We start from the raw sequence: 144179 nt of genomic DNA, 5'->3' as shown, positions 1-144179 counted from the left end.
TGTTGTAAAGAGATTAATGGACATTTTCATTTTACTTTATTTAATGTAAGCAGCCTGATGTATGAAAGAATATTTTATATTTAAATGTGTGTGTGTGTGTGTGTGTGAGGAGGAGAGTGGACAGTACAAATGGACCCCTTTTTTGTAATTAAATACAGTTAAAGTTTATTGTATTGAAAATAGTTTTTTGGATGGCTTGTCACCAGACACTGTGCACACCCCCCTCTCTAATCATTGGGCTTCTTTTATGAGTAGCATGTCATCTTTGCCTTACAAGAAGGTTCTTTGTGTCAGACTGAAGAGAAAAAGAGAAACTGAAGGGGAATTTATTTTGCAGCTCTGTTAAACTGAGATGGCGTTCTCATGTGTAGAATACTGTTGTGTGAAGTCAATCCTATAAACATTATTGTCAGGGTTGTTTTTTAGACTTTAGCGCCTCTTATGAGAAGCAGGCAGCCATGTGTGTGTGTGTGTGTGTGTGTGTGTGTGTGTGTGTGTGTGTGTGTGTGTGTGTGTGTGTGTGTGTGTGTGTGTGTGTGTGTGTGTGTGTGTGTGTGTGTGTGTGTGTGTGTGTGTGTGTGTGTGTGTGTGTGTGGTACATGGGACTGAAGGCACGTCTGTGTGGTCTGCATCCGTCTGCAGTCAGATGTTCACCTCCCACCATGATACAGAAAAGAGGCAGAGAAGAGGTTAAGAAGCAACAAGGAGGTCATCAAACTCTTTCTAGTCATTATCATCACCATAGCAACAAAGTCTGTCACACTAAGTTCCTGTTTAGCCAGCTCTTTATCTTTGGCTCTCAGCCTCTCTTCACAGAAACATCGTCTTTGGTCTAATTGCCATAACTTTGATCTGAGACTCCTAATTAAGAACTCGTCGTGATCAAACTGGTTGAAACAGAATTAGCTGTGATTTAAACATCCAGTGAGGATAATTGGCAGTAAATAACAAAGCATTGACAGACAGTAACTGTGCAGATTGAAGATATCAAATCCATAGTTTTGTTTAAGATTTATAAAACACTTTGGAAACGGTCAGCTGACCTTCTGCACATCACATGTTGAGCCTCAAATGTTTTCCGTAACATCATTGTCATATAATCATCTGACTTTCATTATTGGTTTACTCCTATTTACTTATTTCCCCTGGCAGAGGAACAGAGGAGAGGTGACGCAGAGTCGACGGAGTCTGCTGGCTGGGAGTGGTGTGTGATTGCATGGAGCAGGCTGTTACGCCTCTGGACAGCAACTCACAAACTGCAACACGGCTCGTAACGACTGAAGTACAGATGCAGTGCACGTGCATCGATATGTGGCTGAACAATAGATCAGTCTTTTGTTGCATTTTGTCATTTATATAGGTTTTTTCTTTGTTTGCATTAAGTAACATCAGTTTTCATCTTGTAACCTTGAAAACCACCAGTTACATTGGTGACACCTGACAGATTTTACAATCTGAGGAGAAATAACATATCCTCTTCTTAAACAAATACCGATATACTACTGTAATACAGATTTTTGTTTTTTACGTTGCTGTATAATTGCTTAATTAAGCTGCACCCCTTTAAAATATTACTGTTGTAACTGGTGTAATATTCCTTTATAAAGCCCTTATACTATTAAAAAAGGACAACTAATGAGCAAGGCTGTGCAATTATGGTGCTTTTCTTCACTCAAACTCTATCAAATGACAGAGAACTATCCTTAAAGAAATCATTGAATTTTGATTATTTTGACATCAAACTGACTCCATAATGTTTAAATAATAAGTCCAATACGAGTTGCATGCATTGTTCCAGTTTTTCTTTTCTCTTGTGTTTCTCCTCCAATAAAGTATCGAGAACATACGGCTGCCCGAGTTGTGGTCTTCGAATGGCCTTACATTCTCCACGGTTGAAACACCACTAATAGCAACCTTTCACAGACCCTTTCAAACCATCCCAACATTTTGTGGAGTTCAAAAATGCGTTTCGTGCAGATAGGTCTGTCAGCAAACACAACAATGGAGATAGTTTGAGTAGAAACGAATCTCATGTGTTTTTGCTTAAACATTAGCTGGCCCATTGTTTACACGGAGACGAGAGAGGCACACTGAGTCCAGCTGCTCTCTTCAGTGGAGCTCTCACCCTACAGCTGGAGGGAGGTTGGACTTTTACATAAAACAACTCTTTTCAATAAAAGAATATATTTCCATAAAAATATTCATATGAAATTAAATAATCTCTCAAATAAAATAAAATAGGAGGTGTGTCTTTTTTGTCCAGTGTAACAATAGGGTTTGGAGTCACCTGGTCACATGACCTGCTATTATTTTACGTACAAAATATGCATATAAAATTGAAGAGGCAATAAGATCCAATTTAAAAAGGAGAAGTTTTTCATTTGTCCCATGTAGTAATACAGTTTGGCATTAGTCTAGAGTGACTAGGTCACATGACCTGGGATATCAATAGAAATCTAAAATGAAGAGTAATAATACTATTTGACTGGCAGGTTGCTGACTATTCATTCAATCGCTGGGTCATTCTGTCCATATTCTGAAGTGCCCTTGAGCAACACACTGAACCTCGAGTTGCTTCAAATGTCAAGCGAGTACCTTTCATAGCAGCTATGATGCTATTGTGTCATGGTTTGGGACTTCCTTCCTTGTCTGTTGTTTGGTTTGTTTCCCATGTCACTTTGCCATCCACCAGAGGTCCTCTGTCCGGTCTTCACCAATGCTCTTCCCCGACTGGACGAGCTCAACTCACCTACGCCCACTTCCCCAATCAGCGGCAGCTGCAGCCGCTCTCCAATCAGTCAATTAGAGCATAGATTCTTCAAGTCTGCAGTCGCTTGCTGGTTTGTTAAGTCGAGTCTTTCTGCTCTCTGAGTTTCTCTGCATTTATCTTTTGGCGTGAATGTGATCAGCTTTACCTGTATTTAGTGCTTCTTGAATATCTTGTAGCAAAGTATTTTCTGTTCATTTAAACTGGATTTTGTGTTGTGCATATGGGTCCTCCCCTCTGGTGACCTGAGAAACATTGGTGTGGGAATGCATGTGGGAATGGGTCAATGGGATACACTGTAGAGTGCTTTGTAGACCACTAAGTTTAAAAAGGTGCTATGTAAGTGCACTATTTATCATTTTGTTGCACACACACACACACACACACACTATCTGAAATACACTTGTATTTAATTTTTTTATTAAACAAACTGTAGAAATTATATTATTTTAATTAACAAGTGTAGAGGGTAGTGGTTTCTTTTAATACATTTTGTGCCCAGTCCCTACACAATTCATTTTTGGACGGTCCCTAATGCCTTCAAGCGGTTCTTTTAAAAACCCTGCAAAACTGTCAACATGTTTACATGTTTCCAGCACTCCCAGCAACCTGAACGGCATCTCTGTCTACTTCCATCCAGCAGTTGTTTGATCCGGACTCAGGACCTCTGGCCGTGCTGCGATTTCAAGGCCCAGAGCAACCTGAGCCAGACGGGTTAAAGTTCTTAGCAGGCACAAGAGGCGATGAAAGCCAGTCTAACCGTGACAGTGTGTTCATTAATCACGGTCACAGTTACTTATCATAAACAGAAGGAGGCAGATCTGATCTTAGCTCTGCTTCTCTAATCTTCCATCGGGTCGGCGGTGTTCTCCAGATGTGAGGGCTGACTGTGGAGCCGAAAACACACATCTACATGCACACAACGTTTGTTGTGCATGTCATGTTTATGATGTTACTTTTAACGAGCTCATTTGTGTTTGTTTTGATACACTGCAGGTCCAATGTGGCATAATTGTATTATTGGCAGCAGTTCTTACCTGCAGACACAGATGGTATTTACCTCACTGTGTGTGTGCGTGCGATGTATCAGTGCTGTATTCATCACACAGCTCTGCGGCTGAGTTTGCCTGATGCTGGTGTGACCTCATTCTCTGCAACAAAATCACGTTTCAGTTTTACACTTGTAGATTTCAGCCAGCAGATGTTTTACCTCGCATCCACTAGATGGCAACATCCACACAGTTGTACTATGAATCATGTCTCAGAAGACATTTAGACTTGTTATAGTCAGAAAAGCACGTAGGACGGATAACATAAACAATTAAGCAGCTAAATGGAATTCAGCCATCATTAATGTTATTTTTTATATATATATATACCTGTGCTCGTCCTACCTGTGTGATGGGTCACTGCTGTGAAATAATAAACACACACTAGCACACTTTATTCATAAGAAAATAAAAGCCTGAAACTCATTCAAGTTTTTTTACAATAATTAAATCAAGTTGATTATTAAAGACACAAGCTTTACTCATATTATATTATAAGATGTTGTTTGACCCAGTGGGAGCATGCAGCAGGACTGTGTCACTGCTGGATGCTCTGCAGCTGCAGCACACTCTTAAGATGACTCATCAGTTGCTCCTCTGTGTTAGTTTGTGTCCATATTTACGAAAAATATTCCTGTATTTTGATTGGATGAACACAAGTCAAGTGCCCAATGGGCAGTTAAAGATTATACCCTTGAAGAAATTATAATTGTATAAATAATCATAATATTCTCAATAAAAAGTAAAACGTTTTCCTGTTGATGATCTACCAAAAAGTGGTAAACAGTTTAGCATTATGTTGATTTCTAACAAGCAGAGTCCCACTTTACACTTCACTGTGTTTGTTTGTTACACAGAGTACTTGCAGTTGAGAACTCTCAAATTTATCATTACAGTTTTGTTTTTTCTTTTTTGTCATACAGAAACAAAATAATGGTGAAGATGGCTGAAAGAAGCAGAGGCATGTAAAATGCAGCTAAAACACTGAATAAACTCATTTGGTATCTTAAGTATTTGGAAGAAGGTGACGTTTCTTTCTGAAATAAAGGTGTGCAGTATAGTGGACAGGCTTTTCTAATAGGGGCCACAGTGCTTTAACCATTTACATGAACTGCACCAAGAAGACAGGAGAGGTAACTGACAGCCTGCGTAGCGACTACTGAGGTACACCGTTATTGATCTGTGTGCCGAGCGGAAGCAGAACGTGATCAATACATTTGGCAAAGATGGGGTGCGACAAAAGGACGTGAATCAGTCTGAGTTGACAACTGATGTCATAGTTACAACTCATAACAGAACAGAGCTCATACCTGACACTATATACTGTTAATAAATGATGTTATTATACCCACACTGACTTTTAGGCCAAGGTTTTCCTTTGTTTTTGGAGAGTTCAGGTACTGTGGTAGCGGTGGGGGTGGAGGGCAGTTTCTTTACTAAATCTATGCATTTTCAGGTAATTTTAGACTATTAGTATTACAATATTTGAAAATGCACTATAAAAAATGGTAATTACTAAATATGGACAAAACAGAGCTTATTGAGAAGCTATAGTGGCGTAAGTGCTGTGAAAGAACAGTTGGGTTCTGCTCTTGTGTTATAATGGTAGGGAAAACCCTGCTGTTGGCCAATTTGATGATGACACTGTACGTCCCTCTGACTGAGTTCAATCTCTCAAGATGGTATTATGTGAAAATTGAAATATTCAACTTTGAAACAAGTATGTGAACAAGTGATGTGGAAGAAAAGTCAGGTGATCATAAAAAAAAACAAAAGCTTCCCTCTTTCCTCTTTCCTCTTGTTTCATTTACCGGTTTTGGTCCTAATTTTCTCTTTAGACCTCAGCGACAGTCTGAAGAAACTCAGAAGTGAGTAGAAGTGATGGGACGTTGTGTGGGAAGTTGCTTTGTTTAGTCACGATGGTCTTTTCCTCTGTTGCTACAGAAGACACAGAAAGTTTTTCATCTTTTTGTCATGGCAGTGCAACAAAGCAGTTGGTTTGAGCATGTGGGCAGCACGCTTCAGCATCCAATTTAACACAAGATCACAGAGAAGGAGGACACATCCCCTCCACCCCAGAACAGAAAGGACCTGCTGTCTCTTCAGATGAAAGCAGGTGCACAGTGACAGGCAGTAAATGTCAGACCGCGGGTCCAATGAAGGCAACCGAGCGAAGGAGTGAGTCACAGATACGTCCTGCAGTGCAGTGTGGAAGATGTTCTGTAGGGATGGAGATCATTAGTTCATTAGTCAGATTGAATGGTTAACAATTGTAGTTTCTACGCTGATCCTCACACTCAAGCTATCAGTGATGGTACTCACACCAAGGAATAAAACCTTAATGGTATTCTGTGAACTGTTTCAGAGGGAGATTTTTAGTCATTTCTCCTCAGAGGTCAGTGAGAGAGGTGAATGGATCAGTCGACAAGCTGACACGTGCAGCTCAATACTGTTAGTTTCTGCAGTCAGAGCAGAGGAGGGTTGTTTAAGGACTGTGTGTTCAGGGCCGCTGCTTACTGGACTGGACAGAGTTCACTCTTATTTTGTATTTCTGTATCCGTATGAGAGAGAACACAGTGTCCAGTCCAGGCAGAGTGCAATTGGCTGAGTTGTACACAACTGACTCCTCACAGTAGAGTACATAAAACAATCTGCTGTGGGTCGCTGTGGGGCGTTTTGCAGCAGCATCACTGCCTCTACACCTGTTTACTGTGAAACACATTCAGGGTTGTTGAACTCGGTATTATATGTGTGACAGTAATGAGCAGCTTGATCTGAACTCTGGTACCACTTTCACAGAAGATCCCCTTTCTTATTGAGTTAAAACTGAAAGCTTTTTTAATTGTTAATTTACAATTTACTGCTATAGTTAGATAATTTATTAAGAGCAACTTTTCAGTTGCCAGGTTGTGAAAAACCCTGTTTTTATAAAAAAAAAAAAAAAAAATGCTAAAAAGTCATTTATAAAAGGCCAGAAACCATCAGGTTTGCAGTCACATGTGTCAACTGAGTAAACAAATTGTAGTAAATAATCTAATAAAAAAAGACTGGAAAAATGCTCTTTAGATCTGTGGAGAGTGAAATGTTTGATCATACCAGAATATAGTTACATCTGATTATGCACATATCATCAAGGCTGCAGTTGGAAATATCAACAAAAAGATAATAAAATATAGCCGCAAGAGGCAATGATCGGGGTCCGACCAAATTGCAAGCAGAGGACAAAAGCACATGACAGTAAATTACATAAACACACTGCAACATCGTACTTGTCCACCAGTGGATTCAAACCATGGACCTTAAGGTCCCCAGAGAAGGTGGCTTACAGATTGCACCATCAGGGAGACAAACCGTGTACAAACGTCTAGTAACTGGAGACAAAGATATTACATGTATGAAAAAAATCTCATCATTCTGATGATGTCAGGTGTATTGTAGTGAAGTTGATGGCATAATGGTGCAGAGGTTAGTGGTGTTGCTTCGCAGCAAGAACATTGGGGGATTGAGATCTGCCTGGGTCTAGATTTGGTGAATTTTCATCAATTGTTTGAGAAATAAAAAAAATAGTTGTCACAATGCAGAGGATGTCCTGAAAATAAAATCAGCTTTCTCGGCCAAAGCGGTGATTTATTGTAATTTTTTTTTAAGTGTGGAATGTGAAATGACTGGAAATCTACGAAATGTCTTTTTAACTTTGTATTTTTTAAGTTTATCAATTTCAATTGTTTTTACGTGTTCATACCATTATTATTTATTGTTTGGAGTTTTTAGGTTGTGTTTTAAGTTCTTGGCTTTCCGTTGGGTATTAGATGCCAACAACATCACTATGGTACACCATCAAAATGATGCAGATTTTTTGTCAAACTTTTATAACCAATATTTTGACTTTTTCATGCATTTTAACTGCGCTACATTTCAGTTCAGTTTGGTCAAACGGTGAGTCTGCATTGGTATTCAATATCTTCCTGTAATTTGTAATGTATGCATACATTTTTTTTTATTTCCCCCAAAGTTTTAACCAAGCCAAGCCCCAGGCGCGGCTCGATCCCATAAAGGCCATTTTCCACTCGTTCCGTGTCCGACGCGGTTGCCGGAGTGAATCGCCTTCATTAAAGTCGATGATTCATCTCTCACCAGCGTCCCAGAAGCGGCTCGCCGCGCTGCTCTGTTAAAGACAGGCAGCGAATCTATTTCTGACGGAAGCCGCTCGGAGACCGCGGGAATTTCGAATAGAGCAGATCGACCGGGCAGGAAGTTTGTTGAGAAAACAAAATTAAACTCCATAGAAATCAAGGAAACATGACTGACACGCAGGCGGTTGAATATGAGGCCACGCAGACGGACACATCTTCGGTGGAATATAGTGAGACAGCGATAACTACTGCACCACCATGCCACCAACTTCATCACAACACACCTGACAACACCAGAATGATGTGACTGTTTTTGCACTTGTAAAACCTTTCTATCAAGTTACTAGATGCTTGTCCAAATGCGTATCTCCCCGGTGGTGCAGTGTGTGTCATCATGCTGGGGATCTTCAGGTTTGTGGGTCGAATCCTCTTTGGAACAAATGGTCCACACTGTTTCAGTGTCTGCATCTGCTTCAGTTTCTTTCATAGGCTATATTTGTCTTCGTTCTTATCTCTTTCACTGACCAACTTTGATGTTTTATTGACAGTGCTGACTCATCTGTTCACAGAAGTGATGGTTCAAGCCAGCAGGAAGTGCAAATTACACAGTGAGGAAAAGTGCAATGAATTTGTTTTCAAAAGAGAAGAAAAAAAGCTGGGCAGGAAGCATGACTTGATAATGATGAGTGTAATTAAGTGTGTGAATGTGTTTTCCATCCAACTGGGGCCAAGAACCTCATTTTACATTTATTGTGACACGTTTCTGACTCACAAGGACCCGAGATGTGACTTTCTGTGTGGATGTATGCTTTTATGCATTTACTGCTGTGTGTCATATTTCCATATATATATGTGTGTGTGTGTGTGTGTGTGTGTGTGTGTGTGTGTGTGTGTGTGTGTGTGGCAGTAGTCATATCTGTTTGGTGATCTGATATGACATAAGATCATCCTAGGAGATACATTACATCACCTTTTGATTGCACATATATGGATATTTATAACTCCTTGGAGTCACCCACCGTAAGCAGGAAACAATGATGAAAGGATTTGGTCATGAAGAATACATTTGCCACAACATCCCTGTCAACACCAAATGATTTGAATGCAGGCAGTTGTTTTTTTTTCTCAGTTAAAAGCAGAGCAGTGAGGCTGGAGTTGAAGATAGGCTTATCTTCAGGGGACACTTTCTGGAGTCAGCTGTCAATCAGTTGGTGACATAGTGACATCAGTTGAGTTTTATGGACGTTTATTTTATTGCGCACAGAGCCTCCAGCTGTGAACAGAAGATGTCTCTGTATTCCTATAAAATCCCGATGATGGGGGTCATAATATCTGCGGAGTTCAGTTATTCACTGTCTCTGGACCAGCTCCAGCACTTGTTCTAGTGACATCATCCCTACGATCACAATTTATGCTGCTTTCAAATGGAGCTTCTGAAATCGTGGTTACAACACGGTACGCTGTGTGCACCGTAGGCTTGGAGTCCAAGTGGTGAAGTCGCAAAAACACCTTTGCAAGGCTACGGCAACATGGACAGCTATCTGTGGTCTAGAAGCCACAGAAGTTAACAATTCAGCAAGGCAACAGGGGGCTAACGTAATGCAGGAAATGCGAAGGCTCCTCGGGAAAAGAGGAGACTATTGGGAAGATCAACATTTTCCTCATATGTTGGCTATTGTCTAAGCTATGAAGACAAACTTGACTAAAAATACAATATATTAGCTTAACATACAACGAAAAATGAACCTCCATGTCCTCTGCCATTTCCGTAAACGTCAGCAAACACGTCACAAGTCGTGATATCGAGGCTTATAGAAAATGTCAAGTTCTGACGTCATGAATATCACATGTGGGGGCAGTTCATGTGGAATCTTCTTACGTACACGGTAACTACGACCCGATTTGAACGCAGCATTATTCAGGATCGTATTGATCGTGCTCCAAATTTTAGCCAATTAAATGTAAATTGTGTTCAGTTTTTATTACTGACCAGTTTTCAACAAATTTTTCATGCCACATCGTAGAAACTACGCGATGGATTGTCAGGGAATTTTGTACAAACCTTCATAGTCATCAGATTATTAATCATTCAGCCTTTTGAAACCCTCTGACTGAATTGTGGTTTCGAGTAAAATATATGTTTATGACCAAATGCCTGCAAAACTGACAGCTGTCATCCCAGGAGCCGTGTCAGCTGCCGTTGGCCACGTCATAACGTCAACGCTCCAACCTCATAATTGTAACCGTCACACCAACTTCTTTTACAGCAAATGTCAATTGTTTCAAACATATAATAATTTGAAATTAAATTGCTGTAAATAATAATAAAAAAAATTTAAAAAAAATTCCCACCTTTAGTCTGGGCACCATCATGTTAACTCTCCATCATAGTGGTCTAATAATGTGTCCAGTCTAATCTTAACTGCTGCATCGTAGTCTGTCAGCAGTGACATTTGATAAAGCTGCTGCGAGGCTGCAGTCTTTCATCCAGAAGAGCACACGCAGCTCACAAAATGTAAAGTGGTTGTCTGAAAAATGTATAACTAAGGTGTAACCATCATATATTTCTTAATCATGCATTTTCTGTGCATCAGTAGGCCAGCCGCAATATATTATATAACTGCAATTTATGGAAATAGAGACAGTGAATCACGCCCACATATTTTATTGTAAATAAAAGACAAAATAGTTTTCCTTCTTTGGGAACAAATTAAAACAGTTATTCAGCAGGCATACCACACACAGTGAAGCTACTCATAACAGCTTCATACTGAACGTAAGACATTAGTTTAGTTTATGGCCATATACTGGCACAGTTAAACTCCACAGCGAACCACAAGCAGTGTGGTGACATATATGCTTCATAACTAGTCAACATTAGCATGTGTAGCCTCTGGACACAATACAAACAGTACTACCACATCAGCACGAGTATCATACAGTACATCCAGAATGATACAGTTTTACAGACTACGGTTTTCAGAAGTCACAGTGGAAATAATCACAAAGGCAATGCGAAGATGCAGAATACTGTTGATATGGAGAAAAACGCTCCACTCTCCTTCTCACACCTTACTCCATACAGTGATCAGTGCTCCTCCCTTTACAGCCCTGTAGAAACACGCAGAGCATCTGGATATTTGTCAGATACGCTCTCCTTACAACAGCTTCACCACTTACCTAATTCGTCATCGTTTTCTGTTGTGGCATGGAAAACTATCAAGTCGTCAAAGCTCTAAAAAAAATAGACAGACCTAAAAATACAAACACTAAAATAAATACTTTGGATGCAAATGAGGTGTGTGGTTCCCCCGTCCCATGATAGAGATCAAATCCCACAGTGTGTACATCACGCCTACAGCACATCTGATGAGATGGTGTGCCAGCGCGCGGTTTCCATTTGCCCCAGGTTGCACATTTCCCTCCAGTGTCCCTGCCCCGCCTCCGAGGCATCGCCGCCAATCAGAACGCGACCCAGGACACTGCTCCTAGTGTAGAGACGACCCTGAGGACACACAGACACAACTGGATTCAAAATTTGACATTAAGGATAGCGTTACCAGTGTCTCACTGTATATAAGGATGGGACTTTTGTACGACTTCCTACCTGCATGATGATGAATTCAAGGACCAATGGCAGCTGAGTGATGTCACCAGGGGGCAGGTCAAACAGGAATGGAGCATTCCAGATGGGGTTCGGACCCCTGACCCCTTTGGTCTCCTTAGTACCAATTACTTTACCATCCTGACGCAAGTTAATGACAACATAGTGATCTGTAGAAAAACAGTACATCTTCAGTTATGATTTTATTATATGTATTTCATGGTTTAATTACATTGTTTAAGTAAATAAAAAAATAAAACTGTTGCTGCCAGGAGCAGCGAAATCATGTTTCAAGTCTTCCTTTGTACATCAATTCAAGCGTGCTAATTAGATTTACTAAAATTAAAAGAAATGTGTCACTAACACATAAGAATCATGTATCTGCATCAAGCGTGCGTTTCCCCAGATGTCAGGGACAGTTTGATCCTAAAACTCAGGAGAGGCACACTGTCAGTTTGGGTGTGAAAAACCACAACATCAGTTGTTTATCTTTCACAGAATCTTCCTCCTCTGCTTACTACCATCATCCCAGTGAAATATGGTACAGAGAGGAGGGGAAATGGCACTAGACTGATCGGATCTTAACCTGATTATTTTACAAGCCAATCAGGGATTCAGTCTGTCTGCCTTTGGCTGTAGGAACACATGAGGATACTGTGTGTTTATGTGCATTGCAGCTTATATAGCAAAATCTAGTCCTCCTCCTTAGCATAACGACTGGAGGGATGATATGGTGGTTCACTTGAACTTGTAAAAGTAAATGCACCTCCCAGGACTTAGGATATAAATTGAATTAATATTTCTTAACTACTGTATTCCATTTGTTTGGTATTGTCATAATAAACAGAAAATATGTTCACTGTTCGACATGTGAGGCTGAGGCAGGCATTTCCTTCTTAAATTGTAAATCATTTTTTGAAATAAGAAACATTTACTTTCAAAAGTTCAACTCTGTAATTTCACATTTCAAAGAGCTTGATGTCCTCTAGAAATGTAAAATACTTGCTGGAGCAGGAGACACTGCATATGTTGCTGCCAAGTATGTATAAAAATATCACAACCTGCTGGACAGTGAGTGACCATGTTTCCATGACGTCAGAGGATAATACACTGACTTTCATTCATTTTCCAACTATTTCCTGCCTAACGCTAACCTTGCCCGTAAAACATCTTCCCCTTCACATGTAATGATTTGTTATGGGGACCTTTATTGTCCCCATAAGGGAGCCAAGTCCCCATAATGTGTTAATGAATTAAGGTCCCTGCAACATGAGTGACCCCCCCCCCCCCCACACACACACACACACACACACAAACACACACAGTATACTACTCTATTGAATATATCATAAATATCTATCAATCTTAACATTGTGTTCAAATTCATATTACTATTTTTGTGTACTGTGCAGATTTTTGGACAAACTGCATCTTAATGGTGTGTCAACATAATTCTTGAAACTTGCCAATAAAGCCAATTGAACTGAACCGAGCTGAACTGAATTGAATTAAATCAAATTAAATCAAATGAAATGAAATTATATTAAATTGAATTGCTACTAGCATGTGAAAGTATTGACACTGCAGCTCTCCAGAGATGTACAGCATCTTTTAGCTCTTTGCTTTGGTTCTTCGCCTCGCAACTTTACTGTTTCCGTTGACCGATCAATAAACCGATTGAATAAACTGACTGTGCGCTAGCTGTTTAGTATCAGCGGACAAAGCCAGCAACTGCCAAGTGAAGACAGTGGAGCAATGAGCAGCTAAAGAGCCAGATACGTCCCCCAGGAGTTGATGGAGAGCAAAATGGAGCTAAAAGAGTGACTAAGCTGATTCATGGTGCACCACACCAGAAAACAATAATATGGGACATTAATGGAGGCGTGACAAATATTTGATTTCATTGTTTAGGTATGAGGCTGACTGTCACCTGGAGCTCCTGGGATCCGTGTGAGCTTGGCCAGACTCTCAGCCTTTCGGACCATCACCTTGATGCGCTGCGCCAGTGTCTGGTACTGCAGCAGGATGAACAGCTGCCCTAAAGCCCGCGGCACACACACCGAGCTCTTCCTGTGACCCAACGTTTCCTGAGAACTCACACTCTGAGAGCAGGAAGGAAAACAGAAGAAACATAAGAGATCAAGAAAAAATATGACAGATTTAGCAAAAGGGGAAAAAAAAAGTCTTCTTTCGCTCAGCAGATGTTTGCCTCCTTTTTTTTTGAGAGGCCGGGAATGAAATAAAACCAACGAAAGAAACCAAAAGAAAAGAGCTGAGTCATGCAGTTAAGCACTGAAATCCCATGTTTGTGAATATGTTTCTACAGTGCTGTCAGTGAATGAGTCGACCCAAGGCACTAATACTCAGATCAGTGATCAGTTCCCCATAAAGGGATTCACTGTGAATTACTGCCAGGCAAAATCATAGTTTTTCTTCATTTGTCGAGGCATCTTGAACAGACCCGACTGAGGAGATTTGAAGTGTTAGATTTGTGTTACATATAGTCACTTAAAGCTGATCAGTGTTAATGGTTGTCTTCACATGTAGCTGTCAGGATTAAGGACTCTATTTGACCACCCACCCTTTAAGACATAACATATTTATGCACCAAGCCACTATGGATAGAATTAATAGAGAATGTGTTCATGTCAGCTCTCATTAGCTTGCATTGTCTGGGGTCCGATGAGTCACTTTCTGCTGTCAAATGGCGTGTTATGGAGTATCAGCCCGCCAGCGACTTTGTGAGGCCATGGCAGCAGAGTGTGAAGGAAATTTATCAAACAAGTGACTTTCGGTTCACTGCCACATTGTCAAGCCAACCTTAAATCTTCAACCAAATGTTGTTTTTTCAGGGGAGTAAAACAATAGCAAAAAAACATTATTTTCCTCAGGCACAATATAGTTTAAATTACAAAGTGTTATGTAATTTTTTGGCTCTTATTTTTACAGCGATAGCAGAAGTCTGTTGTTATTTGGGAACTCTGTACACTCTAGATATTTAGGGTTACATAACAGACCCAAACAGACTGATTCTATGAGTCATCCAGTGGTTTTCTAAGCATGGAAGCCGAAGAAGAAAGGGAAGCAAAACATTTTAAGTTTGGCAAACTTCCTACTGCTTCCAAACTTTGATTTGTGCAGAAATGATTGACTCAACATTCACACTCTGTCAGCAACAACTTCACATTCACAATCATGTAGCTGCTCAGAACAACAGTGCCGTCTTTATCTATCAACCACAAGTGTAGCACGATCTGTCATTCAACCTCCCTGCCAAGATTTTCTTAGGATGTAAACATTTCAGCCACAAATTTGACAAACGTCAGCTTTACTGCCACCTGCTGAATAAAAAAAACACTAACGCAGCGCTCAGAGGGGACACTTGTGTCAGGAAGTAAGGGAGAAATATTTTGCTGTCTTTACTTTACACCAGTTCAACACACTTTTTTTTTCTCAAATTATAAGTTAGTCAGAAGGTCAGTTGCCATCTGGAGACTTTGTATTTCAACCCTCTTCCAGTAACATGAATCATTATTATTATTTCAGTCAGTGAAATGTCCAGCATGCCTAAACTAATAAGACTGATAAATTATTGGTTTTAGTTTCTTGCAGATATATTGGTATCAGTGGATATGCAGCCCAGTATCACAGCAAAGTGAGTAATAAACACGCCCATCCACTAAAGGGAAATGTGTCTTTGACACATGCGGCGTTGTATAGACACGAGAAGAACACGGATGTAAAACACAGGTCATGTGACAATCATCTCTCGACAGGGATAATGAGACTAACAAAGGATGCTGAAATCCATGTAGTGTTGTATATGGTGGCTTAAGTCGCAGCCTGTTACCCAGGAGGATGGGGTTTGAGCTCTGGGGGTGAAAAGTGTTTTTGAGGGGTTTTTTTTCCGAACCATAACCACATGGGTTGACACGTGGTTTTGTTTGCCTTGATATGCTTCCTTCTAGTGTACAGGTGTGTGTTACACATTTTGCTATGATAGCAGGTCAGCCAATAAGAAAGAAGAAATTGCAATATAGAAAGTGCAAGTAACAAGTTAATCATTACAGCTAAATAGTCTCATGATATATTTGTATATATTTGTTTCTGCACCCTGATTGGGGACGATAATGTAAAATAACTGCCAGTAGTGCTGAGCCTGAAACTTAGCCTTGCCTGACTTTGCAAGTAATGGGAAAAGGCATTTTTTTTAATAAACCATAGGCGCCTGCTTTCAGCCCAAAAGCTGAAATAAGCTTAGGGACAAAAAAAGTAAGACGAGATCAGTTGGTAGGTGACTTACAGTGGTGTCCTGATACGGTTTGTGCTTTTAAGGATTTCTGCAGCAATGGAGAAGAGAAATGTTTGTTATGGACAAAATATGGTGGCAATACCTTGGATTTACTGTTCATACATGACTTATCTGCCATCTGTTTATAAAGATTAAGAGATCGATCCTACAGTACAGAATAGATATAAGAGAAAACTGCAGGGATGATATATGACTGTGATTAAAAATAAAGAGCCTGCGTCCTCCAAAAAAAAATCTGCTGATTAACCTGACTGTTCCACTTTCGCAAAAATGACTGCCACATCATGCACCCCACTCCGATGAAGTGTTAAAACAAGTAATCCAATGTTGGTGAATAATCATCAATAATCCAGCCGGTCCCATACACTGATTAAAAAACCTGGTGTTTTACTATAAATCCAGGAAGCGCCAAGCGTGAAAGCTGGAGTCATCAGTGTTCAGCCTCTGAAAACACGCCCACTGCTGAGCGGTTCTGCTCTTCCTGCTCCACATCCACACACATTGACACTAGGCAGCTGCTGCTACAGAGGAAGAGGAAGGTGATGGTTTCTGCATCAGGGAGGAGAACACCTGAGTCTGATTTTCACCTCACTGTAACATGGGGGGGGGAGACAAGATACTGAAACACAGCACGTCTCAGAGTGACTGACAGTGGATTAATGTCCACTGAAACATCTGGCTCACCTCCCTTCAAAAGCCTCATATTAATACCTTCTGGCAGCGTCTCAGCGGAGCCGCAGAGGGCACGGCGTGGGTGCGCTGCCAATTTGCTGCACTCTGCTTATTTGCTCTGCAGTCGCTAACAACAATGTCACCATGACTAACAACATTGGAAAAGTGACTAATGGGAGAGCTGATTAGACGCTACATTCCTTCATGGATAAAACATGATTTGTGTTATTTGTAGGGCCGCATGCAGAGTTTCCCCAGTTCGTTAAATCAGATGGAAATTTGGATTTTTGAAAGTGATATAGGACATTTACCAAAACAGCAGTTCAAAAGTACATACTGTCAGCGAAACACACACACACACACACACACACACACACACACACACACACACACACACACACAAACCCCGTAGTCCACTCTGTATGTATCTGCACAGATGCCTGATAAACTCTACGTAGCTCATCCACGTGTTCTTGTACCTTTTGTTTCCTGTTTGAGTCTGGCTAAAATTAGCATGGGTCTAAGGTCTGTGTACAATTTTTATTGGATCTGACAGGACCCAAAAGGGCCTCAGAGGAAGAGTTGTTACTTTAGAAACGCAGGCGCCATCTTTGGCCAACCAATTACTTTACTGACTTGAATGTGTCTTATCATGAGAGATTGCTTCTTGTTTTTAGGGGGATGTGATTTCTTGCTAAGGTTTAGACAGAAAACTAATTTCCTCTAATATTTCAAATCTAGTTGTAAGCACCACTAAAAGTGCACAAATATAACATTTTTGGTTTTGCTTTAACGTGTTGTAAAGACAACAGTGTGACTCTGCATGGCCAAGAAATAGATCCAGCATGTAAGTCCCTGTAAAACTGCTAGTTGTAGTTTCATATGGGTGAAACACCACTTGCTAATTAGTGAGGTTTAGAGGTGGTGGTAGGCAGATTTTGTTACCTTTGAAGAGAGTCAGGGTAATTGTTTCCCTCTGTTTCCTGTTTTCATGTCTAACTCTATAAAAGAGTGTTGCATTTTAACTAGAGGACGGCTGGTTACTGAGTTTCCTCCTGAGTTCACCTGCCCTTTGTTCTCTTTGTGTGCAAAGCAGCATCAAAGTCCCAAAAGACAGCTGGTATTTCATCATTACGTTTTTCAGACTTGTTTGGTTTGGTACCAGATAAGGCAACAATTAATCTATGTGGGCTAATAACGAACTGGAGGCTTCTCAGCAGCACTTTTGTAAACTCTGCTGACACGTTGTGGCTCAAGTCCAGATGTTTCCGGCCAGTTCCTACTTGGGTGAAAGTCATAGGACCTCTAATTTGCAATCTGCTGTGTTTTGAAATGTTTTTCATTGCACTTTTTGTGATTTCTTGCTCTATATACTCCCTTGAAAGGTTAATTGTAATGTATCCACCAAATGAATGAAATGATTAAAACACCATGTACCTTTTTCAGCTTGCTTTTGGTGGGGCTGAGCTGCCTGGTGTAGGTGGTGGTGGTGTCGGGCTCCCATTCGATCTGCCCACAGGACAGCTCCAACACCCCCAGCGCAGCCTCTCTTAGGCCTGAGAAGTCCCTGCTGTGAACAGCCAGTCTCAAGGTGCAGGTGCGCAGCTCCTCCACAGAGCCCACCTGCAGCACAAAGCTCTGGCTGTGGAGCTCCGGGCTGAGGCTGCGCCGCCGCGATGCTATCTGCTGAGGGGTGGGGCAGAGTGGGGGAAGGCTGGCCCGGACAAACACCCCGCTGCGTCTTCGACTGGCCCCCGAGAGCCCCAGGATGTTGACCACCAAGGTGCCACAGGCAGAGGAGAAGAGCAGGGAGAAGTGCAGGAGGGGGGCTGGCTTGGAGGGGACACAGAGAGTGTTGGAGCCATACTGTAACAGACCGGGCTCCCCCTGCTCGATCGGAGCATCAGCATCAGCATTCAGACAACTGCTCTCACTACAAGTAAAACTTTCCCCGCTCACGGTGCTGCGCCGACCCACCGCCCGACGGGATTTTGACACGAAACTCAACTTGGTGAGAGAGGGCAAAGAGGCTCTGCCATGGGTTCGAGGTTTGTTAGATGAGCGGGGAATAGCAGGAGTGCTGAGGCGCCGCATTGGACAAGTAGACCTCGGGGACGGTACCAGCTCAGCTGACCTGGCAGGGCTGGGGTCAGACGGCAGAGCAGGGAGGTCATCCTCAGAGGGAGAGGAGCTGCTCTTAGAGGAAGGAAAGTCCAACACGTCCCCGTCCAGCTCCTCGTACTGCTGCTTGATCGGCTGCGTACACAGAGACGGAGTCAGCGTCACAGTCACCCTCTCAGCAGGATGAGGAGACAAGAAAACTGCCTCCTTGTCCTCCGATGAAACGCTCTTCCTCCTGCGACAGCAAAGGATGCAGCCAAGAACCAGACAATAGCAGAACACAGCCAGACCCACAGCCAGCAGGATCTGCAGGTGAACTAGAAAACAAAGCAAGCGTCACCGGTTAATATTGTGTTAGTGGGATTAATGAGGAGCATGAGACAGTGAGACAGAGTGAATCTGAGTGAGCAGGAAAAGACAAAGGAAATGGGAAACAGAAAAAAAAAAAAAAGATGGATTCAAAAAGTAGCATCACCAGACTGACAATTCAGCTTTTGAGTTTAACTCTAATTGCAGCCAAATTCATTTGAAAAGAGCAAACTCTAAACCATTATCGTGTGGTGTCTGCATGCTACATCCTAGATGAGATTAAGGAGGAAATGTTATATCATAATTGTATAAATGATACAAGGCAGAAGCAGCACACATGCAAAGCACTGGTATCAATTTTCTTAGCAATCAAATTGTGTGTCTGTATATTTATCATTTAAGCATCATCAGCTGTTCAAAAAAAATGTATGGTCACCATTAAGATTTTATTGACTTCAACTGTTGTCAGTTAAAAAAATAAGTTGGATAAAACATTTTATCACACACTAAATCCATCTCATACCTTTAGCATCATTTTATTTAGATTTCCCTGAACTTAACATCAGCACCTTTGAAAACATGAAATCCTCAGTAGAATATCAAAATAAACGAAGCTTGGGGCTGTTAAATCTGAACCCTAATGTTCATTATGTCCGATAATGAGGGCGCATTGGGATGACTCATCCTTCAGACACACTGGTGGTGGATAGTGGTGACAATAAGGTTGGAAAGCTGTGTGTGAGCTTTAGGCTGTGACCAATGTGAGATCAAACAACTGGCAAAGAAAATATAAATCATTTGCAGAAGAGCAGCTTTGGTCTTGTTTTGGTGCACCACAGATTTAGTTTAAACTAAACAGTGATGTGTCTCTCCCACCCAAAAATGTTTCCATCACAAGGGATTTATCAGAGAATAAAAGCACATGACGTGAGGTGCATCCTTAAATCCTAAATATGACATCCCTGTCACAGCAATTGAGTGTCAGCTGTCAGATCCATCTCAGCCCCTTCAGAGCCCGTCCAGCTCCTCACACTGCCTCCATTAAGAGATGAAGGCACTGATGGGCTGGATGGATGTTGGGAAAAAAAAATGCTGATAAGATTGCTCTAAAATGTGCCTCGGTCTGACCAGCCAGTGGACCTTATTATGGACCAAATGATGTAATGGTGAAACCTGGGCAGTGCCAATTCGGCATTTAATGCACAGTTGCATGTGTGTGTTTGGCTGCTGTTGTGTGCACGGGTTGATCTGTAAACTTTACCCAATCATGCATAGAATAATGGCATGCTATTAATTTACAAAGAAAGTGATTGAAGGTTGTTGTAACATCGAGAATAATCTCATTTTTAATCTAGAAATTGGATAGTGTTTATTCATACAAACTTATTGAAACATTTGGGGCACCCTCTCTGTTACAGCCTCTCTCCACAGTTCATGCCTCAGGTATCCCTCTCTTTAGACTGCCTTCTAACTTCATCTCCAGCTCTTCCTCATGTCTGAGGTCAAATTAACAGGAGGAATTAGTAGCATCGTGTTTGTTTTTAAATCGGCCCTACAGTGCTTTTTTTTTTTTTTTTTTTCTCTGTCGGGAAAATATATACAAGTGCTGCAAGATAAAGCAAACTCGAGGTTACAGAGTTTGCAGACGAACAAAATGAGAACCAATAAAAGATCAAATAGATTCAAAACCATGTCTTACCTCCCAGAGTGTACTGCGACATGTCCCCGGTGTGCGTGTCGAGTCGGTGTGAGCGCGGTTTGGAGAGCGCTGCGTCGCCAGTGCGCAGGGAGCTGAAGCCTGCCAGCCAATGGCTTCATCTGAGGACGGCGCTTTTATTTCAGATGCACTGACGATGCGTCGGAGGCAGAAACGGTCCTGCCTTCCTGAAAACAGTTTAGCCTACCAGTGCTGGTGTTTACTGTCATTTTATCATCTATGCAACTTTGGATGCAAACTAAATTACAAACAAATTGAATACAACTTTTTACTGCACCGCAACATGTCAGCAATCATTCAGTCCAGGGATATATCATGTCATCCTTTTCTCCAATTTAATGTCAGACATTCAGAGGAGTCCTTGAACCGTACGTAAATTAAAAACGCAGAGGCGGGAGTCAGAAAAGAGGAGCAGTCCGTATAATGGACTGTTTTTTTGTCAAAGTAGAGCTTGAAGTGCAAAACAAATGTTTTTGTGTCACTGTCGGGATCAGACAATCCTTCTGTAATACATTCTGATAATCTAGTGAATAAGACACAAGGAGATATGTTTCATACAGCCTACGTTTATTAATCAAGGGGACAACAATTTGAGATTTAAGCATCACAAAATTGAAACCAGTTTATCGAACTAGTCCTGAGGTTAGTTACACCGGGTTTTTATTATATAACATGGTTGACATATATATGACCTGACAGGAAAGAACACTACACACCTCAAATGAGAAAACATGCCAATAGAAGTTTGAAACTAATTGACTAAAGATCAGCAGATCAATAGTTAGAAAGGTGTTGGCAGTCAGAACGTCACATGATCTCTCTTCCAGTTTTGAAGACTAACAAAAACTAGTGCATATTTCACCTCAACCTTAAAGAAAAACTAGATCGAGTAATTACATCGCTATCTCATCCTAGTTGATATGTTATGGAAACACCAGCAAAATGGAGGAATTAATGGAAAATGGGAGAAAAAGGTAGGACTTTTTGGTCTGGTTGGATAACTTCATGTTTCTGACAACAACACCATAGATAAGTTAGAACAATAAACGTGTGGCTAACGACAGTAATCAGTACAAACGTTTATGAGCAAGTGGCTATAGTTATGTTCTGACCAACGTGTATTTAATAAACATTTGACCAATTTAGAAAACATCCTTTATGGTATCATACAACAAGTGGTTCCGACCCAGCGATCTGATTGGTCAACTGTACATTTACGTTCTCAAACGACAGTGACGCGGTCAGGACCGAGGCGCTTGCACCGAGGCCCGTAAGCATCACTGAAGTGCCAATAATCACGTTAAAGCTTCACCCCGGAGCGTAACATTGCTTAAATATTAAATAGTTTGTCCTGCTTCAGCCACATTAATGTCTTCTCAAATAATTAGCTAAACAACAACTTTTATTTTATAAAACTGTGTGCTCTGTGTTGCCTAAGCAACACACACTTGTTCTAGTTGCTGGGTGATTTAAAAATGGCACCAAAGCCCGTCCTCCCCTGTGGATGTGGCTACTGCTTCCAGGAGTGTTACTCTCTGTGGGCAGGTTGAGTGTCCAGGTAACTGTATTGTTACCGTTAGGCGTCGCAGTGATTACAGGTTGAGTTGTGAAAAGGGTTGAACTTCATGGAACAAGAAAACAGACTTCCAACTCCTGGGCCTTTAACAAGCCAACTGCTAGTTTAAAAACTCTTCAGGTAAACAGCTCCATCTACAGGCAGCTTGAGTCATTGCATCTGCCAGGAGGACCTGAGCGACCCTCAGTCATTGGGAGTATCCAGACATGAGACATTGCACACATATACCAGACACCTTCATTTTCTCATCAAAGTAGGCTATGATGAGGAAGTAACAATTCCAAATGTGCTCTTTGAATTTGCATCATGCGAGTTGTTAGAGGATGAAAATGTAAAAACCTTTTCTGTGAAAAATGAGTGTAAAGTGTTTTTACTTTTGTTGCATCCTTACTCTCATTTTCAGTGTGCTTAATGGTTGAATTTCTAATACATGTTATTTTTACACAGGGATTACTTTTGGCATGCCTGTCAAAACCTTCTTCAGCCGGCCAGATAAGCAGGATTTCCATCTCATGGTCCTTTCGGAGAACTTCTGATACGGCCACTTGAGCTCATCACACGTCCTCTCATCGTGACAGGTGTGATAAGAGGTGGGCCATAAGGTATTTCTTACTATGTGAAATGTAACATTAGAATATCCATATTATATACAGTCTCCACAATGACAGTATTAGTGAATGGTTTTTTTGTTTTTTTTATAGCAGTTGTTCGTCTGCGTGCTGACGTCGCCAGAAAATTAGCTATCCGTGTGACCATGTACTTTTGTCTTAACAAAGTAAGAGAAATAGAGCATAAACTTATACAGAAGCAACTGTAAAACCCAGTGACCTGAAAACCTGACCTGGCTGCAGTCAGTTTACCTGCCAGGGATGCCGTCATCTTGGTGGATGCAGAATGGCTGCTGTACATTTAATCTGTAGTTTACAAGCAGAAATAGACACCAGGGGCTCCAATCTACACCTGGTCAATGCAGAGAAAAGTCTAATTCGGGTGTGTTTGCGAGTTTAAAACCGTCGTCGTTGTCTCTTTCCTGTCCATGTTGGTTAAATAACAAATGTATTTGGCCCATCTGAGTGTCCACGGGTGTGTTGGTGTTAAAATGAGGTTTGGTCAGGTGCATCGCTGTCTTGAGGCAGATGTTCTTAAGTCAGATGGTCTTAAGTCAGTGGTGCAGTACTTTACTGTTATTTTAAAGGCACATTTTTAAGGTTGTGATACATATACAGCTCTGGAAAAAATGAAGAGACCACTTCAAAATGATCAGTTTCTCTGGTTTTACTATTTATTGATGTGTTTGAGTAAAAAAAAATATATATTTTTTTAATTTACTCTATAAACTACTGACAGCATTTCTCCCAAATTTCAAAGAAAAATATTGTCATTTAGAGCACTTCACCCCAGCTGCCGTTTCCCATTCTTTTTGGAGGTAACTTGATGTCATCATACGGTTGTTGAGTGACATTCGAATGACTTGATGGTCATCCCGGTGAGTGGAGAGTCGTTTTCGTCCTCTGCCGGTCTGCAGCTTTGTTGTCCCTAATGTCTGCTGCTTGACCTCGTTCTTATGAACTGCCGTCTTTGAAATTTTAAGGATGGAAGCAACCTGACGCTCACTGTATCCCTCTGCCAGTAAAACCACAATTGAACCCTTCTTTTCCTCACTCAAAACTTTTCTTTTTAACTATTTTGGCATGGTCAATTTAAAAAAAAAAAATTGTATCCTTCGTCTCACACGGCTGTGTTGTGCTTCATCTGAATAGGAACGCTGAAAGTGTTCAAGAAAAGGAAGCCCCCACCCCACCCCACCTGACCCCCCTCACTGAGATTATTTGAATTATTTGTTTTGTCATTTATTTTCTTTATTATTTCACAGTAGTTGTACAGTTTCATGTTTTAAAGTGTACTTTGTGTTTCATGTCAGAGTAATTTATTTTAGTTTAATTTAGTTTAATAGATGTTGATGAATGAATTTATTTTATGTTTTTGAATTTAATTAAAATGGTTTAAAAAGTGTAGCTGCCTAATGTATTTTTAATATCTATTGGTAAATAATATTTAGAGACTGTAGACATGTCTTTGAATTCCCCAGAGCAAAGTTACCATGGAGATATCAAACATCAAAGGTTTGTAAGGAATGAAATGATTGATAGCATCATTAGGTAATTTTATCCGTTCATAAAGTCACTAGTTCAGTATCACATTTTGTAAGTCAGGTGCTGATTTGGTTTGTCTATGATCATTTGCAACAGACTCCAGGGAATACAGTGAATGGTAGGTTACAGACATTACTATGGACATTTGAGGGACACTTATAATATTACAATATAATAATATAATATAATAATATATAGAAAAATATTACCCAATCTTATCCAAATAAGAAACACAGCTTTGTGTTGTAGACAATACACCAAATAGTTTCTAAAACTATGTTGATCCCCTCATAAAATAAGCACTGTGCGCAGTCGGTTTTCCAAAACCTTAAAAACAAACACAAACCAAAGACAGTATATCAGCATGGAGGTCGCCTTCAGATCTGACTGGTGAAGCAAATCCACTGAAGGCCCGGCTCAAAAAACCTTTGGCTCCATAGACGCACATTTAGTTTCTCTCATGGGACACAAAGTTAATTATGGTGTCACTCGCTAAATTCACTCCACCTTCACTCCAGCGTTCTGGTGGTCCTCCTGAAAGTAACTCCATCATTAATTGGGCCTCAGCGAGATGTATGTTCAGGGGCATGCCTGGTTTGATTGACATACCTGGTGTGCAGTCGGGTCCCCAGTGTAGGTGGGCAGTCATAGTGACCACAGGTTCTCAGTCAGATCCACCCATCCTGTCCGGCTTATATGGTCACTTCTGATAACAAAAAAACTAAAACATGCCCATCGATAAAATGCCTGTCTTCAACACAGTCGGTCACAAACCAGTGAGTGACATCACAGGAAGTTGCTATTAGAGACAAAAATATGATCAAACTGTGCAATGTGGTATGGTTTGGTGACTTAAAAAACAACTATATTGATCAACTAAGAGCAGACAACGACAATGAAAGATTATGATCAGAGTAATCAAAAATGTTTTCACCTTTCTGTAACTGAGCGTTCCATCTTTTACCAGCTTTCACATCTTCACTGAAAATTCATAATTATAGACGACAAAATAAGTGGATACTTAGCTGACATGGTGGACACTGAGAAAACAGGACAGCATTGAGATACAATGAAAGGAAAGTAAATAAATAAAAAAAATAAAAATAAAAAAATAAAAAATAAAAAAAGAAAGGAAAGTTATCTTTTTTTGACACCCTCTTCCCAGGAACAAATAAAAACTCCAAAAAGTACTGTAGTTAGGAATGACTGGAGCATTTCTTGGGAAGACTTACACAAAATGGACGACTGTCTTCCAAGGGTTGAAGGTGCCATTACAGTCACAATAACAAGAAAATAAGTTACATTTTACAAGTGAAGACAAAAGGGAAATAAAACAAAACAAAATTAAATGAATGGTCAAAAAATAAAAACAAGTCATTTAAAAGGACTTAACATTGGAAAGTCGAGAACTAACAACATGACAGAAACCCAATGTGATGGAACGTGAGATTAAGGGAAGAAGTTAGAGGAGATCATTCTGGGTGATAACGCAGTGATATTTATCACGTATGAGGAGAGAGATCACAACATGTGGCAGCGCCTGGTTGCTAAACCTCTGCGTGAACTCTCCCACAGACTCAGTTATAATGAACATTTATCCAGGAAAGGTTGAGAATGAGTCCTCAGCTTGATTCTGCTTAACAGAGAGAAAGCAAGGATGTTTTTAGAGTGAGTGAAATCAATACGCATCTTAGACAGTTAGTTCATGAAGTCAGGGTGTCCATACGGGACCTTTATTCCAAATCTAGGGAGTAAGAGGAGTCTCAGAGTATGTCAGGCCAGGACAATAGAAAAATTCAACAATTCCCATGTGACCATCAGTGGGAAGGAAAACCTCCTTTTTGAAAGACAGAAACCCCCCAAAAAATACAATAAAAGGAATGTTCGAAGGGTTGAATGTGACGTTTCAGTAAACAATTACAGAAATGAAAGTTACTTTGAACAAAATAAGTAAAACAAAAACGAAAGAGCTGGAAATTTTTAACATAAAGTCTGATGGCACTTCACAATGTAAAGTTCAGAGAATATAAATCATCTTGGAAATAAAACCAACAATCAAACATTTCACTTGAGAGCAAATGTGGCCAGAAAAATCTCCTTTTTCACAAGAAGAAACCGACATATCCAGGATGTGAGGAAGGAAGACATCTGTCTCGATCATTTGGGGTGAAAGGGAGAGTGGAAATAACAGTGTGGAGATATAAAAAAAATATATACATACATTGAAATGAAAAAAAGGAAACTTATATCTTTCGACACCTTCGTCCCAGGAACAAAGAAAACCTCCAAAAATACTTTTACCAGAAATTATTGGAGCATTTCTTTGCAAGAATAACAAAAAGTGGACTTTCTTCCAAGAGTTGAAGGAGTCGTTACAGAAACAAGAACATAAATAAAAGTTACATGGTGAAGAAAAGAAAACAAAAAGAACTGAAATAGTGCCTGATTACAACTAAAGTAATCTGATGGCACTTTACAATGTAAAGTTGAGAAAACATAAATTATCAGAGATAAAACCGACAATCCAACGTTTCACTTGAGAGCAAATGTGGCCAGAAAAATCTACTTTTTCACAAGAAGAAACCGACATATCCAGGATGTGAGGAGGGAAGACATCTGTCTCGATCATTTGGGGTGAAAGGGAGAGTGGAAATAACAGTGTGGAGATAAAAAAAAAAAAATATACATACATTGAAATGAAAAAAAAGAAACTTATATCTTTCAACACTTTCGTCCCAGGAACAAGGAAAACCTCCAAAAATACTTTTGTCAGAAATTATTGGAGCATTTCTTTGCAAGAATCACAAAAAGTGGACTTTCTTCCAAGAGTTGAAGGAGTCGTTACAGAATCAAGAACATAAAAGAAAGTTACATAGTGAAGAAAAGAAAACAAACAACAAAAAAAGAACTGAAATAGTGCCTGATTACAACTAAAGTAATCTGATGGCACTTTACAATGTAAAGTTGAGAGAATATAAATCATCAGAGATAAAAACCGACAATCCAACGTTTCACTTGAGAGCAAATGTGGCCAGAAAAATCTACTTTTTCACGAGAAACTGACATATCCAGGATGTGAGGAGGGAAGACATCTGTCTCGATCATTTGGGGTGAAGGGAGAGTGGAAATAACAGCGGAGATACGAAAAAAAAAATATATATATACATTGAAATGACAAAAAAGGAAACTTACATCTTTCGACACCTTCGTCCCAGGAACAAAGAAACACTCCAAAAATACTTGTCAGAAATTATTGGAGTATTTCTTTGCAAGAATCCTAAAAAGTGGACTTTCTTCCAAGAGTTGAAGGAGTCGTTACAGAAACAAGAACATAAATAAAAGTTACATGGTGAAGAAAAGAAAACAAAAAGAACTGAAATAGTGCCTGATTACAACTAAAGTAATCTGATGGCACTTTACAATGTAAAGTTGAGAAAATATAAATTATCAGAGATAAAACCGACAATCCAACGTTTCACTTGAGAGCAAATGTGGCCAGAAAAATCTACTTTTTCAAAAGAAGAAACCGACATATCCAGGATGTGAGGAGGGAAGACATCTGTCTCGATCATTTGGGGTGAAGACAGAGTGGAAATAACAGTGTGGAGATATAAAAAAAAATAAGCATTCATTAAAATGAAAAGAAGAAAATTATGTCTTTCGACACCTTCGTCCCAGGAACAAAGAAACACTCCAAAAATACTTTTGTCAGAAATTATTGGAGCATTTCTTTGCAAGAATCACAAAAAGTGGACTTTCTTCCAAGAGTTGAAGGAGTCGTTACAGAAACAAGAACATAAATAAAAGTTACATAGTGAAGAAAAGAAAAAAAAAAAGAACTGAAATAGTGCCTGATTAAAACTAAAGTAATCTGATGGCACTTTACAATGTAAAGTTGAGAGAATATAAATCATCAGAGATAAAACCGACAATCCAACGTTTCCTATGAGAGCAAATGTGGCCAGAAAAATCTACTTTTTCACAAGAAGAAACCGACATATCCAGGATGTGAGGAGGGAAGACATCTGTCTCGATCATTTGGGGTGAAGGGAGAGTGGAAATAACAGTGGAGATACGAAAAAAAAAAAAATATACATTGAAATGACAAAAAAGGAAACTTACATCTTTCAACACTTTCGTCCCAGCAACAAAGAAAACCTCCAAAAATACTTTTGTCAGAAATTATTGGAGCATTTCTTTGCAAGAATCCTAAAAAGTGGACTTTCTTCCAAGAGTTGAAGGAGTCGTTACAGAAACAAGAACATAAATAAAAGTTACATGGTGAAGAAAAGAAAACACAAATAACTGAAATAGTGCCTGATTACAACTAAAGTAATCTGATGGCACTTTACAATGTAAAGTTGAGAGAATATAAATTATCAGAGATAAAACCGACAATCCAACGTTTCATTTGAGAGCAAATGTGGCCAGAAAAATCTCTTTTTTCACAAGAAGAAACCGACATATCCAGGATGTGAGGAGGGAAGACATCTGTCTCGATCATTTGGGGTGAAAGGAGAGTGGAAATAACAGTGTGGAGAATGAAAAAATAAATACACATTGAAATGAAAAAAAGGAAACTTATATCTTTTGACACCTTCGTCCCAGGAACAAAGAAACACTCCAAAAATAATTTTGTCAGAAATTATTGGAGCATTTCTTTGCAAGAATCACAAAAAGTGGACTTTCTTCCAAGAGTTGAAGGAGTCGTTACAGAAACAAGAACATAAATAAAAGTTACATGGTGAAGAAAAGAAAACAAAAATAACTGAAATAGTGCCTGATTACAACTAAAGTAATCTGATGGCACTTTACAATGTAAAGTTGAGAAAACATAAATTATCAGAGATAAAACCGACAATCCAACGTTTCATTTGAGAGCAAATGTGGCCAGAAAAATCTCTTTTTTCACAAGAAGAAACCAACATATCCAGGATGTGAGGAGGGAAGACATCTGTCTCGATCATTTGGGGTGAAGACAGAGTGGAAATAACAGTGTGGAGAAAGAAAAAAAATTATATATACGTTGAGATGAAAAGAAGGAAACTTATGTCTTTTGACACCTTCGTCCCAGAACAAAGAAATACTCCAAAAATACTTTTGCCAGAAATTATTGGCGCATTTCTTTGCAAGAATCCTAAAAAGTGGACTTTCTTCCAAGAGTTGAAGGAGTCGTTACAGAATCAAGAACATAAATAAAAGTTACATGGTGAAGAAAAGAAAACAAAAAGAACTGAAATAGTGCCTGATTACAACTAAAGTAATCTGATGGCACTTTACAATGTAAAGTTGAGAGAATATAAATTATCAGAGATAAAAACCGACAATCCAACGTTTCAATTGAGAGCAAATGTGGCCAAAAAAATATCTACTTTTTCACAAGAAGAAACCGACATATCCAGGATGTGAGGAGGGAAGACATCTGTCTCGATCATTTGGGGTGAAGAGAGAGTGGAAATAACAGTGTGGAGATACAAAAAAAAATATACATACATTGAAATGAAAAGAAGGAAACTTATATCTTTCAACACTTTCGTCCCAGGAACAAAGAAATACTCCGAAAATACTATTGCAAGAAATTATTGGAGCATTTCTTTGCAAGAATCACAAAAAGTGGACTTTCTTCCAAGAGTTGAAGGAGTCGTTACAGAAACAAGAACATAAATAAAAGTTACATGGTGAAGAAAAGAAAACAAAAATAACTGAAATAGTGCCTGATTACAACTAAAGTAATCTGATGGCACTTTACAATGTAAAGTTGAGAAAACATAAATTATCAGAGATAAAACCGACAATCCAACGTTTCACTTGAGAGCAAATGTGGCCAGAAAAATCTACTTTTTCAAAAGAAGAAACCAACATATCCAGGATGTGAGGAGGGAAGACATCTGTCTCGATCATTTGGGGTGAAGAGAGAGTGTAAATAACAGTGTGGAGAAAGAAAAAAAATTATATATACGTTGAGATGAAAAGAAGGAAACTTATGTCTTTTGACACCTTCGTCCCAGAACAAAGAAATACTCCAAAAATACTTTTGCCAGAAATTATTGGCGCATTTCTTTGCAAGAATCCTAAAAAGTGGACTTTCTTCCAAGAGTTGAAGGAGTCGTTACAGAAACAAGAACATAAATAAAAGTTACATGGTGAAGAAAAGAAAACAAAAATAACTGAAATAGTGCCTGATTACAACTAAAGTAATCTGATGGCACTTTACAATGTAAAGTTGAGAAAACATAAATTATCAGAGATAAAACCGACAATCCAACGTTTCACTTGAGAGCAAATGTGGCCAGAAAAATCTACTTTTTCAAAAGAAGAAACCAACATATCCAGGATGTGAGGAGGGAAGACATCTGTCTCGATCATTTGGGGTGAAGAGAGAGTGTAAATAACAGTGTGGAGAAAGAAAAAAAATTATATATACGTTGAGATGAAAAGAAGGAAACTTATGTCTTTTGACACCTTCGTCCCAGAACAAAGAAATACTCCAAAAATACTTTTGCCAGAAATTATTGGCGCATTTCTTTGCAAGAATCACAAAAAGTGGACTTTCTTCCAAGAGTTGAAGGAGTCGTTACAGAATCAAGGACATAAATAAAAGTTACATGGTGAAGAAAAGAAAACAAAAAGAACTGAAATAGCGCCTGATTACAACTAAAGTAATCTGATGGCACTTTACAATGTAAAGTTGAGAGAATATAAATCATCAGAGATAAAAACCGACAATCCAACGTTTCACTTGAGAGCAAATGTGGCCAGAAAAATCTACTTTTTCACGAGAAACTGACATATCCAGGATGTGAGGAGGGAAGACATCTGTCTCGATCATTTGGGGTGAAGGGAGAGTGGAAATAACAGCGGAGATACGAAAAAAAAACAAATATATACATTGAAATGACAAAAAAGGAAACTTACATCTTTCGACACCTTCGTCCCAGGAACAAAGAAACACTCCAAAAATACTTGTCAGAAATTATTGGAGTATTTCTTTGCAAGAATCCTAAAAAGTGGACTTTCTTCCAAGAGTTGAAGGAGTCGTTACAGAAACAAGAACATAAATAAAAGTTACATGGTGAAGAAAAGAAAACAAAAAGAACTGAAATAGTGCCTGATTACAACTAAAGTAATCTGATGGCACTTTACAATGTAAAGTTGAGAAAATATAAATTATCAGAGATAAAACCGACAATCCAACGTTTCACTTGAGAGCAAATGTGGCCAGAAAAATCTACTTTTTCAAAAGAAGAAACCGACATATCCAGGATGTGAGGAGGGAAGACATCTGTCTCGATCATTTGGGGTGAAGAGAGAGTGGAAATAACAGTGTGGAGAATGAAAAAATAAATACACATTGAAATGAAAAAAAGGAAACTTATATCTTTCGACACCTTCGTCCCAGGACAAAGAAATACTCCAAAAATAATTTTGTCAGAAATTATTGGAGCATTTCTTTGCAAGAATCACAAAAAGTGGACTTTCTTCCAAGAGTTGAAGGAGTCGTTACAGAAACAAGAACATAAATAAAAGTTACATGGTGAAGAAAAGAAAACAAAAAGAACTGAAATAGTGCCTGATTAAAAGTAAAGTAATCTGATGACACTTTACAATGTAAAGTTGAGAAAATATAAATTATCAGAGATAAAACTGACAATCCAACATTTCATTTGAGAGCAAATGTGGCCAGAAAAATCTCTTTTTTTCACAAGAAGAAACCGACATATCCAGGATGTGAGGAGGGAAGACATCTGTCTCGATCATTTGGGGTGAAAGGAGAGTGGAAATAACAGTGTGGAGAATGAAAAAATAAATACACATTGAAATGAAAAAAAGGAAACTTATATCTTTCGACACCTTCGTCCCAGGAACAAAGAAACACTCCAAAAATACTTTTGTCAGAAATTATTGGAGCATTTCTTTGCAAGAATCACAAAAAGTGGACTTTCTTCCAAGAGTTGAAGGAGTCGTTACAGAAACAAGAACATAAATAAAAGTTACATAGTGAAGAAAAGAAAAAAAAAAAGAACTGAAATAGTGCCTGATTAAAACTAAAGTAATCTGATGGCACTTTACAATGTAAAGTTGAGAAAACATAAATTATCAGAGATAAAACCGACAATCCAACGTTTCACTTGAGAGCAAATGTGGCCAGAAAAATCTACTTTTTCACAAGAAGAAACCGACATATCCAGGATGTGAGGAGGGAAGACATCTGTCTCGATCATTTGGGGTGAAAGGGAGAGTGGAAATAACAGTGTGGAGATAAAAAAAAAATAATATACATACATTGAAATGAAAAAAAAGAAACTTATATCTTTCAACACTTTCGTCCCAGGAACAAGGAAAACCTCCAAAAATACTTTTGTCAGAAATTATTGGAGCATTTCTTTGCAAGAATCACAAAAAGTGGACTTTCTTCCAAGAGTTGAAGGAGTCGTTACAGAATCAAGAACATAAAAGAAAGTTACATAGTGAAGAAAAGAAAACAAACAACAAAAAAAGAACTGAAATAGTGCCTGATTACAACTAAAGTAATCTGATGGCACTTTACAATGTAAAGTTGAGAGAATATAAATCATCAGAGATAAAAACCGACAATCCAACGTTTCACTTGAGAGCAAATGTGGCCAGAAAAATCTACTTTTTCAAAAGAAGAAACCGACATATCCAGGATGTGAGGAGGGAAGACATCTGTCTCGATCATTTGGGGTGAAGAGAGAGTGGAAATAACAGTGTGGAGAATGAAAAAATAAATACACATTGAAATGAAAAAAAGGAAACTTATATCTTTCGACACCTTCGTCCCAGGACAAAGAAATACTCCAAAAATAATTTTGTCAGAAATTATTGGAGCATTTCTTTGCAAGAATCACAAAAAGTGGACTTTCTTCCAAGAGTTGAAGGAGTCGTTACAGAAACAAGAACATAAATAAAAGTTACATGGTGAAGAAAAGAAAACAAAAAGAACTGAAATAGTGCCTGATTAAAAGTAAAGTAATCTGATGACACTTTACAATGTAAAGTTGAGAAAATATAAATTATCAGAGATAAAACTGACAATCCAACATTTCATTTGAGAGCAAATGTGGCCAGAAAAATCTCTTTTTTTCACAAGAAGAAACCGACATATCCAGGATGTGAGGAGGGAAGACATCTGTCTCGATCATTTGGGGTGAAAGGAGAGTGGAAATAACAGTGTGGAGAATGAAAAAATAAATACACATTGAAATGAAAAAAAGGAAACTTATATCTTTCGACACCTTCGTCCCAGGAACAAAGAAACACTCCAAAAATACTTTTGTCAGAAATTATTGGAGCATTTCTTTGCAAGAATCACAAAAAGTGGACTTTCTTCCAAGAGTTGAAGGAGTCGTTACAGAAACAAGAACATAAATAAAAGTTACATAGTGAAGAAAAGAAAAAAAAAAAGAACTGAAATAGTGCCTGATTAAAACTAAAGTAATCTGATGGCACTTTACAATGTAAAGTTGAGAAAACATAAATTATCAGAGATAAAACCGACAATCCAACGTTTCACTTGAGAGCAAATGTGGCCAGAAAAATCTACTTTTTCACAAGAAGAAACCGACATATCCAGGATGTGAGGAGGGAAGACATCTGTCTCGATCATTTGGGGTGAAAGGGAGAGTGGAAATAACAGTGTGGAGATAAAAAAAAAAAAATATACATACATTGAAATGAAAAAAAAGAAACTTATATCTTTCAACACTTTCGTCCCAGGAACAAGGAAAACCTCCAAAAATACTTTTGTCAGAAATTATTGGAGCATTTCTTTGCAAGAATCACAAAAAGTGGACTTTCTTCCAAGAGTTGAAGGAGTCGTTACAGAATCAAGAACATAAAAGAAAGTTACATAGTGAAGAAAAGAAAACAAACAACAAAAAAAGAACTGAAATAGTGCCTGATTACAACTAAAGTAATCTGATGGCACTTTACAATGTAAAGTTGAGAGAATATAAATCATCAGAGATAAAAACCGACAATCCAACGTTTCACTTGAGAGCAAATGTGGCCAGAAAAATCTACTTTTTCAAAAGAAGAAACCGACATATCCAGGATGTGAGGAGGGAAGACATCTGTCTCGATCATTTGGGGTGAAGACAGAGTGGAAATAACAGTGTGGAGATATAAAAAAAAATAAGCATTCATTAAAATGAAAAGAAGAAAATTATGTCTTTCGACACCTTCGTCCCAGGAACAAAGAAACACTCCAAAAATACTTTTGTCAGAAATTATTGGAGCATTTCTTTGCAAGAATCACAAAAAGTGGACTTTCTTCCAAGAGTTGAAGGAGTCGTTACAGAAACAAGAACATAAATAAAAGTTACATAGTGAAGAAAAGAAAAAAAAAAAGAACTGAAATAGTGCCTGATTACAACTAAAGTAATCTGATGGCACTTTACAATGTAAAGTTGAGAGAATATAAATCATCAGAGATAAAACCGACAATCCAACGTTTCCTATGAGAGCAAATGTGGCCAGAAAAATCTCCTTTTTCACAAGAAGAAACCGACATATCCAGGATGTGAGGAGGGAAGACATCTGTCTCGATCATTTGGGGTGAAGGGAGAGTGGAAATAACAGTGGAGATACGAAAAAAAAAAAAATATACATTGAAATGACAAAAAAGGAAACTTACATCTTTCAACACTTTCGTCCGAGGAACAAAGAAATACTCCAAAAATAATTTTGTCAGAAATTATTGGAGCATTTCTTTGCAAGAATCACAAAAAGTGGACTTTCTTCCAAGAGTTGAAGGAGTCGTTACAGAAACAAGAACATAAATAAAAGTTACATGGTGAAGAAAAGAAAACAAAAAGAACTGAAATAGCGCCTGATTACAACTAAAGTAATCTGATGGCACTTTACAATGTAAAGTTGAGAGAATATAAATCATCAGAGATAAAAACCGACAATCCAACGTTTCACTTGAGAGCAAATGTGGCCAGAAAAATCTACTTTTTCACGAGAAACTGACATATCCAGGATGTGAGGTGGGAAGACATCTGTCTCGATCATTTGGGGTGAAGGGAGAGTGGAAATAACAGCGGAGATACGAAAAAAAAAAAAATATACATTGAAATGACAAAAAAGGAAACTTACATCTTTCAACACTTTCGTCCGAGGAACAAAGAAATACTCCAAAAATAATTTTGTCAGAAATTATTGGAGCATTTCTTTGCAAGAATCACAAAAAGTGGACTTTCTTCCAAGAGTTGAAGGAGTCGTTACAGAAACAAGAACATAAATAAAAGTTACATGGTGAAGAAAAGAAAACAAAAAGAACTGAAATAGTGCCTGATTAAAAGTAAAGTAATCTGATGACACTTTACAATGTAAAGTTGAGAAAATATAAATTATCAGAGATAAAACTGACAATCCAACATTTCATTTGAGAGCAAATGTGGCCAGAAAAATCTCTTTTTTTCACAAGAAGAAACCGACATATCCAGGATGTGAGGAGAGAAGACATCTGTCTCGATCATTTGGGGTGAAAGGAGAGTGGAAATAACAGTGTGGAGAATGAAAAAATAAATACACATTGAAATGAAAAAAAGGAAACTTATATCTTTCGACACCTTCGTCCCAGGACAAAGAAATACTCCAAAAATGATTTTGTCAGAAATTATTGGAGCATTTCTTTGCAAGAATCACAAAAAGTGGACTTTCTTCCAAGAGTTGAAGGAGTCGTTACAGAAACAAGAACATAAATAAAAGTTACATGGTGAAGAAAAGAAAACAAAAAGAACTGAAATAGTGCCTGATTACAACTAAAGTAATCTGATGGCACTTTACAATGTAAAGTTGAGAGAATATAAATCATCAGAGATAAAAACCGACAATCCAACGTTTCACTTGAGAGCAAATGTGGCCAGAAAAATCTACTTTTTCAAAAGAAGAAACCGACATATCCAGGATGTGAGGAGGGAAGACATCTGTCTCGATCATTTGGGGTGAAGACAGAGTGGAAATAACAGTGTGGAGATATAAAAAAAAATAAGCATTCATTAAAATGAAAAGAAGAAAATTATGTCTTTCGACACCTTCGTCCCAGGAACAAAGAAACACTCCAAAAATACTTTTGTCAGAAATTATTGGAGCATTTCTTTGCAAGAATCACAAAAAGTGGACTTTCTTCCAAGAGTTGAAGGAGTCGTTACAGAAACAAGAACATAAATAAAAGTTACATAGTGAAGAAAAGAAAAAAAAAAAGAACTGAAATAGTGCCTGATTACAACTAAAGTAATCTGATGGCACTTTACAATGTAAAGTTGAGAGAATATAAATCATCAGAGATAAAACCGACAATCCAACGTTTCCTATGAGAGCAAATGTGGCCAGAAAAATCTCCTTTTTCACAAGAAGAAACCGACATATCCAGGATGTGAGGAGGGAAGACATCTGTCTCGATCATTTGGGGTGAAGGGAGAGTGGAAATAACAGTGGAGATACGAAAAAAAAAAAAATATACATTGAAATGACAAAAAAGGAAACTTACATCTTTCAACACTTTCGTCCGAGGAACAAAGAAATACTCCAAAAATAATTTTGTCAGAAATTATTGGAGCATTTCTTTGCAAGAATCACAAAAAGTGGACTTTCTTCCAAGAGTTGAAGGAGTCGTTACAGAAACAAGAACATAAATAAAAGTTACATGGTGAAGAAAAGAAAACAAAAAGAACTGAAATAGCGCCTGATTACAACTAAAGTAATCTGATGGCACTTTACAATGTAAAGTTGAGAGAATATAAATCATCAGAGATAAAAACCGACAATCCAACGTTTCACTTGAGAGCAAATGTGGCCAGAAAAATCTACTTTTTCACGAGAAACTGACATATCCAGGATGTGAGGTGGGAAGACATCTGTCTCGATCATTTGGGGTGAAGGGAGAGTGGAAATAACAGCGGAGATACGAAAAAAAAAAAAATATACATTGAAATGACAAAAAAGGAAACTTACATCTTTCAACACTTTCGTCCGAGGAACAAAGAAATACTCCAAAAATAATTTTGTCAGAAATTATTGGAGCATTTCTTTGCAAGAATCACAAAAAGTGGACTTTCTTCCAAGAGTTGAAGGAGTCGTTACAGAAACAAGAACATAAATAAAAGTTACATGGTGAAGAAAAGAAAACAAAAAGAACTGAAATAGTGCCTGATTAAAAGTAAAGTAATCTGATGACACTTTACAATGTAAAGTTGAGAAAATATAAATTATCAGAGATAAAACTGACAATCCAACATTTCATTTGAGAGCAAATGTGGCCAGAAAAATCTCTTTTTTTCACAAGAAGAAACCGACATATCCAGGATGTGAGGAGAGAAGACATCTGTCTCGATCATTTGGGGTGAAAGGAGAGTGGAAATAACAGTGTGGAGAATGAAAAAATAAATACACATTGAAATGAAAAAAAGGAAACTTATATCTTTCGACACCTTCGTCCCAGGACAAAGAAATACTCCAAAAATGATTTTGTCAGAAATTATTGGAGCATTTCTTTGCAAGAATCACAAAAAGTGGACTTTCTTCCAAGAGTTGAAGGAGTCGTTACAGAAACAAGAACATAAATAAAAGTTACATGGTGAAGAAAAGAAAACAAAAAGAACTGAAATAGTGCCTGATTACAACTAAAGTAATCTGATGGCACTTTACAATGTAAAGTTGAGAGAATATAAATCATCAGAGATAAAAACCGACAATCCAACGTTTCACTTGAGAGCAAATGTGGCCAGAAAAATCTACTTTTTCAAAAGAAGAAACCGACATATCCAGGATGTGAGGAGGGAAGACATCTGTCTCGATCATTTGGGGTGAAAGGGAGAGTGGAAATAACAGTGTGGAGATAAAAAAAAAAATATATACATACATTGAAATGAAAAAAAAGAAACTTATATCTTTCAACACTTTCGTCCCAGGAACAAGGAAAACCTCCAAAAATACTTTTGTCAGAAATTATTGGAGCATTTCTTTGCAAGAATCACAAAAAGTGGACTTTCTTCCAAGAGTTGAAGGAGTCGTTACAGAATCAAGAACATAAAAGAAAGTTACATAGTGAAGAAAAGAAAACAAACAACAAAAAAAGAACTGAAATAGTGCCTGATTACAACTAAAGTAATCTGATGGCACTTTACAATGTAAAGTTGAGAGAATATAAATCATCAGAGATAAAAACCGACAATCCAACGTTTCACTTGAGAGCAAATGTGGCCAGAAAAATCTACTTTTTCACGAGAAACTGACATATCCAGGATGTGAGGTGGGAAGACATCTGTCTCGATCATTTGGGGTGAAGGGAGAGTGGAAATAACAGCGGAGATACGAAAAAAAAAATATATATATACATTGAAATGACAAAAAAGGAAACTTACATCTTTCGACACCTTCGTCCCAGGAACAAAGAAACACTCCAAAAATACTTGTCAGAAATTATTGGAGTATTTCTTTGCAAGAATCCTAAAAAGTGGACTTTCTTCCAAGAGTTGAAGGAGTCGTTACAGAAACAAGAACATAAATAAAAGTTACATGGTGAAGAAAAGAAAACAAAAAGAACTGAAATAGTGCCTGATTACAACTAAAGTAATCTGATGGCACTTTACAATGTAAAGTTGAGAAAATATAAATTATCAGAGATAAAACCGACAATCCAACGTTTCACTTGAGAGCAAATGTGGCCAGAAAAATCTACTTTTTCAAAAGAAGAAACCGACATATCCAGGATGTGAGGAGGGAAGACATCTGTCTCGATCATTTGGGGTGAAGACAGAGTGGAAATAACAGTGTGGAGATATAAAAAAAAATAAGCATTCATTAAAATGAAAAGAAGAAAATTATGTCTTTCGACACCTTCGTCCCAGGAACAAAGAAACACTCCAAAAATACTTTTGTCAGAAATTATTGGAGCATTTCTTTGCAAGAATCACAAAAAGTGGACTTTCTTCCAAGAGTTGAAGGAGTCGTTACAGAAACAAGAACATAAATAAAAGTTACATAGTGAAGGAAAGAAAAAAAAAAAGAACTGAAATAGTGCCTGATTACAACTAAAGTAATCTGATGGCACTTTACAATGTAAAGTTGAGAGAATATAAATCATCAGAGATAAAACCGACAATCCAACGTTTCCTATGAGAGCAAATGTGGCCAGAAAAATCTCCTTTTTCACAAGAATAAACTGACATATCCAGGATGTGAGGAGGGAAGACATCTGTCTCGATCATTTGGGGAGAAAGGAGAGTGTAAATAACAGTGTGGAGAAAGAAAAAAAATTATATATACGTTGAGATGAAAAGAAGGAAACTTATGTCTTTTGACACCTTCGTCCCAGAACAAAGAAATACTCCAAAAATACTTTTGCCAGAAATTATTGGCGCATTTCTTTGCAAGAATCCTAAAAAGTGGACTTTCTTCCAAGAGTTGAAGGAGTCGTTACAGAATCAAGAACATAAATAAAAGTTACATGGTGAAGAAAAGAAAACAAAAAGAACTGAAATAGTGCCTGATTACAACTAAAGTAATCTGATGGCACTTTACAATGTAAAGTTGAGAGAATATAAATTATCAGAGATAAAAACCGACAATCCAACGTTTCAATTGAGAGCAAATGTGGCCAAAAAAATATCTACTTTTTCACAAGAAGAAACCGACATATCCAGGATGTGAGGAGGGAAGACATCTGTCTCGATCATTTGGGGTGAAGAGAGAGTGTAAATAACAGTGTGGAGAAAGAAAAAAAATTATATATACGTTGAGATGAAAAGAAGGAAACTTATGTCTTTTGACACCTTCGTCCCAGCAACAAAGAAATACTCCAAAAATACTTTTGCCAGAAATTATTGGCGCATTTCTTTGCAAGAATCCTAAAAAGTGGACTTTCTTCCAAGAGTTGAAGGAGTCGTTACAGAAACAAGAACATAAATAAAAGTTACATGGTGAAGAAAAGAAAACAAAAAGAACTGAAATAGTGCCTGATTACAACTAAAGTAATCTGATGGCACTTTACAATGTAAAGTTGAGAGAATATAAATTATCAGAGATAAAACCGACAATCCAACGTTTCACTTGAGAGCAAATGTGGCCAGAAAAATCTACTTTTTCACGAGAAACTGACATATCCAGGATGTGAGGAGGGAAGACATCTGTCTCGATCATTTGGGGTGAAGGGAGAGTGGAAATAACAGCGGAGATACGAAAAAAAAATATATATATACATTGAAATGACAAAAAAGTAAACTTACATCTTTCGACACCTTCGTCCCAGGAACAAAGAAACACTCCAAAAATACTTGTCAGAAATTATTGGAGTATTTCTTTGCAAGAATCCTAAAAAGTGGACTTTCTTCCAAGAGTTGAAGGAGTCGTTACAGAAACAAGAACATAAATAAAAGTTACATGGTGAAGAAAAGAAAACAAAAAGAACTGAAATAGTGCCTGATTACAACTAAAGTAATCTGATGGCACTTTACAATGTAAAGTTGAGAAAACATAAATTATCAGAGATAAAACCGACAATCCAACGTTTCACTTGAGAGCAAATGTGGCCAGAAAAATCTCTTTTTTCACAAGAAGAAACCGACATATCCAGGATGTGAGGAGGGAAGACATCTGTCTCGATCATTTGGGGTGAAGGGAGAGTGGAAATAACAGTGTGGAGATAAAAAAAAAATTATATATACATTGAAATAAAAAGAAGGAAACTTACGTCTTTTGACACCTTCGTCCCAGGAACAAAGAAATACTCCAAAAATACTTTTGCCAGAAATTATTGGAGCATTTCTTTGCAAGAATCACAAAAAGTGGACTTTCTTCCAAGAGTTGAAGGAGTCGTTACAGAATCAAGAACATAAATAAAAGTTACATAGTGAAGAAAAGAGAAAAAAAAAAGAACTGAAATAGTGCCTGATTACAACTAAAGTAATCTGATGGCACTTTACAATGTAAAGTTGAGAAAATATAAATCATCAGAGATAAAAACCGACAATCCAACGTTTCATTTGAGAGCAAATGTGGCCAGAAAAATCTCTTTTTTCACAAGAAGAAACCGACATATCCAGGATGTGAGGAGGGAAGACATCTGTCTCGATCATTTGGGGTGAAGGGAGAGTGGAAATAACAGTGTTGAGATACAAAAAAAATTATATATACATTGAAATAAAAAGAATGAAACTTGCGTCTTTTGACACCTTCATCCCAGGAACAAAGAAATACTCCAAAAATACTTTTGCCAGAAATTATTGGAGCATTTCTTTGCAAGAATCCTAAAAAGTGGACTTTCTTCCAAGAGTTGAAGGAGTCGTTACAGAAACAATAACACAAATGAAAGTTACATGGTGAAGAAAAGAAAACAAACAACGCAAAAAAGAACTGAAATAGCGCCTGATTACAACTAAAGTAATCTGATGGCACTTTACAATGTAAAGTTGAGAAAATATAAATCATCAGAGATAAAACCGACAATCCAACGTTTCCTATGAGAGCAAATGTGGCCAGAAAAATCTACTTTTTCACGAGAAACCGACATATCCAGGATGTGAGGAGGGAAGACATCTGTCTCGATCATTTGGGGTGAAGGGAGAGTGGAAATAACAGTGGAGATACGAAAAAAAATATATATATACATTGAAATGACAAAAAAGGAAACTTACATCTTTCGACACCTTCGTCCCAGGAACAAAGAAATACTCCAAAAATACTTTTGCCAGAAATTATTGGAGTATTTCTTTGCAAGAATCACAAAAAGTGGACTTTCTTCCAAGAGTTGAAGGAGTCGTTACAGAAACAAGAACATAAATAAAAGTTACATAGTGAAGAAAAGAGAAAAAAAAAAGAACTGAAATAGTGCCTGATTAAAACTAAAGTAATCTGATGGCACTTTACAATGTAAAGTTGAGAAAATATAAATTATCAGAGATAAAACCGACAATCCAACGTTTCACTTGAGAGCAAATGTGGCCAGAAAAATCTACTTTTTCACAAGAATAAACTGACATATCCAGGATGTGAGGAGGGAAGACATCTGTCTCGATCATTTGGGGAGAAAGGAGAGTGTAAATAACAGTGTGGAGAAAGAAAAAAAATTATATATACGTTGAAATGAAAAAAAGTCAACACTTTCGTCCCAGCAACAAAGAAAACCTCCAAAAATACTTTTGTCAGAAATTATTGGAGCATTTCTTTGCAAGAATCACAAAAAGTGGACTTTCTTCCAAGAGTTGAAGGAGTCGTTACAGAAACAAGAACATAAATAAAAGTTACATGGTGAAGAAAAGAAAACAAACAACAAAAAAAGAACTGAAATAGTGCCTGATTACAACTAAAGTAATCTGATGGCACTTTACAATGTAAAGTTGAGAGAATATAAATTATCAGAGATAAAACTGACAATCCAACGTTTCATTTGAGAGCAAATGTGGCCAGAAAAATCTCTTTTTTCACAAGAAGAAACTGACATATCCAGGATGTGAGGAGGGAAGACATCTGTCTCGATCATTTGGGGTGAAAGGAGAGTGTAAATAACAGTGTGGAGATACGAAAAAAAAAAAATACGTACATTGAAATGACAAAAAAGGAAACTTGCATCTTTCGACACCTTCGTCCCAGGAACAAAGAAACACTCCAAAAATACTTTTGTCAGAAATTATTGGAGCATTTCTTTGCAAGAATCACAAAAAGTGGACTTTCTTCCAAGAGTTGAAGGAGTCGTTACAGAATCAAGAACATAAAAGAAAGTTACATAGTGAAGAAAAGAAAACAAACAACAAAAAAAGAACTGAAATAGTGCCTGATTACAACTAAAGTAATCTGATGGCACTTTACAATGTAAAGTTGAGAGAATATAAATCATCAGAGATAAAACCGACAATCCAACGTTTCACTTGAGAGCAAATGTGGCCAGAAAAATCTACTTTTTCACGAGAAACTGACATATCCAGGATGTGAGGTGGGAAGACATCTGTCTCGATCATTTGGGGTGAAGGGAGAGTGGAAATAACAGCGGAGATACGAAAAAAAAATATATATATACATTGAAATGACAAAAAAGTAAACTTACATCTTTCGACACCTTCGTCCCAGGAACAAAGAAACACTCCAAAAATACTTGTCAGAAATTATTGGAGTATTTCTTTGCAAGAATCCTAAAAAGTGGACTTTCTTCCAAGAGTTGAAGGAGTCGTTACAGAAACAAGAACATAAATAAAAGTTACATGGTGAAGAAAAGAAAACAAAAAGAACTGAAATAGTGCCTGATTACAACTAAAGTAATCTGATGGCACTTTACAATGTAAAGTTGAGAAAACATAAATTATCAGAGATAAAACCGACAATCCAACGTTTCATTTGAGAGCAAATGTGGCCAGAAAAATCTCTTTTTTCACAAGAAGAAACCGACATATCCAGGATGTGAGGAGGGAAGACATCTGTCTCGATCATTTGGGGTGAAAGGGAGAGTGGAAATAACAGTGTGGAGATAAAAAAAAAAATTATATATACATTGAAATAAAAAGAAGGAAACTTACGTCTTTTGACACCTTCGTCCCAGGAACAAAGAAATACTCCAAAAATACTTTTGCCAGAAATTATTGGAGCATTTCTTTGCAAGAATCACAAAAAGTGGACTTTCTTCCAAGAGTTGAAGGAGTCGTTACAGAAACAAGAACATAAATAAAAGTTACATAGTGAAGAAAAGAGAAAAAAAAAAGAACTGAAATAGTGCCTGATTAAAATTAAAGTAATCTGATGGCACTTTACAATGTAAAGTTGAGAAAATATAAATCATCAGAGATAAAAACCGACAATCCAACGTTTCACTTGAGAGCAAATGTGGCCAGAAAAATCTACTTTTTCACAAGAAGAAACCGACATATCCAGGATGTGAGGAGGGAAGACATCTGTCTCGATCATTTGGGGTGAAGGGATAGTGGAAATAACAGTGGAGATACGAAAAAAAATATATATATACATTGAAATGACAAAAAAGGAAACTTACATCTTTCGACACCTTCGTCCCAGGAACAAAGAAATACTCCAAAAATACTTTTGCCAGAAATTATTGGACTATTTCTTTGCAAGAATCACAAAAAGTGGACTTTCTTCCAAGAGTTGAAGGAGTCGTTACAGAATCAAGAACATAAATAAAAGTTACATGGTGAAGAAAAGAAAACAAAAATAACTGAAATAGTGCCTGATTACAAGTAAAGTAATCTGATGGCACTTTACAATGTAAAGTTGAGAAAACATAAATTATCAGAGATAAAACTGACAATCCAACGTTTCATTTGAGAGCAAATGTGGCCAGAAAAATCTACTTTTTCACAAGAAGAAACCGACATATCCAGGATGTGAGGAGGGAAGACATCTGTCTCGATCATTTGGGGTGAAGAGAGAGTGGAAATAACAGTGTGGAGAAAGAAAAAAAATTATATATACGTTGAAATGAAAAAAAGTCAACACTTTCGTCCCAGCAACAAAGAAAACCTCCAAAAATACTTTTGTCAGAAATTATTGGAGCATTTCTTTGCAAGAATCACAAAAAGTGGACTTTCTTCCAAGAGTTGAAGGAGTCGTTACAGAAACAAGAACATAAATAAAAGTTACATAGTGAAGAAAAGAAAACAAACAACAAAAAAAGATCTGAAATAGTGCCTGATTACAACTAAAGTAATCTGATGGCACTTTACAATGTAAAGTTGAGAGAATATAAATTATCAGAGATAAAACCGACAATCCAACGTTTCACTTGAGAGCAAATGTGGCCAGAAAAATCTACTTTTTCACGAGAAACTGACATATCCAGGATGTGAGGAGGGAAGACATCTGTCTCGATCATTTGGGGTGAAGGGAGAGTGGAAATAACAGTGTGGAGATATAAAAAAAATAAACATACATTGAAATGAAAAGAAGGAAACTTATGTCTTTTGACACCTTCGACCCAGAACAAAGAAATACTCCAAAAATAATTTTGTCAGAAATTATTGGAGTATTTCTTTGCAAGAATCACAAAAAGTGGACTTTCTTCCAAGAGTTGAAGGAGTCGTTACAGAAACAAGAACATAAATAAAAGTTACATGGTGAAGAAAAGAAAACAAACAACAAAAAAAGAACTGAAATAGTGCCTGATTACAACTAAAGTAATCTGATGGCACTTTACAATGTAAAGTTGAGAAAACATAAATTATCAGAGATAAAACCGACAATCCAACGTTTCACTTGAGAGCAAATGTGGCCAGAAAAATCTACTTTTTCACAAGAGGAAACTGACATATCCAGGATGTGAGGAGGGAAGACATCTGTCTCGATCATTTGGGGTGAAGAGAGAGTGGAAATAACAGTGTGGAGATATAAAAAATATAAACATACATTGAAATGAAAAGAAGGAAACTTATATCTTTCAACACCTTCGTCCCAGGAACAAAGAAACACTCCAAAAATACTATTGCAAGAAATTATTGGAGCATTTCTTTGCAAGAATCACAAAAAGTGGACTTTCTTCCAAGAGTTGAAGGAGTCGTTACAGAATCAAGAACATAAAAGAAAGTTACATAGTGAAGAAAAGAAAACAAACAACAAAAAAAGAACTGAAATAGTGCCTGATTACAACTAAAGTAATCTGATGGCACTTTACAATGTAAAGTTGAGAGAATATAAATCATCAGAGATAAAACCGACAATCCAACGTTTCACTTGAGAGCAAATGTGGCCAGAAAAATCTACTTTTTCACGAGAAACTGACATATCCAGGATGTGAGGTGGGAAGACATCTGTCTCGATCATTTGGGGTGAAGGGAGAGTGGAAATAACAGCGGAGATACGAAAAAAATATATATATATACATTGAAATGACAAAAAAGTAAACTTACATCTTTCGACACCTTCGTCCCAGGAACAAAGAAACACTCCAAAAATACTTGTCAGAAATTATTGGAGTATTTCTTTGCAAGAATCCTAAAAAGTGGACTTTCTTCCAAGAGTTGAAGGAGTCGTTACAGAAACAAGAACATAAATAAAAGTTACATGGTGAAGAAAAGAAAACAAAAAGAACTGAAATAGTGCCTGATTACAACTAAAGTAATCTGATGGCACTTTACAATGTAAAGTTGAGAAAACATAAATTATCAGAGATAAAACCGACAATCCAACGTTTCATTTGAGAGCAAATGTGGCCAGAAAAATCTCTTTTTTCACAAGAAGAAACCGACATATCCAGGATGTGAGGAGGGAAGACATCTGTCTCGATCATTTGGGGTGAAGGGAGAGTGGAAATAACAGTGTGGAGATAAAAAAAAAAATTATATATACATTGAAATAAAAAGAAGGAAACTTACGTCTTTTGACACCTTCGTCCCAGGAACAAAGAAATACTCCAAAAATACTTTTGCCAGAAATTATTGGAGCATTTCTTTGCAAGAATCACAAAAAGTGGACTTTCTTCCAAGAGTTGAAGGAGTCGTTACAGAAACAAGAACATAAATAAAAGTTACATAGTGAAGAAAAGAGAAAAAAAAAAGAACTGAAAAAGTGCCTGATTAAAATTAAAGTAATCTGATGGCACTTTACAATGTAAAGTTGAGAAAATATAAATCATCAGAGATAAAAACCGACAATCCAACGTTTCACTTGAGAGCAAATGTGGCCAGAAAAATCTACTTTTTCACAAGAATAAACTGACATATCCAGGATGTGAGGAGGGAAGACATCTGTCTCGATCATTTGGGGTGAAGAGAGAGTGGAAATAACAGTGTGGAGATATAAAAAAAATAAACATACATTGAAATGAAAAGAAGGAAACTTATGTCTTTTGACACCTTCGTCCCAGAACAAAGAAATACTCCAAAAATAATTTTGTCAGAAATTATTGGAGTATTTCTTTGCAAGAATCCTAAAAACTGGACTTTCTTCCAAGAGTTGAAGGAGTCGTTACAGAAACAAGAACATAAATAAAAGTTACATGGTGAAGAAAAGAAAACACAAATAACTGAAATAGTGCCTGATTACAACTAAAGTAATCTGATGGCACTTTACAATGTAAAGTTGAGAGAATATAAATCATCAGAGATAAAACCGACAATCCAACGTTTCACTTGAGAGCAAATGTGGCCAGAAAAATCTACTTTTTCACGAGAAACTGACATATCCAGGATGTGAGGTGGGAAGACATCTGTCTCGATCATTTGGGGTGAAAGGAGAGTGGAAATAACAGTGTGGAGATAAAAAAAAAATAAACATACATTGAAATGAAAAGAAGGAAACTTATGTCTTTTGACACCTTCGACCCAGAACAAAGAAATACTCCAAAAATAATTTTGTCAGAAATTATTGGAGTATTTCTTTGCAAGAATCACAAAAAGTGGACTTTCTTCCAAGAGTTGAAGGAGTCGTTACAGAATCAAGAACATAAATAAAAGTTACATAGTGAAGAAAAGAGAAAAAAAAAAGAACTGAAATAGTGCCTGATTACAACTAAAGTAATCTGATGGCACTTTACAATGTAAAGTTGAGAAAATATAAATCATCAGAGATAAAAACCGACAATCCAACGTTTCACTTGAGAGCAAATGTGGCCAGAAAAATCTACTTTTTCACAAGAATAAACCGACATATCCAGGATGTGAGGAGGGAAGACATCTGTCTCGATCATTTGGGGTGAAGGGAGAGTGGAAATAACAGTGTTGAGATACAAAAAAAATTATATATACATTGAAATAAAAAGAATGAAACTTGCGTCTTTTGACACCTTCATCCCAGGAACAAAGAAATACTCCAAAAATACTTTTGCAAGAAATTATTGGAGCATTTCTTTGCAAGAATCCTAAAAAGTGGACTTTCTTCCAAGAGTTGAAGGAGTCGTTACAGAAACAATAACACAAATGAAAGTTACATGGTGAAGAAAAGAAAACAAACAACGCAAAAAAGAACTGAAATAGCGCCTGATTACAACTAAAGTAATCTGATGGCACTTTACAATGTAAAGTTGAGAGAATATAAATTATCAGAGATAAAACCGACAATCCAACGTTTCCTATGAGAGCAAATGTGGCCAGAAAAATCTACTTTTTCACAAGAAGAAACCGACATATCCAGGATGTGAGGAGGGAAGACATCTGTCTCGATCATTTGGGGTGAAGGGATAGTGGAAATAACAGTGGAGATACGAAAAAAAATATATATATACATTGAAATGACAAAAAAGGAAACTTACATCTTTCGACACCTTCGTCCCAGGAACAAAGAAATACTCCAAAAATACTTTTGCCAGAAATTATTGGACTATTTCTTTGCAAGAATCACAAAAAGTGGACTTTCTTCCAAGAGTTGAAGGAGTCGTTACAGAAACAAGAACATAAATAAAAGTTACATGGTGAAGAAAAGAAAACAAAAATAACTGAAATAGTGCCTGATTACAAGTAAAGTAATCTGATGGCACTTTACAATGTAAAGTTGAGAAAACATAAATTATCAGAGATAAAACTGACAATCCAACGTTTCATTTGAGAGCAAATGTGGCCAGAAAAATCTACTTTTTCACAAGAAGAAACCGACATATCCAGGATGTGAGGAGGGAAGACATCTGTCTCGATCATTTGGGGTGAAGAGAGAGTGGAAATAACAGTGTGGAGAAAGAAAAAAAATTATATATACATTGAAATGAAAAAAAGTCAACACTTTCGTCCCAGCAACAAAGAAAACCTCCAAAAATACTTTTGTCAGAAATTATTGGAGCATTTCTTTGCAAGAATCACAAAAAGTGGACTTTCTTCCAAGAGTTGAAGGAGTCGTTACAGAAACAAGAACATAAATAAAAGTTACATAGTGAAGAAAAGAAAACAAACAACAAAAAAAGATCTGAAATAGTGCCTGATTACAACTAAAGTAATCTGATGGCACTTTACAATGTAAAGTTGAGAGAATATAAATTATCAGAGATAAAACCGACAATCCAACGTTTCACTTGAGAGCAAATGTGGCCAGAAAAATCTACTTTTTCACGAGAAACTGACATATCCAGGATGTGAGGAGGGAAGACATCTGTCTCGATCATTTGGGGTGAAGGGAGAGTGGAAATAACAGTGTGGAGATATAAAAAAAATAAACATACATTGAAATGAAAAGAAGGAAACTTATGTCTTTTGACACCTTCGACCCAGAACAAAGAAATACTCCAAAAATAATTTTGTCAGAAATTATTGGAGTATTTCTTTGCAAGAATCACAAAAAGTGGACTTTCTTCCAAGAGTTGAAGGAGTCGTTACAGAAACAAGAACATAAATAAAAGTTACATGGTGAAGAAAAGAAAACAAACAACAAAAAAAGAACTGAAATAGTGCCTGATTACAACTAAAGTAATCTGATGGCACTTTACAATGTAAAGTTGAGAAAACATAAATTATCAGAGATAAAACCGACAATCCAACGTTTCACTTGAGAGCAAATGTGGCCAGAAAAATCTACTTTTTCACAAGAGGAAACTGACATATCCAGGATGTGAGGAGGGAAGACATCTGTCTCGATCATTTGGGGTGAAGAGAGAGTGGAAATAACAGTGTGGAGATATAAAAAATATAAACATACATTGAAATGAAAAGAAGGAAACTTATATCTTTCAACACCTTCGTCCCAGGAACAAAGAAACACTCCAAAAATACTATTGCAAGAAATTATTGGAGCATTTCTTTGCAAGAATCACAAAAAGTGGACTTTCTTCCAAGAGTTGAAGGAGTCGTTACAGAAACAAGAACATAAATAAAAGTTACATGGTGAAGAAAAGAAAACAAAAATAACTGAAATAGTGCCTGATTACAACTAAAGTAATCTGATGGCACTTTACAATGTAAAGTTGAGAAAATATAAATCATCAGAGATAAAACCGACATCCAACGTTTCACTTGAGAGCAAATGTGGCCAGAAAAATCTCTTTTTTCACAGGAAGAAACCGACATATCCAGGATGTGAGGAGGGAAGACTGTCAGGAGTTCAGTTTTGTCCTCCGTTTTGCCCCCGATCACCTCTCCTCCTGTGTCCCCTGTCTTTGTCTGTGGCCACGCCCCTCACCTCCCGTGGCCACGCCCCTCACCAGTCCCAGCAGATGCAGCCACTCACCCCTGATCACCACCTGCAGGTGTGCTGCATCTCCCTGATCACCTCTCCAGACTATATGTAACCTGCCCCTGCACAACTCTGGTTGTCGGTGCATTTTTGTTAGCCACCCGTCTGTCCTCTGTCTGCTCTCCGTCCGTCTTCCGTCTGCTCCCCGTCAGTCCTGTTCCTGTTCCCGTTCCCGTTCCTCCGGCCTCTGTGTCTCCTGCGGATATCCCCGTCAAAATCACCAGTGGGTGGAGTTGCCCTCCCGGCTTGGAAGATTGTTGACGCCGTCCCTTCCGCTGGTCTGCCGGCTGCCCTGTTACCCGTGTCCCCCTGGAGCTGTCGGTTGAGTTGCCCTCCCGACTGGACGTAAAGTGGACACGCTCGGTGCCACCTTTTTGGTTTGTAGTTTTTTGTTTGTTTTTTGGACAATAAAGACTGTATTTTTGGAATTTGAAAACCTTGAGTCTGTGAGCTTGCATTTGGGTCCTGGAAAAACACCCCACCACATAACAAAGACATCTGTCTCGATCATTTGGGGTGAAAGGAGAGTGGAAATAACAGTGTGGAGAATGAAAAAAAATATATACATACATTGAAATGAAAAAAAGGAAACTTATATCTTTCGACACCTTCGTCCCAGGAACAAAGAAATACTCCAAAAATACTTGTCAGAAATTATTGGAGCATTTCTTTGCAAGAATCACAAAAAGTGGACTTTGTTCCAAGAGTTGAAGGAGTCGTTACAGAAACAAGAACATAAATAAAAGTTACATGGTGAAGAAAAGAAAACAAAAAGAACTGAAATAGTGCCTGATTACAACTAAAGTAATCTGATGGCACTTTACAATGTAAAGTTGAGAAAACATAAATCATCAGAGATAAAACCGACAATCCAACGTTTCACTTGAGAGCAAATGTGGCCAGAAAAATCTACTTTTTCAAAAGAAGAAACTGACATATCCAGGATGTGAGGAGGGAAGACATCTGTCTCGATCATTTGGGGTGAAAGGAGAGTGGAAATAACAGTGTGGAGAATGAAAAAAAATATATACATACATTGAAATGAAAAAAAGGAAACTTATATCTTTCGACACCTTCGTCCCAGGAACAAAGAAACACTCCAAAAATACTTGTCAGAAATTATTGGAGCATTTCTTTGAAAGAATCACAAAAAGTGGACTTTCTTCCAAGAGTTGAAGGAGTCGTTACAGAAACAAGAACATAAATAAAAGTTACACGGTGAAGAAAAGAAAACAAAAATAACTGAAATATTGCCTGATTACAACTAAAGTAATCTGATGGCACTTTACAATGTAAAGTTGAGAAAACATAAATCATCAGAGATAAAACCGACAATCCAACGTTTCACTTGAGAGCAAATGTGGCCAGAAAAATCTACTTTTTCACAAGAATAAACTGACATATCCAGGATGTGAGGAGGGAAGACATCTGTCTCGATCATTTGGGGAGAAGGGAGAGTGGAAATAACAGTGTGGAGAATGAAAAAATAAATACACATTGAAATGAAAAAAAAAAAAAAAGGAAACATATCTTTCGACACCTTCGTCCCAGGAACAAAGAAACACTCCAAAAATACTTTTGTCAGAAATTTTTGGAGCATTTCTTGGTGAAGAAGAAAAAAGATTATATGATCACTTCAATCCCATTTCTGCGATCTCAGAAGCTGCTCCTGTGTTTTAGTCTGAACCAGGATTTACACTCCTGTAAAAGTCGTTTCTGAGGTAGAAATTAAATATGCTGTAAACCTGGTTAAACTGAGGTTTAATCATGAAGTTCAGCATATGGACAGACTTATAAAACTATAACTAATAATTTGGTTTATTTTAAAGGCATCTAATCTTTTCACATTTGTTGATTTGATGGCTTAGCTTAGTTATATAATTACATGTAGATTTGACAGATGACATTGCGTTAGACCAGGGGTGTCAAACTCAATTGCACAGGGGGCCAAAACTCAAAGCAAACTTCAGGTCGCGGGCCGAACACGATAAACATTTATTGAACACACTGAAACTACATGTTTGAACATAAATATGAATAAAACAGACAGGAATATTATTTCAGAATAAATAAACTTAAACTTTAAACAAAATAAAGTATTTTGCTCTCCATAAAAATATATCCTGTCAAAATTATACAAGTTAGAAATATGAACATGCTGCAAAAAACCTGAAAAAAATAAATAAAAATAGTGCTTTTAAGTAAAATAAATCAAAACATTTTTCTTTGCTCTTATGCCATTTTGTCAGAGCAGGATGTTTGGCATCTTTTTTTTGGCAATAAGATGGTTTAGGTTTGGTGTGAGTTCCTGTGTTGTGGAGATCCTCAGGATGGACTGCAGGTGTTCGTCGGTGAGACGACTCCTGTGTGCTGTTTTGTTCATCTTCATCACTGAGAACAGCTTCTCACACAGATATGTGCTACCAAACATGCACAAGGTTTGAGCAGCATGCAGACGGAGCTGGGGCATTGTTCCAGGAATGGAGTGAATAAACTGTGCGGGCCCTGCGGTGTCGTACTTTGCCTTTAGTGTCTCATTACACTGCAGCTCAATCAGCTCCATCTGAATCTGGACAGGAGCAGTTTCCACGTCGACGGCAAACGGGTTGCGAAGCAGCTCGAACTTCTTTTTTCGTGCTTCAAAGTCACCAAAGCGCCGTGTGGATTCAGTGCGTAGTGGCTCAGTTTGTCAGCAAAGTGCGTATTTGGGAACACCGTTGCGCTGACTTGGTTCAACATTACTTGGCAACAGGGGAAGTGAGGCAAGTTGGACTGGTGCATTTGTGTCTCCCATAAGAGCAGCTTCACTTTAAATGTCTTCACCGCATCGTACATGTCAGTGATTATGCGGTCACGTCCCTTTCGGTACTTTCATCAACAGCAAGAGAAAATGCAATAAAGTCTTTGCTTCTCTCACTCAACTGTGTTTTTAAATCAGTGGCCATCTCACAAATCCGATCAGCAACCGTATTTCTACTCAGGCTTACATTTGCAAACATCTGCTTTTTTTTTCTGGACACAAGACATCGCTCACCTTCATCATGCATCCCTTCACAAACTCTCCCTCGGTCAATGGACGGGCTGATTTGGCAGATCTCCTCTGCCACAATAAAACTTGCTTTCACAGCAGCTTCACTTTGGGATTTTGCTCTGGTGAAAAACGTCTGCTGAAATCTCAGAGTCTTCTTTAGCTCTTCTCCTCTCTGTATCTTCTCCTCTGCATTCAGGTTTTGCAGCTCCTGATGTTTTGTCTCGTAGTGCCGTCGTAGATTAAATTCCTTAATTACAGCCACATTAGCTCCACAGGTTTACCGGCAATGTCAGTAAACATGTACTCAGCCTCCCATCGGTTTTGAAAAGCTCTGTTTTCAGAATCAACTTTTCTCTTCTCCATTGTGAGGGGCATCGCAATAACTTTTCAACAGGGTTGCAGCCAGTTGGAGCGCAACAGAAGCTGACTTGATTGACGTGGGAAAGTTCCCGGGTATCCGAGCGTCCGTAAAGGCAACTGAAGCACTGCATTATGGGATCTGTAGTTCGTGTATTATCAGCGCTTCATATCGCCGGGCCATAATAATAGATCTATATAAAATGATCTCGCGGGCCGGATATAATTGCACGCTGGGCCGGATGTGGCCCGCGGGCCTTGAGCTTGACATATATGCGTTAGACTGATATCAAACACAATTTTTAGAACAATATGACTTACTGAACTGGTCAACTATCCCAAATGCAGATGAATCCCGTCTTTTAGGTCGTGGATTCTTACCTTGCAGGAGAAAGAAGCAGGAGCTCAGAGTTTGCTATCCGCCGTCAGCTCTTTGTTTCCCTTCGGTATTGATTGTCCAACTCGGCAAAAACATTTTCTATGATTGGAAAACATGACAGAAGACTTAGTGAATCAACCACTCTGTCCATCTGGTGCAAGTCCTCAACAATCTCGTTTTTGCAATTCAAAACCACTTCACAAACACTCCCCCTGACAGTCAGACCCCCCCCCAAAAAAAAAAAAAAAAAAAAAAAAAAGATGTCTTTTTTTCCTTCCCCATACAACAGACATATTCCTGCCTGTTGTTAGACCCCAGAAGTTCAGAAAGTTAGGTTGATTTTTTTAACTGCCAAAACATGGAAAACTCACTGTACCTGCAACCAGACCGGCCGCACCGTCTGCCAGGCCCCGCGTGCAGCGCGGGAGGAACGCGCTCTGACGTGACGTCACATTTAAACGCGTCACAATGAACGTCGGACGGAATGACGCGTAGAAACTGCAACATAGAATCCAGACGCACGTTCGCTTCTTTTTTACAACTGCTTTCAAATGTAAAGAAATAAACGCTTGTTTATTTTCGAAAACGGACTTACTCGCACCACTAAATGCCGTAAATGGACAGCTGCTTCACGAAGAGGACGTATAGCTAAGACACAGTCTGTAAAGTGGCACCTTGGCTCTGCACATCACCTGTCCTCGTTTCCTCTGTAATGTCAGAGTGGATCATCTTCACCCTCGTGTTGTCTGAGGGTGAGGAGAGTGAAAACGAGGCTCCAGAGTCGACCTCTGAAACACTGCTGCGCTTTCACAGTGCTGCTACTGTCTTCTACCGGTTCAGTCTTCTTGTAATAGTTTTTTGCATGTTGTATGTTTCATATCACATCTGTAGTTTCTTAACAACTGTTCACAATTAAGATGTCAGACACAATTACGTCCAATTCTAGCTGAATGTTCGTCGGTGTCAACCCGGTGGGGGGGGAAAGTAAACTACCTGCATTTCAGTTTTAGGACTTTCCACTTCAGTCTAAGGAGTTAAAACGGGTTTTAAGGCCACGGTGGTGCGAAACCGCCAAAACGTGCTTGAACAAGCTCTTGACTAGTTTATTGTACAGCGCCTACCATGTAAATACGATAGTGTTAGTTAGCTACCGTTTAGCAAACATTAGCTAAAGCTGTGCCAGCAGTCAGAAACTTAACATTGACTCAAAGTTATTTGTTTCTTGATAACTCACCACGTGGATCCTTCAAAAGCGCAAACGAGACTCCCCAAACAGCCAAATACCAAACGGTCGCCCCTCCGTCATACTCCACCGGTGGCACTAGAGGGGGCTAGTGCGCATGCTCGTGCGGGGAATGAACGTTAGTGCGCATGCACGAACAGCAAACCCAGCTGCTGAGGCTGTTTTGCATGGTTTGATATGAACACCGGTATTTAATTTCCCTTTTTTTCCACCAAGAACAACTGAACTGTAAGTTCATTGAACCTACACAGTGAAAGAATAAAGACAACATTTCAAAGTCTTTTATATTGTAACAACATGCAGGTTTCTGCAACCCTGAGATCCAAATGAAACTTTGAGTAATTGTTCACATTGGATAGACAGTGCAGGAGCAAAATGCTTTTTTTGCACAGTTACACAGTTTCTTACACTTCAAAGCATGCATAAGTTAAGATAAGAAAAATAAAGGTTTCAAGTTAAATAACAGCAGCCAGACCAGGGCAAACAATAGTATGGCACAGGATCATTATTCTGATATTATTTGAATTATTTGGTTTGTCATTAATTTTCTTTTTTTTATTTCACAGTAGTTGTGTAGTTTAATGTTTGAAAAAAACAGTTTGACAAAAGAAAAGTTTACATGTAAGTGGACCTTGTGTGTTGTGTCAAAGTAATTTAATATCTAATTGTGAATATTATTTACAAACTCTTCACATGTATTTTAATTCCCCAGAGGGTCAGCAGTGTTTCCATGGAGATAAAATCAACCATCAAAGATTTGTAAGTAACTGAATGATTGATTACAGAAACAATCATTCAGTCATTTGAGCTGTGTTTATAGAGTCACACTAGCTAAACATGAACATGCAATCAAGTGCTAGATTCCTCTGTGAGACGAGATGATTATAAATGTTGGTTTTTTTTCTTTCAAAAGAAGAATTGAACTGTTTTAAACCTCTTTGAGTTGTCTACTTTCTACGAGAAACTACCTGTTCTGCACCAAGTGTCACTCTGACACAGGAGACACATTTAATGCTGCCTCTTAAATTGCCCCCAAGAAAAATTCACTAATGCAGCTTTAAATAAGAAGATAGATTTGTGCTCTTTACCCATCTCAACACCCTGTCACACTCTTTAACCTTCAAGATGGAAAAATACAGAATGCTCTCAAAGTCCCTGGTCTTGGAGATAAATCACGATGGCCTGTTGGCCAACAGAGTGTCTATCTATGGGCTTCGTTGTGCTATAAATATGGCTGCCCTCAGACCAAAAGGGCTCTCGACGGAAGCCTTACGTCGCTCCACATCAAAACATGAAATCACCGGGGTCACTTTTTTCTTTTCTTTTGCGTGGGAGGGTCAAATATACACTCATCTGAGAACAGATGAATGAGCGAGCATTTATTTTTAACAGTATGTAGCATTATTGGTCAATGTGTTCAAACAACAAAGTGTTTAAAGTTAATTTGACACTAAGATGGTCCAGGGGAGTTATTGAATGCATTAGAGCCAAGTCCAGTTATGATTAAAGTCGTTGTGAAATTTAAACTGATGCATGATAAAGTGAGCATAACTTGGAGATTGATTTCAATAAATATACACGGCTAGTTGAAGCAAATTTGCAGTAAAATTAAGTAACAATGCTGCCCTTACAGAAAAAACACATCGATTTCACGTGCAAAAATGTGTATGTGATCACACACGTGACCACATACGCATGTGATTGTGCACATGTGAAACTTGTATTTTGCCCATTAGAAACATGTGGTTTTGGACCATTTTCATGGTGTAATGTGTGAAGCCCATGTAGATTCCCATGGGAAGATTCCACATGTTTTCCACATGTTATCGTATGTTTCAACATGTCGTAAACACGTGTCATAGATGTGTTCACATGTCCCGAGTGGAAAACATGGGAAATTCGTGTGTTTTTCTTCTGCAAGGTCGATTACTTCTGTAAAGCCACAGCAGAGCCTCAGTAGTGGATCTGATCAGTGGTGAAACCAGGGAGCTGGAAAAATACAGTCTATATTTTTTCAAATGTTGTTATTTATTGGTGAAGTAATAAGACTGAATTCTAGCACATTTTTCCTGCAAAGTAATTGCTAAATAAATTATGGCTCACCTTTTGCCACTCCCAATCCCTCTCACACACAGAAACAACAGCAAGGGTCGACTCACTCAATGTTACTACCCGTCAGCTCCAATCAAACGCTTCGCCAACTATCAAGATACTATGCTAACCCTTTACCTTTATCTGACTCCACATGGGATCATTGCTCATCCACCCAAGAAAGACACTATCTAGTACAAAGTTTCAACAGCAAGGACAGAGTGTGCAGTATCCCATGCCTCACTATCGAAAACATGTTCTGTCTCAACTATTGCAGACACAGGAGGAGTCATAAAAGGAGCATTGTCTGCAAGCAGAGCAGTTCCAGAAAAATTTGAAAAATTTGAAATTGTAATCAGATGATGAAACAATACTTTAGCTATGCTGCCTATGGCGAAACCTCATTCCTCATTACAAAACTCCCTTTGTTGTAAACCACTGATGTCACCCTTTACAGCAGGGGTGTCAAACATACCGGGGGTGGGGGGGGTTCAGCTCGGCCCGCCGGATGACCTTGCTAAGTGTGAAAATTACAGAAAGACATGAATTGCATTTCTATGAGAAAATGGAGGTTTATGAGTACAAACGTTTTGTTATTTTTTTTTTTTTTAATCGATCCAGTAATTGCTTCAAAAACAGCGTAAATGGGCTGATGTCTGAGTTTTTGGTCTTTATGTTTCTAGTTTATTGTAGAAAGACCTTAAAATAGGGTTTATCATCCAAAAACCTTCACCAATGATTTAAACAAAGAGAAATATTGTCGTTATGTATGCGTTATTATGCTATGATTTTACTGGTCTGGCCCACTTGAGATCAAAGTGGGCAGTATGTGGCCCCTTAACTAAAATGAGTTTGACACCCCTGATCTACAGTGTCATCAGATACACCTGCGCCCGCGTGATAAAGCGCCTGCGTCTGCTCCACACTTCTACAGTATCGCTATCAGCAACACCACCTTGGCTATTTCCCTCAGTGTCAGTTGATACATTTTTTTTTTAAAAGATGTTGATAATATTGCAGGAGTGGTGGAGGACAGACTACTGACAACATATCATTTACCCCAGCATACACAGATGGATCTAGAGATCATAAGACAGGCAGAGCTGGTTTTACAGTCACCATATCATCCTTGCAATATGAAGTCAAAAGGAGAACATCAGACCCTCTGTCTGTTTATACAATAGAGACGTTGGACATTTTAACAGCACCGCAGTGGTACAGGAGGTTCGGATCCAAAAGGTTCAGGTTCCAGTTCAGCATTATTGTCGTTACAATCATTCACATTTCATAGCAGGCAGGATTTAATCAATGAAATGTACAAAACACCGTCCCGAGTTAAACATTTGGGTATTTTTGTATCATTCACGTGGGTGCAGGCACATAGAGGGGTAAAAGGAAATGAAAGAGCAGATACATCAGCACAAGACAGACGTCCTATTCAGAAAATCAGAAACTAAATCAACAATCCAAAGAAACACGATGAAGGAACGGCAGCACAGCTGGAACTCAGGAGACAACCATTGATACCACTCCTTTAAAAATAAATACAAATGTTGTAAAGGGATAGGTTACTCTGGTTTACACTTATACAGGAGGTGGCGGTAATGCAACTTCCGCTGGATCCGCCATAAAATAACATCACCCCCCCCACTTCCCCCCCCCCCACCTCACCTCACCCCTCCCACACACACACACACACACACACTTCCTCACAGTCACACAACTTCAGGTCAGGAAGCATCTGAGGAGAGTGATGGATGTCTGGACGATGTATTTGATGCTGTGGTACCTCGGTAGTGAGACTGAGGCGAACCCGACTTGTTCTCCCCCGAGGATGATCATCAAAGGTAGGACATATTGATCTCGTCTTCAATGACACGTTCAATAGTTTGGACGTCTTTTCATGAAAGTCGGGAAATCAACAGAAAACAAAAGGACGGATGTTTTACAAGGGAATATGTTGACCGTAGTCGTTAGTCGTTTTTCTTTAGATGAGAGCCTTGGTCCGGCTGTTTGGGATTATAAGCTCATAGAGTAAAGTTCACGTGTTGAACTGAAACGGGACATTTAAACGTTTCATTTCCCGTTTTGTATTGTTCAGAAACCCGCTCCGTGAAAAGAAGAACAACAACGATGCTTTTTAACTTCCCAGCGTGTCCAAACACTACAAAACAACAACTTCCCCCAGCCTGCAGACATGCAACACAAACGCGGGACTGAAAACTTGGACGATAATATTAAAAATATCCGATCCGTCGCACCGGCTCACCAACGGGCAGTGCGCGAGGGGACGTCCGCATGTCCCCGCTTAAAGTGGATGTTTTTGTCTCGTTTAATGTCTCCAGCAGGGGGCGCTACGACTACGACGGCATGTTACTATCAGGTGTCTTCAGGGCGGGACTGATATGAAGATGTAATGTTTGAGGAAGATGTTCATAAAAGTTACAGTCAGTTGCAGGTTCGCGGCGAGACGCTCAAAATGGCCGCCGCGACCCGGTCCGCACGGATCTACGGAGACAAACTCACGAGACACTTTCGGTCCGTCTCGGTGTGACGCACGAGTCCGACAGATTTGGCGCGTGTCGGTGAAACCAGGCGGGAACTGCAGGTTAGGGGGCGCTGGTGAGCTGTTTGGCCACGCCCACTCGCAAAACACGCATGGGATCACCAGGCGGGATGCACGTGACGCGTTTAATGAGGTTTCAACCATCTTTTGTTGTCAAGTTAAAAAAAAAAAATAAATAAAAAAATCGACTTATCGCGTCACGGGGAGACGTCAAACTTTGACGCGTCGTCACGGCAACGCCCATTGACGCGTTTACTGTATCCTGATCCCGACTTCAGGTTCACGTGATCAACCCAGCTCCACCTTACATGTTAAAAGTATGAAAAGTGTCATTTCCGGTGGCCAACAGGGGGCGCTGTGACTATGAGCGAATATTACTGCACAGGGGTGTTCAGCTCGGCATTTTAAAAGAGCACTCGATTTAATCTAAACAGCAAACTAAAAACTTACATTGTTTCACTTTAACCCGTTCGGCAATTTCATTGATCTAATGAAAGCTTCATGTCGCCAAAAAACTGAGCACCGTCACAGAATGAGGTTTTTTTGCTCAGTTTTTTGGTGACATGAAGCTTGTGAAAGCGGGAAAAATCCATAAATTAGCCGCGTCATTGTTTAAGCTGCGAGGTTCAAAGCGTGGGAAAAAAGTAGCGGCTTATAGTCTGGAAATTATGGTACATAAATATTCACAGCCTTTGCTCAATACTTTGTTGAAGCACCTTTGGCAGCAATTACAGCCTCAAGTCTTTTTGACTATGATGCTCCAAGCTTGGCTCCTATTCTTGGGCAGTTTCTCCCGTTCTTCTTTGCAGGACCTCTCAAGCTCCATCAGGTTGGATGGGGAGCGTCGGTGCACAGACATTTTCAGATCTCTCCAGAGATGTTCAATCAGGTTCAAGTCTGGGCTCTGCTGGGCCTCTCAAAGACATTCACAGAGTTGTCCCGAAGACACTCCTTTGTTATCTTGGCTGTGTGCTTTGGGTCGTTGTCCTGTTGGAAGATGAACCTTTGCCCCAGTCTGAGGTCCAGAGCGCTCTGGAGAAGGTTTTCATCAAGGATGTCTCTGTACATTGCTGCATTCATCTTTCCCTCCATCCTGACTAGTCTCCCAGTTCCTGCCGCTGAAAAACATCCCCACAGCATGATGCTGCCACCACCATGCTTCACCGTAGAGATGGTGTTGGCCAGGTGATGAGCGGTGCCTGGTTCCCTTCAAACATGACACTTGGCATTCAGGCCAAAGAGTTCATTCTTTGTTTCATCAGACCAGAGAATTTAGTTTCTCATGGTCTGACAGTCCTTCAGGTGCCTTTTGGTAAACTCCAGGTGGGCTGTCATGAGCCTTTTACTGAGGAGTGTCTTCCGTCTGGTCATTCTACCATACAGACCTGCTTGGTGGACTGCTGCAGAGATGGTTGTCCTTCTGGAAGGTTCTCCTCTCTTCACAGAGCAACGTTGGAGCTCTGTCAGAGTGACCATCAGGTTCTTGGTCACCTCCCTGACTAAGGCCCTTCACCCCCGATCGCTCAGTTTGGCCGGGCGGCCGACTCTAGGAAGAGTCCTGGTGGTTCAAACTTCTTCCATTTACAGATGATGGAGGCCACTGTGCTCATTGGGACCTTCAATGCTGCAGAAATGTTTCTGTACCCTTCCCCAGATCTGTGCCTCGATACAATCCTGTCTCGGAGGTCTACAGACAATTTGTGCTCTGACATGCACTGTCAACTGTGGGACCTTATATAGACGGTGTCTTTCCAAATCATGTCCAATCAACTGAATTTACCAGGTGGACTCCAATCAAGTTGTAGAAACATCTCCAGGATGATCAGTGGAAACAGGATGCACCTGAGCTCAATTTTGAGTGTCATGGCAAAGGCTGTGAATACTTATGTACTACGTAGCAAAGGAAGGTCCTCTGATTTTTTTCATTTTTGATTTTTAATAGATTTGCAAAAATTTCAAAAAACATTATTTCACGTTGTCATTATGGGGTATCGTGTGTAGAATGTTGAGGAAAAAAATTAATTTAATCCATTTTGGAAAAAGGCTGTAATATAACAAAATGTGGAAAAAGTGAAGCGCTGTGAATACTTTCTGGATGTACTGTATATAGAATAACTAACAGGTTTTTACTGTCTACTGTAGAAACACATTTGTGTAATACTGTGTCACCCCGTCTAAATCACGCTCCTCCTTTACCATCCTACGTTTCTTTTTATTACAGACACTAAAGTTGCAAGGGTTCTCCTGCCTGAACACCGTGCACCTGTACAGATTCTCCTGGGAAAGCAGCCGGACACGGTCATAACTGCTGGACAAACACACCTGACTCTCTGCAACTTCCAAAACCCTGAGAAGGAGGTGAGGAGCTTCGTCACTGCAGTGACACGAGTCACTGAATGTACTGAAATGAACCAACTTCATAGTGATGTGGAAAGTAACAGTCCTGCTTCACGTCTCTTCACAGCTTGTACAGAGGCAGGTCCTGTGGAAGGTTTGCACCCAAAACACTGTGAGTAGTGTAAAATGACTAGACAATGGGTTCCCAAACTGTGGTCTGTGTACCACTGGTGGTACATACAGGAGCCTCGCTGAAAGGTCTCAATCGCACTGGCTAAAGTCCAGAGAATTGTCATTTAATTTAATGTCATAAACACACCTAATTGCAATGATGTAAAAATGAGTTATTAATCATGTAAATAAAAATGGATCTCCGGAAGGTCCTCCGATCTAAAGTATTTTCAAACTGCGGCCGCTGAGGGAGCTGCACATGTTGCAGAACAGCTCAAAAGGGTTTGTTTTCCACTAAATAGCATCATACTGCTGCTGGACAGAAGACATCAGTTGTTTATTGAATGTCTTAAACAAAGGTCACGGAAACACGTTGATTTCTGGGTACAATAATTAAAGCTGCAGATATGTTGGCAGGTGATGCATTCAAATGCTACAGTTAAAGTCAGTAAGTGCAGAAAGCAATGTAAATATATTCTTTTGATTTTAAAACAGAAGCCTTGTTGTTGCTATTTAGCTTTTCTGGGTCTGTTATATGTTTAAATCAAAAATTAGCTGGTGTCTGCATTGGGAAGTTGATTGTTGATCACTCAAGAAATATTCAAAAAAATCTTCTTGTCATTTAGGATTGCAACTATAACATAACTGTGGTCAAGCAGAAGGACGAGGACAATCAAGTGTTTGTGTGTGGGACTAATGGCAAGAACACGGTGTGCTGCATCATGGTAGGACGCCAGAGATGTTACAGAGAACTGGTGGTGTTTCCAACCACTTCTTCTTCCTTTTATTAGAAACAGCCACGTGATGTTTCTGCAAGAAAAACAAACACTACAACACTTCCTGTTTATTTTATTGTTATTTTCCAAACTACCTACTAACTATTTGAAGACATACTGTGTTTTTTTTGGTTTTTTTTTAGAATATTTCAGAGCAGTCACCCGTGTGCACTCCCTCTGCAGAACTGCAGGGTATAAAAGAAAGCATAATGACATTTATCATAAAGGAAGGTGAACAGTCTGCCCTTGTGGGTGAGTTTTTCTACATACAGTATTTCTTTAAAAATAAATCTGATGATGAATCTCTGCTTTCTGATTCACCAGTTTACCAAGATGGCTATTTTAAACCTCATTTGTCATCCAGGAAGTCTGTTTGCTGAACATCTGCTCTTTACAAAAGGCTATTGTCAGATTGGATCAGCGGGAGGGATGCTTTGCCTGTGATTGGCTGTTACGTTGTGGGAGGGTTAAAGTTAGGATTAAGGTTAGGGACCAGTTGACTGACCAATCACTGCAGCGGGACGTTCCCAGCCATCCAATCTAGCACCAAACTTTACAAAACTACTAACCTGCTTTTCTCAACACTTGCTGGTGCTTTCTTCTTTGACTTCACTCCTATGTGTAATCATGATATCGCACTCCTGCTTACTGTTTGCACTGATCTACTGTACGATACCTTCGTTTGTTCCAGAGTCTGAAGGAAGTACAGATTTCTACATCACCCACTCCGGACCTCAAGACTATGTTGGCCTTTACAGGTTTGGGAGAAGAAGAATGAGACCAATAATGCGTAATGAAGGTACTTTCATAGAAACAGAAACCGTTTCTGAAGTGAAATCATGTTACCTTAAACGTTCGAGGACAAATAATTCCTTTCTGTCTTCAGAGCAGCACTATGTGGGTTTGGTGCTCAGCAGACAGAGAGACAATCCCTTGCAGGACAAAGTCTACACCTTCTATAAGCAGAGAAACCGAGACAAGAGGTTAGACAGTGATATGTGGATTCCTTTTGTGAGCCGGGTTTGCATGGTAAGGCCTGACTGTAAACGTACATCAATCCTTACATGTGCATTATGAAGGAGTGATCGATCCTCCGGCTGTGTTGCTTCTAGGCAGACGTCGGTGGTCCGAAGAACAGCCTGCAGTTCCTCTGGACGTCCCAGATCAATGCGAGACTCTTCTGCGGAAACACCGACCGCAGATACCACTTCTCCGAGCTGGTCGATGTGGCTACTGTGCACGCAGACAATTGGCAGGACACCAAGATCTACGGTCTCTTCAGAAATGAATGGTAGGACACCATTATCACCGATTCTATCCAAGAAAGCTTTCGTAGAATATTGTAAAGTTTTTATCAAGCTGGAGACGAAGGAATGATCTCAAGTGTTACATGACGTATGTTATAAGTAAGGTTATTACTCGCATCATGTGCTTTTTGTCACATACTATCAAGTACTTTGACTCTGCATCATAAGATTAACATCAGCCACGATGACAAAAAGATTAAAACCAGAATGACTCGATTGACGTTGTTTTGTCTTTACATAAACCAGCCATGTGACTTGTTATCGTACATCTGCTGACTGACAAAAGTACAGACAGCAACCTCTCACCTTGATGTCTCAGGACTTTACCAGTGGTTGGTCACATTGAAGAAAACGAAAGAATGTTTAAAGGCTCAGCTGACAAACGAGTCCCTCTGGGAGTTTTTTTTTGGTTTTTTTGTAACCTTTCTAAAATTATTATGTAATTTGTGGAGTTTTAAGGGAGTTTTTTTTTTTTTGCAGTGAAATTGTGGGAATTAGCAGAACGAACAAATTCGTAACAGCGACGAAGCTTTACAAAACAATCCGTGACAGTAATATAGAAAACGAAGGCGACGTCTTCTGTATGATATAAGAGCGTCAAAAGCTTTATAAATACTATTAATTCAACACGTAGGCCTACTGTATGTGTAAAAACTACGATTTTCAAATGGATTTCCTGAAATTGCTGCTCTCCCAAATATTGCGGCTGTAGCCTGAATTTGCGACGCCGTTGTAGACCATCTTCCTGGTGCTTTGAAGATGAGCTTAGATTAGTTTAAACTGTTGTTGCGTCCTCTCTTGTTGTACAAAGTTGAGCTCTCTTCCTGTTTCTCGCATCTCTTCTGTTTAGCTGTTTCTATTTTCTTCTGCAGTTTCTGAACAGCACAGCTAAAATCTTTGCTGACCTCGGTGCAGTTTGTTGTTGCTGCGGGAGTCTCTGTGTGAACCCGCTGACTGCTGTGTTTCTCTGCAGGGGAATGAGTGCCGTGTGCGTCTACACGGTACGAGACATCAGCAACATTTTCGCAACCTCCCCGTTCAAAGTGTCCAGCCCAGACACTCCGACGGACCGACCCAGGACGGTATGAGACACTCAAACTGAGCTGAAGTTAAAAATGTGACAGAAGGATTTCTACGATATTGTTGCTGCTACTTTTCAAATCAGGTGATTAAATAAAGTTACAGAGTACAGGATGCCATTAATCCTGAGTGATAAACACAACTCTGATTACTAATAAATCGATGTTTCACACATCTTGAAACAAACCTTGAAGTTTGCTGCATATCATCTATTAGCTTTAAGGTCAACACTTACGTTGCTAAACTACCAAATGACTCAAAAGGAAGCTGGAGGTTTTTACCACAAACTCATCATAATGTTTGGGTTGTAGTGGTAGAGCTTGTTGTAGTAATAGGACTTGATGTTTCAATCCCTGCGCTAAGTCGACACTCTTGATGCCGGTAGTGGGTTTGGAGTGGCGGTCGTGACGGTACTGTAGGTACGTCATTGACATTTCGTTGATGAGCTCACGACTTCTCCAGAGGGCTCCACAGTGATTGCTGGAGTCCCAGGTCCACCACCCTCAGCTCCAGACCCTTCACTTTTCCATTTGCAGACCAGTTGTCATCTTTCCTTTTTAATCCAAAGCCAATGGCTGCTTTTTGCTCTTGACAAGGACTTGTTGGAAGAAGCGACCCCTCACCCCCATCTTCTTCAGTAGACCAGTCGCAGATGTAGAAACAAATCCCCTAAAAAAAATCAACTCATCCACTCATAAGCTTCTTCAACCCCATCTTGGAGCTTGGAGTGCATCCTGTTAAAAAGGTGTCTTGGTGATGCAGGTGGTCGACAGAAGGAACAAGGCGGGTCTTCTCCCCACCATCGCTTCAGGTTGCGGGGGGGGTGTAGGAGGTTGTCGGCGGCTCTGATGACAAAAGTGAATCTACGAGCATGATTACTATAAAGTGCAAATATGCAGAACAGAAAGCTTGACTGACACTAAAGGGAGTCGGAAGCTTAATGGGGAGTCAGTTGCTGTGCAGCCTTTTCAAAACATGCACCTTTCTGTTTTCAGTGTGTTGAGGACAGCACTGGGATTTCTCCGGCGGACCTGGGGACGATCAGGAACACATTTGAGGTGGAGCAGTGGGTCCAGCCCATGCACAGCCAGGGTCCGATTCTCATCAATTGCCACAACTACACGCGCATCCACATTGACAGCAGCAGTCAGCGCACAGTTTTGTTCCTGTCTCTGAGTGAGTAACACAATGATCAGATTAAGAAAAGAGTAGTGCACTGCTCTGTGTATTTGTTTTACAGGAGGGGAAAAGCACTAAAACAAACTGAACGTTCACTGACGTACAGTGGGAGCTGAAACGGAACACAACCATGCATCTCTCAGTATTAATATCTGATATCTGGTTGCATAGACAGCCAGAACTGAACACGAGTTGGCTACAGAGATGAGGAATGAGATGACTCATTGAGAGGTCAGACAAAGGTTTCCTTCATGGATCCCACAACCTGCGGGCATGAAGTTGGTTTGAATTTAACAGGTAAACTCCCAGGTTTGAACTTTCTGGAACCATTGGCACTCAATCCTATGTGCTAGGTTTAACTTGGCTTGGCCTCTTAACAGATAAGTTAGGGAGTTAAGAGAGTTTCTCATGACTCTGATCTAATTTCCTCATCTTCCAATACGCATCATGTGCAAGTATCTCATGACAAATGTGTGATTTCACCCTTTTTGCACTTTGGCATGGTGACATGACTACTATCAACATGACTATTAACAGATGTGAAGACCACATTGTCCTATTTTAGAGCAAAAAGTATTCCTGATCTTTGTACTTGTATGTTTTGACGTGTCATCTGAGGTAAAAAAAAACCCCAACTGAGCACAGTGTTGGGTGGTCAGAGAGGTTTGGTTATTTAGTCATCATTTTCCTCCTTCTGTCTTCAACAGATAATGGTGGGATTCATAAAGTGATACAGGATGAAAATCAGACCTTCATTGTCAATGAGGTCAGACCCTTCACCGACAGAACACACCTCCTCGGTGTCATCCTCCACGCTTCCTCTGTGAGTCACACCACACTGCCTACACAACTGTCCTACCCCGAAACAACGGTGGGAGGATGGGAGAGTTTTATTCATGTTGTAATAAAGAGGTTTATTGTCTTAAAAAGTAGCATGCAGCTCTTTAGAGATCTTTAGATGAAGGTTAGATTTGTTTTGCTTCAGAACATTTATGTGAATAAAAAGCTCTAAAACTTGTGTGTAATTGCAGGGAAAACTTTATGTGAACTCCAGACGCGAGCTGGTCCAGCTTAACATAGCAAACTGCGCCCAGTATGGAAACACCTGCCAAGATTGTGTCTTATCCAGAGATCCTTACTGTGGCTGGAACAAGACCCACTGCGTTCCTAAGACAACGTAAGACCTCCGAAATTTGTGTAACTGCACAGCTGTGATCCTGAAGGTATCAAACCTAGCTGGAAGGTGCTCTAAGAGAAAGACGTGCGGTCGGTTGCCAGGTTGCGCGGACATTTACGTTGAAATTGAATGTAGCTTGTGGATTGTGTGTTTATAATGTGCTTCATAGATGATATGGCAACTTGAGTAATGTCAAACAAACATACAAAACTTACAGATCTGTGTATGATGGCAAAGTTTGAGGGCCACACAAATTAGGAGAGTTTCCTGGGAGAAACAACAAAAATACAGGAAGACCTGGGAAAGACGAGTGTGTCGGTAGATGTGCATTAAACCAGCAGCAGGGAGGTTTTATTACCATAATTATTATTATTATTATCTGTCCACAATCTTTGCCAGATCAGTCACACCTTGAATGTCACTCAAGTTGTGACATTTAGATTTCTGCAATGTTGCGTATTCTGGGACTGACACATGCAGCTAATGTTGTAATGATGAACATTATTTCTACACTCGATGCCGAGAGCTGGTTGATTCATCGGCCCTTCTACGGTACAGCAGTTTTGGCACAATATCCATGTTTAAACAAGCTCGACCTCACACCTACTTTATGTTTATCTTTATCGACACACTACAATGGGCTCCACGTGGCACCTGCCAGCCTGTGACAGACAGTGTGGCGCGGTGTGTGTGTGTGTGTGTGTGTGTGTGTGTGTGTGTGTGTGTGTGTGTGTGTGTGTGTGTGTGTGTGTGTGTGGTAAGGCTATTTTCCAGGCTATGTATGTTTCATATCTCACTGGTTGCACTGCAACGTGTCAGCAACTGCTGAAGATAATTGGCGGGTCTATTTTTTTAACGAAAGCCGCTTGGTGACCGTGGAAAGCTGAACAGAGCAGAACAGCCAGGCGGGGAGTGTTGAATAAATAACATACAATTCAAGTCAACTTTCAAAATAAAACGCCCATGCGCAAAAGAAAATACACTACATCAACGTCTACCGCCGCAGTCTTTTTATTTAGAAAAGAAATACATTTCACCCAAAACAAACCATCACATCAGAGTTACAATTTACTTTCGTACTGTAAAAATAGCCTCAAACAAACAAAACACACAGGATTTACTGTAACAGCACATGTTTATGGAAGTAATAAACAGAGGTGGAGTGAGTAAGTGAGTTTGGAGTTTCCAGAGAACTGATGTTGATGATGTTGTAAAGTACAGAAACTCAGTTCTGCTGATCGAAACAAAAGGATTATTCCACTAAAGTATGTCATCATGACAGGAAAGGTTTTTTACAACAGTAAGACAAGTTTGCCCCTAGATCAAGATATGTCCTGGGTTGGGTTTTTTTTTTACACTCAAACTTTTATCTATCAGGAAATGTAAGTTTAAATTAAAACTGCAAGCAGTGATAACGGGCCCTCGCCCTCCGTGGAGACGTCTTCGGGGAGACGGCGCGTGGGAGTGCGAGGACCCGTTATCACTGCTTGGAGTTGGAAGCTCTCTTTCCATCTATGGTGTTGTTCCATGGAAAGTTGACCTGAGAATACACATCACTTGTGAACATGACGTCAGGCTAACCACTGAGATTTGTAATAGTAAACTAACAATCCCCACATACATGCAGAGACACGCTCTCAAATTCCATTCAGCCTCGTGGTGATTCATGACTGATCATCTGGAAATGTTCTTTATTTTTTTAATATGAAGCAACATCAAAGCCTTATCGGAGGCTGATTCACAGGTAGAGGAAATGATCAATCATGCATCAGACACGGAGGGGCTGACTAAGAGGGATATCAGAGGCAGGGCGGTCGATGATGCAATATATTCTGACCAACCAATTTACAGGAGACACGTTTTAGAAGGAGAAGAAGAAGAAAGTTTTAATGTCGGTTCTTACAAATAGTGAGTCAAAGTAAAACCGCAATAACTCCAACCTTTCTCTGTGAGAATCTACCTCTTAATTATTGAATCACTTCACTTTCATTCTTTTTTTTGATCGCCACTAGTTATATAAAATAACCAGGGTAATGCCAATCCTTGCTAATATGTCCCATTTATATCCATTACATTAAATAAACAAGTAGTACTCGAAGTTATTTCTTATTTAAGAGAGAAAACGTAAGCGGTCTAAAGTTCTTATAAGATTCTGACATACGAGCTGCTTGAATCTACCGTTACTGTCGTGTACCTCATTTAAGTGATTAATACCGAATACTGAGTAGTACTTTTATGTAACCGGCAGGTCTTTCTTATTCAGACGTATCTTTTGTCTTGCAGTGCTACTAAGCAGGACATGAGCGGAGGGACACACGACATCTGTGGATCGCAGCTGATATATCTCCCGGATCTGGGTATGAAGATCTTTTATGGGTTGATGTGCCTGGATTGCTCGGATGTTACTGTGGACACAGAACTGTTGACTAATTTCAGGCGATAAGAAGGAGTGACTTCAGCGAATGACACCATGATGACCTGTGGGGAAAAATGTATTTACTTTCTTTTTCATAAAGAGAAGTTGAATGAGAGTTTATGGAGTTATGACATGTTGCAAACAAAGCCTGAAAGTAGACAGAACTTTACATACTTTACTGCCTGAATGCCTCTTTATTTACACTGCTGTGTATTTAATTTACACTGCTGCCATGGTATAACATTAGGATGAAGCCTGTGTCAAATAGTGACGCCTCATCCGAATTAATACGTAGAATCTTAGAGCACCAACACACAAAGTCCAATTCTCCTACAGTGTTTCTGCTCCAGCTGCCGTCAGCGCTGCAGTGCCGTTTCTCTTCAGCCTCTTCAGGGAATCAAAGTGGATTTACCTGTTCCTCCTGTGTTTTTACTGCTATACATCTTTTTCCATCAGTCGTCTGTACAGTTTGTTTCACATCTTCTTTGTCTATTTCTGGAACAACAGACGGTTTCTTCTCTGAAACACTTTGTCTGCTCGCTACCTGTTTTAATGTCAAGTTAGATTCAGTTAGATTAAACGATACATAGACGGCTTTGACAAATTGTTTGTCCACCTTTATTTGAAAGAAATTCCATTTATAATATATATTAGCAGTCTTTTTGCATCTGTTGAGGAGATCAAGCAGATGTAACACAGGCAGCACAAGACACCTGCACAGCTGCAGGAAACGGACACAAACTAAAAAAAACCTGCCACTCAATAGTTTCGTTTATTAGGGCTATTTGTAACAGGGACTATGTACAAAATACATTAATCTCACAAAGAGAAGAGATGCTTTGTATGAGTAGCTGTTATATTCCATGTCAGCCATAGACTGTATGTAAAAGTGGACAAAGCTCCCGGTTCTGAAGAATTAGGCCGATGCTGAAGTGCTTTAAACTGCGATACCAACGAGTGCCACTAGAGGTTGGCCTTCGAAAAACCTCTGGCACCGTAGACTCGCATTCAACTTTTGTCATGTGATTCAAAGTCAATACATTTTTCCCGTCAGTTTCCCGCCATTGATTAGAAAATGAGCTGCGTTTTTGGGGGCGTGTCTGTTTGATTGACAGGTCTGTGGTTCAGTCAGGTTACGGCATCGGTGGGCGCGACGTAGTGTCGTCAGGTTTCCAGTCAGATCGAGTCAGATCCACCGCTCGCTTCCCCCCCTCCCCTCCCCCAGCTCGCCCAAATATGGTCACTTCTGGCTCCAAACCGCTCCGAACTAGCAAAGATGGCGCCGGACAAAACCCGACCTCAAGGCTTCACAACGGCCGTCCGCAAACCAACGGTGTCACGTCACTGTTGGATGCCGCTTATTTCTGCCAACAGATCCCTTTAAGTCTTTAAATTGCCCCTTGAAAGAGAAAAAAAAGTTAATCAAGGCATCAGAAGACACTCCAACCCCCCAACCCACCCTAACACCCCCCCCCCCAACCCACCCTAACACCCCCTCCCCCCCCAACCCACCCTAACACCCCCCCCCCCCAACCCACCCTAACACCCCCTCCCCCCCAACCCACCCTAACACCCCCCCAACCGACCCACTTCCTGTTTCACAATGTGTTTCACATGATTAGTGGAACAGAACTGCTCACTTCTCAGAATTGCACAGAGTCAGCTTCTGCATAACGTAACGTGCCTCAGCAACACTTACACCAGGAAGTAGTCCTCATATATTCTCGTATGCATGTGATACAGGTCTTTACAACGTTACTCTCATTATAAATGCTACGATCTCCACAGCTGACCGACTTCCTCATCAACCGGAAAGCTTTGACTTCTTTGCATCACATGCTACAAAGATTATGTGCAAAAGACCGCAAGAATGACTAAGAATCACCCGGAATCATTATTATGCTGCTTTTACAGCCGATAATCACAAGTCTTGATAAAACGTTGCGTTGCAGTCAGACACCGGCTCATGTCTCAGTTCCTAAAGCGTTTTCACCTTCCACGTGTTCACTGTGAGGTCAACGACACGTTGCCAAGAGGCATGACGAGGATAAGAAAGCAGACTGGTTCCAGATCAAATAAAGAAACCAAACATCCATCTTAATAACTAAACAGACCTCCTTGTGTTTCCACTTAAGCACTCAGATCTTCTCTTCCTGATTCCAGGTACAAACGAGGATGTGATCAGCGTCTCGGGGCCCCGTGGGTCCCAGATTTCAATTTTCTGCCCGGTGTCGTCCCGTCACGCCCAGTACACCTGGAACGGTGCCGGCAGCTCCACAGCCTGCAGCTCCCGAGAGGAGCGGTGCCTCCTTCTGATCGACAGCATGAGTCCCGAGAAGGAGGGAGCGTACGAGTGCGTGTCAGAGGAGAAGGGTTACAAGAAAATCATGGCTCGGTACCAAGTAAAGATGGGTAACGGGGCGGCGGGACGACAAAGACATCCGACGGTTTGGGTTTGTCTCGTGGTTGTCCTGATTACGAGTTTGTTCTGTTAGTTACGGGATCAGAAACTCCATGTGGATGAGTGACTGTGAGCGTCTGCACTCGCAGAAGCTGAGCTGTGACGTCACAATTCTTTATTTTGGTACAAATTGTTGTCACAACATTTCCGAGAGCACACTGGATGCTACCGTGACTCGCCGCCCCCTCCGGTGGTACGAAGTGGTATTACAAGACAGGCTGTCCGGCGAGCATGCGAACCTCGGCAGAAACCTGACAAAACGCCAAAACTGCTTTTTCTTGACATTCTGTGGAGTTAATGTTGGACTAATTATCTAACATATTGCCTCTTTAAACTAAATTATTTGACTTGTGGTACTTGTGTAAAAAAATCTTGACTTATCAGCAAAACTCAAGACAAAATATCTGGCAAATGTGAGCTTTTAACATACGAGTCTGCATGAATCTCCTTCATTGCCCTTTGTGTGTGTGTGTGTGTGTGTGTGTGTGTGTGTGTGCGCACGCTTCAACTAATAATAATGTTATATTTTGTTTGCATGATTGAACTTTTTGGATAATTCCGTTCCTCAGAGTTCGGCACAGTTTGTGCCTCCTGTGTGTTTTTGCATTTGCGTGTTTCTATGGAGCCGAAGTTCGACACTTAAAGAAACATGACGCGTACCTTCGCTTGCTTTGTGTGACGACAAGAAAAATGCGGCGCGTATGTTATTTGAGACGACACCAAAATATGATTGTCCGAATGTATTTATTAGAATGAATGTATTCAACTTTTTGATTGTTGTTCGTGTCACACAAATCAAGCAAGAAGAAGCCACATGCAGAGCGGTGATCCGGTCAAGAGTGGAACGTGTTCAGAGCCGTCAGACAACCTCCGGGCGCTCAGAAAGGCCGATTCGGAGTAATTTGCAGAGAATCAGATATTTATCTGGAATGTAGTTTATCTGTGTCGTAGAGGAAACAGGAAACAACTGCCTTCTGATAAGAGAGTCACACATTTGACTTCTTTAAGTGTCTTGCTTCATCCCTTAATGTGAAATTCTGCACCTTCCTGACCTCGTTCTACCTCAACAGGCTGAGACGCTTTCTGTTAGTCGAATTAAAAGTAAGCGCATACTGGGGAAGTCTGCTGAGACGGTGAAAGAAAGTTGTGACATCCTTTTCACAGCTCGGTATTTTTAGACGAGGTGTGAAACGGAGTAGAGATGTCAAGGGCCCTCCAGAGATGGGCGGGGCCCTCAGAGATGGGCGGGGCCCTCCAGAGATGGGCGGGGCCCTCCAGAGATGGGCGGGGCCCTCCAGAGATGTCAGGCTGCAAGCTGATTGTTACAGTGGTCTACAATGTTGAGTTTCTAAACTTTAGTTTAAAATCCAGGAGCTTCTTTTTGACATGTTGGACTCGTGTTCAGTTTTTCCGATAGTTTTTTTGCAGTCGCACTTTTCCCTCGTTTGTATTTGATTGAACGGGCGGTAAACCGATCGTCTGATTTATCTGCTCCTGCTGTCGTCTCCGTGCGACGGCCAACGTCGGCCTCCTCCAAACGTCTGGATAGAGTCAAAGTTACCGTTTGCTTCATATATTTATGTCACTGTACAGTAAACTGTTATTGGTGATGTTCACTGTCCATAATACTTCAAATGTTTTGCTTTGTACACGTTTCCGTTTAGCTCCGACCTTTTTGGAGCTTTATTTTCTGATCAGTTAGGTCTATGTGCACTCTCCCTGTGATATAAATGAACATCTTTTTTCCATCCTGCAGTTGACTGTACGTGTTTGTAATCTTAGACCAGTTCAGTTCCTCATACCCGACTCGCGCATAAAATACACGTACATGTACTTTGCAGTTGAATCCGCCTGCCGGCTGTATTCTGATCTCCGTGTGCTTGAAACGCTCCAAGAGCTACGACCGGTCTGAAAGTACACAAGAGGCTGACGGGAAAGTTACACGTGCACATTTCCTGAACATGATGAAGGGGGAACAGACATTTGTGTTATTGAGGAGGAGGAGGGTGTTTCAAAGGAAGTCCCTTTAGAAATGTTATTATACATCATATTCAAATCCTGCCGTTTCCAAAACCCCAAGAGACGAAAACAAAACGTAAAAGCCGAACTACTGCAACTCATTTGACTAATGGGGCTTTTAGATATTTGTTTATGGAATTATTATTTGTTTATGGAATTACTGAACCCGACGGAGAAATTTGCCTCGGGACTGTTTTTAAAAGTGAAAATGAGTTTCATCTTACTGAAAATCAACTTTTAAAAGGGTTGAAGTGCCTCCGGGTGTTTCACCAGGCTTCTCATGTTTGTTGCAGCAAAGCAGAAACGTACAAACGGAGCAGGCTGTTCACCGCAGGCGTCATATCTACTCATCTGAGAGGAGGAAATAAACACACACACACACAAATAAGATATAAAGTAAAACTTTATCATGACATACAAGTTTAAAGCCCTGAGAACCATATCTTTATATTAACTAATATGAACAAAACTGAATGTGTGAAAACCACTTTGGAAAAGTGCTCGTCTTAAATACAATCAGCACAAACCAGTTTTTACAAGCATTCGTGTGTTTTGTCCTATTTTTTTTTTTTGTTTGCTTTAATCAAAGAGAAAACTATAATAATTTCAGTAATATCATTATTATCATGTCCATAATAATAATAACAGTACAAAAATATGCACAAACCCCACAGTTGAATTAATATACGGAGCATTGTACAAGCCAAAACAACAACATAAAATTGATAAATGAGGTATTCGATAACCACTTGCATATGCACCTGTTTTTACACAGATCAGGTTAGTTTTTTTTAATATTTTTTTTTAAAAACAATTTAAAACTGAATTAACTCCAAAAAAAAAAAAAAAAAAAAAATCATCGGAGAGACGAAAGGTTCCCGCAGACTTCCAACTTCACAGCTTCCTGAGTGACGAGACCTTTCCTGCAGTTACTGACGACAACAAAAATTAAAAAAAATGCAACACCAAATCCAGAAATAGCATTCAGCGAAGTGACCGCAGCTTCCGTCAGTACTCGTCCTCAATGCAGCAGAGTGAAGCCCACTGCCCTGAGGTATTGAGGTGTGAGGTGGTGGTGGGGGGTGGAGGGGGTCTCTAACAGTCGCGCGCACACACACACACACACACACACACACACACACACACACACAGGTACATCACATCATATAACGGTATACTCCACGTCCGGAGGCCGGAGGTTGGAGGTTGACTAAGTCCGAGTGGTTAGTTGTTGCCCAGCGGGGCGGAGAAGTGACTGAACAACTCTCAACATTTCCCCAAACAGCCTCCAACAAAGTTCCCTTCAGCCTCCAACACACCGGAGCTCAATGGATGCAGAGCTGAACTCTGAACTTCACCATCACAATACTTTTTGAACAGCGCGTCCTCAGATTAGAGTATATGATGTAGATGTGGCGCCACCTGCAGGGTCTTTCACGTCATTACAGGTGTACTCTTGTGTCGCCAACCTGCTTGCGCGCACACGCACTCGCACTCGCACACATTCATACAAAGGCAGTGAAGCTACACTATCAAACGGTCATTGCTTAGACGACGCAGATGAAACAAAGTTTGGACTTAGAAACGAGAAGATGTTTTAGTTACACAGCCTCTAACTGTTACTAAAAACAAGGTCCACCAGGAAAAGAAACAAAAAAAAAAGCCAGCACGAATAAATATCATAACTCAGATGTTTAAACAACAGCGTGAATGACAGCCGATGTCCAACGTCTGATTAAATTGTTTCCCCAAAAATAAGCGATGACTCTCCAAAGGATTAAACTCGAAGAGAACTTTTCTTTCTTTTTCTTTTTCTTTCTCAGCCAGCTCTGACCAGATCTCACCAGCAACTACTTTAAGGCAGCATCTATAATTCTCATCTTTTGTGAAATACAGCTCCGTGTGGTGCAGGCTGCTGAAGGACGCAGCGTCAGCGCGTCTCCACAAGTCCCCAAAACCCTCAACCGCGATCTGCGCCGCCAAACGTCCGCGTCACGTGACACACAAAGGCTAAAATACAATCTACTGAAAGCAACAAGGCTGCCGGCCTCCATCTCTCAGCAGGTCAAATGCCTCACATTCAACACGGATAAAGATAGACATTTCAGTTTCTTCCTTTGTGGTGTTTTAAAATGCTAAAAAAAAAAAAAAAAAAAGTTACTTTAGAGGGAGAGAAGTATTTTACAGTCAGAAGTACAGAATAATCCAGCTGTTGATTATCGGTAACGTTTGAATAAAAAAAAAAAAAAAAAAAAAGGGGCTCGTGGGACGCCGGCCCACCCGGAGGAAGATGGCATCCACAGAGGGTGTCGAGTTAAAAAAAAACAAAAAACAAAAAAACAAAAAAAACCAGCCCCAGGAGCCCCAAACTGTACGAGATTAAATTAGACACCAGCTCAGGAGGCCACGACTTTCTGTTCTGGATAACGACACTTGCTAAACGGGCCGAATATGGCCGTCTGTACACATCATGTAATCAGATTAAAACGGGCTCATTTCCATTGTAACTTTCCAATCATCAAGTCATGCCCAAAAACGTAAAAGAAGGGAATTTACCAAATCTCCCCTAAAAGGTATTGTCACTTGTTTTAAGAAAAATAATTCAAAAAAGAAAAAAAAAGAGAGACTCCAAATCAGCTGGAAAGAGATCAAATGTTTGCTGGCGGTCCAACGGAGACGTGGATCTGCCCGGTGGAGCACTGAAGCAGGCGTGAGCGGGATTGTAGGAGGGATCGTTCAAGAGGACCGGCCGGGCTAGTCTTTGGTATCGAGCTGTGCAATAACCAGAGGATTCAGGTGTTAAAACACCGGTCACATGATTGTACACGTGCATATCATTTCACCGCTGTCACGAAAGAAGCAACGAGCTGCGATTTTAGGTGTTCGCAGTCAAATTTAAGGTTAACTTGGTCGTTTTTATGTTGTTGTTGTTGTTGTTGTTGTTTTTTTTCGGACCCCTGTGACCTCGAAACCTTTAGACAATCCTACAAATCTACACACGTCAGTGAGGAACTTTTCCTGTTCCTCTTCCCTGAAAAAACATAATGCAGATATATCACTCTTCTCAGATGACAACTTGAGGAACCAAAAAGAAAAGAAAAGAAAAGAAAAGAAAAGAAAAGAAAAGAAAAGAAAAGAAAAGAAAAGAAAAGAAAAGAAAAAAGAAGAAGCGATAAGAAGCCAGCGTGAAACAGAGTCTACAGGTAAATACAGGAGAAAGAAAAGCGAAGCCGTCCCAGTTGTCTGTCCCCGAAAACCACCAGCAGTGTGTCAGGACGTCCGTGTCAGTTTCAGTTCAGGTAGGATTTGGGGCGTCAAGTGTGGAAGGCTTTGCAGCCGTGTGAGGTATGTTGTGTTGCTCTCCGCTACGGAGAGTCTGATGAGGTATTCTTGAAACAGTCGTGTGGACTTGTGCATTCTTCAGGGTGTGAATCCTTTCTCTTGTTTCTCCTTAAATTAACGGGGATTCCTTGCAGTTGTCACATTGCTTCCTGAGAGACGCCCTCCGGAGCAGAGAGGCCGGGATGAGGTCTGAGAACTATGCAGTGATGGTGGTGATGATGGTGGTGATGATGATGATGGTGATGATGGTGATGACGATGATGATGACGATGACCCCGTCCCACTCCACATTCAGCTCTGTAGCCGGAGGAAAGGGTGCTAAGACAAAACATGGGGGAACTCAAACCTGATTCTGTGGCGGAGGGGGGGGGAATGCCTCAGTGTCGCCTCTCTGGGTGGAGACGTGAGCTCGGGGCCGACTCGGCTTCTTGAGGGTGAAATGAGAGCAGCTGTCGTCTCTTCCTCCTCCTCTTCCTCCCCCCCCTCCCCCCTCAACTTTGTGGATCTGCGAGTAGTTGAATTTCAGACTTCACGTGATCTGAACTGAGGGCCAGTTATCAAATGAGGTATTTAATGTGCTGATCTACAGCATCTGATCATTCACCAGTTCAGCGAGAGGCTTCAGCGTGTGAGGGAGACCTGAGCGGCCCGGTCTGGAGGCCCGACACTGTGAGCTGGGCGCTCTGTACACCAGGTTCCATTGGTGAGAGTTACCCGACTTCCCCTGATTGCAACTAGGTCAAAAAAAAAAGAATACAAAAATAAAGTTGATTCAGGTTAAATATACTACAGCTCCTGAGGTAAAGACACCACTGCAGGTTACTTGATTTGAGGTATGTAAAAAGAGAAAACTAAAAACAAAATCATTCTAAAACACAAAATCAAAAAGACAACAAAATGGCAACAAACAAACAAAATGTCCTAAGATAAAAATTTTCAAGTTCAGTTGTGACTACACCTGTCAGTGGGTTTTGGCTGAGCTGATTGTGTTTAGCATGTATATTATGATTAACGAGGGTGTATGTGTGTAGTCTGTGTCTGTCTATGTATGACTGAGTGTGTGTGTGTGTGTGTGTGTGTGTGTGTGTGTGAGTGTTAACTTTAGGTGAAATGCATAGCAGTGCGTTTGGACACATGTTGTCATATAATATTCTCAGGCTCTGTGTTCATGATTGGACAGCCAAGAGGTTGACAGGGTTTATGAGGTATTTGTTGTGCAACAGTTTCTTATTCTTATGGGTTTCTCATTGTACTGAATATTCATGCTGGGCCTCTTGGAGGAACGGAGGCCGTGGGAGCAGGTACAAAGGACAGCCTGAGTTAGGGAGACCCGCTGGGGGTCGGCTCAGCCGAGCCGGGACCCTTGGAGGAGGAGGAGGAGGACGTGGGGCTGAGGGTCTGAGCCTGCGGTACGGAGAAGCCAAAGCTGGAGCTGGTTCCAGCAGAAGAGGCTGAAGTAGCAGCGGCCGAGACGGCCGGCCCCGGGGCCCCACCGGACCTCTGGGCAAACAGGGTTCCTGCAGGACCATTTAAAACAGCATTACGTAAAGATTATCACCAGGAAGGTAAAGGTTACGACATCACTGGTTAACCCCCCCCCGTACAAACCTGAGTAGATTGTGCCATTAACCTCCACTGAGACAGTGATGCTGGCATTTCCATTGGTTGAGATGCTCAGAGACATGTCCTGCTGCTTCTCCTCTGAACAAACACAACAGCGGCCGATTACTTTTCTGTGGATTTCCCTCTAAACATGAACACATCATATATGTGCGTATGCAGAAATGGTGTCTTTGAAATATTATGTTGACAAATTATTGTCAATTTGAAATCAACTGTATGCTGATCTGAAAGAGTTGAACATTTGTGCAATCATTTGTTTGTCGCTTTGGATAAAAGCGTCAGCTAAATGTAATGAAATGCTATTTCATGGCGATTATTAAATATTCACCAAAAGCCTTTGAGACAGTTCAAATGTTCGTCATCTCAACAGAATACTGACGGGTAAAAGTTTCGTACTGAAATAAACGTGTCTAACTTTGTAAAAGGGAACCTTCAAATAATGGTAATACTGTGAGTTTAGGTCATTTCCAGTACCGTATGTCAACCGACCTCTGGTGGCGATGGCAGGGGCTCCCAGGCGCAGGTTCATGGGCATCTGGGACGCCATGGCCAGCAGGTTATGTTGGAAAGCCTGCTGCATGAGGCGCTGCTGCTCCTCCGCCAGCCGGGCCATCTTCCTCTCGGGCCCCTCTCCTCCACCGCCGGTCTCCAGCTTTTCCCGGAGCTGCTCCAGAGTGGCGGCTCTTGCCAAACCGGCGACCTGCTGATGACCCAGGGCCAGAGCCATGGAGGGTCTCGCCGCCATGATCGAGGGGGTCAGGTCATCTGGAGAGAGACGTTTTATGATTTGGAATGAATTCACTTGCGAGTTTACACAGATTAAAACCTGAAATAGAAGAATCTACGCAGGGTGAACGTGAATGTGAGTCTTCGCCCTGCAGGAAGCAGCACTGTGGTCCAGTGGGAGCTGGAATAGTACGGTGACAGGATAAGTGGCTGTTAAACTTAATGATAGATTACCGACAGTAGAGTACTATATCACAGAGTAGCTCATAACATTAAATGAAATGGTTTTTTTCACGTCAGTCTGAGTAAATCACAATTTTAACTGAACGGCAATTACTCCGAAAAAATATTTTGAATGTCACGGGTACTTTGTGAAGAAGAAAAGTCATCAAATTCATCTTAAACGGAGCGTTACTTTTCTAAACAAAGTTGTGTTTGTGTTTTGATTGTGGTGCTAATCGACCGCACGCACCGCCGACACATGGAGGATCCTGACTAGAGACATAATGCTCGTTTAAGCATTCACGACTCCAAATAATTCCCATGTACATGAAACCACTCTTGGTTCAGCTGATGGACATCATGCAGCTCTTTAAAGTTCCCCTGCTGATTTCATACAAGTGCATTTTGAAAACCTCAGATTACAACAAGACAGCTGCGCTGGTGTGCAGAGCAGTTACACATTGACAAGCATTCAGTCAGCACAACCACATGCCATATTATATGAGCACATAATACGAGCGGCAAGTAAATCACAGCATGTTACTCAAGTACAAGCCGCGGATACTGTCGGGGTCCACGGCGGAGTCACATTCCAACCGAGTCAAAGTGACATCAGATAACAAAGCAGCGTAATGACAGTTATCAACAGGATCCCACTGATGTGCACTAGAGGCTTCAAAGTTCATGAAGTGCCCCCCCTGGTGTGGGAACCATGTTATTAATCAGTAGTAAAGGTGAAGGCGCTCTACAGCCCGAGGGAGAATCGGCTCTCAAATGAACTCTTAAAACACCTGGATGGACTACACACACACACACACACACACACACACACACGCACACATGCACACACACACACACACACACACGCACACATGCACACACACACACACACACGCACACATGCACACACACACACGCACACACACACACACACGGTGGGATAATACAGAGGAAGGAGGAACGTGACTCGTTGCAATAGCACACTTTCATACTAATACACTCACACTCACTGGACATCGATGTGGAACTACTTTTTTATATTCAGGTGTGTTTTCTCCACCGCTGAGCCTGGATGTCGTTTTTCAAAACTGCGACAGAGGGCAGTATTTCTCTACGAATACTTTCAAGGTCTCAGCACACGTGTAACTTGAACAGTCCAGCTTTTTCCAGCCAGCACGGAGCAGCTAACAGTCTCTGAAGCAAACATCTACAAAGCTGAATATGACCTTCATTAACCCAGAGAAGGCTTGCTGAGTGTACACATGTATTTTCCTGCAACACCTTCTTTATTCTTCTCAGTTACACACATGTACATATTAGAGATGTCTGTTTATGTCAGAGCTTTAATTCTTACGACTGTGAACTTATTTTTCCCCTTTATTCATTCATTCATTCATGAATCAGAATTTTTAAGTCTGATTCTGCAGATTGATCTGCACCACTTTAAGGTGCCTACCTTTCTTCAAAGAGGGTCCCGGTGAGGCCTGCAGGCCGTTGAGGGCCGCCGACGTCCCCGCGCCCAGAGCAGAAAGGTGCATCTTGGGAGGTGACAGGATGTGGGGGGCTGTGCTGGGAGAAGGGGAGAAGCGGAAGAGGCTGCTGCTGTAGCTCGGACGACGACCCTCGCGTCGGTTGCTGTCGATGGCAGCCTGGAGCTCACCTGGGGAGCTGAGGCCCTTCCTCTCGCACTCATACGGGTACAGGTATTTCATGTACCTGAAGAGGAAAGAAAACACGCAGCAAAGCATAAGATGACCACAGAAACATTCACGCGGAAAGAATCGGCACTGATTTCACAATTAAAATCAACAACATACGTTACATGCACACAAGAAAGTGGGTTTCTAAAAGGGCCACTTTAAATTGCAGAATGTGTTAACACGTGCGGCATCGAACTGGCTGCTCTTGTTCTGTCAATATGGAAACTAATTCTCCCCTTTCCTCCGATACAACCTTTCAAACCAAGTCACATTTTTAGTCAGTTAGTGTTATAGGAGCCTCCTTAAGATTATCTGTTTGTTTTTTGTTGTCAGTGCTGTTTGACTGAAAGTGCAAGTGACAGGACAGGAGATGTACTGACAGTTTGTCTTTAGGACGCAAAGGTGTTAAAAGATTTTAACGATAGCCTTGTATTCAACCCAAGAAGTGCATGTGTTTAGATTATAGAAGTATTTATATTTTACTTTCACGTCAGATTCAGTTTTTGTCAGATACCTCCGTTTTATTTTGGATGAAAGAATCCACTGCTGTGGTGAACGAGCTGTATTTTCATCCCCGGTAGTGATTCTGTCCTTCAGGCACACGCAAGTGTAAAAACCCAGTCGGACACCTTCTTTGCATACATGGCTAAAAAAAAACTGGTTTCTCCAGGAGTATTAACTGTTTCTTTAACCTCCTGCTTACTGAATGAAGGTCACATGGATTACCAGCAGTGGGGGGAAAAAAAACTTGAAACAGCAGAGAACTACTGTGATACTTCGCATGAAAATATTGCAGTGAAACATCGATGCCAAGTATGAATATTTTTATTATATAAATAAATAAGTTTGTAAGGTGCATGCAACATTTATGACAGGTTTTTATGACCGTGCCGGTCAGCCTGTCCCGACAATCTTATTTTACTGCTGTAAAAATGAACTGACATGAGATAAACGGACTGAAAACTTTACTGCGTTAGATAAAACACATGCGGACAAAGCTTTCCTTTAAGGACGTAATTTGTCGTCAAAAAAAAAAAAAAGGGAATAAATCACCGTATGTGTCATCACAACACTCAGCATATTGCAAAATGCTTAAAATTGCGATAAACATATGTCATTATTGTGACTTAAATATTGTGCTAATATCATAAGGTGGGGCCTCTGGCAATCCCACCCACAATGTTTACATGAAATCTGCAAAATCAGGCCTCTAGGAAGCCCAGAGAAACCTTCTTTCTTCGGTGAATACATTTCCACTGAACTTAATGCAACGTCTGGCGTTCAATTGTGCAAAAGAGTTTTTGTATGCCGAGTATACTTGAACGACCTCATAGCCGCTCTACAAGCGTGCACAGTCACAGCCCTGTTGCGTTTTCCATCCCATACACGAACACACCGTATTGTGCACACCGGCTGCATAATGGTGGAACAGCAGCAGCGACGATCAATACGAAGCAGGAGGAGCGGCGTCCATTAGACAGAGCAAGCGGAGCAATGCAACACAACAGCCCCGCAACATTAAAAATACATAAAGGTTCATTATGGATATCTGCCAGCGGACAGGATAGAGAGGTGCTGCTTCTACTGAGGGGTTTCCATCGAGAGAGCGAGAGTTTGTGTCAGTCAAACCCGACCTCGGCCACTGTGAACTCTGACCCAAATCAGGTCGATAAATCTATGGAGTCGATGGGCTCCATGTGTGATGTAATGCTTGGAGGAATTGAATGTGAAGACAGAAGGTGGCCTGGTGGAGGAAGCAAACTCGCGTGTGTATAAGCACGCAGGCACGGGTTTATATTGACATTCGTACGACACCGCGCACACAAATCCAAATGCTCCAACGCCGTGTCGACATTTCAGGCGTCGCCTGAGCAGCGCGTTAGCAAGAGCGGCTCCTCGCGAGCTACACGAAACGGACCCAAGGTGAGCCGTCTCGGCGCTGGACAACAGGAGCAAATCTGTTCCGACAGATCTGTGCGAGACGGACGACTGAAACACAGCTGGACGCCGGTTGCTTCGTGGCAGAGTTACAAAGACTTACTGTGTGCGCAGAGTGAAAGCCGCGCTGGTGATGGAGGTCGGCAGGTTGAGTCCCTTTGTGATTTCTCTCCAGATCTTCTTGTTGATAACCTCCACGAGGCCTCCCTTCTCCGTCACGAGCTTGTAGAGCATGTACAGGTCCAGGACCTGCTTGGCCATGATGGGAATACGATTGACTGGGGTTCCTGTGGAGGAGAGGAAAATCATCAAATCAATCAATACGGTACAAATCCGATATCTGAAACAGAATAGCTTTCGGCAGCATGAATGCCTTAATGGTTGATGACTTTATTTATGAATTGGATTTGTGTATCGAGTAGAAGCGAACCCTCAATGCTGATTATTTCTTTCCTATTTCTTTCCCTGCTGAGACATCTCGGCGTGCAGAAAGCACGTTTAAAGACACTGCAGTGAGCAAGCAGGAGGAATCCTAGTGCATTAATCCATTCAATAATCAATACTGAAATATCCAGGATAACTTTGTGATCTCCACATATTGATCTAAAGCTGTCAGGTTGCTGGTTAAACAAGCTTGCTGCCTGCGCGCCAGTTAAATTTGGCTTGAAAACACATTAGCCCAGTTAACGCAATCTGGCTTGACCTGGAAAAGGGGATTCACAAACAACACAACGCAAGGCGGCTCCAGACTTTTGATACAGATGCATTAATCTTGTCAACAGCTTATCTGCAGTGAAGCTTGCAGGGGGTGTACAGGGAGGACAATAAGGAAGGTGGAGTAGGTGTGTGTGTGTGTGTGTGTGTGTGTGTGTGTGTGTGTGTGTGTGTGTGTGTGTGTGTGTGTGTGTGTGTGTGTGTGTGTGTGTGTGTGTGTGTGTGTGTGTGTGTGTGTGGTGGAGGATTAATGCCAGCCAATCCACCACAGGCTGCTCTTAACCTGAAACTGGACTCATTAATGACTTCGTAAAATAGCAGTGTGATCAGGCCATGAAGATTAGCCCTGATTAATTTTCTTAAGTTAGCAACATGTCTTTAAGCCATGTGCAAAGGTCAAAGGTGAACACATGGACCTGTGGAGTGTGAAGATCAGGAAGGCATTGTCAGGCTCTCGGGCTCTAACCCTTGAGGTGCCCTATTTAATTCTGGCTGTAATGTTGTATCGACTTAGAATCACTCCTTAAGTGTTTTAGGAAAGACAACAGACGGAGCAGAGCTCTCTGCATCGGGTTTGGCACCACATATTCACAATTCTGTGTTTTAAAGTTGTAATATTTCACCTTTCCACATTTAAATGTCTACAAATAGCCATCCATCTATTTTTTTTTTGTTTTAATACCGGCTGTATCCTGAATACGCTGACAGCCGGGGGCTGGAAGTTATCCCTGGTGACTATGTTTGAAGAGGGGGTACACCCTGGACAGGTCGCCAGTTCTTCACAGCACCAAAACCGAAAGACAGACAACCATTCACCCTCACATTCACAGCAATGAGCAGCTTTTTATTAACCGAACACAGATGTCTTTGGACTGCGAGAGGAAGCCGGAGAGCACGAAGAAAACCCGCGCAGGCGCAGGGAGAACACGCAAACTCCAAACAGGAAGGCCCGAGCCTCGAAACCCTTCCTGCTGCGAGCGCTCGCCGATGCAGCACCGGGACGGGACGCCCTCTAAAAACAATCAGACATAATGTTTTTTTGGGAGTTGTGTGCGCTTTCATGATCTCAAATGTGTCCAACGAGGTTTAAATGCAGAAAAAGCCGTGACTTGTTTCATTAGGTCACACGCTCCCGCTGGCAGCTCCAAAGCAGCTGGATGGAGAATAATAGCTCCGGAGGCTGGCTAACTACAGCGGGTAACGCAGGGAAACTACAGTTATTACCTGCACCATTATTACTAAAGGACGCGGAGGAATATCTAAACATAAGGCACACCGAGCAAGCGGCAGCAACACAGGAAGAGGGAGAGGGCGAAGCTATCGCTAATTGCTAAGCTAAGGATTGATTTTCATCAGCAATGTTGGTTGTTTACCAACGAAGACAACAACTCCCATGATCCCTCACTGCTTCACAAGGTCATCAAATGCTGTCTTTTTATTCCTGTTTTGATTGAGAGACCCCAAGTGGCACAAATTGCATACTGTGCAAGAACAGCTGCTGGAAAATACACAGAGGAACATGTTTATTACCTCTGTCAAATCTGATGCAATCCTATGAAACATCCAGGCGAGAAGTCTGACTTTTATCCATTTTAGAATGTCCTCCATTCACATCAATGAATTCTACATTCGATTGGTTTGCATTAGTGTTGTTAATGATGCAATAAATGTCCCAAAAAAAATAAATAAATAGGTGTATCAATTACATTAAACAAACACCGACTTTAAAACCAGACATGCGAGTGACAATCTAATCTAAAATGAACGGGAACGCTCGATCTGGTTGATATTGTTTAGCTTGCTAAAGCCACGGACAAGTCTGTTCTCGGAAAAAAGCCATCTCATCTTTAGAGCCAATTAACACAGTAAAAACAAGTGGGCCACTGCCAAGACGCCGGCGTCCTCCTCAGATTACTTGAATTAGTGTCCAGAGATGACAAGTGTGGAGGAAACATTGTCTGTAGTCTCATTTAGTTAACCAATAAGTTAAATTAGCCGTTATCTAAATGCACATTCACTGATTGTTCATCTTTTACCTTTAGTAACAGGTGGAAGCGATTCTCAAAGGTGGAATGAAATCCATCGACACATTAACTTTTAAAATCAGTTGCAACTAAGATAAAAGTACATATAAATGTGTAAATAAATGAAAAAAAACGTATATACGCACAGTAATGTAACGACGTATTGTCAACTGTACAATGCATTTTGCGTATTGAAAATGACGTGTCCTCCTGTAGATTGCAAATTTGTTTGTGAACATTTCATTAAGACTAAAGAGGCAGTAAAATGTGTCCGCATGTGGCGCGGTAAAGCGAATCTCTGTGCTGTAGCAACATTTCCAGAACACGCAGTGCATCAAAGCTTTGCTGCCAGCACTTCGTCAGTTATTTAATGCAGCGTTGGACATCAATCCTGCATTAAACAATTAGTACAACTAGAGGGGTCAGAGATCAGCCAGGGGTTATTGATGTGTGAATTAAACTGCAGGTCAGCAGGAAGCCATGTTTTCATACTGGCCTGGCCGGGAACAATGACAGCACAACAAATGAGACACAACAGCACCGGCTCCATAGTGACAGGCCAGCAGTTAGCTAGGCTTTAATTCACGCCAGCCTCTTTGTCACCATCTGCTGTCAAATCAAAATCCGATTTTATGTATTTACAAGGAGATATTTAAATAACCACACAAAGAAAGCCTAAATATGGACACACAGTGCGTGTATGAGAAGAAACCAAGTAGCTACAGTATCTATATATCTTAAGTGGACAAGTAACCAAAAACAGCATCAATTAGTCAACATGTGACATCAGCCAGGTTTCACATTTCAACACGACCTGACCACATGAAAGCACCTTTGATTATACCGTAATTGACCAAAAATCACATTGGCAACGCTCGGGCAGTTAGCCAGAGCTCCTTTATTTGAGAGAATCAACGTGCCGCCTGCCTTTGGTTTCCAACAGCTGCTCCATTTCCAACCCTGGAGACATTTAGCTCTAACAGGCTTAATTAGAGCGGACCAAAACATCTCTTTTGATCACAGCAGAACAAGTCGTCTGTCTCACGTGCTGTTATTCTGCTGTTGTACTTGTTACCGATTCAACTTTAGCGTTTTATTTATTTTAGAGAAGACGAGAGACAACAAGGTCCCCGACAATATAAGAACACTTTGTGACACGAAGCCTCAAACAGGCTGCCATTGGGTATTTCATCTCTCTGTAAAGCCCTGATTTGTCCACTGGGCCACTCTGAGCCAATATGTAATTGGCTGCAGGCTTCACCTCCCATCATCCTTTGCCCCGGACTGATTTTCCCCCAGAGACCAGGCCATCAGGAGCCTAGTGATTAATGGCACCAGGGGTCAGAGGTCACCTTGGTGGGAAGTGCTGAGGCCGAGGGCCCCTGAACCACTCCCTAAGTCCTTCCTCCAACTTCCACTGTGAGTACAAGAGCCACACGGCCAGCCTTCAAATGGCTAGACTTCAAATGATAAGGATAAAGATACCGAGTCAGACAGAGGAGGATAAAAGGCAACCAGAAAGCCTTTCACGGATTCATATTTGGAATTATGGGAGGATGATTAATATACTCATATTTACTTCCTGTGATATTTTTCCTGAAGAGCAAAAATCCTTTACAACATTTACAATCATTTAATATATATTTCTCCTCTAACACAAAAGAATGAGAATAAAACACATCCAACTATTCAGTAAAAGATAACCTTGAGTAAAAAGCCTTTTTATCCATAATTTCAGAGCCTGGAGTTATTCATCAACCCATAAGAAATAGGCGGTCCATCTGAATCAAACATTAACATTTTGCCCTCACATTACAGTTCCAGCATCCTATTCAATGTGAGGCAAAAAAAAAAAGAAAAAAGAAGAAGGAACTAGGTCCTTTTATCTGACCTCTGACCTATTTTTAGCAGGAAACAGCTGTTCACATTAAAGTGCCTCTATAATAAATCAATTGGGTGCCCCTAACACCAGTAGTGGTAAATTAAATATTACCGACTTCCCTTGATGGGCATTTCTTTAAATAATTAATTGACAGAGCGACAGCCTTACAGCGGACAACACACACGAAATTATTTTTTTACTGAATGAGCATTGGCTGGTGTGAGGTTTCACTGCCGTCTACAGTGAAGGAGGATAGGAAAAAGGAGAAAAGGAAACCACATTATGTCATTGTCTGTGGTTGCTTTACATCCTCTAATCTATTTGAACCATAATCTCATAGATTATTAAAATAAATTTGGTATCAGATTAGTGACATTAGCGTGAGTGCACAGTTAGTGTAAAAGGAAAAACAAGCAGAGAGATTTAAAAAAGACAAAGGATGAGAGGAAAAAAAGAAAGTGTGGAGAGAGAGAGAGAGAGAGAGGTAGTTTTTGCTGCCTTAAGGAAGGAAGGACGGAAAGAAAGGACAGAAAGAAAGGAAAAAAGGAGGGGGGAGGTGTAGTAGCTAGCCAGCTGGAGAAAGACTGGATTACTGCTGTAAGGAAGGTGTCAGCCAACACAAACAGCCCCTGGCCTCATGGCAGTGTCTAAGTCCTTTTAGAGCACCCACACCCTCCACACCTTCCTCCTCCTCCTCCTCCTCCTCCTCCACTACTCTACCCCAACTACCACATCTACACCCCAAAGAAGACCAGGCCAGCAATACGTCTCATTTCCATTTCCTCAGTTCAGTTTATGAACATTCATTTAATAAACAGTGATGGACGCTAATGCCAAACAAGTATTCAAAATGTCCGCAGTCAACAACGCTTCCTGCAATAAAAAAAAATGTCAATAACGTGAATTACTCGGAGCACATACTCCAACTCAAAATGCCTTAAGTGTAATTTTTTTTGCCTGCCACCTTGCATTCATAGTCATAAAAACTGTTTGATTTTTAGAGAATAACAACACAGAACAGGCCGAACCCTTCATTAACACGGGGCAGAGATACTGACAGGAGAGACGAGTGTCTGGCCTCCACATGCTGGGAGTTTACTTTATGTAGGCAGCGTCTGGCTGTTTAGTTTATATGTTCATACGTCGAGCCAGTATATTGTCAGGACCCCGCTGTACGGCGGGGCATGTTTGTTTTATTTTTAATGCATGGCCAGGGACATAAAAGGTAAAAAAGCCTTGAGTGTATGGAATTTGCTATCTTTAGTCCAGGCAGAGCCACCACTCGCATGACGGACCAATTCATATCAAGTGTTAAGATATGTAGCCTCCACATAAGGGAAGTTAAATGTAACGTTACACTATAGATGCATTGCTATTCTAAGCATGAAGCTAAAGCCACAGCTGGTAGAGACAGACAGAGAGAAAGAAAGAGAGGGACGGACATCTAATAAAGTCTATAATATCAGTCAGTCAATAAGCTCGATAGCTTTGGCTGTGGAGGTTTCATTCCTGTCATGTCAATAAAGTGCAATTAATGTGAGCTGACACGGGGAGACAGGCAGATAGAGAGAGACAAAGGAAAGAGGCAAGACAGGAAAGAGAAAGAGAAAGAAATAAGGACTTATCTTGTGTCAACTGCTTTTAACCACCATGTGATAAGGAGCACACCGAGAAAGAAAAACAGAATCTTTCCATTGGCCTCTGAGTTTAAACTCAAAATAAAGGACACAAATGTAGAATCATTAACAGTGACGCCATCTCTAGAGAAATAAAGACAATGCGCTCCAAAATGATCCATTCCTGCACGGCACGATGTGACTGCACAAATAACAGTGCAGAGAAAAAGATACATTAACAAACGTAAAGAGAATACAATGCAGTGTTTGCAAGTAATATGTATTATTCATCTGTGCAGTAAGTGACAAATATGTCAGGTTAGCTCACAAAACATGAATGGCTTTTTCATATCAGCATACTTCATCTTTTTCATAGTTCAGGAAAAAAATAAAACCTACAACTCTAAAAGGAACAATCCAAAGGGGGGAAAAAGCAAACATTCAATGATGAATAAGTCACTTGAAGCTATATTTACTCAGGAAACAGAGCGAGTAACTTCCGAGTAAGAATTATCACAGTGCGGAGGCAGCCAGTATATTAAAGGAGTTGTCCTCTGTGCACCGTCAACTGCTTCGGTCTGTGGTGTAAAATATCGCAAAACTAGCAAGTCTCCAAACAACAGTCAGAAGCTGTAAATCTGACTGGGTGCTGCTGGTCACACACTGGGGAGCCTGTCAGACGACACACCAGGACACTATTCAAAATGACATTATACGATTCAAGTTTTCCAAGTGCAACTGAGCAACAACTCTCTGTGCTGACGACGCTGATGGGTTTTCACATGATGTTTAAAGTTGTGTTAATGGTTAGCCGCGTTAATCTTCTGACAGCTCTGCCAGTAAAGCATCTCCGAAGTGAATTAGAGAGACGAGCAGAAAGAAAGGCAAAAAGTAAAGAGAAATATGACTCCTTCTCCGTGGGTCATAAAGACGGGTCACCTGGTGAAATGGGGGGTGGGGGGGGGGGGGCTGAAAAGGTTGGGTGGCGCGAAAAGTGAGATGGCCTCTCCAACTGTAACCCAAGTCCCCTCGATCCCCAGAGACCCGGGAGATCAACTGACTAGACCCCAATCAACACCGGCTGATATGGAGCCGACGGAGAGATGGATGGATGGACGGACGGACGGTTGGATGGATGGATGGATGGATGGATGGATGGATGGATGGATGGATGGATGGATGGATGGATGGATGGATGGATGGACAGACGGATATATAGAAGAAGGGTCGAGGTTTCTCATGATTCACGGTCATTCAGAGTCACCGGGATTTCAATTTCTGAAGGATGTCCGAACGAGAAAGAGACAGAGGTCAACTGACATCCCTGAGATGTACAGTGTGCCGTGCAGGACATGTTTTTGTTGATGATGGTTTCCCAAAATATCTGGAAACAGCAGATGTCCACTTTCTACCGAAATGACTGTATGCAACTATTACTAAAATATACTACCCTTTTTCTATAAAGTTGCATACAGTCATTTCGTTAGAAAGTGGACATCTGCTGTTTGCCTCCACAAAATGCACAGACTAGTGAAGAAAGGACTCTTCTACCAAACAATGCAAAATGACACGATTTAGGCCGTGAAAGGCTGCAATTTAGTGGTGGAAATAAAGACAAAAGTTATGCATATAAAACATGATCGATGGACATTTAATGGCACTACCCATTTGGTGACTTTTACTCAACAACTTTATTTTACAAATAAGCAAAATCACTGACTGACTTACTGATTGCAAATGTTTATACATCCATCTTTTAGTGCTCCAGTCTATTTCTCTTCATAGATTTCTGGAAAAGTCGTTTAATCCAGCAGCTTTTTTTTTTTTTATTGAAAGTGAAACATTGGGTATCAGGAAATGTGTTGTTGGTGAATTTGAGATTTACAAACCAGAGGAGCTTTAATATGCTTCTGTCCATTATTCTGCACACATTCGATAGTTAAGAAAACGCACAATAAACTCCACGTGGCAGAATAGCTGTCATGGTTGGTTCCTTTGACAAAGTAAAGTGCCTGAATATTTTTTTTAATAACTTCATGTCTTCATCTTCATAGCCTGCAGCCTGCAGTTATACTCCAGCAACCACTAAAACCTGTTGCGTTGCTCATGCATGAGACATTTCTCCACCCTTTGTTGCACAATTCTGGTGAAACTTAGTTGTATGATAGTATTGCTTTATGCTGATAAAATATCAGACCTCCCCTTTTCTTGTTCTGCTGAGCTACAATTGTGACTGGACTGAAAACATCTTTTGGCGAAATGAAATTAATGGACAATCTTTAGATACAAGGACAAAGAGCAGATGACAGAGTTTCACAGTGCGTGGGTGTTGGGAGGCAGGGAGAGGTCAAATCTTTGTTGACGTATGCAGCTGTTACAAACACTGATGATACAGGCCTGTATTGTGAGTGACAGTGAAGAAAAGGTCAATAAAAGTTGTTTTCTACCCGCAAGGTTGTACTACTGTAAAAACAGAGCAGAGCATTTAGATATGACAACATGGAAGAGGGAGGCATTAAGTGCACGTGTTACTGCATCAAAATATGTTTTGCCGTTTCAACACGTTTAAGAAAGTATGTCATTTTTATATTTGTTAAAAGTACCTTAAATATCTAATAAGAAAATGTGTTCTGACAAGAGTGTATCGTAACGTCACAATTTAAAACTTTACAGCTGAGGTCAAATACAGTGGACGACTTCTGCTCCATGTTTACATTTAACTGGAAAATCAAGTAAGAGATCAGTAACTCAATAGCTCGGCCTTGTAAAGAGCCGTCTCTGATTGTGCGGTAGAAAATGTCAGGAATGTATGTGACAGCAACATGACAATGGTTCGTTCAACATGTAAGAGGGAGGCATTAAGTGCAAATTCCACTGATTGAGCTGCAGAGGTTCGGCTTTTTCCACTCAATCAGCTGAAGACTAAAATCATCCAAAAACAATGTGAAAGAGAAGGGAAGGACTAATATTTCAACACAAAAGGAAAAACAAAGGTTCAAGAGAGCATGCATGAGAAGGCGGCGGCTGTGGAGAGTTATAGAGAGAAAAAAAAAAAACCTGCATTATCTGCTGCATGAGAACAAGATCATACGTGCTGAGTGGTGACAGTTCACTGCTCACTGATTATTACTGGTTCAAAAGGGTGCACAGGTGACAGTGATGTCTTCGCTGGCAGGTGCAGATGTGAGGCGGCTCTCCGTCCCTTAAAGTAAGCTTTATAACAGCAATAACAAGTAACTGCTTTAATCAATAGCCACACGGAGTGACAGATAAAGCCATCAGCTGAAGAGCCTCATTTGGGGCCGAGCACCACTGATCAATACGGGAGACATCAGCTGCTATAAGCCGAAGAGGAACATGTCCAAACACAGGAAGCGACCGTGGGGGGGGGTTGGGCATCCATTTTGCAAATATAAACTGCCATCAATGCTAATTACTTTTGGACTCCATGACAGTCGGTCATACATTTCCCTTTCAGGGGTTTTAGTTGATGCTCTTAATGCAGAGTGACATAGAATGAGATTAACACCAGAATAAGCTTTAATTCCTAAACTACAAACAATAAGAGTATAAAAGACGCTTGTTAGAGAGAGAGAAAAAAAAGGAAAAATGGCTAATTACTGAATTTAAAACACTTAACTGTTGTTGGGGCTTCAACACCAAGAGGCTTGATGTTATTTTTTAGGAGCCACAATTACAGAATGACAGAATTAACAGAATGAAATGTCAGGAAAAAAGGATCACTGCTATGTAAACTTTTAAGCCTAATTGCTGAAGATGAAAACTCTATTTCTTTTCACACACATGCATCATCAGTTGTTAAGTGACCACTACCTTAATCTAAATGTACCCCAAACAACAAACCACATCAACTAAAATGCCGGTGGCAAAGAGGCGATCGCATCTGTGTGCTTCGCGACCATTTCTTCCCTCAAATCAGGCGTCTTGTTTTCCATTCGGCCTCTTTGCACTCAGATCTGGATTACCGCGTGGCTGATGGAACATCGCTGCAGAGCGGCCCTGGAAGTGAGCTCAGGTCTATTGTACTGGCGTAGGGCTCCTCTGGGGGCTGTAACGCGTTTCATACCATCCATCACAGGGGTGTGGAGGCCAGGAAACATAGCTTTAAGAGCACACACAGGACACAGATGGAGAAGCAAGACATGCAGCGGTAGCAGAAGTTTGGGGAAATTTGTCCATCGCAGGAGCGTTTCATGTGTGAACAGCTTCACGAAGCCGCCGCAAAAAATGTATTATGATCCGGATTTACAACTGATGCAAAGGAGCTTCACGTCAAGTGGCCTTGTTTGAATATAAAATTGGGTAAAAGAAAAAAAAAAGAAAAATAATAATCTCTTGTTGATTTATAAAAATGTTAAGTCGTGGCTTAACTCGTGTGACTCGCCTAGATTTAAGATGAGCAAAACAAATCAAAATAAAGGTCCATCATACGTGTGCACTGTTTATATAATTTATAAAAAGTCGTATTTTAGCTTACAGTTTTTATTCATTGAAAACGATATTAACTCTTTTTTTTTTTTTTTTTTACACTATTGCTCTCAATATTTAATAAATATCAATATTATCAATATTTAATGAATACATTTTCTTCCCTTAAAGCTAAATAAATATTTCCTTTTCGGAGGTTCCTATATTTGATACATTGTTTGTATGAGGGAGGTGACGCTTGCTGCTTTAAGTCTTGCGTCACTCCTCTGAACACTTCCTTCATGTCCTCTCGAGCTTGAGCCGACTAGCTCCTTCACAATGTTTTTTCCACTGGGTCGTGACAAGTCATTCTCCTCCTGCACCATGCTCTTTTCCCATTTATTGGATGAGTAATTGCCCCGTTTCTTTCTCAGAATATTTACAAATGCTCTCCACTGACGACAAAACAACATGCGTGAATGAACTGAGCAGCCAGTATTATTTTTACCCTGACCGATGATCAAGCATTAATCTGCTTGAGAGCTGCAATTGTCCTCTTCCCTGCTCTGTTACTTATAAGCATGGTGATTAAGAATCTCCCTGCGCTGCAGTTGAGAGACTCAAATCCCTGAACAGTATGGTCGTAATTAAAGATGGACAGCACAGTGGCAATCCAGGGCTGGAGAGCAGTCTGGCCAAATGACAGAGGAAATAACAGGGAGGTGGAAGGGATGGGGGGCTGGGATGAAGCAACACAGAGAGGAAAAGACACAAAGAGCAGCCTTGGTTGGAAAGAAACAAACAAAAACCAAGTGAACTTTTTTTTTTTTTTTTTTAAATCTCAAGATTTTAATCTGACATCCCCCAATACACACAAACACACACACACACACACACACACACACACACACACACACACACACACACACACACACATGCACACACACACACACACACACACACACACAGAGAAACAACATCAGGAAAACTACTATTTCCTTTTGTTTTGAAGGAAGAACATAACCACTGGAGATGCTTGCTCCCTGAAGGCTGGGCTATAATTTGCTAGCCGACGGGTGGAGTTCACCGAAGGCAAAGATCCTCTCAGCACTCAAGTACATCGACATGGTAACCGCAAAATCTTTTGATGACAAATGCAGGGGAGGATGTGCCCAGAGAGAAAGGTTTCGCCTCTTCATTTGGAGTCTGTGTTGGGGCAATGATTAGAAAGCAGTGGTTGGATTGTGTGTATCATTTGGGTTTCCCACCCTGTCTTCAGGCCCCCTTTGCTTCCAGTCTTCTTGTACGTTTGCCTGATTGTCTTTCTGTCTGATTGGGAAGCTCGGTCAGCTTCAGCCCACTGACAAAGTGCTTTGAAAGGGAAATGAAAGAGCATGGCCTTGTTTCTACACACGCTGGCTGATGTCTCCTTTAACCTCTCCTCAGTCACCCTGGCACCCCGTCTGCCCTTGTCTCCTACTGTGGTCTCCATGTCTGCCCTCTTCATCCCTCATCCTCTCCTTTCTCCCCGCTCGCACATACAGACACGCGACGGTCACTCCCTTGTCTGCTGTCCGTCAGGGTTGCCCTATCAAAAAGGCCGGCCCCCATTTATTTAGAGATCATTAATCATCCCGTGTAGGACAGGAGGCCCCTTAATCCAGCCACGCCTCCCCCGGCCTCACCAAGTGGGCCACAGTACGGCCCTCCACCCCTATCCCCCATGGTGTTATCAAGTTTCAGTGGTTGTAACTGTAGCACAATAAACAGTGGGGGAAGGAGAATTCGGTGAGGGGAGAGGAGGAGGAGGAGGAGGAGGAGGAGGAGGAGGAGGAGGAGGAGGAAGGGGATGGAGACAGAGAGAAGACAAGAGACGACAAAATGTCATTTCCTCATTACATTTTATTGCTGCACTCAATGTAAAATGTGCTTCTTGAGTCTCAAAAACGATATCCATCCTGAGAAAATCAGCCCCGACTCAGATTACAGAAACCGTTAAAAATTTTAAATTAGCTGATCAAATTGCAGAAAAAAGCGATTACATCTACAGCCAAACGAATTAGCAAAATCTCAAATTAAACAAACCTTCCTAACTGCAATCCAACACTTCATCTAAAATGGGCGAATATGCTCACAATACCTTGTGTTTTTGTTGTTAAAGCTGCCAGGTGCTGCCACTTTCCAGAAGTTGTGGTGTGTTAACTAAAGGAAAACGAGGCCATATCAAAGAGCCAGAGAATGTTCCTATTGTGGTGTGGTGTTTGTACAGAGGGCCAGTCTGTTACGAGGGCCACTGTGAGGCTGACCGGGGGAGTAATATAATGCATACATGGATCCCCCAGAGCCCATTCAGGGTGTAATTGGTGTGGACAGAGCTCTCGGTCTCTGGGTTACAATTGGGGAACTTCCTCTAATGTCCTGCTGGGAGGCCACTTTTCCCACACCACCAATACTACAAGGAGAAACCAGCTCAACCTGGACAAACAAAATATTGTATTTGTATTCCAAATGTGAGGAAACCAGCAGAGCCATGGTCTATATTTGTTTTTAATGCAAATCATGCCCGTCTTCCCTTCTCTGAGTGAGTGTTGTTGCTGTTTATTGTTTTAACTCAGTAAAGAAATATGCAAATATGCTTTTTTTTTTTTCTTTTGCTGTAGACCAAACAAAAGCCCACGAGTGCCAATTTGCAATATATCCCTGAAAACATTTCAGTGAGCTTCGCAGGAACAAACAGCCTCTCATTTCACATTTCACTGTGGAGCTGCAGTTAGATTTACTCATGCTTTCTTTTCCCTTTCCTCCTCCTTCCTCTTTACCACTTTATGACTATCAACAGACTTAAATCTTCTACACAGGGATTTTGCCTTAAAATAACTCTAAAGCAGTGATAGCACAGCATGTGGTCCCTCTTAATCTGAAGCTACGCGTCCCATTAAGAGAGTCACACTAGGATGGATCTTGCCTTTGTTGACCGCGACGTGTGGGGTTCTCTGTCGAGAGGAGAAGGAGGTAAAGCACTTGTCTTCACTCCCCCCCTCCTCATCATCCTCATCCTCCTCCTCCTCCCCCTCCTCCTCTCGACTGGTGATTTCACTGAACAGGAGCCTCTCTCTCTGGCTCTGTCCATCACAGCTTGTGGCCATTAATCATCTCAAGTGGACAGCGCTGACAGGCAGTTGGCTGCATCACTCTTTTATTTTCTTCCTTTTTTTTTTTTTGCCTTCATCGTGCACCCGTAGCTCCCGCAGCTTCACTTACTGCTCCCCCCTCCCCCCGCCCCCTCACAACCCCACCTCTGGCCCCGAACCCCCATCCCCAATAACAAAGCAACCTGGGTGTCAAACCAAAACAAACAATCACCCATCTGCTTAATCGAAGCCTTTGAGGCGGCTAATAGTGCCAGCGTCGAAACCTTTCACTGCAGCAAGTGGGGGTGAGACAGGAAAACCTGTAATGGGTGTAATGAACAGTAATGTCACTGTAACTCATCACGGCTAATATCCTCCACCCACACTCTAATGTGAGCAGCCCCAGTGCATTTATATTACATGACCATGTCAGGCCATTAGCTAATGTTTCTATCTGCAGCAAACAACTAATACTGTATATACATAAAGGGTCTCCAGTTGAACAAGCTCCTTCTCTACAATTACAACCAACTAATAGTACAGAGGTGGTGAAAGCAGATGGGCCCAGCAGTTAATATAAGAAATATTCCTGGGACCCTACAATGATCTGGTGTGATGGAGGAGCAGAGGAAGTAAAAGGCAGAAAGGGTTTGCATGAGTCCTCGGCCCGTTCTGTGATGCAGAGCCCATCAATGGGCCCCTTTTACGCTCAGACACTATTTAGGACAGCTGCTAAAATTCCTCAACCATTAAACACACACACACACACACACACACACACACACACACACACACACACACACACACACACACACACACACACACACACACACACACACACACACACACACGTGTCTGTTTTTAAGCGCAAAGGCAGGAAATGGGAATCCCTCGTAAGTTTTCCTTCCGCTGTTGCTTTCCTCTCAAAGCTTAGAGGCCCCACGCCAAGGTGGGAAAAGCACTTCACCATTTGTCTCCCTCTTTCCAGTGAGATTTCACTGGATTTCACTTAACCTCACAAAAGGAGGTAGTATATTTAAGTATGCCACTTGTAAGGTCACTCAAATTAAGGGGCTGACATTTTCCCTCATCACCATCTTTTATACCCATTTCTTAGAACTTTCTAACGATAACATCTAAATAAAAAGGCTGACGAAGTGCTCTTTAATTACAAAAAGAGGAGCACAGTAATCTTGACCTCATATCTATGGTGTGAAATGGAGGGAGGAGTGAATGCACAGTAATGAGAGGGTACCATCAACAAGACCTCAGCGAGGCTTGCTTGTCTTCTCATACACTCTTGGCATTAACAGGAAAAAGGGAATCCAGCCAAGCAATTCCCTGTGATTAAGGCTTAGGTTTGAGAGACAGCAGAGGTCAGCCAAGTGCCTCTCGTCTTAAAGGGAGAGGTGAAGAACCCACTTAGAACAGCTGAAACTATACCCTGCCCTCCTGTACAATGGTTTTATCACATCTCTAATGCCAAGAGAGTCATCCCTAACATATCCTGTGTCTGTATTTGAAGCACTGTGCAGCCACGGCCATTTCATTTTCCCGTCTACAGAGAATGTCATTATTTGCTGGTGCACTCTCTCTTTTCCAAGTGAACAACAAAATGACTTATCTCTCTTGCCATATTTTGTTTTTGTGTCTCATATGTGTCTACTACAGATGACTGTGGTGATAAAGCAATAGCTGTTGCAACTCTTGTCTGGCACTGACCCTTGAACTCTCCCACAACTGGTCACTTGTGCTGCCGATGATACGGGAACTTGATCCATGCAAGCTGATTCAAGTTACACTCACTGTAACTCACTCTGGAAATGTAATTCAGCTAAACAAGTTAAACAACTGTTACCAGTAAATCGGCGTTTTCTTTCATTTGCTAGATGTTGGATTAGTCTTACAAGTTAATTTGCCTTTTTTTTTATTTGTGTATCATTAATTATATCTAATTCATTCATGCTCAAATTATATACCCATTTGTGTTGCTCAAACTACAATGGCAATAAAACATAAAATAGAAATAAACATACTTGTCTTCACTTAATAGCCAACATATGTTTTCCCTGCTTTTAGTAAATACAAATTTCATGAAAGTAATGTGACACGGCACAGTAATGATCCAGCTATCTGCTGTCAGATGGCATTTTAGTCAGCTTGATGGATTTCTCCATCTGACCAGCATGAGAAAAGGGTCAGCCGCTCCCGGTGTCTGCTGCTGGACAGAGATGCTAACAGGGCCCTGACAGATCCTGTCCCTCCCTCTCCGACTCAACTTAATTCATCACCCTCCAAACAAGACCTCTGCGTGCTAAAACCAGACCAGACGCCCAGAAGCTACTGCTCTCATGAATCTAAGCTCGCCAGCATATGCATACGAGTACAAACATCTGCATGTCGATGCACATGAGCCCATCCACAGAAATGTATGCACAACGATCATCTGTCACAGTCTGACAAAACAAACTACGCCTCACGTACATTTGGTATCACCCATTAAAGCCTGTGACAAAACATATTGAAGTATGAGCCACACACACTCTCACAGATCATCATCACCCATCATAGCCTGCCAAAACATAACGTGTTTGTAAAATATGCGCCACTGTAATAACACCATGATTCTTCCTGGGAGGTATTGCTCAAGCCATGTAACTTGTTTGGTAACAGATTTGTCTGCATTAGCAGCTCTGGTCAGAGGGGTCTAGTCCAGAGAGTCAAAGCAGCACAAGGTGGCTGAGCCTCCTCGGCTGTTAGCCAACTACACAAGTTAGGCCCCTGCTAGATCCACTTGGCTCTGATAATGCAGCAACACAGGATCAACTGAAGCAGATCTCACCTGCTGACACTTTAAGGCCTTTGCTTTTGAAAGGGGAATTAGTAAAGGATTTCTTAGCGATGCAAAGTGCATAGTGCACTTGACAACCAACAGACAAAAGATATATTTTGAAAATCCAAAATAAAAAAAAAAGCTAAAGTGCTTCTACTTTCATCCTTGTAAAGTTTATATTTCAACAATTGTATGAATAAATAATCTATTTGTGCTGCAGGCTGGACACCAACCCACCTACAGTGAAATCCCAGAAAAAGCAGTACTAAGACAGGAAATGACTCTTAAGAAATAGAAGTCATGTGGTATTTGCTTTTACCACATGGACACAGGGTGAGACATTAACTCCAACCAATGCCACATCTGTTGCAACTCTTATCGACACCCACTGAAAGTTATAACACGAAGTTTCTAGAGAGGTTAAAACACCCTCCGTGCATTGAGAGTTGAGAAAGCCAGCGTGTGCAGTTTTGAATTCTAAACACAAACTCTAACTCCGTTTCCTCGGGGAAACAGGCTTTTAGAAAAGACCTTAATGTACTTAGCGGGTTTGTTTGAAGCTCTGCCAAACTGCTGGATCTAACAAGTAAAAGAATATCTATGCGATGGTGAGTGACAGTGACGAAGCAGCTGCTGATTAATATGCTTTCCAGTATTCTTACCTCTTTTCTGCATGAAGGTGAAAAGATCATCCAAAAACTCCTTCCTTTTAGGGTCATTATCCAGCTCATACAGCTGTAAGAGACAACAGAAGCTTATTAGGGTACAACCGTTGGCTCTGGTTCTTTCAGCATGTTATGTTGTCACTAGAAGTTCAGCCGCCTTTATTTTTCACAACTGCCCTTTTCGACACAGGACTATGGGCTGACAACGGCAGCGCAAAGCAAAGCAAACCCTTGTAATTGCAGAATTTGTCTCATATCCTGTATTTTTACTATTTAAAAGTGGTGTAAATGAGAGGCTTTTTTGGGCTCTGCAATGTTCTTCATCCATGAGTACGAATACGGGCGAGTTCTTTTCTCTCGTGCCGGAACAGAAGATACATGCATGTCAAAAGCCAGCTGTTATCCTTGTGGTGTGTGCAACGTCTAAACAGATGAGATGTGGTAACATGAGGCAATGCATCCTTCAGTCTTTGTCAGCGTTGCTTCTTTGAAGCCCGCTTGGAGTTTCGGGAGCATGGAGATATATTTATAGCTCTGCATTTGGAGAATGCTTGAAAAGGTTAACCTATACACAGATACCACTAGTTTGACTTTCATGAGAATGGATGTTGTAATGTAATCGGTGTAAATGTTTCCTTTTGGTTGTTTCATAACTGAACCCACTGGAGATTCAGCGATGGCATTTTTTTTTTTTTTTTTTTTAAATTCCTCACCTTAGCAAAGTCTCTGGAGGCCTCTCCTCTTCCTCTGCTACCGTCAGCCTCATCTGCCCATCCAGCACTGCCATTCTACAACAGACGAGAGAAAACAGATCAGGTCAGTAAACAAACAGAGAGTGGAAACAAACACACACGAAGGATCCCGTCTATGTTGCTCTCAGATCATTACCTCGGAGTCTTCAACAGGACTTTTTAACTTTATCTGATAGTGAGAACAGAGACACCGGCAGGAAAATGGGGAGACGGACAGAAGCACGAAATGCATCATGGCTCCTGACCAAAATTGAACAGTGGACGTTGACCAGTTCCTCCACTACGGAGGACACAAATTTCTAATTTTTGAGAATGGACTTGTCCCATTTTTCTTTTTGAAAAATGTGTTCATCTAATTTTTACATATAAAACATCCTATCAGGTTGACCCTCAAAAAGTTAATGTCGGGCTGAAGAAATGAAATAAACTAAAGCTAATTAAGACAAACAACATTGTACGATACAAACTCAACAAAACTAACATGTACTCAAACTCCAAGAATGCATTTTTCCAGAGGTTGGAGGAGTAACCTCTGGAGTTATTGTGCCCCTGAGCTTCTATATCCCCTCCCCCTTCATCCTCAAACATCTCCATTTGACCTAAACCATCTGCATCTGGGCCTGCCCTGCCCCCACCCATGTCTTCCGACCCAGCTGGATAGAAGGGCCCCCCATCCTTCAATCTTAACGCAGCTGTGACGGGTTGCCAAGTTCATGGAGTGTAGCTGGCTGTCAGGAGGGGCCAGGGGACGGTGGGCTGGTCAGTAGCCACAGTGCACACGTGCACACGCACGCACGCACGCACGCACGCGCACACACAAACACACACACACACACACACACACACACACACACACACACACACACACACACACACACGCGCGCACACACACACACACACACACACACAGGCCGATCACAGTTGTGTGTATGTTTGTGAGTGCAGGGAGGGGGGCAGTGGCCCCACAGGACGGGAAGGAAGGAAAATAAGGGCAGAAAGGGGTGCACGGTATGTGCCGACCAGGAATGTCTCCTAAAGACAAAACCTATAAAAGCATCAGGAATCAAAACAAGATCCGTTTGGAGGGGGACGTTAATAGCTGCAGCCCGGGGTCTAGTTTCAACCGGGAGCCCATTGGTCAGTGGCAATTACAGGGCCTGGGAGGAGAGGCAGGAGGGCAAAGGTTGTCAAGGCCCCTGAGAGCAAGTCATTTTCACCCTCACTCTCTGCAACGGTTGTCAACATTCATGCTCCCTAAACAAATACTCGGCAGCCATCAGCTTGCACACCTACTGGTGTGTTTCAAGGTAACTCGTTGTTAAATAGCAGATATCTCACTTTGTAACTAAAGTCTTCATGCACGACTTAAGTTACAAAGTGAGATATCTGCTATTTAGAAGGGCTAACATGCTTTCTAACACATTAAAACCATCAAGTGTCCAAAATACACACCTGTATAAAGGTGGGAATAAAATGACATAATGATGACACTGATAAATGTGAAATATTTTATTTTCCTTCTTAAACATATATAAAAAGTTTAGTTCTAAAATGCTATATTTCCTGTAAAGAAAAACTAAGTTTTAACAGTTTTAAAAGGTCAATGCTCAAATCTTCAAAGACATACCAGTAAAATATATCTAGTTTTAAAAAAAAGAGATAATTTCATGATCGCATTGGACTTCTAAGATGATGATAATGTGGGAAATTAGTCTTCAATTACAACTCATTCTTTATCAAAAATATATTTCGCTGTCAATTTACTATCTGTCTACATTATACAATCTATAATATGTCACAGAGATTACAAAAGGCTCATCATCATTACAGAGGTAAATGTACAGTATGGTATATCTGGAGACCTTATAGACCTTTGCACACAATTTGACCACTTCTGTTAAAGTTTAACCACTATAAATGATTGTAACACAAAACAATTCACATTGCTTGCTCTTGGACGAAAAAAAACTTTGCATTCAGCAGTATTTACACATGCTGAATGTCCCTGTTTTATGGCCCCGAGGTCGACACGTAATCTTATATACAGCAACCAAACATATAGCTATGAAGCCAAATGGGAAACCTCTTCATTCTGTTGTTAACAAGTTAGTGAAGTAGTTCCTAATAAACCTGTGCATGTGTGTGACTGTCAAAACTAATAAATTAATAAATAAATAAAATCCCTAAAATAAAGTCCTTAAATCCATTAAAACTAAAATATTGGAAACATTTCCAAAATCAGGATCACTTGTATTTGTTCAGGACACACAGATATATACAGTATATTAAACTTTGTTTAGTGATTTATAATGTCTCATACAGTTTCAATATTTAAGACTTCATTCAAAGTAAATTACTGCGAGTTCAAACACAAAATTGAACTCCCAACCACTTTTAGATGCAACTGCAACAGAGCTGACAGTAGCTGCTGGGTCACCGGCCTTGGATTTGTTAGGGGAACACAAATGTGTGTATACACAAACCACATGTAGCCCTACACACACATACACACTCAAGCCTCCCTGAGGGACACTCTGTGTTATGGGAATGCAGGGGTCAAGGTGTTCCTGACATCAACCGAGAACAAAGGTCTAAAGTGACAGAACACCAGCGTCCAGTCAGTGTCACACTTTGGATTACTGCTTCATCCTCTCCTCTCCTATAATCACATTTTCTGAGGCGCCTGTAACAGACAAGTTCAGCTCCACAACTGGATTGGATCAGTCCCATTTTGAAACAAATGACATCACCACTGATTTCACACAGATTTTGAAGAATACTGTAGTTCAGAATTTGTACTTAAAGATATATATATATATATATATATATATATAAAAAAAAAAAAAATCTTTTTATATATATAAAAAGATTTTTTTTTTTTTTTTTTTTTTTTACAGTTGCCATGCTTTTATTCACAGTGCAGGCGATCTGTGTTCAATGCAAAAAGTACATGTGCAACGATTAGTTAATCAATCAATTAGTTGATTGACATCAAATCAATTGCCATTGGTTAACCATTTTTGACAGTCTTTTTTTTGTGTGAAATATAAATGTTAAAATCCTCCGATTCCAGCTTCTTGTGTGACCATTTTCTGGTTCTTTTAATCATCTATGACAGTGAAGCGAACATCTTTTGGTTGTGGACTATTGGTAAAGACAAAACAAAAAAAAAGTTTAGACTGCACCTCGAGCTCAGGGACACAGTGGTTCATATTTTTCACCATTTTTTAAAGACCAGACAGCTAATCAATTAATTGAGAAAATAATCGATGGCAAAAAGTACTCAAAGTTTAGCCGGACGTTGCATGATCCCACACACATTAGAGAATTTATATTTTAGTAGTTAAAGATAGATGAGGGAGATGCAGACAAAATTCATAATGTGATCTATTTTGTAGGATTTCATATTCATATGTTGTTAAATGGACCCCAATTTCAGTAAAAACGCGTTGGCTTCGCTGAACACAGCGTTTTTTTTTAACCACTGGTTGCATTTTCTAACCCACATACTCCTGCTGATGATGGTAATTCAAACACAGAATAAAAGAAGTGTATCCGTTTGCTACATCAGACAGGCTACCCTCCACTGAAGCACCAATTTGACAGAACGGTTGAGTGCTCTCCTGCACTGAACAGGGTAGTTTGTCCGCTTCAACTGCAATAAAGTGTGGAGGGCAAGCCGAGGTTGAGTGGCTGTTATTATGAAAAGGACAGATGGTGGCACAGATAAAAACCAAACACAATTTTCTAACTCCTAGTAATGAAACGAGTTTAGACTTTAAAAGTTAGCAGTTCTTTAAATTGACAGTCGTAACTGAAGCCAGAACAACCAACCACGTGTCTGCAAAAAAGACATTTCTCCACCTGCAGTTGATATTAAACTTTGTGTTTCTACACCAATGAACCTGTGAAGACTTTCCTATGATTAGCTCAGAGTTTAAATTCTGCTGTCACGTGTCGTAATGCGACAAAGTTCAGTTGTATCTGTAGAAAACCTGTCTGCTTAGCTGGCTCAAAAAAAACCTGTAATTATAACATGGTAGCAGTTTACCGTGAATAGACGTGTTGGCTCTTGAATTGGGACCTTGGTCAGCTGAGGAATGTTAACACAATGTTGTTTTTTGCTAAGTTAGAGGGGTTACTGATGTGTTGGGACCCCTCCTCATGAACAGTCCCGCCATCCCCTTCATTAAATCCAGCACTGCACCCAGTCATGACTTCTTTAAAAAGAAAAAAAATGAATTCCCACATCCTACCTACATTTATGACAGGGATGTATGAGGTTTGGCTGATTTATTTTATAATTGCTTCAATGAAGTGTTGAAAGCATGTGCCTGAATGTTCAAGCCTTTGTTACAGCGGTATGGATTTTGAATTTCTTTTCATTCAGGCGTTTAAGAGTATATTTATATATTAGTCTTGGCATGTCCCGCCCTCCTTTTCAGGAATAAAACAGGCAAAATAGAATATTATATTATATATCACCCTTGACTACCAGTGATTCATTAAGCATGGATAAAGAATTGCCCCCCGACCCCAGTTATTTATGGTACCAACTGTTGTGCAGCTAACATAGACAACAACTACCAGTCATATACAGTAGCTGAGGCAAAAACTACACTTATAGTATAAAACATCAAACAAACAACACGCAAGCATACAAACACAGCATCCAAAACTAAATGGAATCAAAACTAGCGAGCCGGTTGTTTAAAAAAAGAGTTTATTGGATCGGAAACAGAGACTCCTTTAAATTCTGTATTTTACAATGCTACGCCTGACATTTGTGACAATTCCCACGTCCGGCAGCGTCATCAACGCAACATGGGTGACGTGCCCGGTGCACGTGGAGGTGAGATTGGGATCTGAGATTTCAGGTGTTTGAATGCGGATGAAGAATACTTCTGGAATGATGCCAAAACACTTGTGTGGACAGAAAATATTTGATACTGGAGTTTTAAAATGTAAACCGATTAGCGTGAACCCAGCTACAGCATCCGGCACGTCTGTGTCGGGTCTAGGATGAACAGGAGCCTTCATATGTTTAAGCAGCCCGTGTTTCCTCTTTGTCCCTCTCATGCTGTCAGCAGGTTTACTGGCCAGGCGGTGGGTGGCCTGATCACATTATGGCCATACGTGACTAACTGGCGCAGAACCAAATCAGGGTTAAGAATAAGGTAGATGAACTTCTGGTCACGAACGAGTTGAGCATCACAAAGGTGGGAGGAAAGAAAACTGCAAATGCTGACATACAAATAGTACCTCTGTGCATGTCCAAGTTCTCTTTATGGAAATGTTTTTTGAGAGGGGGGTCCGAAGGTCCCCTGAGGTTCAGAGCCCATTTTTGATGGCAAAGCAATTAACAAGAGCCGCTCTCCACCGGGGTTATGTCAACATACCTTTTAAGATGAATTTAAAAAATCGTATTGTGGTAATGGCAACATGCCGTCTCGCTGACTGTTACACGGCGTGATGGTGTGACAGGATCAGTGCGCAACTTCATTAATAAATCCTTTTAATCTTTTTCAGTAAACAATGAATTCTGGCGAAACAAGTTGTGAAATGCCTTCATTTGCACTGCGTATTTCTGTGATGTTATTGCAACACATTAAAGTGGACAACCTTCAACAAGTTGACATTCTTTGCATAACCCTCCATTGGACAAACAACGCAACATAATCCTACTTGAATGTCGATGCATAGCTTGGAGGTAATTCTACACAGTCATTATAGAAAGATGTCTGGGGAAGAGCCACCATTTTAGTGAGGCCAGGCATGCCGGAACAAGAAGGGTTAATGGCTGCTGCTTGGGGAGTGGGGGATGGATGGCATTGATTGCCCAGGATGTTGACAGCACTTCTCCAATTTGATAGTGGAGCTGTTATTAGATGAAGAGGCTTGTTCTTAATAAAAGCATCATGTGATTTGCCTTCCCTCAACCAGTAGGCGGATGGGTAGCCTCAAATAGCAGCCATTGAGCAAAGGAAATATTCACTGTTAGACCCACTTTGGGAATCATCCAAATAATAAAAGCGGCAGAACAAAAAAATGGAGCATGTAAACTTCTACACGTGCTTCTAAACTGGTCTGCGGCCATTTGCATTGTACGTAAGGCAAACTGAACCCATGAGGGAGGTCAATTTAATACTAGAGATAACAGGTTGATGACTGGTGGGATGGCAAAAATAACAAGTGACGTCATAGCTCCTGTGAAACATGGAGGAGGCCTGAACACAGTTGTTGTTTTGCAGCCTGACACTGTGATCCTGAAGAACAAACAGAAGCTAATGAAGAGCGGCACACGTCTCTGCCATATTAGAGCCCCGTTAGCCCTGAGCCATACCCCTAACCCCTGTCGTCCTACTCCAAGCTACTGTCATGGCTGTCATGTCCCACTGCAGACCAAGTCCCCTGGGCCATAGCCATTGAACAGGCAGCCCAAATCAATAGCCCTGGATGTGCAAACATAGGGAAGTCCCCAACCCCCTCCGGACGCAATCTCACAGCGCATGTCAATACTCATCATCCTCAGTCATCTACCGCCTGCCAGGGAAACTGAGAGTAGGGCAGGCTCGCAGCTCCCAGGTTGACCTAACCCCTTCACCTCCAACAAGACACCCTAACTTTGAGTAACACTGTGAAGGTTTCTGTGGGAAACTCTCGTCAAATTGCAGTTATCTACAAAAAAAAAAAAAGAACAGTGTAAACAGTCACACTGATGCTCAATGAAAACGAAATACATGCTCATACAAGCAGAATCGCTATAGCAACCCCCGGGCAGTAAATCAAGTGCAACAAAACGTCTCAGTCCTCTCGGTGAGAGCGCTGCCAGAGCAGACCCAAGGAGACTTTAGTGAAATTCACCAACATTCCTGTACACCAGAAACAGGATCTCACAATAACAGTAGAGGCCCTCTCATCCCACAGGCACTCTTAACATCTCATTCCCGGACTAATCTTTTTTAGCCAAATTGCTGCCTGTCAAAACAGTTCAGCAAGGGAAATCTTTTAAACAGACACGGCAGCAGTAATTTCATCACAATCAAGGCGTCCAGCACAAATCTGGATCACAGCCAACAAAAGTGATAGATGGTGAGCATCCAGAAATGAGGCTACACAGCTTAGTTGTTAAACCCTTATTATTTTTGTAAATTTGACAAAAGAAATGCCGTTAAAAAATAATTTAGGGTAAAGGCTCCTGTTTTTTCTAAAAAGATAATTGCAAAGTACTGTAGAGACTAGAAATAAATATAAAGACAACTTTTTAAGTATTTGTGTACATCTATTTGTGAAGAGACTTGGATGGGTTTAATACTGTAGATTACATATTCAGTACTCAGCCTGCTTCCACATCTACTGGAGAACAAAAGCCCTGATGGCTTCAGTTACAACCCATCTGCGAAGTTTCCGCCATGCTCTCAGAAAGTGAATCTGCTTCCTCTCAGCATGGCTATAAACATAAGCATTGTGGGGGGCAGCCATCTCTAATCCAAATCAAATAATTGGGGCCTTGATCCCTCTGCGGGACTCCAGGAATCATTTATAAGGACTCTCTCCATCATGAGGGGGTAAGGGGGCGAGGGGTGTGTGGGGAGTTGGGCTGAGCGGATGGCGTCCTTTATCTGCAAAATACTGTAAAGGATCTCCTGGTGAGCTGGCCATACGCTTCCCCCAACAAAGGCTCTGGCTAATCGTGATCCCATGTGCAACAAGCGGGAAGTAAATCTCACTGCCACTGGAGTTCCTACTTACGACCAGATCCACTACTGATTCTGGGCTCTCATTAAGAATTATTGTGGAGCATAAAAAAGGTCACATATCACATGAGAGCCGGCCCAGAGCAGAAAACAGGCGTATGCCTGAAGGAGTGTCCGGTCATGTTTGCAGCTAGGAGAGATTTCTGGCTTTTGGGGAACAGACAAAGTGGCGGGGACAAGGGGCTAAACGTCCAGGGGCAGGACATGTTGCTACCTGCCCTGGCCTCAGTGGTGCTGCACCTCTAAATAGGCCACTGAAAAACAGGCCTGCAGGCAACACCACCCCTCCCTCCATTAATCACTCCAATTACAAAGCTGGAAAAAAAAAAAAACAAAGGAGAAAAGAGAAGGGGGGAGTCACAGCTAGAGAGACACAAATAGACGGGTAGACAGGCAGACATAGAGGAGGAAAAACAAACTTATATGCTGATAAACACGTTTTTTCACATCATCCAATTTCACAGCCAGAGAGAGAGAGAGAGAGAGAGAGAGAGAGAGAGAGACCTTAACATCTGAAAGAAAGAGGTGGATCTGCATATTTAGTTCCTGAGTAAACATGTCTGTTGGTTACCAGTAAGTCTGGTTTGCCAAATAAACTGAGTGCATTTGTTCAGCTCCAGCCCTTTCACCAAGACACCACATTCCACAGGCAGAGGCCCCATCCCCCATTACACTAGCTGGCCCCTTTCCCTGCCTCACACAAATGCAACGTTTATAGGGTGGCGTGGCCAGAAGTTCGCACTTATTGGTTCAAAGACCCTTTCACAGGCAGAGCAAACATTTTAGTGAATCACATCTGTGCCACCACATACAGTACTCCAGAAGTTAACCCCTTGCCTTGGTGTTTGAGAGCCTTAAGAAACCAGACCTCCAAAACTACATTTTCCAACTAAACTTTGCACAGACTTGCACCGGCCCCTCGCAGATAATTTGATTTGAAGCTGTTCCTTTTGCTCTGTGAGGTGAGCAGCAACAGATATTAAATTGTCTTCAATATGCTTAAGTACTTATTTTATAAAGACACAAATTCATAGTCTCACAGAGCATTAAGGCCAAACTGTACAATAAAAGGACATCTTGAATAGGTAGCACTTTGGTAGCGCTTAAAATGGCACTTACTTTTAGCACTTTGTAGTTTGGCTTTCTTGAAGAAATTGTATTTTCTTGATTCTTGTTGTTCTGGGTTTTGTGCCCTCATGGTTGAAATACACTTATTGTCAGTCGCTTTGGATAAAAGCGTCAGCTAAATGAAATGTAATGTAATGTAATCTTGGGGCCCCTTGAAATCAAGGTCTCTCTGAGCAAGAAGCTATAATGCTGCTTTCAGGTCAAAGCAGCTTTTACTTGGTTTTTTTCTGCTTTTAAAGCTTCGGCTAAAAATACCTGGCATATCTAGAGTCTTTCAAAGAGCAAGCATCCACTTCACCCCCATGCTAATGGCAGCTGGAGACATCACACAGACCTGATAGGCCTTTATATACATTCTCATTAAACTGACAGCACCAGGAACTTGATACATTCACAATCAACAAGAAAACCCTCACTGCTATTAGGACACATCACATTTAATTACATATGAAATGACAAAGGTCACAACGCCTGCAGTCAGATGAGTAAAGGATTTCTTTGTCAGGGGTATGGCAGCGGGGCAGAGAAGTATTGGGGGGGGGGGTCCCTCTGTCAGAGAAGTTAGTGTTATGACTGTCTCTCTGAATCCGCAGTATCAAATGTTCAAACCATAAGCACAATTCACAGCTTTCTGTAGGTCTAATCGATAGGGAGCGATTTCTCTGTTCAGAGCCTGAGGTATCTGTTTCCTCTCAGCTAGCGTTAAGTGTGCAGGGGCATTCCACCTCTGACAGGCCAGCACCCCCCGGGGACCCGGGCTGGGATGTTGCAGCCCGTCACGCATCTGGAGCTCATCTCCACGGGCCGACACGAAGCTACATCTCTACTGGACGTTCAGGAGACAGCAGAGACATTCAGAAACTTAAAAAGCTACTAAACCCATGATTAGTGTGGGAATTACAGGACCAAAATAGAAGAAAACTAACTTCCACAGTGTCATTCGACTATCATTGCTGTGTGTGGATGTTATGCAATCATTAAATATACAACCATTATTAGATACAGTGGAAGCTATCAAGTTCACTGATTTAAAAATGTTGCCATGCTGTGTAATAGTAACAAGGGATTTTATTTTGTATTTGTCATTTACACTTTTTTGGCTGCTTGAAAAAAAAAGTAGAGACTAAAAGTTTTGTAATTCAATACTGAATTTAACTGTGACCAGCAAACGAATCATAATGTTCCATGTTTATATGGACATTAGACGATGCCAGTGATAAAACATTCAAAAAATAATGTTCAAATATTACACACAAAAAAAACTATTCCAATATCCAATGATTGTTCTTCCTTATTCCTCGTTTTAGCTCTATTTAATGAAATACTTCAGAGTGAACTTCGAAGAGTAATTTTTCTTGAAATATCCATCCGAGTTTGTATCGGTGCCGAAAACACCCGAGACAACGTCTCCCCACCTTTTTACATTTTTGGTTTATATATTATTCATCAATGGAATTCTTAATTATGATTACTAAAAATAAATTAATGAATTAAAAAATGGGTATATGTTACTGCATATTAAGCATATCTATGTATATCAATGTATGTAGCGTACTTAAAGTTTACAAACACAACCTTTATTAGTAACTTTAAGTCCCCATTCTGCATACGATGGTTTAGGGAGAAACACAATGTGGCAAGCAAAGTCAAACTTGGTATTTTAATGATTGACAGCCTTAAAATTAAAAATTTACTTAAAAGCTCGCTTTACATTAATTTATGCAGTTCAGTCTGTCCATAAAGAGACTTGACAGAAGAGCATTGTATACATGATCAGATTAGATAAAAATGTAATGATTCTCATCAATTGGGTTGTTACAGCAGCAGGGAATAAGATATAGACACATCGTCCTTGTACTGAAAGCATTGAGCTTCCTCAGGTTTTCTAATCACATTTATTTAGAGCAGGAAAACCTGATGTCTTTGTTGACCAGATGGCGAGCTAATCACGGCCGGCTCCACTGGGGGTTGGGGCATCCCAAATCTGCCACAAACATTATTGAACCATGTTTCACATTAATAAGCTGATCTCTTTTGGAAAAGAGCTCAGTGATCTGATAAACATTCATTATATATGTATAATGTAGAGCATTACATTTAGTACCTGCCTAAGATCAACACCTGGACATTGACAGCAGTGTATTAATCTAGGTTATATTGCTGCTCTCAAATAATTAAGTTTGAAGGGAAAAAGTCCACACTGTATCACACTGAAATATACTAAACTACGGAGTAACATTTCTCAGGCGAGAACACTTCATTTTTAAAATAACCTACTTTCATTGTAGCTCCTGCTGTTAATAATTCCATTTTCTGTGGCACTCTTTAATCATTTACTAACATGGCTTTTGAAATTATCAACTGAACTGACATGGTCCATAGTTCTATTCACTGTGTGATTGTCTATTAACCAGATCAGCTACAGGTCAGAGCCAGATGGTGTTTTTTATTTTTTTATTTAATGCAACAATGTGTGGTGCGTGCAGACATCCATGCAGATATCTAAAAGACGGTAACCCCGAATCAATAAACTGATAATGGAAATGAAATACAGTGTGCTGCAGATCCTTTTTGTTCATAAAAATATACAGCTTCATCCTTCACTGAACTGAGGGCTTATATGTTCATATTTCAAGGATTAAACTCATGGAAATATAATATACGCTGAGGTTGGTTTTTTTTGGTTTATTTTACTTGTCTTGTCTACAGTATTGCGGATATACCCACACAATAGAAATGTTCAAAACCTTTTCCGACCATCTAAGTTCCTAACAAATGGGGTTTTATCTTATAGCTGTCGCAAAGTGGGGCCAAGCAGGCCAAATGCAACACAAGTGTCTTTGCAAGTTTCAGACCGACAGTCATAAATGTGAACCGTCCACGCCCATGATGTTTAAATAACAAATGTATATGCGGCCATCTGAGCAGCCACGGATGTGTCAGTTTCAAAATGAGGTAATTTGTTGGTGTGTTGGTTTCTCAAGGCAGCAGAAAGGGAAAAACATAAACCTTTATTTTACTGTTAGTTTAAGGGTGCATTACTATTAGAGTAGTATGCACCGACATAGGCGCGTACGCAACACTCATTCACTCTGCTTGTTAAACACACAGGGACGCACAGCAAAATCAAAAATAAAGACATTACAATGTAAAAGATTATTATTATTATTATTATTATTATTATTGACACAATTCTGCAAAATCTGTGCACATTTAGATCTGCTTCCTCTGCAGAGAAGCGATCTTCCCTACTACTTATCAAATACTACATTATAATGGCAATCTGCAAAGGCACAAACAAATTTGGCTTTTAAAAGGGAATTTCATGTTACATGCAAAAAAAAAAAATAGACCTATGATTAATTAAGTACCACTCCTTTGAACCAGGCACCTTATTTTACTCTGAGATTATCTGCCGTTAAACTGGCAAAACTGGATTAAGACGTGTCCTAAATGCGCTTTACGCTGTACCTTTAAATAATTAAAATACAGTCCTTGATCTGAAAAAGCAGTTTTATTACATTACATTACATTTCATGTAGTTGACGCTTTTATCCAAAGCGACTTACAATAAGTGCATTTCAACCATGAGGGCACAAAACCCGGAACAACAGGAATCAAGAAAATACAATTGGTAAAGTCTGAAGAGGTATGTTTTTAGTTTGCGGCGGAAGATGTACAGAGTTTTATCCAAAAGAACTACTGGAACTGTAATACCTCATTATTCTTCAACATACCTCTGCTGTCCAATAACCTGTGTAAATGAAACACTACTACAAACAGGACTTTGCTCAGCCCAGTGGGAAAAAGCTTCTTTCTTTTCCTATATGTACACAAGTACAACATTTGGTATTAGCCAGTGTCTTTTGGCAAAAACACTACTTACTCCTTTGCTTCTTATGGCGCTTTCAGTATGTACAGCCATGAATGCAGAATGTAAATGTTGGAAGCCGAGCTGTGAACACATTGCTTTTAGCTTTTAATGTGACGTTTCCTGGGTAGTGGCCAAGAGCTTCTTTTTTTTCTTCCTTCCACCTCAGCTGGTTGCTCCCAAGCACATGCTTACACTCTGCTTGTGTTTGAAGACTTGACAGACAAACAACCAGGCACCATACTATAAACTACATGGGATTTTCACAGCCAGTGACTGAAAAGCAGGCAGGCTATAGTGAAAGGAAAGCCTCCTGAACTTCTTTCAGCTCCTACTCTTCTTGTGTGGCTTTGTGCCAGGTCCCAGTCAGCTGCTGTGTTTACCCAAGTGCCTTGACACAGTAGCCCAGTTAGCACCTACAGGGCCCTGACATTAGCCTGGAGCTCAGCCAAAGCAATGTCCAAAGGCAGCCAAGAAACTAACAATCTAACAATCTAACAATAGACAACTCTCACCCTTCACCTTGTCACTGCTTAGCACTTCCTACAAGGTTCAAAACAGACCTCACAACCCAAAGACACCATCTCTTTTGTCTGCAACTGCAATTTGCCAATTGGAGGATGTCTTGGCTACAACACAGACAGCCTAATAAATGCCACGTTGCTTTATGTCCCGATATGACTGGGCTCACACTTTAATTGCATTGCATTTTCCAAACACCTGCTGTCTAGACGGTCTCTGGAGTGAGTAGATCACTTTTAGTTGATCAGTATCAGCAATAAAAAAAAAAAAGGCCAATCGACATCCGATCTGCACACCAATAAAACACTAAAACTGTAAATTAAATTAGTCCACAAAATGTTTACGTGTACAAATTACCTGTATCACAGCATGTTTGTGTGGTCGATGTCCAATCCAAAAATAAATGGTGAAAACAATAGGACATGAGCCATCTCCTCTTTGTCTTGAGAGAGTGGCCGTAAAGAGAGTGGCATCACAGTGAACAGTGTCAAATAAGCGGATTTCCAATTCAAATAATTGTTTGGACACGTCCTTTATTCTGGTAAAGTGCCTGTTTTTTTTTTTTTACAATGTAATTATAAGTTTGACAACTCGCACAAATTTAAAAAAGGATTTGTTTGCATTCCAGCGCATGAACACTAGGATTAAATGGTATGTAATAATACAATAAGAAATAATGTGAGAGAAAGGTCACACTCAGAAATAGGTTTACTTTGACATGGCAGGATGGAAAAATCAGCTGAACTGTTTTTACATTTGAAATGGGCCATCACAATTCCTTTATATACTGAGAACATGCAGAGGATCAATCATGTGGCGTAAAGACAGAACAAGTTAAATAAACAGTATACCGGAAACCCCACATGCCACAAGGACAACAGGACCTTGCATACTGTGCCGTGGGTCACTACAACAGTGTGAATGGTAGTCGATGTACAGGACATGCACACTGTATATGTCACTATATGCCGTCAGCCTATATAAAACTCAAGGAGACTTTGCTCAACGGTGTCATATGACCTTGGCTGTTTCATTGCAGCTGCCAAAGGCGTTGGTGGATGACTTTCTTTCATTCGGCTATTCCCCTTTCTCTGTTTGCCTTCATTAAAGAGCAGGTGTTGAGATACGTTCAGTGGGAGTGGTTGTAAAGGACGAATGGAACCAGCAACAGTGTGTGGCAGAGGGCTTGTGGTTTCACTACAAAGTGATCAAATTACAGCAGACATCAGTGGCTCAGTTTCCATTAGAAGCAAGAAAGTCAATCCTCCAGAGTCAATTTGGGAAAAAAAAAACAGTGACAGCTAATGGACATGCACCATTTACATCTGAATAGGAGAACTTTTTGTCTTTTAATTTAATTAAATGGAGGTTCAGTGACAATGCAACTTTCAAAATGTCACTTGCAGGATGTTGCAGGAGAAATCCTGCACACTGTCTGAACTGCATGTAGGATGGTCAGAAAGCCTCGGAAATCCCCTTCCCCTCCACCTTCCCCCACACCTTCCCAGCATCAGATAGGGTGACTGTGTCGCCCATTATCTTTAAGTTTCCGAAGCAGACAATACAACATTGCCACCTATCCATACCATGATTGGCATGCTGTGTTGACTTTCAAGCTGTTTTTTCATGTGTTACTATTTATGTGAACAACACTGGAAATGCATTCTCATTAAATGTCCCGTCCTCTATGAGAGAACCGTTTTCACTCAGAATGACAAACACTTTCCAACTTGGTCAGACAGCTTGTCTTAAGAAATAGTTGAGAAAAAAACTACAAATTGCACTGGAAGGTATAGACAAACCCACAAAGGAAATTAGCATTTCACCGTGGCAACAGCTAAACTTTCTCTGAAATAGGTATAGACATGAGCAATGGGGAAAATAAAAATAAAATAAAAAAAAAAAGCTTACGGCAGAATTAAAGTTTCCATGTGTCGATAAAAACCAAAAATGTTTACCTTGATATTGAACATACATTATAATATGTAGCATCCATTTCAACAAGCATGGTGTCAGTAAAGCTGGATGTAGTTAGAAATATATATCTGTAAATGACAGATGACTGATGTTACACATATTTTGAAGCATAAGTTGCCACTTGCTTTCAAATCATGGTGCCGCACAGCTGAGTTTAAAAGAAGTTTGGTCCAGATATTCTCAATGAAGGATGTTAGTGTGGATTGTAGTGTATTTGATCCACATTAACAGTGGAGAGTGAAAGTGTAACAAATAGTGTAAATCCTTCCTCATTTTGATGGAGATGCCATACTATGAATCCATGAGTGACTAACCTAACTCAATCTAAATCCCGTAGTCTTGAGTTCAGATGGCAGAATCATCACAACAGACCAGACACTGCTAATTACTGCAGCATTTGACCAGACCATGGTGTGACAGAGGTGAAGGGACTGCAGAAGCCTCCTCCCGCCTGCCAGAAGCAGATGTGCCCTTTGGGACTCAGACAAATAAAAAAAACTGTCTCTGCCTGCATCAGTGGGTCCTCCCATCCAGCTCCTCCCATTCAGGCTCTTTGGCTTTTTTCTTTTACAGCCTCTACAGCACTGAGTGAAATGAATTGAAAGATCACCAATCAGGGGCATGACTACAACATGGACTTGCCCACCCCCCACCCCCCACCAAACTCCCTGTTCTCTTGTTGGGAGCCCCCGGTGGGAATGTTCACTGTTTGAAGAGTTAACTCTTTAATTCCGTCTGGAATGTTTCCTCTGGGTGGGGCAGTGTAGTGTGCTCAGCCAGACCACTAACCCCTCTTCTACTTCCCCAGCATCTCCTCCCCCTTCATCTCCCTACTAAATTCAATACCTCTATTTCTGGGAATGGGGGAATCTTCTGCACTTAGATGTTAAAAGGAGGCCAGCACAAAATGAGGCTTGTTCTCTGTCAGTACCATTACACTCCACGCACTAATTCAGACAAAACTTCCATTTGCATGTGAAAAACCAAATCCCATTTTAGGGTTGAAGTAGTTTAAAAAAAAAAAAAAAACTACAGAAAAATGTGAAACTCTCAGCTGAGCAAGTTCAAGTCTTTTGAGTCAACACTGGTGCGTTTCAGCACATCACACACTGGCATCAAAAAGTAGTAAGCACTTCTACACTACAATGTGTGATTGGAGACTTTAAATATATCTTTTTTTTTTTATCTCTTTTTTTAGTAATCCTGAGGACTTCTAAAAATATTTTTTATTTTGCCCGAAATAGCAAAAACCGGTGAATTTTCAAATCAACTTATTGTAATGTGGTTAGTGTCACAAACAGGTCGCACACTTGGCTTTTTAGTTAAATATTGTCTGATGACTGATGTAACATGAAATTGTTTTTATGGTTTTAAAGGCAGGATGGTATATATTTTTTTTAATTCTTTTTCCTCTTTTATGTGATTATAAAGTACCATAGGCAGATTAAATTAAGTTACATGTTCGAATATTTCCTGTACTCCAACTCTACTGGAAACTGTAAGTGCAAAACACAATTATTCAACACCCTTATTTGTTTCCATCCTGACACACATTCAGCTGTAACAGGTGGCCCACATTAAGCTTAATTAAGTGTGGCATCAATCAGACATTAAAAAAGGAAACAAAGAGCTCAAAGTCCTGTCACCTCCATCTAATCCAACCAACTAATACCTGCTCTTAATGAGGTAAAGCAAAGTTCACTGGGCATTGAAGTACAAGCGTTAACTGAAATATCCCACAGCAATGCAACTTAGAGGTTAACGTAACACCATATACATGAATGTGTAAATAATACCCTTCACCCTCATCTGTCAAAAATACTGAATTCCCAAAAGAAAACAAACCTAATTAAAACTGCAAACAGTGATAACGGGCCCTCGCACTCTGTGCGCCGCCCCCCCCCCGCCGCATGTTCCCCCTTAAAGTTGCTATTTTTGTCTCGTTTAATGTCTCCAGCAGGGGGCGCTACGACTATGACGGAATATTACTATCTTCAGGGCGGGACTGATATCAAAGATGTAATGTTTGAGGAAGATCGGAATATGGACATAAAAGTTACAGTCAGTTGCAGGTTCACTGCGAGACGCTCAAAATGGCCGCCACGACACGGTCACACGGATCGACGAAAACAAACTCACGATGCTGAGACACTTTTCGGTACATCTCGGTGTGATACACAAGTCAAACAAATTTGGTGCACGTAGGTGAAACGAGGTGCCGGAGCTGCAGTTTAGGGGGCGCTGGCAAGCCGTTTGGCGACGCCCATCAACAAAGTCGAACGAATGTCTCAATATATCATCAACTACATGTTTAGGTTATTGTGACCCGACTTTACGTTCATGGGATCAACCAGCTCGACGGAGAATGTGAAAGTATGAAAAGTGTCATTTCCAGTGGCCAACAGGGGGCGCTATGACTCTGAGCGAATATTACCACACAGGAGTCTTTGGGGCGGGGCTGTTATCATACCTGTGATGTTTGGAGAAGGTCGGTCCATGTACATCAGATTTAAAGTCACTCGTAGTTTCATGGCGAGGCCCTCAAAATGGCCGCCTCTTTACGGGCACACGTATCAACGAAAACAAATTATTTTGAGAAGATTTAATCCCAAACATGTTTTCTATCCATAGAAACAAAATTCAAGTCGGTGCGACAAAATCCCTCGGAGGAGTTCGACAAAGTACAACGTGTAAGAATCGCCCAAAATGGCGACTAAATTCAAAATGGTGGACTTCCTGTCAAGTTGACGTAATGGTGCAATGTAACTTTTTTGTGCGTCCAGGTGTGACACACGTGTCCACCGGATTTCATAAATTTAGGTAAATGTGGGCGCCGGGGCATGTCTTTAGGGGGCGCTCTCGAGCCATTTGGCCACGCCCACTCGAGACTCCACTAGAATATGAATTTTTTTCACCGGGAGACATATGTGTCTCCACTTTCATGAGTTTTTGAATCTGATAAAGCCTCCAAAAAGGAAAATCACTTTACGTAAAAATAATAATAATAATAATAATAATAATACACAAGAAAAATAATTCCTTGAATAACAATAGGGCTTTTGCACCATCGGTGCTCGGGCCCTAAATATATAAACATGAACAATAAGTTGTTGTGGTAGATTTAATGTATGAAACAAAGACAGACAAAGAGGGAGGAATAGCAGGTCAGCCAGAGTGCTCGTGGAGAATTTCACACCAGCGAGCTAAAAATACAGCTAAAATCAGACACTTTTAGCCGGCCTAAATCTGGACCGAGACCAGTGTGGCAAATTTGGAAATGAGGTTAACAGTTTAGTGCACAGGCTATTCATCACACATGCCATTAGTAATGTGATTTTGCTGTCTTGACATCATCCAGATAACAAAGAGACTGGCGACATAGTGAAGCGATTCCTATTCAGATATGGGGACGAGTCAGCTTCTCTTTCTGACCAAGCAGTGCAACACATTTTAACAGACCTCGGCTTTCCTCATCATTTCTCATTTGAATGACCTCAATTTGCACGAATTTGTTTGTACGAACAGAGGTCAGATGGTTATTCCAGCCTTATTACATCAGCATAACAGGAAGTCCAGTAAACACAATAATACTAAGTACACCATTTAAAACCCACTGACAGTTATGGCATGCGAGACACCAACATAACTTTCAAAAAGCAGCTCAGGTTGGCATATAGAGCAGACACACCAGGCGGTGAGGCACCCACTACGTCACTGCTGACAGACATGGCGACACGGTTGTACTTTCTAACAAACAAAGCAGCCTTTCCAACGATATTGCAGCAGTGTGCTGATGCACTGGATCGACTTGTTTCACATTCCTCTGTCAAAATTAAACCTTGAGTCCATCTGCTAAACACAATGCCCGCCTCATTTATCATATATGAGTGGAAAACGAGGCCAAACATTCCTGCCTCTTGAAGCTCACAATCTTTATCGATCTCTCCACTGCAGCCATGCAGCGCCACCCCCCCCCCCCCCACCCTCCTTGCTGATGTGTTGCTGGGGCGACAGCTAAATTATGCAACAGTGCTGCCTCAACAGAGGAGCTTGAGCTTCGGTGCCTGTGCAGAAAATACAGGGCTCAAGGGTGGCAAGCATTGGCAGGGCTCGTCAATAACGGATGCCCACTTGCCCTCTGCAACCAGATTTGAACCAAGGCGGTCTGGTTGAACGCCTCTTTTCCTCCGTTACAGGGATCTTTCACCCACGTTGTACAAAGGTTCTGCCTGCTTCTGTTCTGAGATGGCGAGTGAGCGCTCCTGTTGCACTGATTTACTTAGTGTGAGATGCTGAAACAACTGGCTTTGCAGACTTTCCAGAAGAAATCCTCTGGTTTGACCAAACAGGACAAACTACAAATCTCATCAGGCTGCAGGGGGCAGAGATTCAGGCGCATGTAACTGAGCCTGATGAATACACTACCGTGCAAATGTACAATCTAAATTTCCTACGCTGACATTATTGGCTGGTTAGTCTATGTGACGCAATGAAGAGTGAACCAAATCAAATGAAGTATTCTTAATATTTGCTAATATTAAGTCACATGATGCAACCAAACCATCAATTAGTAACAACTAAAATGCGGCCACAAATCTGTCAACTTGATGCGTAGTTGCACTCTTAAACTTAACATTTAGCCGTGATGTGATGATCACAGTAATGCCGACGTAGACTTGCTCTGCCCCCCCCCGAGGGCTCTACGATAACCTCTTTCCCCAGGACTATACGTGCTCCTAAATAAAACAAATAAATGTAGGAGCACATAAAGAACTAATGTAGTCCATCGAAAAAGGTTCAAGTGACAGAGTTAATTGACAAACAACTTAATACACACCATACACTGTTTTCCAGCTCACACGTTTCTATACAGAACACAAAAGCAAGTGAAATACTGCCACCGCCTCCATTTTGTGTACAAGTCAAAACTCTACAGGAACGAGCCGCGTGTGATGATGGTAAACATAAAGCGACTGCTTTCACGCACCACCAGCGGCAGACCACTCAACATTTCCGTCACATCCAGCTAATCCAACTTACACAGCATCGCTGCCCATATATCATGCCACGCAATCAGCGTGCAGCAGGCATGATTAAAACTCTTATTAATCACAGATTATAGCGGGAAGAGGAAGGGTCTTTGCACATGTGTGAGCAGGAGGCGTGAGGCGGGTCGGAGGCTGGATTACAGAGGTCATGCAGCCGCTGTCCCACTGCGGAGGAGAGGAGGCCAAGCTCGCTCTGCTCTCTCTCTCTCCTTTGTCCATCCCCTTGTTTGACAATTATTTACTCTGCTGTTTGGGACAGGGCTGAGGTCACCACATACATCACTGACATGAAAACACTGGCTACCATGTCTATCCACCCCCCCATATGACCTGTACACAACATGGCGGAAAAATTCGCTTGAAAAGAGTGAAATAAGGCGTTTGAGATGAGTGATTTCATTGATGTGGCTGCCGAAGTAGTCTGCTTAGATTAACCACGAAGTTGGCACATTTACGTTGTTGAGATTAACGATGTAAATGTATTAAAAGTTATATGTTTTTAAATAGACACGTGTTAGTGTGGACGTAGCCGAGGTACCAAACTTTTGTGACAAATAACAGGCGTTTCTAGATAGTATTGAAGCAATTCAGTTGGCGCCATGAAGGTTTTGTAGTTCTGCACACGCTCTGATCAAATGGTCGTCAGTCAAGTCTTGCTGCTGGATGAGGAAAATTACGTGCAATTTATCGTCACATTGTTACTTCAAAGATGTACATTAAGTAATTGTTGTTATATCTGCAACATGCTACACGATCCACCCGTCATCTCGACATATAAATAATTACGGGGATCAATTTTAGTTCTGTGAAATGTTGGCGAATTAGCAAATGGACATTATTATCCTGGTCATATCTCTGCAAGTTGTTCTGGATGAAATCAGGAGCCAAACTCTCTAAATACAGTTTGCATTGACTCAACTGTGATGTCACAGGATTTAACTTTGGATAAAAGCCTCAATCCAATGGGACTGGTTACATAAAATGTCAATTTCTTCAGTACATTTGTCTCTTCAGCTGCTCATCTAGTCACCCCTCTGTCACTGCTGGCAGAATATAATAAATCTACTCCTCCATTATTTTAGGGGTTGGTATTTGCAGCATCTGCCAGGTTTGTCTCTGGTCTCTCGAAGACAATGACATCAAAAAAAAAAAAAAAAAAGAAAAAAAGCACAGCTCCCGGCCTCCACTGTCCCCCTCCCCCTACAGCTGTGCAACCTGAAACTGCCTGAAGAGATGAGCAGTCATTAAATACTGCAGAGCTGACATAATGACAGGAAAGATAAAAGAGAGGAAACAAAAAAAGGCCAGACCAATTCTCGTCCCATAATGCCTCCCCCAACCCCCAGGCTCACCCGCCTCTCCTAATAAAAGACACCAGGCCATAGATAGGGCACTGGTCAGCTACAACTTTGCTGCTATGATCTTCTGTCCTGACAATGCACAGACAAAGTCTGGCCATCTCACAGAATAATACTACTCCACGCTCTCTGACACCTCCACAAACAATGAGGTGCCCAAACAATGCTGTGAAACTCAGTTTCATACAAAGCTCAAATCCAACAGCTTGATGTGTTGGATCATTTCCAGCAGATCCCTGAGAAGGCAGACACTCCAGCAGATGTACAAGGAGAATTAAAATACTACAGCTGCTCCTCCTTTCACCACATCTACACTATTGTCTTCCCTGAGTGTCTCTGTGCTGCAGGGCTCCCCGAGTCATTACCAAATGTCCATGCTCCAAAGCTAAATTTGGAAATGTAGTCTAGAGAAGCACCATTCAAAGACATTTGCCTTTAAATAGACAGTAATAAAATCCAGACACATGACAGCCCAGCACCCTCAGCTCACTGATCAACCACTGATATGTCCTGTGACCTTTATATCGCCCACAGGCTGCCGAGCTAACCCACTATGTCCCGAACTATGATGCTAAACCACATGTAGCTCGGCTGGCGTCCCAGTTGGCATTCCAGTCTTCTGTAACACTGTGCTGAGGCAATATTTACCTTCAAGGGAAAGTACACTTGGCACACAGCCGAAACTCTTCTGGTGGCGAGTGTGGGGTCTGACAGGTTGCTACTGTGTACTACATCCAACCTTTCCACCCACCCAAAATCCTCCTGCTGACCCGGCCAACCACCCACTGCCTCACAGCAGCGGCCCTGCCCTGCCTGACTCCGCTACCTGGATCAGAGCCAAACCAGAGCAAAGCACCAAGAGGGACAGAGCAAGAGACACACACAGAGAGAGAGACACACCACACAACACACAACACACACAGTGAGTGCAGGGGAGAGAACTAGTGAACACATTGCGCCTCAGCCTGGCCCTTTGCCAAGACTCACTTGGGAGTATTTTTTTGCCACAAAAGCCAATTGGCGGTCAACCCAGTGCTGAGTTTTTAAGTGTCTCACAATGATACAGCGGGAGGGGTTTGTCCTACAGTCAAGATTAAGTAGTTTCTCACAGCAGGTGGCTGATCTGGGAAATCAAACAAAAGTCACTGTGCTCAGCTAATTTTAAGACACTATTATTAACAGAGGTCAATCTTCAGTGGTAATTTTCAAAGGTCACTCTAGATAAGGTATTTATACACATGACAGCTTTGGTTAAAGGGGCAATATGTGGAAGACATAACTGGGGAAAAAAAAAAAAAAAAAAAAAAAAAAAGATTTGCTGCAATAAGGAGGAAAAGGTGTGTCGAGGAGGGAAGGAGAGGCAAGGCACTAACCTGTTTGAAGTGATCATCAAAGCCCCAGTCGGCTTGTCCGTTAGGGGAGGTAGCAGAGTGAGGCCCTGCAGGAGAAAGACCCTCGTCAGGTTCCTGCTTCACTCTAATAGGTGAGGACGCAGCCCTCTGAGGGGCCGACGCAGAGTAACTGCCAAATGGACGGGCTGTGATGCGGGAGGCATTTTGCTGCAAGGCAAGGGTCTGCTTGCGGAGGAACTCCAGACCACTGGCGCTTCCCTCATCCTCATCGCTTCCCTCGTCCCCCTCCATCATCTCATTGTCGTCATCCTCATCCCCAGAATCCCTGCCTCTGTCCTCGTCATCCTCTCTTTCCGAGTCTACGCTGCTCTGATTGGACACCCGGGGAGGAAACCCGCCACCAGACATCCCTCCAGCTAGGCTTTTGCCCATGAAGCTGGCCCCAGAGGCCCGGGCAGCAGCCAGGATGGCCTGCTGGGCAGCAACCTGCTGAGCATACATGATGTGGGCCTCTCGTAGCTTCCTCTCCTTGCGCTCCATCTCCAGTCGGGCCTGCTGCTGGCGCTGGAGCTGCTCCATCACTGCCTCCAGCTTCATTCCCCCTGTCGAGGTGCTCTGAGGAAAGGCCACACCGGGCTCCTGAGACATGCTCGGCTGTGGGAGGAAGAGAAGCAGTCAAATAGCGAAGTCTACCAACTCCTCAAAGCTACCGTGGAAATACAAATGCCACACTTAAATATAAACTCACACAAATAAATATGAATAATTCATTATTATACACATCATTTTCATCAGGTTCGAGTGGTAAACACTTTCCAGCTGATGCTCCATGTACTCATTTACTTATGTCAATGTTTTAACCAGGAGACCTGATGTAAAATGTACCACAATGTAAAATGTGCAACACAACAACACATCTAAACTTCTATTTACTAATATAAACACATTAAACATTAATAGACTCTGGCAGCTGAGGCCCTCAACTTTTACATCTAAACTCACAAAGACCTGAGCGTGTGCCAAAGAAGAAAAAAAAAAAAAATACTCACACAGTCCGTGACTACAGTAATGGAGCCAGGCTCATTAAAAAAAAAAAAAAAGACAAAACTTTGCAAAATGGACTTATGCAATACACACAACTATGTTAAAGTTTTGGAGAGTACACGTCAGTTTGTAGACACAGGAAGTGCTCGATTAAGACCAGAGAAGGGAAAAATGAATTGTTGGTCTCCCACTTTAAGTGGTTCTCAGTTCTTGTAGTAGTACAGTGATTTTCTACGTGTTTCTCAAACCAAAAGGAGTGAATACTTGACACCGTCTACTGAGTTTTAATAAGTTAAACGCTCATTCGCGCAGCTGTAATGTCCAAACTCGTTCCTCCGAGAGGGAGATAAACTGTTTCCAAACAGCCTCCAGCAGAAAGCTCGGTGTTAAATAAACAAGTGTGTATTCTCTAATCATATCAATAAGGCAAACACTCAAGTGAAGGAAAAAAAAAAAAAAAAAAAAAAAAAAACACCCTTTCCGCATTTACCCAAGTAAACTGCCACATCCTCAAAATACGTGGATAACGTAAAGGGTCTTTAAGTTATCACGCAAACAAATAAAATGTGCTGACAAACGTTTGTGTAGAAATGTAGTTACAGTTTTGTCGTAAGGTTGTAAAACCAGTAAAAAAAAAAAAAGCAACACAGAATAACGTAAAATTACCTGTTAAAGTTTTGCCTTCTTTTTGTTTCTTTTGGAAACCGTAACGTTAAGCGAGCCGACGCTTTTCCGTAACGTAAATAAAACGCGGTTAAACTGCGTCTTTCGTAGTCGTGTTTTTGTTTTTCTCGCCCGTTACTAACCAGGGAAACGTAAACGGGAAGCGAAACAGGACCGCGACTCACCATTTGTGCCTTACTACTGCTTGAATTGTCCACCATCCCTCCTTCCTCGGCTTTATCCTCCTTTCTTCCCTCGTTTCTGGCACTCGTTCAAACACTTGTAAACACACACACGCGCGCGCACGCACGCACGCACGCGGTGGGGGTGAGGGGGTGGAGGTGGGTGGAGGTGGGGGGGGGGGGGGGTGAGACACAGTGCACGCAGCGCAGATCCCGAGTGATCCGCCCGCAGAAAGGAGGTATAATATGCTGGCTTTGGTTTGGTTGTTGTTTTTTTCCCCCGGGCGACCTCTGCGAACAGTCCGGTGTTTCTTTCTTCCTTTCCCTTGTGATTTGCGCAAATTTCTTCTTTATTAGAAAAGAGGGGCCGACTGGAAAATGGCCGAATCTCATATCTCGGAGAGCTTGAAGTAACTCCCAGTTGGTTTTCTTTTTTCTTTTTTTTTTCCTCCCCTTCAATTGACATCCCCCGCATGGCGCACGGCGCCGTTAGGCCCGCCCTGCGACGGCAACCCAGTGTCAGCCCCTTCAGCTGCGTGACACCCAGTGAGCAGCCTCACCTGGGACTCACCAGGATCGGACACTTCATAGCATACGTGCGTTGAACAGTCTCGAAGCAAAATGCATGATCTTCATAAAAAGCTAAAAACAAAAGTGTGTGTGTACATTTAATATAATAATAATAATAATAATAATAACACTCTACAAAAAAAAAAAAGGTTGCTTTCAGTGGAAGTGTTTATGTTGTAAATGTTGGATGTTTTAAATTATTACTCACATAGCCGCATAGTTTTTTTTACAGCAGCAAATATGTTTCTGAATTTTACGTGGCAAAGAGTATGGGGCAATATTAACCTGAAAAACTTTATGGAAAGTGCGGGAGCAACAGGTATCCTATAGGAAATCCAGCATGGCTCCATGCTGCCCACTTGTGGAAACATCAACTATGTGTTCATGATGATTAGTGTTTTCCATCAACCTCCTGTGTTAAAACTCATTTACATTCATTCAATGAATAGATGCTTCTTTTACATGCTACCTATTTACACAAACACGACCGATGACGACTTTTAGAACTTATAATCAAAGCAATACACAAAATATAATTAACTGAGTTTTATTTAATAATGTGAACCAATAAACAGTACAATCAAATAAAAAAAGATTAAAATTTACCATCATAAAAAAAAAAAAAACATTTTTAAGTTATTGCATTGAGCACACAAAAACGTTATCTTGTCTCAATGATATTTAACAAGCAGATTGTCCCAATAGTTGCATAGTACAGATGAGTCAAGCGTACTTGCTACTGACCACTGGTGTCAAAGTGCAAAATTGTATATACCCACAAACATGGTGCAGGGCCAACACACTTTAAAGTCAGCTGGTCCCCTTAAAGCATTTGGCTCACACTTGTATCGAGTGACTCACACTTAGTGTAATAGCAGAATCATCTTTTATTCCTAAATCAGCCACATTACAACCATGGAGTGCTGGGAGGAGATAGTGTACATTATGAATGTTATGAAGCTAACACTTTTTAACACCAGGTTTTTATCAAGATCAACTTCCTAAATTTTCTTTTATGAACTGATCCCAACTCTGAAGTACAAATCCACATTCGTACTTTTGTTCTCGCACAAAATGTCCTGCTACTGCTAGTTCTTAACTTAGTGGCGGTCAAGTGGTCTGCTCTCGTACATTTATACGACTTGAGAGTCACTACGTGTAACAACCAACATCACAGCAGGAGAAATAAGAGTGTGGCCGGCAGGTGAGTCGAACAGCAGCCACACATTTATCCTGACTTCAAAACCTTTATGCACTTGACCAGATTATTTAACAAATTCATGTTGAAGGCAAATGACTTTCTATTTGCGCACTCTCTCTCTCTCTCAGTCACAGACACACACACACACACACACACACACACACACACACACACACACACACACACAGACACACACACACACAGACACACACACACACAGACACACACACACACACCTCCCAGGAAAGTGATCACCGTCACTTATGCTGACATTTAACATTTTCTGAGCATACAATTTCAAAATAAACACCAACAGTTAATAGTAAAATATGACCCAGACGGTAACATGAAAGTGGAAAATAAAAATAATATATGCTTTTTTTCCCCCAGATTGTTTTTAGCTCATCTGTGTCTGTTGTTTTGGAAACAACAGCTGACACATCAAACAGAAAAATGATCCCAAACACGTAGTTTAAACTTCTGCATGTAAATGTGATTTACAAACAACAAGGGCACACAAAAAGCTCAGTTCTTAATGCTAATCTGGTATCTTATTAATCTGCAACATCTGTTTTAGTGTCCCCTACAAGTTTAATAATAAATACATAAATAAAATAATGCAATGTCCACTCATATCCTTCCTAATAGACGTATTAGATCCTGGAGGGTTCGAAACCAAAATGCTACACATCCATCATGGCCACATACAAAAAAATAAAATAAAATCATATATCTGTTTCTGAATTCTTTCTATTTACCACAAATTATTATCTAAAGTATGTCAATCAAAAAAAAAAAGAAAAAAAAAAGTACTTATAGATTTTGATTTTACACCAACAATCTTCTGTAACAGCTTTTTCTTTTCTTTTTTAAAGTGGCAGATATTAATTTTTGGAATTGACTCAAAGGTCATTGGTTCATCTCTCAAAGCACTTAAGATAATATGTCTGCTTACATGTCCATACGTGTTGCACTGCTGTTCATTGCACAAATCTTTCAAACAGTGGATGTCTGTGGTAACGACTTTTCATCCTGCATTCCTCTCCTCGTGTATCTTCTACAAGCAGAGGAAGAGTGAGTTCTACTTGGAATGAGTAGTTTGTTCCATGACGACTTGTAAAATGTAATACCTTTTTTGTATATAGTAACACTTGGTAAAGGAAGCAGTTACTCAATACACATAAGCCATGAAGACATTAGGTGGTTTCACTCAAACACTACACATCCTGCTTCAATTCAGTGCTCTGCTTCCGAGTAGTTATTTCTGTTGGAGTAGGTGTTCAATATGTGTGACGTCCTTTCAAAATCAAATTCAATTGTAATTTTTGAGGACAGAAGGAAAACAAGACCAGGTCAAAACCTAGGATATGGCTGGACCTCGTATGTAACTAGAGGGCTTTTAATTTGAAACAATGGCTTTTATTTTGAAACAGAGCTTTTTGTTTTGTTAGGCTGGGAGAAATAGCAGCAGTAACACAGTGGCTGTACTGGACTGTGGTGGTGAAAAGGGAGTCTACCAGTCGGTCTACCCTCACCTATAGTTATGACCTCTGGGTAAGGATGAAAGGAATAAGGTGGTGGGGCGGCTCCAGATTCCCCCGGGACGAGCTGCAGATAGTTGCACGAAAAGCCTGCACCGAGATCAGCTTTGAAACAGATAGTCACATTCAGCTGACCAATGGTTGAACTATAAACCAATCAGTGACAGGCATTTCATTTCCAGGAACAGCCTGCTGTTGTAGTCCAGCCATGAAGAAAAACAGACTGTAAATTCAACAGTAGTCAGGGAATGTCAATGGTGACGTGAGGGGCCATTATTTCAATTAGCAGTTAGGTACTGATTGGGTTGAAACATTAAAACACAATACCTCATACTTGTATGCATGTCGTGCTTAGAAGGTCGCAGACCTGTTTACCAGAGAAGTAAAGACGGTAACTAGCTCTCCATAGGTCAACAAGGGAACATCCCAAATGTTGAATTACTCTGCCACTCCGTTTGAAGCAGTGGCGGAGATAGCGTGTCATTTAATCCTATAAAAAGAAAAAAGAATAAATAAAAAAATAGGTCAAGCTTTGGGGTCACAGTGGATAAGGCTTGTTCTCACGTCCATCTGCGTTTTTAATGGGGGCTGAGCAGTCTCCGTGCACGCAGTCCAGCTTCCAGAGCTGGAAGTCCTCAGGCAGCGCAGCAGTGGAGCTCGGTCAGAGAGAAGGCAGCAGGCACCAGTGACTACAGTCAGGTGAAGCTGGAGCCAAGCCTTTGTAAGGTTCGAGGCGCGGCACCGACGTCACTGCATGCGGCAGGACGGGCCCTCGGAGCAGCAGCACACAGACGAGCCCATGGCTTTGGGCGGAATCAGGTCCAGGTCCTCGTCATCAGGGATCTCATCCAGGCGGTAGCCGTCCTGAAGCAGCTGCCTGCTCAAATCAGGGTGGACCTGCAGAGCAAAGAGGAAGGAGGCAGTAATACACACACATCACTCAATAACGTGGCGAAACCTGCTAGATAGAAAAATAAAAAATGTATCTATGTGAACAGATAGGAGTTCATGAGTGACGCAACCGTCTTTTAAGATCAAGTCAGGTTGCCTGTGATGCCACCAGTTCTGTGTTTATTACTGTTAGCAATTAAAATCATGTTAAAATTGGCACCAAACTTTTTTTTTTTTTAAGTCTTTTTCATTTTGCACATTTGTACCCTCCAAAAATAGCTGGGAGAGCCATGAACTACTTCAATGTTTGTTCATTAGGTATGATGTAGACTCAACAGTTACTCAACTGCAATACGTGAAAACAGGAAAAACTGCATTTGAACTGAAGCTTTGTTAAAAGGCAGAGTGAACAACTCCACATATCTACATGTCCAAAGTCAGGAAACAGCCAGAGGCTCAGTGTGTGTAACTAAAATAACAACAACAGAAGTAAAAGACATCCTTGACTCTCACAGTTACTCCCACACACACACACACACACACACACACACTCACACTCACACTCAGTGTGAACTGTTATACTGCGTACATGCAAACACAAAAAAGATCTGGCACGATTTCTGAAAGTTTGATGCACTTAAATCTGGATCTCTTATCAGCACTTTGATCTGTTTTTACTCACCTCCACAGAAACAGTCACACAGCCGGTTTAACAATGTGGTAACTGAAATTTAGATAGAATCAGAAAAATGTCCTGCGGGGCTGACTCACCTCAGCCGAAGAGTATCCCGAAGAGTACTGTTCAAAATCGATCTCTTCATCACTGTAAAGACACACGCTGTCATTGTGAGGTGAAAAAGCCAACAGCCAACAAAAAACTTGTTCAGGAACACTAATGTTACTGTCCGCAAAACTTCTAACGTGAACTGGTAAATGTCCAGGTGACGACTTGGTTTTATGGCCGCAGTATAATACGTTACATTAAATTTAAAGATATGACCATTTCATCTTTAATTCATCTGTATTCATGTAACGTTGTTTAGAAGAAAACCTGACAAACCTGATAAAGATTTTTCATTGGGGACATACTTTGCTGATGCACTCGAACTTGAATAACATCAAAATAAAGAGTCCAAAAGCTCATTTTAAAGCATGCTTTTATGGCAAATACAGTCCTTGTGAGCACTGAAGGTCATATCTCTTTCATGTGTAGACTTGAAAGAAATGTGAAACCAATAAATAGATTAGCTGTTGTAGAAGAAAAACCCACTAAGAAGTGCTAACATTAACAGACCATCTGTGTTTAGTTTACTGCAGTTACATGGGAGCTTGAAAGTTTCTAAATTGTTCCATATTTCTGCATGAATATGACCTAAAACATCATCAGATGTTCACACAAGTCTTTAAAGCAGATAAAGAGAACCCAATTAAAAAGTAAGACAAAAATATTAGACTTGGTCATTTACTGTCTGAGGAAAATGATCCAATATTACTTATCAGTGAGTGACAAAAGTATGTGAACCTCAGCTGTGAGTATCTGGTGTGACCCTATTGTGCAGCAGTAACTGGAACCGAACCGAACGTTTCCAGTTACTGGAACCGAACCGAACTGAATTGTCTTGCACATCGGCTCAGAACAATTTCAGCCCGTTCCTGCAGCAGAGCGGCTTCAACTGTGGGATGGTGGTGGGTTCCTCACATGATATTGGATTCGGGTCAGGACTTTGACTTGGCTGTTGAAAGTCAAAGTCCTGACCCATATTTAACCATTCGTTAGTGTGCTTTGGGTTGTTTCTCTTGAGATTCAGCTCACTGACATTTTCCTTCCGGGTTTACTGGTATAAGTCATTATTCATTATTCTATCAATGATCGCAGGCTGTCGTGGTTCAGATGGACCCACACAGGCCCAAACCATGATACTACCACCACCATGCTTCACAGAGGGGTTCAGATTCATATGCTGATATGCAGTGGTTTCCTTCCTCCAAACATAATGCTTCTCATCTGAACCAAAAAGTTCTGCGTTGGTCTCATCTATCAACAAAACATTATTCCAACGAACCTTTCGTCTTGCCCACGTGACCTTTAGCTTTGTTCTTTTTGGAGATTTGCATCCTGCTGTGCACACCATTGATGCTCAGTGTTGTTGTGAAGTGGACTCATTAGTAGCTTAGACACTACTCTGGGTTCCTTTGAGACCTCAGGGACTATTACACGACTTGTTCTTGGACCCGATCCCAACCCCCCCCAGTGACCCTACCACCTGTCCCGACCGCTCTGTTTAGCACGTGCATGCCTGTGTGCGGTAGGGTGTCCCGTTTCTTGCAGGGATCGAGGGGTCGTGGTCATTTAGCCCTCCAAACAGTGTTTGCAAGCTGAGGCTATGTAACATGAAAATTGATCCATACAAATAATTTTCTTCAAGAATATTTTTGTAATCTGAAAGTGTGGCTTTGGGAAAATAAAACTATTTCTGGTTCAGACTGACTGAATAAAGTCTTGTTTGTGAGAATTAATAGCAGATTCTCTGAGATACACTATTCGGTCATCATTCTGTATAGTTCCTTAAATCTAAATCAAACTCCTGAGACTTACAAACGCATTAACAATTAACTTAGGAGAAGTGTTGAGGCGAGTGTTGTCCCATTTCCTTGTGAAGGGCCACTCCCCAGTAGAAGGCCCTCCTCAACAAGGCCACGGTTGACTACTCCTGAGGAAGGTAACAATGGCCTTGTATTTTCTCTATTTGTACTTAATTTGTCTACAGTGGACGAGTGGAGTCTGAACTCTTAAAAGATGGTTTGTAACCTTTTCAGTCCTGATGAGCATCAACAGCTCTCTCTTGGGAAATATCCTTTGTTCGTGCCATGATACACAGCAAGCTTAGACATCGATAGAGCCCTGTTCTTTAAATAAAACGGGGAACCCAGTCACACCTGACTGTCAGCCAATTGACTGAAAACACTTAACTTTAATTTCACCTTCAAATTAGCTGATAATCCTAAAGGTTCACATACTTCTGTCACTATGTAACATTGGATAATTTTCCTCAAAATAAAATAAAAAAAAGACCATGGATAATATTTTCATCTTATTGGTTTAATTGGGTTGTCTTTCATGTAGACTTTCACAAACTTTCAAGCACCACTGTAGTAGGAATTTAACAAACTCCATGACCCGTATACCTGGAGTGACCTTACCTGTCCGAGTCCAGTGCAACCAAAGTATCCTCTGCGTGTTGACTCAAAGCAGCGTAGCCCTTGTTATACTTCACCGTCCTGAAAGGAGAACCAGAAACAGTCAAAAAGAAAAACAAACCTCTCTTTCTGCGTCATGCTGACATCACACAAAGCTGCTTCCTCTTTCGTCATCAGGCCTCCTCACCTCTTGGCTCCTTGTCTGGGCTGATGTGTCACTGGAAGTCCTGGTGAGAGGGCTTTCTTCTTCAGCGCTTTCCTCGCCATCTCCCTGTGTTTCTCTTTGGATAATTAGAACAAGACACATCTGTTATGATTAACAGTTTACGTGAATGGAAACACAAACTGAGTCGCAAAGCTATGGAAGCCCCCTTTCCTAACAACATTTAACAAATAAAACCCAAGTCCCTGTATTTATAAAATCTTTACGAACCACACCCAAGAATTCAATGATTACTTGGACTAAAAACACTCCTAGCACAGACAACTTGAGATTTATGAAGCTCCCTACATGCATGCTGCTTTATAAAGGAGCCTGAGCACTTCTCTAAGAGTGATTTGTCACCATGGTAAGAAACGTAGACACATAGACTGAGATTAAAGATCAAGTCTTGTCATCTTTCTTAGGAGTTGCTGTCTGGGAGAGGACTCCTATAAAGATTGGAAAAGATGGTAACAACAAACAACGTAGCTGCAAACATAACCGAACATTTTCTTCTTTCTGATTAAATGAATTGTGTTTTCAGGTTGGCCTCATCCCAACCTCCACCCTCAGACTCACACACTTTAAGGCGCGTTCCCAGTAAGTCCGCGAGGGTTTAGGACTGTCCGCCTGTCAAATCATCACTCAATCCAGTCTGTGAGGGCTCTGTGATGGACGTTTTGAGCCCTTTAAGCACCCTATCCGCGAGTCCACATTTCTGCATACTACGTCTAAGGGAATTACCCACAGTTCACAGCAAGATTGGTGACGTATTAAACGTGGTTGTCCCGCCACTCACAAAATGTAAAGAAAGGAAGCATGGATGCTGTTATCTGGAAGTGACAGAACCCGCTTGCTCGCTGCTGTAGTTGTTTTCTTCGGGTTTGTAAAGTTTTTTGTATCTTAAGTCAAACATCTGAATTGGATTTACTCGTGTTAAAGCCTTTACTAAGTTTTGATAATTTGTTAAACTGTATAAACATTGAACATGCACACACTTTTTTTTTTTTCCTGGAGGTTTGGCATTTTTTTCTTTACCAATGACAATGCAAGCAGTGTGTGATGTCACTGAAACACTCAAACAATACAGCTGTAACGTCAGTTAAGTCCGTGAGGAGGCTTTAGGGGGGACGTTGGGAGTTTGTCTTGCTCTTTCCTGACAGTGAAGCTATTTGAAAAGAGAGACAGAGAAGTGTGTAAAATATGTCATGTGTCTAATGCAATTGGCATTTCCAACCTCACGTGACAGATTTAGACTGCAGACACTCATCCTACATTAACTTGTATGTGTGTATAAATCCTCCACGTCTGTGACATTTGTCTGGCTTTATGCAAAAATAAACAGGTAGTATATTTAGCTGATGCCACATGATTATTGCATTCAGATTTATCAGTCAAGTGAGTTATGATGCACACAATTTAGTTGTAAACACCTTGAGAGTTATGGTTGCACAGCGCGGACCGATCTACATCACATGCAGTTATCAGTGTCAGATGTGACATTATGGAAAGTTATTGCTTCTTTTTTTTTTTTTTTGCCACTCAGTCCGAGTGAAACCGTCAAGTCAGCGTCATATGATTCAGAGCATCAACATGACCCGCAGCTGAACTCACAACCACCCTGAGAGGAACCACGACGGACACACAGCGTGTTGTCCAATGACTCCTCCAGTGAAGGAAATGCTTACGTAGTTTGAGGTGGATGGCTGGAGCTCTGGACATGATGTAAGGTCCTCTTTTCTCCACCGGTCTGATGCCTCCATCAGTGGTCTTGGGTCTTGTGCCGCTACTCGGCCCCTGAGATTTGAGAAATAAGAGGGAAAAAAAAATAAAATAAAAATCTGTACGTCATGTTCACGTGTGGCAAAGTCCATGACAGGGGCACGAGACAACTGAATGACGTCAGGTGGTCGGTGAATGACATCTTCACTGAACATCTACTTTGAATTGCTCAGCAGTCCCGCGGTTGTCCCCGACATCCCACCGGCCTGGTCAAAGTTTTAAAATCGAAAGCATGTCCAAATGTCCCCACAAGTCAACCTTCACTTCACAGGTAGGGATAAACCATGACGTCACTTAGTTTAGTCTACAGTCCAACTTCGCAAATGTCTAACAGCAGAAAGCTTAAACTCTCCACTATATATACACATATATATATATATATACATATATTTATTTTAAGCGTGTCTTATTTAAACTGGCTGAATCTCGCGCTAGCCTCGTCAGCTAGCCTCCCTGTTTATAATGTATCCAGCGTTAGCCGGACTAGCTTCAGCTTTAGCTTTCATTACCGACACAACTTGTGTCTCCTGCTGCGCTTCCAGGAGGACGTCCTTCTCCGGCTCCTCTATTATGTCGTTCATCATCTTGGCGTTAGTTGTCACAGTTCACACAGTTCACACGGCCATGACGACAGCTGTCCCATCGCCCCGGGACGTTGTTGTTGTTTTTCCTCAGGCACTTGTTAGCCAGCCTGGCTATAACGCTATCAGTGACGGCTGTCGCAACACTTCCGGGCCAACGCTTTTCAAAATAAAAGACCGCGCCGCGAACACGTTTTGTGAAAGACATGTACACGTGTCATGACTAAAGTCAGTCATTGTTTGCTAAAGTTTCCACTTCAAACAAAGACGACAAAAGAAAACGTTTCCATGTAAACTACAAATACATTAAAAAAAAAGAGATATAATAAAAGTCAGCAATTAAAATGACAACTCAAATGAAAAAATAATAAATGAAAGTACATCATTATTTCTACCATTTCCTGTAGCAGAAGAGATGTTGGTGCTGCTTCTCCAGCACATACAAATTATGCAGTTACAATTGTAAAATGCTTAATCTGCTTGTAATTAGAAAAATCCAGGAGAATGTTTTACAGCTTTCTGTTGGAGAGAAAAACGTGTCTAACTGGCTCAATTAAAAAGCACATATCTGGTTCTGCTTTGGACTTCATGAAGGCTCAGTCTAGATGTAAATGAAATTGAGACACTTTTTACAATACAAAAGGTTAAATACAGATAATGTAGGCACTGGTTGACATTTATAGTTTGATTATTATTAAATCAAATTACTAAAATGTTCCCATTAAGAGGAGCACAAGTGAAACTTATCACATGACAGTTACATGTGATAACATGTAAGATCAGTTACATCTTAAAAGCTAAAGTCATGCAAATGAAGAACCAGCCATCATTAATGAAAATATTTACACGTTTGCTTTTACTAGTTAGAAGTCAGAAGATTCAGTCGTGCTCTGAAAATAATCAATGATTTTAGCAAAAAACACACCTGTTCAATTATTGATTTCTTTATTAGGTCAACCACTTTGTACACAACAGGACAGCATGGATTTAATTAACAATATAGACATTTCGGAGAGGAGAGAATCAGGAAAGTTCATCTCTATACATGACGCGACCTGAGGAAAGAGAACAAACACATTTTAAACTGGAGGCAGGTGACGTGCGACATAATCCATCATAAACTGTAAAGTCAGAGTAGGGCTCTCGCAAACATCCAATTTTAGTTGTCGATTAATTGTCCGAAAAATATAAACAATTAACGATATAAATGTCTTTTTCCTGTTCATTTGAAGCCACTACTAATTCATGGAAATGATTCTACCGATTATGAAAAATACATTTTGGTCACAATTTCGGGCCTAAATCAGCCAGCAAGCACATAAAGGGTTTGAGTCCAGCGTTGGAAGTCGTAGTATATAGTTTTATTGTATAGTGCAGTCTCACCTTCACAGTCTACAACTTGTCAATTCCCAGCTCTTCTGGTGTTGAGATGCCAAGTTCTGCGAGGGTGGGCTGCAGCTCCTGGATTAGGTAGGGATAGATGTCTTTGTGGGGGCCGGCTTTGTCCTGCAGAGGAGAAAATTATATTAACGAGGACCATTTCATCACAGGTCATACATGAAAACTCTGCCGCAAGCAATTGAGTAACTACTCAGATGATGAAATCTTGTCATTATCATTTTTCCCTTTACTTTGGTGTGTAATTCTCTTTCAGATTCGGGTTGTGGATCTTTTCACCGCTGCACTACACCCTCAAATGTCTCCCACCTTGACAGCCTCTAGGATGCGGATGGCGCTGGCCATGTCATCCAGCCTCCGACACGCTCTGAGTGCTGAGTCCAGGATCTTAGCTTCAGGTACCAGGTCATATCCAATCAGGGTGTTCATGCCTTTAGGTTCAAATGATTGGAAGAAGCCCCGTGATTTAGCATGAATGGAAACGTCATTAAAACAGTGATATTCTGACTTCATGCTTTCATCGTGATTTCCAAATTCACCCAAACTCGAACCAAAAACAGCAACATCCATCAGAAAATGATAAGTGTTATCTGTCAGCAAATTCACCTTTCCTCAGTTCCCAGGCGTCGATGTCAGGCTTGTTGAAGTAAGTGACCCAGCGGGAATCAAACTCCTCATCTGTCTCCACCTTGCCATGGGAGTAACATCTGGAGGCCAACGGAGCTGGAAAACATATGGGAAGACACAGATTTTAAAGTACCGGTGAGGATGCAATAAGTTTCAAGAATTTATACGTAAAAGTATAAACACATGTAATGTAGAAATATAAAAATTCCTATGTTTATCTCACCAACGGTAATACAGTACGTTTGCCAGAATTAAATACAATCTAAAATATGTCTAATTCTTATTTAAATGAGTAAATAAATCATTCTGCATTATGAGCAAACTTTATGTAATTTCTACCAATGTCTTATGTGAGTGTTGAAGAAGTAAAAGACTGCAGGTCCTTGTTCACACTGCACACTGCAGTGCTATTTTAAACCTCAAGAGCAAACTGTACACTTCACTCAATGATCTGCAACAAAGTGAGTCAGCGTCTGTATTAGATATGAAACTGGAAGTGTGTGTCGGTGAACACATGCACATTAGGGACCATAAGTCAAATCAGGTGATACAACACGTCCAGCTTGGTTGCCTCCGTCAGGACGGTGTTACGTGTCTTTAGACGTTGTGTAAAGTGAAAGTAAAGCTGTAAACTTAAAAGTACTGCGCGAGGTTGAGTTCAGCTTCTTCTTCTCGGGCACTGTGGCCCGGTAGCAGCTGGTTCGGTGTCATGCTTTGAGGCTCCCGACTGGTTCGCATATGCGTGAGCATATTTCCAACCATCCTGGCATACGTACACTTTCTGCCTGTTCAGCATAGGACTCATTTTCAGATTGTATGGTTTGTGTTGTACTTAAATGAAGGAGCTTCAGCTCATCTGTCCGATCCGTCGCACCCCTAAACCTCACAGCGCTCGCTCAGGTCACTGCACCAGCAGCTGTTAGTTGTTCCTACAACCAGGCTGACTCCTGTATCTGTCTAGTTTCTCTGGCAGCTTCAAAACCTTTCAACAATCTCCTACTTCAGATCATTTCATCAACTTCTCTATTAGTGTTCACATCCTGATTGAAAACACATCACACTCGCTGGCTTCTCCACATTAGGGGCAAGTTAAATTTGGAGCTTTATTTTTCAGTAGTATTTACTGCTCTTACATCCTCTTCTATTGTGCTTTTGCTTCATCTTCTTTTTTAGCATCTGTATTCTTGTTTTCATTCATCATAAATCTGCTTTTGATTTGGTGCAGCACTTTCTTCAGATCGTGTTGTGTTTAGGTCAGTTACATAAATAAACCTGACTTGACACTTTGAAAGAAAATGTGGAGGAACAATTTCTGTCAACTAACAAATGAATCTGCACAGCGAGTCAGGAGATGATGACGGAGAGCTCAGGTCGGGTCACCTGAGAGGAGCAGATGTCAAACGTCCTCCGTGTGCACCGTGTAAACCTCAAACACGTGAGAAGATGATCATAAACAACTGTGAGAAGATCATAATAATAAACAACTGTACACGTGACAGATAACAATAAACAACTGGACGTGCTGAAACGAGCTGCGGTCACCGACTGAGGAGGGTCATCACAAGGTCGTGGCTTTTTTGTTGTTGTTGCTCGCATTCACTTCGCGCCTCGACGTTTAAAACACAACACAAAAGGCAGGAGGACAAGACGCTTTCACTTTCAGACCCGCGGGGACAGAAGCTCTCCACAAGAACTCAATGTCACCCCGCGCTAGCTTTTCTCTCTCTGAGCTACACACCGTGCACAAAGCGGCGGCTAAGCTATCAGCTGGTGCGGGACGCTTAACGTGGTCAGCTGTCGTCCCGAGAGTCTGTTGGCGGTCCCGACACCGACAGGTGCGGAGGCGGGCGGGCCTTACCTGAGGAGCGGGCTCGTGACCGAGCCAGGCTCCGAGCCCCCGCGGCTGACAGTCGGAAAAGGGCCGGGAACATGTTCACCGCCGTGGATGCTAGCCGTCCTGAACCGGGCGAGGAGGGGGGACACTCCGGACGGAGAGACACGAAGAGGAGGACGAGGAGGGTCACGTGACCGACGGAGAAACGCGACGGGGAGGGGAGGGGGGGGTCACGTGACCGACGGAGAAAGCCGAACGCCGCCTCGTCCGAAGCCGCTGATTGGTCCGGTGGGATGACGCGTTGTCTGCGTCGATCTATCGACATCGCTTTTAATAGTTTGGTTTCTGGTGTATTTTTGCAATCAAATGTGTTTCACTATGTTCAGCAGTGGAACCACGGGTATGTATATTAATTTGAATATACCAGTCAAACACGCGTGATTATTTCAGATACCTCAATCGTTGCATTTACATCATATTGATAGACAGGTGCCTTTTACAGGCACCAGATTCGGGCCCACCGGACCGGACAGGACAGGACATGTCCTCCAGTTGCGGCTACATGGTGTAAAACTGACCATTAGTGCATGAGCGCATCTTCAAAGCATTTCCATTTTGACCAGGTACGTCTGTTTGTTCAAAGAGTTCAAGGGCCCAGTAAAAGGAACATCTGATTCGTGGTTTTCATTTTTGAAAAAGAAATACTATAAAAACTTGAATAGAATACCAATAGTCCTTCGGGACTTTAATTCTAATTAAAAAAGGGACTTAAACGACAAAAAAAAAAGAAAAAAAAGCTTACAGTGTCTATTCAGTAACGACTGCATACCGAAGATGAGCAGATCTGCAGAGCTTTATATGAGTTTATAAAGTAGACAGAAGGCCCACTACAACATTAAAGATCAGCCAAGGCAAAGAGGAAAACTTTCAAACCAACCTCTGCCAAACTGTGACACATTAGTGGCACACAATTACCCAGATACCTCATGTATGTTTATTAAACAACTAGGATATGATTGGCTAAGAAGCATTTTTTTTTTTTTTTTTTAATGTAAGGATATATACAGTGCCCTCAATAATGTTTGGGACAAAGACGTGATTTCCTTTCCTGACCACTGTGCGCCACAGTTTTAAATGAATCTTCAAAGAGTTGCCGTGATGAACGCAGTGCAAAGACCTGATATACCAGCAGGGGGCACTCTTGGTTTAAATAATACACTGAACGCTTCAATCAGCAACAACCACAGGCAACCACGCAAGTTTAGTTTAATTTGTTTGTACAGTAGTTACAGTAGGTGATGTGACCAGACAGATTTCATTCCAAAATGTGAAGATTTTGTATTTAATAAAGCAGAAATGATCTTTTTTTTTCGGACAGTTTCAGGCTTTAGGCCACGTTTTTTTTTTTTTTTTCATCGTTTAGGCCATACAACACATGCATGCGCGGGGGCTGTAATGGATGTAACTAAGGTATGGTGGATTACCCTGCGGTGTGTATCTGTTGTTGATTCAAGTTTGTGTGAGTGTGTCTGTGTTCTTAGTGACGTGGTAAACTCTAATCCGCTCTAAGCCCAGGGCACCACAGTAGATGTCCATTAGTGTAATGTGCTGCTGCACATCTTTCCCTCTCTGACTCTGCCTGTCTCTTCCTGTCTCTGTCCTGAGTCCGTCTTTTATTTTCTTCCATGCTCGCCACACACACTCGAGCTTTAAATATCGGTGTCGACATTACAGGTTTTAACCATTTCGGTCACTTTTTTCTTGAAAGCATGTCTCCCGTATATGTCATGTTTTCATTTTACTGGATGAAAACAATGTCATGTAGAAGTAAATAACACATTTCTATTGATTACCATCAGCTTTGTTTCTTATTTCTTATCCAAACATTCTGCCACATGCTCCTGGTACCTGTTACCAGTGATGGGACGGCATTTTGAAATATAACAGGTTACAGATTAAGTGTTATCCTATTCAAAATGTAGTAAGTAATGTAACGTTAGATTTGATTCCTTTATGGTAACTTTATCGTGAATGTTTTATACTGGTTAATAAAGCTGAATGTCTGAAACACCAAATGTAAACCAGGCTGTGTAAACATCCCAAAAAAACCTCAACACATTAATTAAAAGTCCTTCGATATAATTGGATTTAAGGTTGAAATGTTTTGCTTTTTCAGCACAACCACCGAAACATGTAGATCACAACTGACTGCAGTGAAGAAGAAATGTTCCTCAAACCAAGTCTTCATCCAGGTCGACTTAAAGCTGAGTGATGACAGAACCATCAACACGGCTCGGTACCGGTCACTGTTTTTAACACGGGTTACTCGATGACTCTTATTAGCTTTGGGATTAATAAAGTCTAAGTCTATCTGAGGACATGGCAAACTTTCTTAGCGTGGGTGCCAAATATGAATTGATTTGAGTGACAGACAAGAGGCGGATCAACTTGTAAACATGAGAACCAATCAAAATCAAGAGCTCAGACTTTGGGGGCATCCTGCTAAATGAATGGAGCCTGAAGACAGAAGACATTCCTTTGCAGAGAAAAGATGCAAAGTAGCAGAATATTATAGATATATATATATAATATATATAATGAATATTACATTCTAAGACTAAATTCAGATGTAAGCCATCTATAATCACCAACATTTTCAATAGTAACTGTAATTAAACTAGATATTCATTCTTAGTAACTGTAACAGATTACAATGACATTCATTTTGTAATTTGATT

General features: G+C 40.8%; 5 protein-coding genes across 7 annotated transcripts; 1 reads left to right on the top strand and 4 right to left on the bottom strand.

Annotated features, from left to right (window-relative positions):
* Positions 1 to 10604: 10604 nt before the first annotated feature.
* Positions 10605 to 20755, bottom strand: LOC138213015 (synaptotagmin-5). Its single transcript, XM_069173810.1, has 5 exons — positions 20667 to 20755; positions 17975 to 18975; positions 13484 to 13655; positions 11557 to 11723; positions 10605 to 11454 (listed from the first exon to the last, which is right to left on the bottom strand). The coding sequence occupies exons 1-5, from the start codon at positions 20686 to 20688 to the stop codon at positions 11305 to 11307; spliced, it is 1512 nt and encodes a 503-aa protein (XP_069029911.1). The 5' UTR covers positions 20689 to 20755; the 3' UTR covers positions 10605 to 11304.
* A 38584-nt stretch (positions 20756 to 59339) lies between these two features.
* LOC138212982 (semaphorin-7A-like) lies at positions 59340 to 74847 on the top strand. Its single transcript, XM_069173746.1, has 14 exons — positions 59340 to 59476; positions 62417 to 62553; positions 62660 to 62704; positions 63330 to 63428; positions 63623 to 63731; positions 64171 to 64278; positions 64366 to 64508; positions 64592 to 64770; positions 65760 to 65868; positions 66862 to 67042; positions 67753 to 67868; positions 68077 to 68222; positions 70506 to 70579; positions 72802 to 74847. The coding sequence occupies exons 1-14, from the start codon at positions 59383 to 59385 to the stop codon at positions 73131 to 73133; spliced, it is 1872 nt and encodes a 623-aa protein (XP_069029847.1). The 5' UTR covers positions 59340 to 59382; the 3' UTR covers positions 73134 to 74847.
* Positions 74848 to 75503: 656 nt separating this feature from the next.
* Positions 75504 to 128070, bottom strand: LOC138212983 (AT-rich interactive domain-containing protein 3B-like). 3 transcript variants are annotated; one of them, XM_069173750.1, is made up of 9 exons: positions 127620 to 128070; positions 125749 to 126381; positions 102676 to 102750; positions 101960 to 102032; positions 84773 to 84956; positions 82488 to 82747; positions 80573 to 80884; positions 80069 to 80161; positions 75504 to 79977 (listed from the first exon to the last, which is right to left on the bottom strand). In XM_069173750.1, exons 1-9 carry the CDS (start codon positions 127653 to 127655, stop codon positions 79781 to 79783), a joined length of 1863 nt encoding a protein of 620 aa, XP_069029851.1. In that variant the 5' UTR covers positions 127656 to 128070; the 3' UTR covers positions 75504 to 79780. The 3 variants fall into 3 exon arrangements, with proteins under 3 accessions (XP_069029851.1, XP_069029849.1, XP_069029850.1); XM_069173748.1 differs by having other exon boundaries at positions 80558 to 80848; XM_069173749.1 differs by having other exon boundaries at positions 80573 to 80848.
* A 647-nt stretch (positions 128071 to 128717) lies between these two features.
* On the bottom strand, positions 128718 to 137691 carry fam219b (family with sequence similarity 219 member B). Its single transcript, XM_069174212.1, has 6 exons — positions 137511 to 137691; positions 136908 to 137016; positions 135205 to 135298; positions 135021 to 135098; positions 132591 to 132642; positions 128718 to 131825 (listed from the first exon to the last, which is right to left on the bottom strand). The coding sequence occupies exons 1-6, from the start codon at positions 137583 to 137585 to the stop codon at positions 131676 to 131678; spliced, it is 558 nt and encodes a 185-aa protein (XP_069030313.1). The 5' UTR covers positions 137586 to 137691; the 3' UTR covers positions 128718 to 131675.
* An 819-nt stretch (positions 137692 to 138510) lies between these two features.
* On the bottom strand, positions 138511 to 141612 carry LOC138213347 (cytochrome c oxidase subunit 5A, mitochondrial-like). The gene is made up of 5 exons (XM_069174396.1): positions 141466 to 141612; positions 139587 to 139703; positions 139290 to 139411; positions 138966 to 139088; positions 138511 to 138637 (listed from the first exon to the last, which is right to left on the bottom strand). Exons 1-4 carry the CDS (start codon positions 141536 to 141538, stop codon positions 138975 to 138977), a joined length of 426 nt encoding a protein of 141 aa, XP_069030497.1. The 5' UTR covers positions 141539 to 141612; the 3' UTR covers positions 138511 to 138637; positions 138966 to 138974.
* Between the last annotated feature and the right edge of the window lie 2567 nt (positions 141613 to 144179).

The sequence above is a fragment of the Embiotoca jacksoni genome, unplaced genomic scaffold (assembly GCF_022577435.1).
Source record: "Embiotoca jacksoni isolate LCO1_2020_lvr unplaced genomic scaffold, fEmbJac1.0.p SCAF_6, whole genome shotgun sequence".
Lineage (NCBI taxonomy): Eukaryota > Metazoa > Chordata > Actinopteri > Embiotocidae > Embiotoca > Embiotoca jacksoni.
Note: the sequence above shows the minus strand (reverse complement) of the source record. Positions and strands in the feature narration are given on the sequence as shown.

Bases quoted from the DNA above. Each gene is read 5' to 3' on its own strand.
- LOC138213015 (XM_069173810.1), bottom strand. From the start codon at position 20,688: ATGTCGCAGTACACTCTGGGAG. The intron at 13,656-17,974 runs GTACATGGTGTT...TCCTGCTCTCAG, and splicing joins CCAAAAGCAAGCTGAAAAAG to AGTGTGAGTTCTCAGGAAAC. The intron at 11,724-13,483 runs GTGACAGTCAGC...GTTTTTCTACAG, and splicing joins ACGGATCCCAGGAGCTCCAG to ATCACTATGTTGTCATTAAC.
- LOC138212982 (XM_069173746.1), top strand. From the start codon at position 59,383: ATGGATGTCTGGACGATGTATTTGATGCTGTGGTACCTCGGTAGTGAG. The intron at 62,705-63,329 runs GTGAGTAGTGTA...CTTGTCATTTAG, and splicing joins AGGTTTGCACCCAAAACACT to GATTGCAACTATAACATAAC. The intron at 70,580-72,801 runs GTATGAAGATCT...TCCTGATTCCAG, and splicing joins GATATATCTCCCGGATCTGG to GTACAAACGAGGATGTGATC.
- fam219b (XM_069174212.1), bottom strand. From the start codon at position 137,585: ATGATGAACGACATAATAGAGGAGCCGGAGAAGGACGTCCTCCTGGAA. The intron at 135,099-135,204 runs GTGAGGAGGCCT...TTCTCCTTTCAG, and splicing joins CCCAGACAAGGAGCCAAGAG to GACGGTGAAGTATAACAAGG. The intron at 131,826-132,590 runs GTGAGTCAGCCC...TTTGCTCTGCAG, and splicing joins CGGGATACTCTTCGGCTGAG to GTCCACCCTGATTTGAGCAG.
- LOC138213347 (XM_069174396.1), bottom strand. From the start codon at position 141,538: ATGTTCCCGGCCCTTTTCCGACTGTCAGCCGCGGGGGCTCGGAGCCTG. The intron at 139,704-141,465 runs GTAAGGCCCGCC...TATGTTTTCCAG, and splicing joins GTCACGAGCCCGCTCCTCAG to CTCCGTTGGCCTCCAGATGT. The intron at 139,412-139,586 runs GTGAATTTGCTG...TTGAACCTAAAG, and splicing joins CGCCTGGGAACTGAGGAAAG to GCATGAACACCCTGATTGGA.
- LOC138212983 (XM_069173750.1), bottom strand. From the start codon at position 127,655: ATGGTGGACAATTCAAGCAGTAGTAAGGCACAAATG. The intron at 126,382-127,619 runs GTGAGTCGCGGT...TTCCTCCCACAG, and splicing joins GCAGTAGTAAGGCACAAATG to CCGAGCATGTCTCAGGAGCC. The intron at 80,162-80,572 runs GTCGGTTGACAT...GTGTTTGTTCAG, and splicing joins CCCTGCCATCGCCACCAGAG to AGGAGAAGCAGCAGGACATG.